Raw genomic sequence first — 144,179 nt, 5'->3', positions numbered from 1 at the left:
TCGTATTACGAGGGGGACCGTGAAGGTCCCGATGTCGTATCCATTCGTATTAGCGTCTATATATAGGGCCGCTAATACGAATTCATATAGGAAGTCTGCACAGATCAGTCAGATCCGTGCAGGCTGCAGTGTGTTAAAAAAAAAGGTTAAAAAAATAAATAAATAAAAAAAACGGCGTGGGGTCCCCCTTCACGGCCGTAACCAGCTCCAGGCTCACAGCCTTTTTGTAAAAAATCAGGGTTCCCCGTATTTTTTAGGGTTCCCCGTATTTTTTACAGCCAGCACCTTGCTCAAGGGCTGGTGCTGGTTCCCAAAATACAGGGGACAAAATTACTAAGGGTCCCCCGTATTTAAGAACCAGCACCAGGCCCAACCAGCCAGCAGGGTAATGCCACAGCCGGGGGGGAGACTTTTTATACAAGTCCCCCCGGCCAAAGGATTACCCCTGACCGGTCAGCCTGGGCAGGGGTCCCGGGGGAGTGGGGACCCCCCCAATCAAGGGGTCCCCTCCCTCCAGAATGTCCCTGCCCAGGCTGAAGCCTGGAGCTGTCCCCGGTACCCCTGGGCATTGGGTACCGGGCTGATGAAAGTAGCAAAGCATAGAAAGAAAAACTACTGTATTGTCTAATACTGGGACTTGCAGAACACGTTTTGTGTGACGTTGGCTCCAGACTCCATCAGTCTGTATCTGTCGCAGAGTTACGAAACACTTGCACAGATTAGGAAAATTGATCAATGGTGAGAGAGTTGCATATGGATTTGCATCTGGCCGGCAATCAATGATATTTTCGCAAGTAATTCTAATTTTAACCTGTCTGTGCGGCAACTATCTCATAGTAGGCCACTGCAAATTCCCACAGCATCAATCAGGTCTAAATAAGGCCCTAAATTAGGAAATATTCAAGGCACTATGGGCCCAATTCAGTACTGATCGCTGTTGTACGAATTTGCACAGTGACCGACTATGTATACAATGTGTATGCATATGGGCTGCAATACGCAAGTGCGACACTTGCTAGCGAAGAACTCCGACTACTTTTTTCCTTCAGTAGCCATTCGCAGGTGATTGACTGGAGGTGGTAACCAGACATTTAATGGGAGCGCCAAGAAAAACGTTGGCGCGACAGAAAAAAACGGTAGGCATGCTTAGAATAACACTTGCGTGCCCAAGCAAGTTGGGGGATTGTTTGCTCCAGCCTCGATTAGACTGATTTAAATCACAGTAACCGTCGAGTAAGTCCCTGGCTATTCTGAGCCTGCGATGAGTGGTGACCAGTGGAAAAATCATTCCTCGGTGAGCGTCTAATGATTACATTTTGACAGGGCCGCTGGGCTGCGAAGTCTTCGCTATCAGTACACATCCCTTCTTATATAATGTCCCAGCTGCCATAAGAAATAACATACAGTAGATGGCAGCATTACAAATACATACATATCATTAGATAACAGCAGCACATTACGTTGCTACAGTATACAAGGAATTTAGGTAGGGGTGAGATTTGTACTATGCCCTCATACGTTAATGTTTCCTAAATGTTCCATAATATTTAACAGTAAATAAAATAACTTCTCATGCAATTTAACTGACAAGCTCATCCTGAGGACAGTTAAATTATACATTGTGCGAGCAGCGCAAAGTACATTATTTTTAGAGTTAATGCAGTAAAATGATTCCATCCACAGTATAATGGGCCTGAGACCTGATCATACGGCTAATAATTTTTGGAGCACAGTGATCAGGTATATGCCATGCCGCCAGAGTAAAATCCTGCCCCATGCAATCCTGCGAATTGCTTTGCATGGCTTGTGAAAATATTGAATGCCTGCAAATAGCAGCAAATTCATTCGCACCCCTCTCACCATCGATTGATCTTTTCAGTACACGTAGCCAGGACTAACCCAGTGGCTGTGATAGAAACAGACTGATAAGAGCTGGAGTTGACATCACACACCTTTCATTCAAACACTTTGGAATGCCGGCGTTTCCCTGTCACTTCCAGAAAACAGCTGGTTACCACCTACAAACGGTGGCTTCCTGTCAATCACCTAGCGGACAGCCAGCGATTAGTAGTAGCAGGCTTTTATCATTGGACAGGCTTGCGCATACAGTATGTACTAACTTAGAAGTTGCTAGGTAACATGGTGGCCTGAGCAAGGGTATGTTTTAGCACATTATACCACACAAACTTACTTTATACTTACTTAACATCCAAAATTAACTCCATTCGTCTGGACATCTCATCCCACCAGACCATCTGTAACCAACCACCTCCTCTCCCTCACAATCCCTCCTCCACCCCCTTACCAACTCTGACATCCTTCTCCCATGTATCTGGTGAAGAAGTCGTGGTTCTCATCCGTTTCTCCCTCCTCGCCACCTCCCCATCTGACCCTATCCCCTCCTGCCTCCTCCCCTTCCTTTCTCCCTCTGCCTGTTCTCATCTCACCCACCTCTTCAATCTATCCCTCTCATCGGGTACTGTCCCCTCTGCTACTTCAAGCATGCTCTTCTCTCCTATCCTTAAAAAACCTACCCTTGATCCTAATTCTCTATAACTACCAACCCATGTATCTCCTCCCTTTTAGCCTCCAAACTCCTTGAATGTATTGTCTATAACCGCCTTACTGCCTTTCTTTCCTCCCACTACCTTTCATCCCCTCCACTCCATTGAAACGGTTCTCACAAAAGTCTACAATGATCTTCATGCTGCCAAATCTAAAGGGCACTACTCTCTACTTATTCTTCTTGACCTTTCTGCTGCTTTTGACACTGTGGACCACCCTCTCCTTCTCCAAATCCTTCACTTACATGGCCTGAGTGATACTGCCCTCTCTTGGCTATCTTCCTACCTCTCTGACTGCTACTTCTCTGTATCCTATCATGGCTCTACCTTCCCTGCACTTCCACTGACAGTTGATGTCCCCCCAACGCTCTGTTCTTGGTCCTCTCCTTTTTTCTCTATACCTCATCTCTAGGTTAGTTCATTTGATCATTCGACTTCCAATATCATCTCTATGCTGATTATACTCAAATCTTCCTCTCCTCTCCTGACTTCTCTGAGCTCATCACTAATATTTCCAGCTGTCTCTTTTCTATTTTTTTTTGGATGTCTAAGTGCTTTCTTAAGCTAAATATGTCTAAGCTGATCATCTTCCCACCTTCCCACATAACCTCACCTTCCACAATTTCAATATCTATTGATGGAACAACTATCTCCTCCAGCCACCAAGTACAGTGCCCTGGCGTCATTCTTGATTCATCTCTCTCCTTTAAACCACACATTCAGCATATCTTAGTCCTGTCATTTCCACCTCAAAAATATTTCCAGGATCAGACCCTATCTCACCCAGGATGCTACAAAGTGTCCTCTACTGAAAATGTGTTTTATTTACCATGTACTAACTTGTATTTGTACTGTCAATCACTGTTTTCTTGTATTTTTGCTCATCTATGTATTGTCAGGTGCTGCGAAACTCTTGTGGCACCATATAAATTAACGATCATAATAAAATAACAAACCATAATGCCCATTACACATTCTGCCACATGCTGTAATGCCCCTTACAAATTATTCCACGCCGTAATGCCCATTACACATAATGCCACACAATAGATAATGCCTATTACGACACTCACCATAATGCTCATTACACATTAAGCCTTACACCGTAAAGCCTATTGCACATGCCATCACACACTGTAACGCTTAATTCACTGTATGCCACACACCGTAATGCCATAAGTACACATTGGCGCCTATTCTGGATCACTCTTAGTGAACCGAATTCGGCCCCTGCCCAGATGGACTGATTTAAGCATGTGCATTTCTGTGCATGTGCAAACCTCAACTGCGAATGGCCTTGGCGATTTACAATGTCGCTGGGCCATTTGCAGTGGGGAGGAATGACAGGGGCGGACAGGGGCAGTGGCTGTGCTGGGACATGGGAATGCACCAGGTAGAGCCCCTTAGACACACTGCGCCAGGTAGAGCCCCTTAAACACACCTTGTCAAGATTATGCATACCGTAATGCCCATTATACATTCTGCCATACACTGTGATCTTGTCCTGATGAAAATTGCGATGTAGAAATTGAAACGTTGAAAGAACTTATGGTCTCACTGTCCTGATTTTTGAAAGCTGGGGAGTGCCACTAACACAGTTGTCTTCTTTTGTGTATATATATATATTTTTAAATAAGTAATGTGTTCATGACTACAGTGAATGGCCTCAGAGATTTACAATCTTGCTGGGCCGTTTGCAGTGGGGAGGAATGACAAGCGCAGTGGCAGGGCTAGGACATGGGAACATGCCAGGTAGAGCCCCTTAGACACACTGTGTCAAGATTATGTACACCGTAATGCCCATTACACATTATGCAATACACTGTGATACCCATTACATATTATACCACACAGCATAATGCCCATAACATATACCACACACCATAATGGTTATTACATGTTATACAACATAAGTGCCGCTTACCTACATGCTCATTTCTAGGGGTTTCTTGCTCAAGGGTTTACATGCTCATTGCCAGGTGCTTCATGCACGCTGCCAGGACATTCATGCTCAATGTTACAGGGTATTACATGCCCCTTGCCACAGGGGAGGGTAATGCTTGTTGCGAAGGGGGATTACATGCTCGTTACCACAGGAGAGTAAAATGCTTGTTGCCACAGGGGACTGGAATGCTCGTTGCCACAGGGGAGTGGAATGCTCATTGCCACAGGGGAGTGGAATGCTCATTGCCACAGGGGAGTGAAATGCTTTTTGCTAAGGGGGATTACATGCTTGTTGTCAAGGGGGTTTTAAATTATTTCAGCCTGGTGACAACTGGCGCAAGATTTAAAATTGTCACAGACCTGCCCACTACTCTCTGCTGGCTATCCCTGCTCTCTGCTTGGCTTTCCCCGACTCCCTGTTACCATGAGCGGCAGCGCACAATAAGGCTCCATAGTCCTAAAGGCACTGACAGAAATGGTGAAGAACTGTCTCCTGATTACTATGGCCCCTTACTCAACTGCGTAGTCCACATAAGGGGTGGGCCAGTCCTGCACTTATATTAGCACCGCTGTTAATATATTACTTGTGTGTTTGTATATACAATATATATACATATATATATATATATATATACTGTATATATGTACAATTTATTCATATGGAATGCGTTCAATATACAAACTACTGTTGGAAGACCATCCCTGGAAACCTGAAATTAGAATACCTTCTGGTATGTCAAAGGTAAGTATACTGGAGAAGTGGGGGGGGGGGGGGGGAGCAAGGATTAGGCAATGGGTGGGGAATTAGGGCTAGGCTGCTTATATTAATATGTTGTTATTGCAGGCAATATCTTCAAAGGTCATGTGTTCTCCCACAAAAGAACCACGTCCATCCTATTCACATACCCGAGAACGACTTGTACGGGTGGTTCCTCCTCATTTAATTTGTTCTCTTACCTGTGGGGGTCGTGACTGTCGGTATGAGGGCCCAGATGGTTGGACTCTGGAGCAACAAGCAATTCGAGGACTGTACTCCTCTTGGTGAGAAAACATTTAGCTGCTGGTAGTATTTCAGTAATAAGGAATTGGTACACTTTGGAATACTGGGCAGTGACTGGGAGGAAAGATGCAGAAATGGTTCATTCAGTGGTAGCATCTCAGGCATGTTAATGCAAGACCATGTATTCATAGACATACAGCTGCAGGCTTAGAAGACAGTCAGATCGGAAAACTGCACCTTCCATAGGGTTGGTGCGATTATGATCTGACCAATGGTAGGTTATAAAGATGTACCAATTCAAAGGCTTCACTGTGTTTGTATCCCCCTTGTCTGAAAAATGAACATGGTCTAAGCTAAAGGTGGTGTGGCCTTGATGGGAAACCTAATTACGCCACTTCCGGGGCAGCCTAGCATCCCTGGAGATTTCCATAAACTTGCAGAAAGGAGACCTCCAATAGACACTGCTGTCCTTGTGTGCTCCCCTGTCCTTATACTAGATATACATACTCATTGTGTTCTTGTGATTTTAGGATTACAGATGAGATACTGGCGATGAGCCGCCCTTCCACTCGTCTCATACAAGAGCACAATATCACAGAGCAGTTCCACAGGTAAGGAATACCTCCTATCATTGGTGAACACGTTTAAAAATATGGAATTTTAATAAAGGTTTGCACTTTTTGAAATGAATTGAAAGCATGTAATTAATAGCCTTAATAAGGCACAATCAAGAACCATCAATGTTGAGAAGTTCCTGATTGTGCCTTGGCATATTAATTGCATGCTTTTAATTTGTAAGTGCAAACCTTTATTAAAATTCCATATTTGTAAACGTTATGCACTTTGTCCTCTCTGTCTTTTCCCCTCTATATGTAAACCACACCTAATACTGGAGGCGGAGAGTGATCTACATTTCATATGTCATTGCACCACTGTTTGGATTAATTCCAAAGGACCACTGCAATTTATTGCAATATATGGATGGTGAAACATTTTTATTGTACCCCATACATGTGGTGTTAACTATTCTCTAAGTTGGGAACCCTGGAAGCGCTGAACATCTTTGTTCTTTTATACACAAAATAGATTATCCTTTTCAGGTGTTGTTGGATATCACCTGATACATTGCTGCATCCAGGTTTATTGTGTGCATACACTAAAATGCAAAATTAAACTATGCTTTGTGTACATGACAGATATGGTATACGCTCTCTGGTCAATGCCCAGCTTCCTTGGGAACATGGTTACTGCGGAGACTCACTTGATCCTCAGAGCGGCTTTTCTTACAGACCCCAGGATGTTATGGACTCTGGCAGTGAGTGTATCTTTTGTATACTGTACCTTGTGGAAGATATAACTGACCGTTGTCTTATTGTAGTGTTTTGTGTGGCTTGATAGTGTTTTTTGTCCAAAATGTCTTCCAGTGCCTTGGCATTGTTCGTGTGTGTTATCAGTATATAATTGTAGGTAGAACTTATTGCGCTTGAGTGTTTATGAATGTTTCTTCATGATGAGCGGCCAAACGTAATAGCCTCCGAGTTTGGCTGCCGTGCGGGGTGCCGGCTGAAATAGGTTTTTCAAAGGAGTAATCACTTGCAAGGCATAACCTTTTAAATGATTGCCACGTTAAAAAGAAAACGACCAGCATCTCGTACAGCCGCCAAACTCGGAAGCTATTACATTTGGCCGGATATGTTTATGCATTTTGCTGTTCTGTTTTTGTCACTGGTATTGTGCATGTATTTCTGAATATCACCCTCTTCTCATTAGGACATTGCCCCTTAAATCTTTGTATTTACTTGAGTTATTGCCAATGTACATTTTCCTCTTGACTTAACTGTACCAATGTCACTTTGTCCCTTACAGTCTCCTTCTATAATTTTGGACTTCCTGATTTTGGGGTAGTGCCAGTGCCTCGGATTCTGGATGCAGTGAAAGTGATTGCATTTGCCCTGCGGGAAGGGAGAATAGCCATACACTGCCATGCAGGTCTCGGACGTACAGGTAACAATGATAGCTCAATTAATATAGGCAGGGTGGATGGTGTAATGGTTAGCAATACTGCCTCACAGCACAGAGGTCATGGGCTTGATTCCCAGCATGGCTCTTACTGTGTGGAGTTATATATTTGGTATGCGGCCCCTAGGTTGACACTGACAGAAGGTCAACATCAGGTTTTTTTTTTAAAGGTGGTTTTTCTTACTTTACTATCCAAGTGGGCATAGAGTAAGAATATAATAGTGTGCCAAGTGCCGAGAGGCACCATGCCTGGAGTATGACGAGTGCAGCGAGCCATGCGAGAGGTCTTGGTACACCCAGGGGTGGATCCAGGAGAAAATGACAGGGGGCACCATGATATGAGAGGGTCTGAGAGAGGGAGGGGGGGATGATAGTGATGCCAGTGTACATGCTAAGAGAGCGGTGAGAGAGAGAGGAGAGCAGAGAGAGGGCAGAAAATAGGCCCTGGTGTTTAAAGTACACAGCCCACCTTGGCATCAAAGGTGAAAGATGTAGTTGTGCGCGCACCTAAGATGTGCTCTGGAAAAGGGGGTGTGGCCACTCAAAAGGGGGGGTGTCCTTGAGTGTAGTGTACCACACCATTTACAACTTCTACACATTACAAAACAAAATACTAGACCCCATTATACTTGCCCCTTACACATGCCACATGGATTGAGCCAAAATTCACATAATGCCATATGGATTGTGCCAAAATTCACATAATGCCACATGGATTACGCTACATAAGTGCTGCTTACCTACATGCTCATTGCCAAGGGTGTCATGCTCTTTGCCATGTGGGATTACATGCTCATTGCCAAGGAGGAATACATGCTCGCGGTAACTGGGGTACAGCCACCGCCAGGCAGAAGTGACAGTCATTGACAGCCAGGCAGAGAGCGGGGGGAGGGCTGCCCAGCTGTATTCAAAGCACTGCAGGTACCGGCTATTTGAAACAGTACCCCTTTCACACCAGGAAATGCAGGGACTTACCCAGGAATATGGTCCCAGGATCATGCAGGGACATTCCCAAGTTGGCCCTTTTTACACCAGCCCAGTCCCTGCATTTTCTGGTGTGAGGGGAGAGAAAAACCACCCCACTTTTCCCCCCTTCCCCTTTAACCGGCTATATTTTTGGAACCAACTGACCCATTTACATGAGACCAGTATCATATTGAAGAACTTTTGAGTGGGCTTCGAATGATTTTGGTCAGGTGAAACTGGGCCGTTTGGTTCCAGAGAAATCTGCCCTCAGAGAACATGAACAGCCATGAAATTACATTTAAGAATTAAAAAAAATTGGTTTACCCGCAATATCTCTGGAACCAATTGACCCATATGGACCAGCCTGGTATCAGATTGAAGGCCAAGTGATATGGGTTCCAGGGACGACTGGCAGCTGTAAGAACTGGGTGGGGGTCGTAATTAGCGGGTCCATGTTATCCTATGGGGAAACCGTTCCAGATTACCCAGCGGTATCTCCGGTTCCCTGGGGGCAAGCGACGCTGGGCTGGGTTAGTTGGAAAGTCCCGGTCCTCATCTACAAAATGAGCCAGAAATTACAGGGAGGCATGTGCACGGATGCCCCCCCGCCCTGAATCTACACCTATATGGTGTCCATGTCGACACAGACACCAAACAAATATGAAAAACTCATGACAATCTATTCATTTCCACCATGTCTATATAAAACTTGTGTTGACCTTCAGTCTGTGTTGACCTTCAGTCTGTGTTGACCATTCTTAGGTGTCGACCTAGTCACCGTCGACCCTTAGTGATCGACCTAGTGATTGTCGACCTAGACATTGTCTATCATCTATACCCTAACTGTATATTCGGTTAATTGGCACCCAACAAATTAACCCTAGAATGCCTGTGTGTGCTTGTACATGTGATAGGGAATGCAGATTGTAAGCTCCACTGGGGCAGGGACTGATGTGAGTGTTCAAATATTCTCTGTAAAGGGATGCGGAATCTGTGTGCGCTATATAAATAACTGGTAAAAAATAATAAATAAATAATATAAAATAACACCTCATTCTGCACTGCTGTTATGTACTGACTAGGGGCCAGTAAGCTTCAAAAGTGATAAAATGGAGAGTGATAAACAACCAGCCAATCCGCTCCTGACATTTTTCAAACAGTCTGTAACATGGCAGGTAGGAGCTGATTAGCTGGCTGTTTATCACTCTCCATTTTATCACCTTTGAAGTTTAGTGCCTCTGGCCTTGTAGCTAAACATTCCGTGTATTTACAGAGTTTACTGATAGCCAGATGAGTGTATGAGCCAAGTAAATAATTAAATGACCATTTCTTACACAACAGTGGTCAACACTGTAAAGTCAGGCTGCTGAAGAATACACATGTGCATTTACAAATAGTGCTCTGGAGGGGATGCGGTCAAAATCCCAACGGTCAAAATACCGACGTCGGAATCCCGACTGCCGCAATGCCGGCACTTTGTCCCTCTATGGGTGTCCACGACACCCATAGAGGGAGAATAAAATAGTGTGCCGCGTGTAGCAGGGCACCGGGCCCGCTGCGTGGTGAGCCCGCAAGGGGGGGCGCGATCCACGGCCCTTGTCGGCATTGCGGTGGTCGGGATTCCGGCGACGGGATTTTGACTGCCAGGATTTCATTCTGATCCCCTCTGGAGTACAGAGTGCATAAATTCACTTAACCACTTAACTGACTTATTTATTTAAAAAGTATTTTTCATAATGTTTTTGATTTTAAATTAAATACCTAAAAATGTTGATATGTAAAACAAAAATGTATTTAAAAATTAAAAAAAAAACTAAAAATATATCTACAGTAGTACAATGCCCATAGTCCCCCATTGCAAAATGACCTCCATCTCCCATCAGAAATATCCTCACCCCGTGGTGTAACAGTACTCTAGACCCCCACCCCTCTAGTGGTAAAAGATCCTGTTGGCAGAGCCCCCTCACTCTCAGTGTCAATAGTGTCACTGTTTAGTGCACCCCCTCCCGATGTGTCACTATATGTATCTTTAATTGTATATGTATCCCCCCTACCCCCATGTTGTAGATCCTACCCCTCTCCCTCACCAACACTTTTAGTTATGATACTTGCAAGGCATTCTGGGGCACAATTTCAGGGGTCGCAGCACCAGGAGGAATTCTGTTCTGCTTTATAGACAGGGGAAAGCGGAACAGCCCGATGTAAGTGATTGGACCTGGCCAGGTAACACACTTCTGGCTGTTGTTGCATCACATACGTTAGGGACAGCCAAGTGGTTAAAAGTGCACAATGTATGGCTTAATATTGTGTATTTAATTATATAGCACAAATATGGGAAATATACAATAGTATAACGTGTTCATTATATTCAGAGATCATAGTAGATTACTGAAATTGTATAAGCGCAGTACTGTATTACTTAAAATACATGTATTTCATTAGCTCAAAAAGTCTAGTTGATTAAATCTTACTGCAAAAATGATATATGTAATGAACTATACATTACAAAATTAATGTAATAATGTATTGCAACATGTCCTCCTGCAAGCCAAATTTCCTACCCTTCCTTTTAGACTTCTTTCCTTTTTTCTTGAAATATACTGTATTTTAATAGATTACAATAAATAAAGCAAGACAAGCATATAATCAGCCTCTCCTTCCTTTTTAAATACCTCTGTGCTGTGTAGGTGAAAGGGTTAGGGCTCACTGGATAGACAGCAACTAGGTCGACAAGCATTATCCCCCCTAGGTCGACATGCATGAAGGTCGACATGATTGAAGGTCGACATGGGTTTTAGGTCAACAGGGTCATTAGGTAAACACAAGCATTAGGTCGATATGTGAAATGTCGACATGGGGTTTTTCACTTTTTGTCCCATATTTTGTCCCAACACAGTCGACATGGACACTAAAAAAGTGCGCTGCATTCCGTTTGCATAGCTCGCTACGCTCGCCAAGCTTCAGACACGGTGCCTTGCTACACTTGGCACACTATTTTATTCTCCCACGAGCCCTAGTGGATTGTAGGGCACATGTCGGCTAGAATAAAAGTGAAAAACCCCATGTCGACCTTTTGATTGTTGGCCTGCCCCATGTCAACCTAATGCTTGTGGTGACCTAACCCATGTTGTCCTTCAGTCATGTTGACCTTCCCGCATGTCAACCTTCGTGCATGTCGACCTAGTGGTGTAGAACTAATGCTTGTCGACATAATGCGTGTTGACCTAGTGATCATATCCCAGCTGAAGCCTAGGGGGTAGCAACACCAACATTGTCTATCGATCCTATCCATCATTCTCTGCTTATACAAAGGTAGAGCACATGTATCACACATGGATAGTGTACTTTATCAGACGAGTGTGATGTGTGTGGTTAGATAATTGTTTGCAGTGAAGTGAAAATATCAAAAACTCATCCCAAGGCGCTCAGCATCTAATGATTTTTCCACTGGGCAGCAGTCATCACCAGGGACACCGACAGGTCAAGCAAGGGGGCATGGCCAAGGGAAAAGGCATGGGCCATGGGCCACAAACTTTTTGGCAGGGGGGGGTCAAAATATATAGTTACGCCACTGATTACCATGTATTGCTTGTATCAAATTTAGAACTTCTGGGCCCACCTGCAGGACATTTGTTATAGTACTTTATTCATTCTGTATATTTTACAGTACATACAGTATAAGGTATACACAAATACCATTTATAACACACAGTATACAGAAAATAAGGTCATTAAAAATTATTACCAGTTATTTATAAAATACACACATATTCTGCTGCACTTTAGAGAAAATATTAGGGCAGATGTATGACAAAGTAGAAGGTGATAACCCACCAGCCAGTCATCTCCTAACTGTCAAGTTACAGGCTGGGAGGGGGGGGGGTGAGATGTAATAGGGTGCAATTTTTTAGATAGCTAAGGAGTTCCCCACTTGATTGGGTGTAGCCATCTCCATGGAGACGTCACTGAGATTTCCCTCAGTATCAGGGAAGAGTCGTATGTGAGTATATACACAAGTAGCTTGTTAATGGTGTTTTGGGCCCGGAAATGCTTTTTTTATTATTTTTTAAATCATAGATTACTACAGGAGAAGCGGACTGACTTGAGGGAGAGTGGAGCAAGGTGAGTATGTATATATGGTGTATGAATGTGTGTATGCATGCTATGGAACTACAAGTCTCAGCGGCCCCATTAATTAATGCCCCTTCTCTAAGTCCCTGTATGTGGGGGAGGCCTGATGTGTTGTAGTTCAACAGCACAACCCATTGTAAAAAAAAAAAGACATTTTACACAAAACAATCAGCACGGCACACAGCACCCATCATCAGGGTGCCAAGGACAGTCCCGGGCATTAGCCCTAGACCAGTGAAGCCTGGTGCTGGTTCTAAAATATGGGGGACCCCTATTCTTTTGGTCTCTCATATTTTGAAATCAAGAGCCCAGTGCTGGTTCTTAACTACAGAGGAACCCACCAATTTTTCCCTTTTATTTGGGAAACCAGGACCAGCTCAAAGAACCTTTTGACCCTGTTGATCTTTCCCATGTCAGAATTTTGACCCTTTCAACCTTTTGACCCTGTACACATATTACATGCTAGCCTTTTGGGGTAGACCTATTGACTGTCTATTTAGACACTATGTAATAATCCACACACATGCTTCAGATGTAGCAGCACATGTCCATGCATCTAGGTGTTACCTTCACAATTTCCCTGAAATGCTTTTACAAAGCTTAAATTTAATTTGGAATTTATTGCATAGGCCTCACATTTATTATCATGCATATTATGTTGAGTTAGAAGAAAGTTAATATCACAGCAAATAGTCGTAAACAAATAAATCCAGTATTGCAGGCAGCACTGTCATTATCAATACTTGCTAAATTTCCCAAAATATATAGTTTACAGCAAGCATTTAGGCAAATCCACACCCATATACGGAACTAGATATGCCCTTTGGGTGGAGTATGACACGCCCTCAACACCGCACTGTGCGGAATTCTACTACCAACTATAATCTCCCTGAAACTAGTTTTCAAAAGTAGGCAAGTATGCTTCATCGCTGTGAGGCAATATTGCTACCCATTGCACTGCCCATCTGATAAAGGTGATAATGTTACTGCTAAAAGCTGTTTGGCTGTGTTCATCTTTCCTAATCCATACAATGTGGTACTCAAATTTATTGGGTGCAGGGCGCCTTGTGTTTCTCTGTTGCCTCTGACATTTGGCGTTCCATAATCTAGTTTAATAATGACATTCTTTCTTTCCTTTTTCAGGGGTCCTTATTGCATGTTACCTGATCTACGCATGCCGTGTTAGTGCTGCAGATGCTATACGCTTTTTGCGTCTTCGGCGCCCTGGATCTATACAGACAGGAGCCCAGGTGTCCCTGGTGTGTGATTTTGCACTGTTCCTAAGCTCACAGTGGCCAGTTTTTCCAAGTGCTCCCCCTGGCTATCCTGCCTTTACATTAGCTCAGTATCTAGTCCGTCAACGGCATCTCCTTCACGGTCAAGAGGCTCGGAGTTTACGCCACCTTCCTAAGCCTGTGGTAGTGATTTGTCGGAGACTGGCACAATTGGCAGGGGGTAGGAGAAGAAGAGGATCATGGTTGGAACAGGAAAGAGAGGCTGCACATAGACTCCTTCGCCAGGTCATTGTTAGAGCAGCAAATGACCGTCAGTATAAGAAGATGCCCTCACCAACCTGCGAGAGTGAAGACAATGAACAAGAATGGAAACAAAAGAGGAGGAGGGGGCTCTTCCAGAGTCAGATCAGCTGTGACACGGGCATTCTGCAGTTCCTGCTTGCTGGGGGAACGTCAGTAAGTGGCTACAGTAACAGGGGTCTAACTATCAGTGATTATATAGACAGAAATGAGGATCATCTTATCATCAGGCCATCCCATTTCTGTAGAGCTGTATGAATCATTGGACCCCATTCAAACCTGATCGCTGTGGAGCGAATTAACAGCGGCCAGTGATCAAATTGATGCCGCCCTACTATTGTGAAATTCCACCTTGCGATTGAATGTGTGTGGTTAGCTAATTGTTTGCAGTGAAGTGAAAATATCAAAAACTCGTCCCAAGGCGCTCAGCTTCTAATGATTTTTCCACTGGGCACCAGTCATCACCAGGGAAGCCGATAGGTCAAGCAAGGGGGCATGGCCAAGAGATAAGGCATGGGCAAGTCTCCTAAAAAAAAGTATTTTGCAGACACCAGCGCAAGGGGTTGGGGGGAACGGACCCGCACACACGAGAGAACTAAGTGCCTCTGCAGCTGCCTCTCTCCCTCACACAGCACGCATCATTGTGCAGCATGTGCTGGGATTGAGAGAGACGGCTGTAGCAGCAGTTAGTTCTCTCTCCCTGCAACGTGGGAGTGGGACTCAGGCCCTCCGACAGATCGGGGCCCCCGGGTAACCCCCCCCTTCTCTGTGTCACCGGTTATAACAAGCTAGTAGTAGCCTGGGCAGCTGTGATGAATACATGCATATTAGTCCTGGAGCTGAAATTACACACCCTACCCTAAAACGCTTGTGCACACCTCTGTTTTCCTAGGCACACCTAGCCTTTTTCTGAGCACTCCACTAAATGGTTGGCTACCACCCCCGGATGCCGGCTTCCTGTCATTCACCTTGGGTATGGCTACCAAAAGAAGAAAGTTGCAGGATTCCTTCACTAGCAGGCGTCGCGCACGCACATTGCCACCCATTTACATGCGCAGTTCATCGATAATTCACTCAACAGTCTCCAGGTCTGAATGGGGCCCATTGTCTGTTCTGCTGCAGTTAGCAGTAGGTTCACTTTCCTTTTATCTGATTGTTTGAAATGTTGATTTGTGTCTTAATTGTAATTTCCTTAGGTAGACATGGTGAGCAATGGACTGTGTCAACTTGATCTTGTTACAACGACATTAACAACAGAGCCAAAAGTTCCTGAAGAAACACAGAGCAAAGTGGACAGCAATGCCTCAAATGTTAGTACCACCTATACTTATATATGTGAATAGCTTATCCTACTGTATGCCTATGAAGACTGAAAAAGAAAAACTGTGCGCACAGTTGCCTTACGTTAGCTTTGTGACTGGATCTTGCGTGTTTCATATTATGCATGCATGCGTGCTAAGCATGTAAACCCAGGGCCGGCGCCACCACTAGGCAGCTCTAGGCATTTGCCTAGGGCGCCGGCACCTGGAGGGCGGCAGTTCGCCCCTCACCCCCTGCACTGTGGTACCTGCGTAAAAAAAACTTCTGTCCCCGGCGTCCCTGCTGAGTGCTGGTGTAGGGGTGTCCGTGCCGCCGGGGGAGCCTGCGGCGCTGTTATCGTGTATACGCTTGTCGCGCCCGGCGGGGTCCCTACAGAGCATAGAAAATAACGCCGCGCGCATAGCGCTAGTTATTTTCTATGCACTGTAGGGACCCCGCCGGGCGCGACAAGCGTATACACGATAATAGCGCCGCAGTTTCCCCCGGCGGCACGGACACCCCTACACCAGCACTCAGCAGGGACGCCGGGGACAGAAGTTTTTTTTACGCAGGTACCAACCAAGACCCCCCCCCCCCCCCCCGCCCGGCACCGGGGCGCCCCCACCCCGACTCGCCTGGGGCGCTCCGGTGCCTTGCACCGGCCCTGTGTAAACCTGCGGTGTGTAAAGCCCCATACCAGGGCCGAAACTAGGGTTTCTGGTGCCCGGGGCAAGACATTAATTTAGTGCCCCCCAATTTTTTATATATATATATATATATATATATATATATGTGCTTACAGACAGCAGAAGGGTGATATTAAACCAACAAACAAACAAAACAATATATCATATATTATAGTAAATAGGGACAGTGCGCGCCGAAGGCACGCGGTAAATTCACATTACAGCACACACCGTAATGCCCAGTACACATTCCAGCACACACAGTAATGCCCAGAGCACATTACACCACAAACCGTAATGCCCAGTACACATTATAGCACACACCGTTATGCCCCCCCAGTACACATTATAAGCAATGGTTAATTGCTGCTGCCACTGGATAGAACACTGTCCCTGAATGATACAAAACGTGCCACACACTGCAATGTCCAATATGTCACAAACATACCTCCCAACACTGGAGGAAGAGGAGAGGAGACATCTGCGCGTGCCAAAGGCACGCAACCAAAATTAGAGGGTTCACCTACTACCGTGGAACTCCTGCGAGGCTACATCCCCCATTTTTTCCGCTATGAGGGCATGGTCAGCTCTCTAAGAGCTGTAGCCACATAGGGTGCGGCCATGGAAAATGGAGGTGTGATACACATATGCCCCCAATAGTGCAGTGCCAGATACACATGACCCCAAAAGTGCAGTCCATGATGCCCATTTTACCTATGCCACATACTGTAATGCCCATTATAAATTCTAGTACATATAGCAGCAACAATTGAGTAAAACAAACACATGTAACAAATTGACATCACAGCACATGTCACAGATGAGCTCAGCTGCAGACAAACAGGTGCAACACATGATGGCTGGCAGCATTGTGTTACACAATGCACCACCTGTTTGTCTGTGCAGCTCATCATTTCAAATGGTGGCTTATTGGGCTGCTGGCACATAAATGTAAATCTGAGACAGTCACTGTGACTGTCTCACATGGTGGCTTAAGTAAGTGGCTTGCTGGCATATTAAATCAGCATATATTTAATATACTTTTTTTTTTTAAAGTATATTAAATATAATATACTGCTTTAATATGCCAGCAGGCCACTTACTTAAGCCACCATGTCAGACAATGCAGCAGAACACATGATCATTTGGAAAGGCTGAAGTTGCTGTGTTACTCACAGCGAGACTCCTCTCTGCAGGATCATTTAATGTTACTCACTGGCATTGCTAGCAGCTTAGCTAGCTTCAAGGCAGCAGCGGCTCCGGACCCAGTCAGATCCCCCCTGCGCGCACCGGCTGGCCACCGCAGTCTGCCCGGCTCTGCCTCATATCATCTTTTTCGCGCCCTCAGTGTCTGCGCATGCGGGGGAGACTATTACTCGTCTCAGCCATCCCCTGAGTGTACTGGTTGTGCGCAGGGTGCGACGCTGGTGAGGCCTGTGACGTCATGACGTCCTGCAATGCCAGCCGGCGCCGCAAAGCACACATGGGAACGGAGGGGAGGGGAGAGCCGGGCACCGCACCGCACAAGGACACAGAAAAAAATTACAGGCTGTCTCCCGGACCTGACAGCGCCCCCCCCCCCTCCAGCGCCCGGTGCGCGTGACCCCCTAGCCCCCCCCCTAGTTACGGCCCTGCCCATACACACTGGTCGACTTTCAGACGAAATACGCTCAGTTTACTCGTTTCCGCTTGAAACCCACCCAGTGTGTACGAGCAGCAATCAGCGGTGAGTGCTGATGCGCACTCCTGTATCATCGCTGCCCCTGCCGCTCATCTGCTGATATTACCTGATATGATTGGTGAGCTATTCTCTGTAATGGTCTCTGGAGTATAGGGGTTATTCTGGTCCATTTGGATCGTACGTTCGCACAGGGACCGGTGTTTGGCATATGAGCATGCGCAGCCACATTTCTGCGCATGTGCATATGCCAGGTGTGTGCGGCCACGCGAACAGCCTGTTAGCTGGGTGCACGCACCCAACATTGCGGGCGACGGGCTGGGGTACTCGCCAATGGGAAGGCCTAGCATTTCATGGGCTTTCCCGTGAAAATGCAGGCCGTTTCCATGGTAATCGCCAGGTGACATGGGCGCCGGGGTCGGGCAGCTGACATCGCCGGATGTTAGCTGGCCGCCCATTTCCTCCTGAATGTGCACGCATAACTGAGTGACCTGAGAGTCACTTTTGTTATGTGTGCACTCACCACATCTTTCCATGGTCGGCGACCATGGAAAGATGTGGGAGTTTCCCCCTGGCATGTGAATGGATGTTTATGGGTTCTGGTGGACTCGCAAGGCTGCGAAAGGCTATCACAAATGAGATCAAAGGACGCAGTCCATACGGTTTCACAACATATCAGTGCAAATGAGAATTTCAAACAATTCGCAATCATATGATAATGAGAACGTTAGCAATAGGTATAGTGGAAAATCTAATGAGTAACGCTCAATATTGGGTCTCTGCAATATTACACGTAAATAACAGAAAGCACAACGAGAAACAGAGTACAAGGCGCTGCTAGTGTTATCTCTGATTATGACAACATGTGTAACATAGTTAAGATACTTAAATACTTTACATCCATGGTCCTGCCCGTATACGTTATTAGCCTTTGTATAGAAAAGCAAGAAAAAATATAATCTGGCGCTAGGCTATGAATCCATAAAGTCAAAAAACATATAGCTCCTGCAGTAGTCCTCAAAAAGGGGGTGTCTGCCCCTTTAAAGTAGCATGCAAGACAATAAATACAAAAACTGCGCTAGACAAGCCCAATAATAACCTTTTCAGACATACCAACCGGGATTCGGGATTTTAAACCCGGTACATCCCATGCAGGTGCGCAGGACCTGGTAGAATCCTGATAGAGCCAATCAGACATACGCTAGTCCCGGGTTTATACACGTGTATGTGAAAAATCCCGCAATTTTTGTATATCTCTGAAAGGGGTATAAATAAAGTTAATACATTTAATAATCAAATAAATAAAGTTCACTGGCCAGTGATAAAAAAACATTAATATTCACATTTAACACATAAATAGTAGTGTGCTATTTGAACTCCCACTGGTTAGTAGAATAAAATAACTCAGTCACAATAAACCCTGTTCTTTTAGTAGTAAGGAGCGTCCATTAGTAGTTAGTAAGAATGACTTACATTAAAAGATGACTGTTCTAATTTTTCTTACTAACTATTAATGTACGCTCCTTATTACTAAAAAGATAATGACCGTGACTGTGACTTATTTTATTCTACTAACCAATGGGAGTTCAGACAGCACACTACTAGTTACTGTATGTGTTTAATGTGAATATTACGTTTTTTTATCACTGGCCAGTGAACTTTATTTATGTGTTCATTTATTTATTGGGCTTGTCTAGTTTTTGTGTTTTTTGTTTTATAGGTTGTGTTGCTGTTTTATGTCATGTGTCAGTGACTGATAATGTTTAATACTATTTACAGAAAGATAATGTTGCAGAGCCGTTCCAGCCGAATACTCCACACAATGTTTTGTGCATTGCAGAAGCCATGGCTGAATTGGAGGCTCCAGACCCAGTTATCCAGCAAAGTGTGCAGAATCTACAGGTCAGAGAACTATTTCATAGACTGATACAAGGACTATAGGCCCTCACTCTGGTTGGCTCGCAAAGCAGTGTTAGTTTGTTGCTTTGCTAGTCTTGTAGCGCCCCCCCCCCCGCCATTTGGCCGAACGCATCCATTCGCAGCCTTGCGTGGGTGCCCAAAAATCATTTGATGGTCCCTGGCCATCAAATGATTTGTGAAGTGCTCGCGAATCTAAGTCACTCTTTGGTGCCTTAGATTAGTGCCGCCCTGCTCCGTGAACAGGGCGGGCAGTCGACATCTGGTGACGTTAGCGGCCAGCCCACGGAAGACCAGTAGCTGCCCTTGTGTACATGGGGACACCCAGTGTTCTCATGGGTATGCCCAGGAAACGCAGGGCGTTCGCATGTGAGCGACCCCTACCAGCCTCCTGTATGCCTCCCCCCTGTGAGCTCCAAGTCTCCGAAGGGCGCCCACAGTGAAGACCTGCACATGCGCATAAGCGATTTTTGGCACGTCATAATCTTTTTTTTCAATGTAGTGGATCTCACATATGGAAAAGAAATACAAAAACACCAGCGGCCCTGTATGTCTGATAAGTGACTAATAAGGACAGGGTTTGATAGTGGTTTGCTGGATAACTACAGGAGTGCGTACTCATACTTACACTTGTATCAATGGAGACATGTGTACAGGGCCGTAACTAGAAAGGAAGGGGGGCTAGGGGATCACGCAACCCGGACTCTGAACTATGGGCGGTAATAAATTACATCTGGGCACCGGCCACGGTACTCTTGGCTGCCTATTGCCCAACTCCAAACTCAACTCTGCTGCCCGAGGTCCCTGTTGGGTGCTGGGGCATACCTGTGGTTCCATTCCCCCTGTCTCGCTGCACGGATGAGGTCATGACACCGTTATCGCACGTGCATGTGACATGGGAGGGGGAGAGATGGTGGGAGGAGAAGACGAAGAGAAGTCGGAGAGGAACAGAAGTTAGGCTACGCTGCTCGCACTGTCTTAAAACAAAGGTGCCTGCCAGTGCCACTGCCATGCAGCAAGCAGTGAGTGCTGGTGGCTGGCCCAGTTCTATAATTAATAATACTTAATAACTATCTACTTCTATCTCTGTACTGTACATTGCAATAGTATATACGGTGCCATTTTTGTTGGTTATAGTAGATAGTACTTGGTATCCCGGGGAGGGTTCTGAAAGGTTGTGCTGGGGAACTAGCTATGATTTTCACGGTCATTTTTAATTTGTCTTTAATGTCTAGCATTGTCCCAGAAGCATTTAAATCTACTCTAGTGATCCCTATACCCAAGAAAACAAAAATAGAAAGTTTGAATGATTATCGCCCAATTGCGTTGACTCCCCTTATCATGAAATGTTTTGAGAGGCTGATATTGACACGCATGAAGAGTTTTTTGCCGGTAGGGTTTGATAATAATCAATTCGCCTATAAATCAAAAAGATCCACAGAGGATGCTTTGTTGTCGGTAATTCATTCTTCGTTATTCCATCTAGACAAATCCAATGCCTATGTCAGGTTGTTGTTCATAGATTATAGCTCGGCGTTCAATACTATTCTCCCAAACATTCTGATTAATAAACTTCGTAGACTGGGGTTTTCAGCGGCACTATGCAACTGGATTTTAGATTTCCTGATTAATAGATCCCAACAAATAAAAATTGGTGAATATATATCTTCCCCTATTCAAATTAGCACAGGTATGCCACAAGGGTGCGTCTTGAGTCCCTTTTTACTTATGACTGTTATCCGCAGGCGGATACTAATTTTATTATAAAGTTTGCGGACGATACTACTGTGGTAGGCCTTATTAATGACGGAGATGAGAGTGCCTATAGAGAGGAAGTTGATGTTTTAGTTAGGTGGTGTACTGAAAATAATTTACTATTAAACCTGACTAAGACAAAATAAATTATTATTGATTTTAGGCGAGGTAGGAAGACGGAATTGATGCCTCTCCAGATCAATAATTTGGTAGTAGAGAGGGTTACAGATTTTAAACTATTGGCAGTAACTATCTCTCAAAACCTTACTTGGTCTGCCAATACTGATTTGATGGTTAAGAAGGTTCACCAACATCTTTTTTTTTTTTTTGAGGAAGCTCAAAGTGGCTGGGTTTTCTCAATTAAATCTTAGGTTCTATAGAGGAGTTATTGAAAGTATTATTTCATACTGCATTGTGGTATGGTTTGGTAACAGCACAAAAAAAGACCTGATTAAACTAGACAGGGTGATTCATTCTGCCACGGCTATTATAGGCTGTGAGCTGCCCTCTACTGAAGAGATCTTTGTTAAGAACTGCCGGCGCAAAAGAGATAGTATTATGCTTGATCCCCACCATCCTTATTATCATATGTTCTCATTTTTACCATCAATGAAAAGGTTAAGGCTTCCTAAGCTACGAACTACACGTTCTACACGTATGAGAAACAGTTTCTTTCCTTTAGCAATTATTGATTTTAACCAAGATCGTTAATTGTTGTCTTTCTATGTTTCGTACTGTAATTTCGTTGTTGTTCAATTTTTTATTGCGATGACAATGACAATACAACTGTTATTATTATTATGTTATTATTATTATTATTATTAATTATAGTGATCCTTGCACTACAAGTCCCAGCATGACCTGTCAGTTTCTAGTAACTGCCTATCAGCAGCTGCCAGAGGACCACAGCCTACCTGCACCTCACCATGTAGGTATACATGCATGATTCCTTTTGTATGCAAATAGAAACTGACTGGTTATGCTGGGACTTGTAGTGCAAGGATAACTGTAATCACTGTCTATATCCAACATGTACAAAAATGGCACCATATATACTATTACAATGCCTTTGTTGTGGTGTGTGTGTGTGTGTGTGTGTGTGTGTGTGTGTGTAAGGGGAGGCACATAAAATGAATGCCTTGCCCCAGAGAACAGAAATCCGCGTTTTGGCCCTGATATGTATAAAGGTATATTTTAGCTTGAATCAACACATGTAGCAATAACATTATATGCAGGCATCAAGTCATTCCATACTCACTCGGTTTCTTAAAACAATGTCAGCAATATATAAAACAGGTGTTTCAACATGGATTAAAAAATAAGATCTCCTGGACAGCGATGAAATGGCCATATACCGCGGTCCAGGTAGAACTGGATGGCAGATACTGATGGATGTAGTGCAGCCTCTCTCCATCAACCCATTTTAACAGCTACTGCTGTCTACTAGGGGGTGTCACGTCCCTATGAAATGTATACAGAAAATGAAAAAGGGTGGAGCGCTAAAAATCAGTATAATGGTTAATTGCATTAATAGTAATATTTAGTAAATGCTGTGCCTTTAAGCACTGGGTATATGATTATAAAAACACATATATTGTTCAAAGGTCACAATTGTGTACATTACAGTATAAAATGTAAATAAAAATTACAAGTAAAAAAAAAAAGAAAGAATGGGTCTAATACTTATTGCTCTGGGGTCCAACTTTGGATTCTTTTTGGTATGGAAATGTTTTTGGTTTCCTGGGGTTAGTCCATCAAATTGCTAGATGGTTAATGGGTCCATTTACCTTGCTGGATTTTGATCACGCTGGAGGAAGAGATGTTGGAGTGTGGGGAATCCTCACAATTTTGCGGATTGTAATCCTGACTTTGCAGGTGGTGGTGTCCCAAAGTAGTTGTTGCAGTTGGAGACCAAATTGGAAACAAGTTGCGATTTGCTTTTCCAAAACCAGGGGATCCAAGTAAGACCAAAGTGACTTCTTGTCAGCAGGTGCTCCCTGACATGTTTCGCCGTCCAAACTGACAGGCTTTTTCAAAGGTGTAGCACCATGTGTTTTTTTACTTGTAATTTTTATTTACATTTTATACTGTAATGTACACAATTGTGACCTTTGAATAATATATGTGTTTTTATAATCATATACCCAGTGCTTAAAGGCACAGCATTTAATAAATATTACTATTAATTCAGTTAACCATTATACTGATTTTTAGCGCTCCACCCTTTTTTGTTTTTTGAAGAAACATGGCTGACTTTAATGGAGGTACTTATAAGATGTTGGTAATCTAATTGGGCGTTTGATTTCCGGTTTGAGAAGTCTCATGGACAAGATATGACTTCTGGTGAAAATCGAGGCTGGTGATCTGTTTACATGCCCACCTGATGCGAATTTAGGTGTCACAACGCCCCTAGGCACAACATTATTGGCCGCCTGGGTTCAGGGGTTTGTCTGTGCCAAGCCGCCCCGAGCAGGTGCCGCCCATAGGCACGTGCCTCACGTGCCTAGTGGGAAATCCGGCCCTGATGCCCACACTTGTTATGGCCATGACTGTACTTCTGGTACGGAAGTCTCAACCGATATAGCTATATTTATATATGAATAGCGGGCATAATGGTGCCGCATTTCATGTGGCCGCAATGCTACTCCTGAACGAAGTCACGTCCGGACCAGAAGTGTGCAACTATTAACCCTTTATGGTCCAACATCTAGTCAGGCTCAACAGCCCTAGCGCTAGTAGCAGATCCAATAGTGAGCCACTTTAAAATAAGAACATTAACATCATTCAACATTCATTGTAGACCATTTTTGAATAATAAAAAAAAATTATGATTAATTTAAACATTTAAACCAGACTATTTGAATTGCAAAACAAAAATTTGGACTGCAAAGGGTTAACACCACTTATGTGGTCACATGCTTCCGGTGTTGTGAACTAAGTATCCACCGGAAATAGTAGCGGCAACATTCTGGCACAACTCCGGGCAGACTTAATGATATTGGAAGATCAGTAAAGGCAATAGTAATATTTAAAGGAAAACACTCCCTGGTTATCATAAAAGCATAGAGAAAATATTCAAAAATTTGGAACCCTTTACTTAGGGATCTAATTTTGGTTGATATTTTACCTAAAACCCATATATTTATTAATAGAAGAGCACCAAACATTAGAGATAAATTAGTGTTGAGTGCATTCCTTGAGAAACCAATTGGTGGAATCATTAGAAATCAAGGTTTCCATAAGTGCGGAGATTGTGCCATGTGCAAATCTTGTTCTTCCTTAACGAGGAAAACCACTGAAGTCATGATGAATAACAACTTGTCAAAATTAAAACGATTCATAACCTGGGGGCCTGGGGCGCTGACAGGGCTTGCACCGGCCCTGCACAGAAGATATCTCTATCCTCGCGCCTTCTAGTGCAGTAAATTAGTAATTTAACAGTGAATCCCTTCACCATAAATGATATAACACCCAAACAAATGCAGTTTCCTAGCCGCCGCCACCTCCTCCTCCTCCGCAGAAGCGAGCACAGAAAAGCAAGGGTTCCTGATTGCCAAGGACATTTTCTTTTGTGATCAAGCTCATATTATAGTGGTTAGAGACCACTGCCAATGGTACACCTGCATTTGTTGGGGTGTTACAGGTATATCATTTATGGTGAAGGGATTCACTGTTAAATTACTAATTTACTGCACTAGAAGGCGCCTATCTCACTTTTTTTCTAGATCTACACCAAGAGGTATCCCTGGACAGAAACCACCAGGAGAGGAGCTGCCACTTTAAAAAAGAGGATTATAGAATTTATTCAAAATACCAACATTGGACAGAACTACTGGTACAACCCAAATAGGGGGAACTTTTTAGCGCTAGTACCACCCTTTCTCTCTCTCTATCTATCGACAAGATGTAGTAATGGTAATGCTGCAGAGCATATAAAAGAGGAATATATGTATATGAATCTATAAGTATAAGATGGTATATACTGTACAGTATATACTGCAAGATATATGACAGAGGAATATGTGCTAAACGGATACTGGCAGTAAGAAGCACTAAAGACAAAGTGTACTTAGAAATAACAAGGACAAAACACTAGTGAAGACATACTCAACAAACATACGAATATAACTGAAATGAATGCACATGATAAAAATGTAGACAATAGCACACAAAGACTAAATGGTGTGCAGCTGCTTTGCTGCACACCCTAAAGTGAACACCTGTTCAATCAGCTGCCTGGCAACGGAGAATGCCTGTCTGACACCTGCGTTCCCATTGCTAGGTGATCAGTGGCTCCCGGCGCTGCAGCATCTGCGCTGCCAGACACTGAATGCATGCCATCAACCGCTACACCCGGAAGAGATGCATCCGGTTCCCAAGCAACTGCCAGGAGCTGCATCTCCAGAGCATCACAGGGCAATTTCAAACCATACCCTCTGTAACGTGATGCCTTAAAGCAGGCATGTCCAAACTGTGGCCCTCCAGCTGTTGTAAAACTACACATCCCAGCATGCCTTGCCATAGTTTTAGCATTCCATAATAGAAAAACTGTAGCAAGGCATGATGGGATTTGTAGTTTCACAACAGCTGGAGGGCCATAGTTTGGACATGCCTGCCTTAAAGGGTGTTATGTTTAATTATTTCCTATTCTTTTCTAACCATACAGAACCTTGTGAATGAAGATGGATCCTGGGCAGCTGTGTCCACAGAGAGCAATCCCAAAATTCTCAGCACTTTGATCTGGGATTGGCTGCAACAGCTGTCGGTTGGTAAAATCTGGAGCACTTTTAATTAATGGGGCTGATGCAGATTGAGTACTATGCCAGTTGAAGTAACGTATCTTGTGTGAACTCATATTGCTCGCACCTAGAGCAGTGCACACACACACACGCCCATGCAGATGTGTATGATTCTGTCATTTTATCCTGCCTGCATTTGGAAGAGTTGAATAGGATCATTCTAGTGTAGGCCAAATACATATCTGCTCATATAAGTAAACCCGTAGTATTCGCAGATGGAGCAGATGTAGAATCTTTATGATGACGCCAGTCATCACTAGCCAACCAGTTGTGATGGATACTTTGCTGACACTGGGTGTGACGTCTGTGTAAGCCAGATAGATCATATACTACTGTTACTTCCTAGAACAAATCTTGAGCTACAAATGCATCTACAGTACTGTATGTGGATGTTTATGAACGCAACTTTTCTCGACCTTTAATTCCACTAATTTTGTGGTCAACTCTACATCAGCCCCAAATGTCTTCCATCTGTTGGTTTTTAGTTTATATTCTTATTTCTTCACTTTGATAATACTGAAAAAATATTGTGTTAATATATGTTCTTTTATGTCTGATGTTTTGTGTTTGTGTAAAAACTTGTTTTTGCAAAATTCTAAAATGTACTACTGTCTAAAACTGTGCCCTTTTGTACCACTGGTACCCAGGAAGCCTGCTAATCTCTTGGCTATGGTCATCCGATACCATAGGGTCATTGGGCCAGATTCTCTAAGCTTCAAAAGTGATGAAATGGAGAGTGATAAACAGCCAGCCAATCAGCTCTGACAGTTTTCAAACACAGTCTGTGACATGGCAGGTAGGAGCTGATTGGCTGGCTGTTTATCACTCTCCATTTTATCACTTTTGAAGTTAGAGAATCTGGCCCATTGTGAGCTAGGTCTTGGCTTCCACCATGAGATAATTTTATAGATCAACAGAATGTACTTTTCATTTCCCTAGTACAAACAAAACTTAAATGCGTATGTGCAGCGTGAGGGAGAATAAGGCTCTAAATTTCCCCTTCAGAAAAAAATCTCATTACCTAGGAGTTCCTACTTACAACTTTCATTTCACCCCCCCTTAGTGTTACACCTGGCAGGAGAGTCAGCAGCAAATCAGGGTCCTTCTTATCTGTGCTGGTAAGGCATGCAGTAATCCATGGTGCTTATAGTGATTAGCAGTGCTATTGATCTGTGGCTGGGGAAGAACTTTTATTAGTATTCTAAAAACATTTATTTAGCTAGCGTATAGTGGTGTCCACAATAATCTGGAGGATACCATAATGGAATGGAAAACACAACATTCATTAAATATAGGTGCCTGCAAGTTGCAGACATGTGAATGTGAAGTTAAACAAGCCCTTTAGGCATAGTATGACCCCCCACCCCCCCCATGGTGTGTACTGCTTCGCACAACACATTCTACCAGGGGCGTAGCTAAGGGTTCATGGACCCTGGTGCGAAAGGTCAGCTTGGGGCCCCCCTACATACAACAAAATTAAAATCTCGGTCTGTTTATATTTTAATACATCAAGTATATTATGTTAATAATAGAACTAACATTTAAACATAGGATAGCAGTTTATTTAAATAAATTATTAAAAGAACAAAGATGATAAAACTGGAGAGGCCCAGGTTACTGGAAGCTCAGATGGTGGCAGACCTAGGAGCAGTAAGAATGTTTGTTGTTAGGAGTTGTTTCATACATATCCTACTGAATCAGAGCTAATGAGAGGGGGAGAAAAACAAAACATAAAAAGCAGTCATTATTTCTGCAATAACAGAGCAGCCAAGCAATAGAAACGAATTGCTTTGTCAGCTTTGGGCACCACTCCAAATCCTGGTTGATCCAACAGCTATCTGGCTGAGACAATACTACAACAGAGGAGACTTACGTGTAGGCGGCGGCGGCCAGTGAGCACCGGGACACACGCGAATACGCAGCGCGGCAGCGGCGACTGTCCTTCCTCTAACACCGCTCTATCTGCAGCATCAGGGGGAACCGGAGCCGCTGCAGCCAATCACAGCTCCGATACGGCCACCGTGTCCCGTCCCCAGCCGCAGGCAGCCAATAGGAAGGGGACCCCTTGCCGCGTGACGTCAGCGCGATGCACGCTGGCCGGGCCCGCAAAGCACCACTGGGAACGGGTGCTGTTCGCTACCCTCTTCCAGGACGGCCGGACAGTGGCGGGGGTTGGGCCCCCTGGCTCAGGGGCCTGGTCGCAGTTGCGACCGCTGCGACCCCTGTAGCTACGCCACTGCATTCTACTATAGCATCCTTGAATCTAATTTTCGAAAGTAGGCAAGTATGGTCAGACTGACTCAATGTACACTGCCCACCACTGAATTACAGGCCACACATAACAAAGAATAAGGCTAGAGTGCAGTCTGTCCAGAAGGAGGTGAGGGGAGTCCCCTCCTCTCTCAACTCCTTCCCTCATTTCTCCTAGACTCTGGGTCCTACCCTCTGCAGTGGTCCTGTTCTTGGGCACTATCCGACTGTCCCACCAGTGGGCCGATTTCCTTATAGCTCCTGGAGCACAAGGTAAGTGGGATAATAATTTGCGTATGACACCAATAAAAAAGGGGTACACCATGGGGTGTGTCCATTTATGAGTGTGTTTGAAAGGTTATACGGGAGATACAGGGGTCCCAAGGCATATTGTGCAGCTCAGACCCACAAAATTATTATACTCTTGGACTTCTTTCTCTATGGCTGAAAGACAAAATAGGCCTTGAAAATATTTTATGCAATCAGGACAATGGCATATATATATATGTGGCGGTGGTTGTGGTACCTGTGTAAAAAACTTGCGGCGCCGGCATCCCTGCAGTGTTGGAGTGGGCAGGGGTGTCCGTGCCGCGGCGCTGTCATTGTGTATAAAGCTGGCAGCGGCCGGCGGGGTCCCTGCAGTGAATAGAAAATAGCTAGCGCTATGCGCGCGGCGGCGCGGGACGCCGGCGCCGCAAGTTTTTTACACAGTTCGCTAACCCTCCATGCTGGGGGTGAGGGGCGAACTGCCGCCCTCCAGGTGCCGGCGCCCTAGGCAAATGCCTAGAGCTGCCTAGTGGTGGCACCGGCCCTGGCTGCAGCTCATTTTCTGAGGACTCCTCTGTGTGGCTGCTTTAATCCCTATACTGTATCTGCATCACTTTCTACCATTCCCTCTATTACCTTCTCAGGAGCCCGTACTGGATCAGAAGGATGTAAACCTCTTTTGTGATGGAGATTGGAGACAAAATCTGAACAAACTAAGCAGGGTAAGAGCAAAATTGATTATTTACATATATATATTTTGTAAATCTTATTACTAGGATAGTAAATAATTAATGGACTTAGAAAATTGTCACACACAGTTTTTGCATCAATCAATATTTGCATATGAACCTGTTGCATACTGGATGGTCCTGGGTAAAGAAAAATTACTATTCTATAGCCAAGTGGCTCTAGAGCAGGGATGGGCAATAAGCAGCCATCCAACTGTTGAAGAACTACTCATCCCAGCATGCCTTGCCTTAGTTTTGCTATTTGGCCATGCTGAAACTGATGCAAGGCATGCGGGAATGTGAAGTTCCTCAACAGCTGGAGGGCTGCTTATTGCCTCAAACTATCTTGCTCTGGGACCCCATCAGACAATAAGAACTAATGCCAGGACCCCAGCAAGTTACTGCAGAAGGTCATCACATCACATGTGTAGGCAGCAGACAGCACATACATGGCAGCATTGTGGAGGCTCAAAATGATGGGAGGAGTCTGAAGTAACAGACAATTCAGCAGATATATCAGACTCCTTGAATCTCTGACTGAGATTAGAAAAGTCATCAGCTTGATGGTCAGCAACATGGAGTCGTGACCCCATGCTGAGAAGGTAGGGACCCACTTTGGGGTCAGGACCCACAGTTTGAGAACCGCTGCTCTAGAGCATCATTTCCCTTTGTTTTAAGATGATATCATATTATGGAGGATTAGGGTTGGTAAGACCCATAGGGCAAGACTCTAGCTGCAAATTTGACTTAGGTAAACTGGCAATTTTAATTATATGACATATACATACACACAAATGTATATATGGTGAGAAGGAAGGAGTGTGAAATAAAGAAGATCCACAGTGCAAGCATTAACATAGAAGCATAGAATTTGACGGCAGATGAGAACCACTAGGACCATTTAGTCTGCCCCTTTTTTATTCTTTAGGTATAATCTCAATCCTTTTTGATCCTTAGTATAGGTGGCCGATCTAGCGGAAAAAATATTAGCCACGGTGAGGCTGGCAATAGTGTATTGTGGTTTCAGATTACGCCCCCTACTGGTGGTGGTGATGAGTATTCCCTTCCATCAGTACCTACTGGGCCCTGAGCATGGGCCTTGGATGTCCCAGTAATTGTTAATAATTAAATCAATTGTACAGCCTGTGTGTTTTGTGCCATGAAGAACATTTATTGTGGTAAGTGCACAAATAACCATATACTACAAAACACAAGTGTATATAGGTTACACAATAGTCACTAAGAGACTATCATTTTTTCTGCAATTATTTCCATACATAGATATTTTACTGTGCAAGCGCTACCCTTTTTGACTTTTATCTGAGCCTATGTATATATAAAAACATAATATATAGAATATATAGAGAACGCTGATGTGTTCCACCACCTGATAGAAAAACAATATTTCAAAACATGATACAATGTGTACAACTTCTGGTAATAAAATTGAATCTTTTATTAAAAATGTCTTTGCTTTAAAATTCCATTATTGCATTTATTCACTTCTTTTTTAAGATGTGACAAACCAACGCATTTCATCTTTTAGAAAGACTTCATCAGGGTTTTTTTAGACACAAAAATACAGTAATGATTCAAACAGTGATGCAATTAAAGAGGCCAAGCAGCCTCGAAATATTGGTTTATGTGACATAAAGATTTTTTCACTGAGTGCCGCCCTTTTCTTCTTCTACCTTGTACTATCACGGCTGGGAAGGCAACATGGTGCGGGGAGCCGACAACCAGAGTGCTGACCTATCTTTGAAATATATATATATATATACACACAAGGAACACAAATGCTGGGTCAGATGAAGTCTTGGTCTTTATTTTTGTAGCAGGTGAACAGCATACCAGGTAAATGAGCAAAGCAAGAATAGTTACAGCATTGCAGCCTACTGGTTTCACAGCAAATAAATGGCAGTAAGACCAAAAACCAATGCATTCAACTCTTTGTATGCATCCATTGTAAGGGTGCATGGTCTGTGACCAAATAAAAATCTTGTCCCAACAAATAATACTTTAGAGACTCAACTGCCCACTTAATTGCTAAGCCCTTCTCTACAGTTGAGTACTTGCAGTCTCTGGGCAGTAAGTTACGGCTAAGGTGGAGGATGGGCTTCTCCTCTATCTCTTGGGAAGGATTGCTTCTAATACTGTCTGAGAGGCATCCGTCTGTAACACAAATTGCTTTTTAAAGTCAGGAGTTTTCAAGACAGGGTCTGCACACAAAGCTTGTCTTAAATCCTGCCAAGCAGTTTTGGTTAGTGGAGCCGCTCTAGTGGCGAAATCTCAAGTAAACCTGCGATAATATTCCACCAAACCGAGAAATGTGCTGTTGTGACTTACATGTGGGTTTAGACCTAGGTAGGACTGCTTCTACCTTACTAGGCTGAGATTTCACCTGTCCTATGCCCACAATGTACCCCAAATACTTGGCTTCCATCATACCAGTGGCACATTTCCCAGGGTTGGCGGTAAACCCATGTGCCCCTAGAGACTTTATTACGGCCTCTACCTTTGGTAGATGTGATTCCCAGTTAGAGCTAAAAATAACAATGTTGTCTAAATATGCAGCTGCATATTCCCTGTGGGGCCGCAGCAACTTATTCATAGCTCTCTGGAAGGTTGCTGGGGCACCATGTAAACCAATTGTCAGCACTTTGTACTAAAATAAGCCCTCTGGGGTAGAAAAGGCTGTTTTGGCTTTAGCAGCTTCTGTCAAAGGAATCTGCTTTCACTCTATGTTTATCCTTTAAGATTGTTGAAATGGTTGAATGTGCCAGCTCCAAGTCCCTGTTATCTGTTTAACGTTCTTACAACTCCATAGTCCTTTATGAACTTTGGGGCAGATGTATTAAGCCTTAACAAGAGATAAATGCAAGGGTGATAAAGAGAGATAAACATCCAGCCAATCACCTGCTAACTGCCATGTTATAGACTGTGTTTGAAAAAAGTCAGTAAGGAGCTGATTGGCTGGACGTTTATGTCTCTTTATCTCCCTTGTATTTATCTCTTGTTGAGGGTTAATACATCTGCCCCTTTATTTTCAATTCAAGATCAATAGCCATCTTTTTTTTTTTGCGCTCCTTTTCTCTGACACCTTACTTAATGCTGAGACGCATGAGATGCCCTGCTGCTGGTTACTAAAGAGTCTGGGTGGGTCATAAGTCCAAATCAAGCGTGGGCCATAAGTCCAAGCGATCAGTAAATTTGCAGTGAGGAATGTCTGTATACCAGATGAAAAAAACTGTTGTGTTTCATTGTGTTTTGCAGAGTAAGGGAGAGACACTGTGTTGTCTCCTGCAGTGCGTTAGTAAACTTCCTTCCCTACCACCTGCATTGGAAGAACTGGTTCTAATAAGACTTATCAGAGCACTGACAAAGGTAGGTTCAGAAACAGGGATGTTTGATACTTTTCACATGTGCGTCCCTGTTCTAAGTGTGCACAAATGGTTCCTGCAATGTAGGAAGCAGATGAACATCATACTGTGAGTGATTAACAATATGATTGCTTTTGGGGGGTGGGGAAGGGTTGGTGATGGCCTCCATTTTCATGTATAAGGATGGAAGAGGCCAGGGATCATCATCTGTTGGATGGAGTTTCCTGGTTTCTGCAATTGATGGCTTGAATGGAGCCACAAGCTGCCCAATGGTAGGTCAGTGATCCTGTGCTTCCATCCTTGGGCGAGCGCAGCGAGCCACCGAGCCCGAAGCGTGGCGAGTACAGCGAGCCCCGCGAGGGGACACTGAATACATATGAAGTAGTCCGCGCCCGCTCGCCACGCTTCGGACTCGGTGGCTCGCTGCGCTTGCCACACTATATAAAATCAACTCCACGCCGACGTGGATAGTCGGGGGTATGAAAAGGTCGGAGGACGCATACCGCCGCCCTCTCGTGGGCTCGCTGCGCTCGCCACGCTTCAGGTTGGCGTTGATAGTGCTGGTGGCGTTAACAATGGTTATTTGGGGCTCACGATTTTTATCTTATAGCATCTTATGGATCTCATGGATCTCATGCATCTTATGGATGCATAAGATCCATGAGATGCATAAGATGAGATCCATACAATTAAAAAATTGTTTCAATTGTATTGATTATGTATGCCTTAAGTAAGGCATACACAATCAATGAGAAGGGCGCAGTGCTAGGAAATAAGTACCGCCACTCCAACCAAATCTGAATTAGGCTATATATATATATATATATATATATATATATATATATATATATATATATATATATATATATATAAAAAACATTTTTGTACTGTACTTTTTATGATGCTATACTATATTTGTCTTCCATTTGCAGCAGCCACAAGATGTTCCCCAGTTGTCTTCTATCATGTTGTTCCAGTTACGTTCCATCATACATGAGATCAGAGCTCATGGCATCACTGCCCGGGTACAACGTAAAGCCCCAAATTCAGCAAAGCATGAACAGCTAAGCACATAATGTTCCGAGGGAGAGATCAGTTCATACAGTAGATGCCCAGAAGACGAGTTCTCCACAGAAGACCATTGCACAAATTAAAATGTTATATAAAGTGGAGCAGCCTGATCCTGAAAAACTTCTGTACAATAAATACAGTATGTGATATACTTACCAACATGTGGTACATTGTACAGGAACACTTTCCTTATCTTTAAGCACATTGTGTAAGTGGTCTAGTGCATACTATAGCACAGTGGTGGAACTTGCAAGTGGTTGACAGTGGTATGGGTCATAGGGTTGACAGTCAGTAGGTCAACTACTATTGGTCGACAAGCAAAAGGTGAACATGGTCAACAGATCGAAATGGACACTGTATAAGTGCACCACCTCCCCTCGCATGGCTGGCTTTGCTTGCCATGCTTCGGACACAGTGCCTTGCTACGCTCTACACAATATTATATTCTCCCTCTATGTCCACGTGGATAGTTAAGTATGAAAAACCGCCTTTCTTAAAAAACAAAACCTCCATGTTGACTTTTTTCATGTCGACCGATTGCTTACGTCCACCTTTTGACCCCGTTGACCCAATGCATGTCGACCTTTCATGCATCAACCTTTTTTCCATTAAACAAATAATACTGTTGGCCCAATGGTTATAATAGTTCGGCCTCTGCTCTAGCCTTTAACATGACCTGATAACTGAACATAATTGTAACATCATTTTATATCATTTTAAATACTGACGTAGAATAAATGTAGCATGTAAAGCATATATTACAAATACTGAGACGTGCTTCAAAAATACAAAAGGAAGAAAAGTTGCACAATGCATTTTAATATTGATATTTTCAGTGATCTAAATGCCCAGTGGCAAAGCTATGGGGAATTATTATTAACAGAAATTATGTACATTAAGATGACAATTTGGTTTTGCTAATCCAGGGATAGCATGTAATTGTTGAGAATAGATGATATCAGATTATCAGTCCTCTTGTAGTCAGAATAAATAATATGCATTTAATCATAAATTAAATGTACATGATATAATACATTACATTAAACAATCATTAAGCAATCCCGTTATCTACGAAAACAGTGTCTTCTTAATGCTATCAGTACTGCATAAAGCTATTGAAGGACACAGTAGACATATATCATTAAGTTTGGAAAAGCAATTCCATTTAAGTTTCCTATGTCCCTTATAAAATGTATTTCTTTTAGATCTATTATATTTTTTGGAATTTTTAAAAAATGTTTTTGACTGTTTTTTTGACTGTTTCCATAGTCATATTAATTATTTAATTATGTGTAACTTTTTATTTCAAATGGTAGTTTTTGTACAGTAAAAATTGTAATACATAAGTCGCTCGAGTCAATTTTGACCTATGTTGAATTTTCGGTACTTATATGTTAGTTGGGCGCCCACTAAAGTAAGTACGCTCATACCCCCACTATCCATGTCGGCATGGAGTTGATTTTATATAGTGAGGTGAGCGCAGCGAGCCACCGAGCCCGAAGCGTGGCGAGCGTAGCGAGTCCCGCGAGGGGATACGTAAAACTAAGCAAATAGCTTAGTGGGCGCCCAACTAACGAATTTTCAGTGCATAGGATTTTTGAGTACTGCAATTTTCAATATATTATTCAATTATTATTGCTGTGACAACACATTCGTGCTCTTTCCTTTGCATATGTTATTTTTTTCCTTTTGAATATAATGCAACAACTTATAGACTAACACATTTACACATTTTCTATGACTTCAATGATTGTTCTCCTCTTAAATTGTATTGATGGATGTAACCTAAATATTTCACAAATATTTTGTCTGTATTGTGTAATTTTAGTTGAGAAAATAAACCAATAATATACACAATGGCGAATTTTCTTGTTCTAACAAAAAAATGTGAAAAATACGTCATATATTGTATTGTTCAAAAGTTTACAGTGATTTTCAGGGTTGAATGATTGCATTTATGGAATAATTAATGGTAATTCAGAGTGGTTCATTAAATTCATAATTCCTTATTGTTATGAAAACTTACCTGTAAGGCGATGTTAAATGATACACAAATACAAAACAGGAATAAACAATAACTAAATAAATAATTAAAATACTAATATTATATAAAATGTTACTATAATTCTATAACATTCCATATGCAGGGGGTGTGGACCCGCTCATTAAATATTCACTGCACAGAGCGGGTCCCACTCATTCCATATGCAGGGGGCGGGGACCCGCTCATTAAATATTCACTGCACTGGGTCTCACTCATTAGATATGCACAGAGCGGGACCAGCTCAGTGCTCACCATTGGCTGGGTCCTAAATACCGTTTCAGACCCGTTCAGAGTGCCAAAAAAACTTGCCTGAAACGGGTAGGACCCTGCTTTTTTACCGTTTCCAAATACCGTGTTTTTGGAAATGGTAAATTCACTGTGGACCTTTCATACCTCATATATTACAGTTCGATGGATGCCATAAACTCTCCCGGCTCCATACTGCGCAGATTGGACTGTAGAGACTCCATCCTGAAGTAAGCCACCCATAAGTGTTTGTTCAGGGACTTCAGGTTCAGGACAGGCCTGAAAGAGCCATCTGGTTTTAGAACCAAAAAGAGATTCAAATAGAATCCCTTCTTTCACTCTTTGGAGGCACTGGGATCACCCACTTATTCTGTGTGAGGGGTGCCACCACCCCCAAAAGGGCTTGTTTCATCTGTGAGTCCCATGGCAGGATAGTTGGAAGAAAACGCCTCAGGGTTCCCCCCCCCTGAGTTTATCCTGTAACCCTATGAAATCACATTCTGTACCCAAGGATCTTGCATTGACTGTAACCAGCTGGTCCAAAATTGGAGGTGTCAAACCCATACTGTGATACCAGACCGGGGATCCCAGCATGCCAAGAATTTTCTTAGTAAAGACACCAAACCGGGGTTTGGCATATTCCTCTACCAGAGGGAAACTTAACTCTGCCTGATTGTCCCCTACCAGACGCTCCCCTCCAAAAGGAAGGCCGAAAGGAAGAATGAAAAGGCCCTATACTTTGAAGGACCTTGCTTTGCCACCGGCACAGGAAGGAAGGTATTCTTTCCTCCCATAGCCTATTTAATTAGAGACTCCAACAAAAAGGAATTCCCCTTTAAAAGTCATTCAGTCACTTCTTAGATTCATTATCTGCCTCCTAAGCCTTGAGCCATAATGCTGTTCTAGCCATGACAGTGGTAGCTGACACCTTGGACGCCATTACTGCTCCCTATTTGCCATGCCTCACATACATATTCTGCTGCACATTTTAATTACTCAGCCAAACCAAACAATTCGGTATCTGGCTGAAGTTTTGCACATTAGGCATCTGCCCATACAATCATGGCCTTTGAGACTCAAGTAGAAGCAATTACAGGTTGTAAGACAAACCCCAGCCTTTAAAGGTGGCTTTGAGGCAGCCCTCTATCTTCTTATATACAGGGTCTTTAAATGCTGCCCCCTTCTGCATAGGGAGGGCCATAGCCTTTGACAGAGGGGCCACTGGTACATGCACTATAGGAACTTTTTCCCACAATTTTATGTTATCCTCAGGCATGGGTTACAAATTATCAAATTTCCTCAGCATAACAACCCGTTTTCAGGCAGCTTCCACGCCTCACTTAATAAGCCAGACAAACTCCGGTCTGCGGAGAACGTCACCCCAGACTTACACTACCGTTTGAAAAACCCTTCCGGCTGAACCGGGTCCACATCAGCAATATCTAAAGTATGGCGAACTGCTATAATCAAATCCTCCACTCCAGGTATGGAGGTATCAATAGGAAAAAAGAAACAGTGGGCACCTTCTGTACGCTGAAACAATTTATTACACAAATAACACAAAAACACAATATATACACACAAAATTATACTAAAAGACAATGGTTTGCATGCATGCAATACTTCAATAAAAAGATTATAAAAAAGCCATTTCTCTGCATTTGCATGAGAAGTAACCAGGGCTATTTTTCAGCCGGAACGGTCCGGAACGCCGTTCCTGAAGTTCAAATTAAAAATGACGTCATCAGGAACGGCGTTCCGGAACCTGCTCCAGGCCGCCCGGCATCGCCTGCCTGCTCGCTGCTCCCCGTTACCCTGCCCGCTGTTTACACTACAGATGGAGAGAGACGTGCTGCCATGTAACATTCACGTCTCACGCTGGCTGGACCGCTAGCCAATGGGCGCTTGCAGTCCAGCAGCCAATCAACTGGGTGCTGCTGGACCGCGAGCGCCTATTGGCTGGCGGTCCAGCAGCGGGAGAGATATGAATTTTACATAGCACGTCACCTTGCATGGCGCCATGAAAGGGCTCACTCCCCACCGCAGATCGGATCTTTGTTACCGATCTTACAGTGCGGTACATACATGTGTCTACTCTGTGTACAGCAGCACCCGCCTCCTCACTCTCTTTATCAGAGTCAGATAGCGGTGTGAGTGGAGGAGGGGACGCTGCTGCTGCTGCTGCACATGAAACACATGGCCGCCGGCAGGAGCTGATAACAAGCAGCCCGCCTCCTGCTCACCGTGATCTGTGCAGTACTTGCAGAAAAGGCACTGCTGGCAGACATGGGGCACCTGGCTGTGTGGGTGCTTGGTGTCCTCCTGGGTGGGGGGCTGCACGCCTCCTACTCTTCCAAACTCAACATCCCCAAAGTCCTGCTGCCTTTCACTCGGGGGACCCGGATCAACTTTACGTTGGAGGTGACAGAGGGGTGCTACAAGTGGAGAGTGAGTGACCCTCTTCCTATACCCCCCTCACCCCATTGGTGCAAATTAACCCACCTCCAGGACCAACACCCACCTGTGTGGTGCTCTTATTGCTGCTGCTGCTTCATTCATTCTTTTATTTTGTCCACCTAATTTGACACCATGGTTCCTTAGATGTGTCAGCATGCACCGTGACTTAGTATTGTGCCAAACAGATAGGTATAGTGCCACAGACTGATAGGTGAAGGAGGGATGAAGGCTGCCACTATAGGGAGCCGGGTACAGGAGAACAGATCTGCTGAAACGGGCATCTCTGTGTGTGGCATATGTTTAATGAGCATCTTTTTATGTGGCATATGTATAATAGGCATCACGGTGTGTGGCATATGTATAATGGGCATCTCTGTGTGTGGCATATGTATAATAGGCATCACGGTGTGTGGCAAAGGTATAATGGGCATCTCTGTGTGTGGCATATGTTTAATGGGCATCACGGTGTGTGGAAAAGGTATAATGGGCATCTGTGTGTGGCACATGTATAATGGGCATCACGGTGTGTGGCATATGTATAATGGGCATCACGGTGTGTGGCATATGTATAATGGGCATCACGATGTGTGGCATATGTATAATGGGCCAATTCTCTGCGTGCAGGTTGCAAAACTGCGGTATAAAGTAGTCTTTTCCGGCAATGCTGTGCCCCTTGCAGTGAGGCTACACCCTTGTGCACCTAAGGCGCGCGCATATTCTCCACTTTGCTGCTGGGGATTGTTATGTTACTGCCACTGTTGGGAGGAATTATATGTTTTTCTTTTTTTTAATGTAATGCCCGCCCATTTTGTAGCTCCTCCCATATCACCGCCCACTTTTTGCCCCGCCCACAGTTCCTGAACCTGTTTTCCTACAAAAATAGCACTGGAAGTAACCAATAGCTACCAGTTCCTGATTGGATGGATAAATTGCCAGGTGTGGACAGATGTTTCAGTCTCGCACAAATTTGCTGTGGGCAAGATATTATAAGTCTTTCCAAGTGGTATCAGGGCTTCCAGGACGGATACACACCGTATATATAGCAAAACTCCTTATTGGTGCTTGGTGCTGTCTCCTCCAATCATGAGAGCATCTGTGAATTGGCCTGATGGATGTACCGAGCCAAGTGCCTGGTGTTAACTGAACCCTTTCTCTGGGTGCTGCGCCAGCCGTCGGCCCGACTTTGGGCTAGGATGGACGGTGCTCCACTGGGTTAGGAACAGCCCAGCACTTCCATGTGCTGGCGTGTGCAGCGCAGACCTCTGGTGCAGACAGCGGCTGCTGGACTCGCTTCCCAGCCGGCTGTCTGTATGCGCAGTGGGGACCTGGTTGCCGCAGATAAATGTCAGTCAGGCGGCGGGCTAGTATTGTTAGTGAAGTGCCCTGCAGGTCCTCAACTGCTGATCCTCCTCTATGGACTCCTCAAGACGCGTTTCGCAGCGCTCAGGCTGCTTTGTCAATTTTCCTAAAATCTGCACAGTTAGTGGCCATGGTGGGAATCAAACCCATTATCATCTTGATAAAGGTTACTTAGACCGAAACGCGTAGATCCTGTCAGAGGAGAGTGAACTGCCACACACTTTCTGGATGTATGTATTGGTTTTATTCCTTTTTTAAAAATTATTTTTTGGTTTGTGAATTATTGTGTTGGATCTTGTGGTTTGGCCCACAAGGTCTATTGTATGGGACATGTAGAAAGGGTACTGCTTTCCTAGCACGGCGCCCACGATCTAGATTGTATGTGTGGGGCTGATATCTCAAGCATCTCATGCATCTTATGTGTTTGTGCGGCATATGATGCATGAGATGATGCAATCGACGCGATGAGCATCTCATGCATCTTATGTGTTTGTGCGGCATAAGATGCATGAGATGATGCAATCGACGCGATCGACGAGATTTTTTACATTGGAATCAATGTAAAAAGCCCCCAAAACCCCAATTTTAATTGCTAACCCCCTCTCATGGGTGAAATGGCCCCCCCATTGTTAACGCCACCCCACTATTGATGCCAACCCGAAGCGCGGCGAGGGCAGCGAGCCCGCGAGGGGCAGCGGTACGCGTCCTCCGACCTTTTCATACCCCCACTATTCACGTCGGCGTGGAGTTGATTTTATATAGTGTGGCGAGCCCGAAGCGTGGCGAGCGCAGCGAGCCCCACGAGGGGACGCGTGATACATGTAAAGTAGTCCGCGTCCCCTCCCGGGGCTCGCTGCGCTCGCCACACTTAGGGCTCGGTGGCTCGCTGCGCTCGCCACACTATATAAATTCAACTCCACGCCGACGTGGATAGTGGGTGTATGAAAAATTCGGAGGACGCGTACCGACGCCCCTCGCGGGCTCGCGGCGCTCGCCACGCTTCGGGTTGGCGTTGATAGTGCTGGTGGCGTTAACAATGGTTATTGGGGGCTCACGATTTTTTTATCTCATGCATCTCATGGATCTCATGCATCTTATGGATGCATAAGATCCATGAGATTAAAAAATCGGGTCCATCGCGTTGATTGTATGCCTTAAGTACCTTAAACTTAAGGCATACAATCAATGAGATGGGCGCCGTGCTAGGAAAGCAGTACCGTAGAAAGAACTTTTTTTGGATTAAACTTTGTGGAGATACCTTTTTATCAAATCGGTTTCCTGGCTCTATTTGGCATAATCGCATACCAGCAGCTGACCTATTGCTAAAGAAACTGCTACGGGCTTGTTTCCCCCATTAAAAGGTGTGAGTAAGGTATGCCATTTTATATGGACCCCAAATCATTTATGATATTGTAAAGATTTGTTGTATTGAGTTTGAAAGCTTTAGGAATGCGACCTTCCTTTCAAGAGCATGCAGATATCTCAGAGCCTTAGAAATGACTGCAGACGGTCTCTTTCAAACAGGTTTATTCACCGTACCGTCCCTTCCTTAGCTCGTTGGTCATATACTTATACCATGAAACACAAATAATTCCTCCCCCTTATGGGAGGGGATATTACCAAATACATACATGTTCACATGCTACACTCCCCTAGTGTGGAGTTACAAAGTCTATAACTGGTTTGACGTAACTTTACTATGCCATCTCCGATGACATAGAAGAGTGTATTTCCCCATATGGGTATCATTAGTAACCTTGAGTTATCTACAGAATCTGAAACTCAGAAGGAATATATCTTTTAACCCATTCAGCTTCCTGTACACAAGATAAGTATATATAATGCTAGTACATATGGGTCTTTATAATACTCTATACTGACAAGAATTATGCTATGGTATAAGTAATATAATGTTGAGTAAGATAAACTCTATCATTTACTCCCTCCTTTTTATAATAATTAAACATTACAATTGAGATTACATTGTTTACATACAGTAGTAAACAAAGACAAAAATACAAAAAATTATTATAAATATAAGAAAAACTCATAGTGGTCGGACATCTTACAATTCAAACTGCCTAACTATGCAAAGGATTAGTCTCATCAGATGGTTCTAGTGGGTTATATCCCTGAGAAAGGGTAGCTTCTCCCTGAGGTCAGAGGGCAACCAGCCGTTGGCTCACATCCATCGGAATAGACTGATTCTCTGCTTTCTGTGTCCTTCCAGATATGAGTTTCTTGAACTTGGTTGTAGTTGCTGCGGACTGACACTGTTTCAGACAAATAGAGAAAACACACATCAATACCTTGAAAGCAAATATAAGCAAGTATGCATAATCCTATAATTTTTAGATCTTCATGATTTATCACTTGTGCTGCAGGTACTATGCATGTTTCCTCAGGTGGCTGTCCACAATACTCACAAATACACCTTGAGATGAGTGGTAAATTCCTACATTCATGGTTAGGGCTTACTACTTCCCTTTTTTGTTTTCATATAATGTGGTTTGGGATAGACTATAGAGGTAACTTGTACTGTACTATTGTTATTAACTTAATCTGGTGCCTCTAATACTGTACATAACCATATTATTGCCACTATTGTGGTTGCCAAACACATAATACATCCCCATAGACATTTATCAGGTTTTGGGCCCCAATAACATCTCAGCAAACTGCATCTTCAAACTTAACTTTGTAATCGTTTACAATGGGAGGCATGAATCCATGTGTCCCTTCCCTGTAGCTTCACTGATGTTGGTGCAGTCAGTAGGACCTGAAATGGACCATCATAGCTGGGCTCAAGCGATTTCCGAACATGTCTCTTAAGATACACCCAATCTCCTGGCTGGAGATGATGCGGATTGTTTTCTGCTGTAGAATTTGTAAAGTGTGTCCCCCATCTGACTCAATGACATCTGGGACACCATATCTACAGACAGTTTCTGAGAGGATTTTCTTAGCTGTGTTCCTTGCTGTGGCCTTTGCTGCAGCGAAAGCCTCCACCCATTTTGATAGAATGTCCATTATTACAAGTGCATATTCATACACTCCACACTTAGGCTTCTGAATGTAGTCAATCTGCAGTCTCTGAAAAGGAGCTGTTGCTTTTGGTATTGCCCCTTGTGGAGTTTTTACTCTTATCCCTGGATTGCTTGTTCCACAGATCCAGCATGCTTGTGTATGAAGTGTTGCTGCTGATTGGAATCCTGGAGCAATCCATCTCTCTTTAGTAATGGCAGTCATTTGATCTTTCCCAAGGTGGGTCTGTCCATGAGTGACTTGGCACATGGCTGGGTGTAGTACTCTGGGTAGACATAACAGTTCATATTTTTTTCCAGAGCTCTGTTTCTTCATCTTTTGCTGCACCTTTCCTTTGCCATTCTGCTTTTTTCCACTGGACCTGCTTGGTCTTGGAACTTCTTTAATTGCTGCATATCTGCCATGTGTTGTGGTTCTTCCGTTTCCGTCACGACCATGTAGTGTCTTCCTTCTACTGGCTGGGCTTTTTGCTGTTCTCTTAGCTTCTGCATCTGCAAGATTGTTTCCTCTTGTTTCTTTTGTTTGATTCTTTGTGTGTGCTTGAATCTTGATGATGGCAACTTTGTGTGGCTTCATTAATGCTTGAAAAAGTTTTTTAATGAGGTCAGCGTGCTGTATCTGTTTACCTGTAATTGTTTTAAAGTCTCTGTTTTTCCAGATCAACCCATAGTCCATTGTCACTCCCCAGCTGTATCTGGAATCTGTATAAATGTTCGCTGTTGTATGCTCTGCGTGCTCCAATGCTTTAGTAAGGGCCACAAGTTCAGCTGCTTGTGCTGATAAGTGTGCTGGTAGGGCTCCAGAAGTTACTACTTCAGTGTCGGTAGTGATGGCATATCCAGTCTAGGGCTTGCCATCTTCATAGAATCTGGACCCATCAACATATAGTTCGTAATGAGCATTGGGTATGGGCATATCTTGGACGTGTGGCAATGTCTGGGTTTCTTGTTCCATCAAAGCAAGACAGTCATGGGAAAAATTTTAAGTATTAGTATTTTCCTTTTTTGTCCTCACTTTCAGCTTCTGTATCGACTTCCATTCTCTGGGCTGTGTTAGATGATACTGTACTGACAGAAGGCGATTGTCCCCTTATTCTCCCTCCTTTTGAACATTGATGTTCATACTCCTTTTGTTCCGGCAACAGAGCTGGTAAGAGTGTGGCAGGATTGAGGGTAGTGCACCTCTTGATTGTCACGTTGGTTGCACACAATAGGGACACTTCGTACTTGGTGAGTCTAGCCGCTGAAAGATGTTTGGTTCTTGCTTGTTGTAGGATTTCTGTAACAGCATGTGGTACTTGTATAGTTAGTTCATGATTACGAACAATGTCTGTGCACTTGTCCTTCAATACAGCAGCCGCTGCAACAGCTTTAATACATGTAGGTGATCCTTGGATGATATTGTCAAGCCTGCTGGAATAGTAAGCAAGAGGTCTTTGTCTTGTTCCGTGGATCTGTGTTAACACTCCCAAAGCATGTCCTCTTTCCTCATGACAATATAAGGTGAAAAGTTTAGAATATTTTGGTAGGCCTAAAGCAGGTGAAGAAGCAATGGCCAACTTTAGTTGCTGAATTGCTTGAGCCATGTCTTCATCTGTTGAATGTAGACCCTCTGTTTTGATGGCCTTGTATAATGTTTGCATGTAAACTGATGCAAGAGGTATCCAGCCTCTGCAATAGCCCACCAGGCCCAGGAATGACCTGACTTGTTACACAGTCTTTGGTACTTTGACTTGCAGTATTAGCTGCTTTCTGTCTTCTGTCAGGTGTTTGATGCCTTGAGAGATACAATGTCCAAGATAGATGACTTTTTGCTTACAGAGCTGTAGTTTTTCTTTTGAAGCTCTGCAGTCTTGTTCTTCCAGGAACTTGAGTAGAGACACTGTTTGATGTTGGCATTTGTCTTGAGTTGTAGTAGTTAACAAGAGGTCATCGACATACTGGATAAGCTGAGTTTCTTCTGAGAAAAAAAGGGTCTCCAAGCCTGGAGAACCAGTGACATGGCTTCAGAGTAGTCACTGGGACTATTAGCAGCCCCTGGGGTAATTGTGTCCAGCAGTATTGTTTGCCATCATGTGTAAAAGCTAACAGTTCTTGAGAGTCTTTAGTGATGGGCACAGCATTTGCCAGATCAATCACCGTAAACCAGGCCCCTGATGGTGGGATCTGATTCAGCAAGGTGTGTGGATTAGGCACAATGGGACAATTAATTAACAGTCTCTTGTTGACCTCTCTAAGGTCATGAATCATTCATGAAACAAAGGCGTCGACCATGGAGATCTACTTTGAACAAGGATGCCGGACTGTATATAAGCTTGTAGTTGCTTGGTGATGGCGACTCTTTGATCAGGATTCAGTGGATATTGCCTTACGGATACTGGCACTGCTCCTGGCTTTAGTTGCAGTTGGACAGGTTGTACGTTCAGCTTGCCAGTGTCCATCTTCCCCTTAAGGCCCCCACATACAGCACGATATTCAGGCATTTTCTGAGCGATTCTAACAAATCGCTCAGAAAATGCCTGAAGATGCATGTAAATCGCTGTGTATATAGCCCACACAGCGATTTACATGCGCGCACCCGCCGTTCTGAATCTGTCCAAGATTCATTCAGAACGGACGGGCTGTACAATACAGAGCAGTCGCTCAGAAAGCTCCTGCTCATCTCCCGCATGTGTGGCTGCGGGCAGATGAGCAGGGCCGAGCGACTGCGGACGCCGCAGACCCGCCGCACCCCGCACCGCAGAACCCGCCGCCACCCCTGACCCCCCTCCCCCACCAGCTGTAGCACCCATCGCCACCCCCACCTCACCTCTCCTCTCGGCATCAGCGGGGCGGCAGCGCGGCGGACATGTTTAAAAAAAAAAAATGTAAATTTCAAAATGGCCGCGGCCAGCCAATCACGGCTCGCCGCGTCATTGCCCCGCCCCCTAGAGCTGGCTATATTAGCCAGCTCGAGTCGGGGTAGGGGCAGTCAGTCCGACGGCGGAGAAGGAGAGAAGAGCTCCTGAAGTCCTGGGAGGCACGGCCAATGCAAAAGAGCTTAAAAGGCCGCCGCCCCCAGGTGAAGAACACAGATGAAGAGGCAGAAGCCCTGGGAGGCGGCAGCCATGCAAAAGAGCTTAGGCGGCTACCGCCCCCAGGTGAAGATGCCGCAGAAGCCCTGGGGGGCTGAGCTCCCCTGGGTGAAAAAAGAAGAATCAGATTAATAAAATATTTTAAAACCAGTGTTTGTGTGTTTTATTTTAATATTTCCTTTACAGGGGGGCTATAGGTACCGACGGGCCTTTAATGCCCCACATGCTGGTACCTGTGGTTCTCCCAAGTACCAGCATGTGGGGCAGGCTTGCTGGGACCTGTAGTCCTACTGTAAAAGACAATATTACTGTTAAACAAGCTATCAACCCTGCACCCACCGCCCAGGGGTGCAGGGGATAGCCCCGGGCTGCAGCCCAGGCCTGGGGTGCCCTGGAGAGGGGGGACCCCCTTATTTGGGGGGTCCCCACCTCCCCAAAAACTCCCGGCCTGGGCTAACTAGTTAGGGTGGGTAATGCTTTGGCCACGGGACACCATCAAGCGTGTCCCCTGGCTATGGCATTACACCCCCTGCTAGTGGAGCCTGGTGCTGGTCTCCAAAATATGGGGGACCCCTATTCATTTTGTCCCCCCGTATTTTGGAAACCAGGGCCAGCTCAAGAGCCTGGTGCTGGTCCCCAAAATCCGGGGGACCCCACGCACTTTGTCCTCTGGATTTTGGGAACCAGGACCACTCAAAAAGCCCGGGGCTGGTCATGCCTGGGGGGGGGACCCCATGCCATTTTTTTATTTTACAAAATGATTGTCTGTATGACAGGACGAGATGCTGGACCCCGGACTTGGTAAGTATTTTTTTTTATGTCCGTTCCCACTGTACCACCAATGTTTAAAAGTTTGCATATGGGGGGGGTCGGTCGGTGCAGGGGGAACCACTAGCCACCAATGATTAACTTTTTTTTTGGGGGGGGCAATATTAGGGGGAGGTGAAAGAATACTTATTAAAGAGTAATAAGTAATGTTCAGTAATAATAACATTTTTGTGATGAAGTGCAGTGTTGTACTTCACTTTCTGTGACAGATTTGAAATCTCCCGTGCTGAATCTCCCAATTTGAATCTCTGACACAAATCTCTCTGTATGTGGCTCATTGTCTGAAATGAGCCACAAGAGTGAAATCTCTTGTGCTGAATCTCCCGTTATGTATCTCTGGCACACATCTCTGCGTATGTAGGGCCCTTTAGACCACAGCTTGTCCGGTACTTGGGATGTGATCCAATCTGGGAGGATAACTTCTGCAGAATCTGTAATAGATGACGGGGAGAGAAACTGCCTATACCCACAAATGACACAAAACAGACTATAAAGTCCACTAATGAGCACACAAGCTACACCTGTGCAGCCTAACAGAACACTCAAGCTATAGATCCATAGGAGTAGCTGTGCCCACAAATACAAGAACAAGTGAATAAGGCAAAACCCCAAAAGCTAATGCAAAACCTGGAAAGCTAATCCAGAGAGACCATACAAACTAAACACAGAACAGAACATTTCTAACGAAATACCCAAAACAGGAATGAGCCACTCTGTGGCTTGTAACAATGTTTCAGTAAAGTATCATTGTTCATATTAAGCTATGAAAGATAACATAGTCACATATGAACAACAATAGGAACTGTGTTTATTTTAGCACTGCATTTTTAACGTAAAACTAAATTTCCAAATAATGTCATAGTAAAGAAGTATAACGTTCCCTTCAAATACTAAGTTCTTATTAAATGCACACATATGTGTTTGAGTATGTGTGTATATATCCACATATTTTCTTACTTTAAGGAAAAATTCAAGTAGTAATACCCAATGAAAATCAAGAAATATCTGATATGCAAAAAATACACTTAATTGTACTGAAAAGTTTGCTATGATTCTATAAAAAAAGAGAACAGAAAATAGCAGTCAGCTCGTATCTTTAACTTTCTACTAAGGAGACAAAAAAACAAATGTTACTGTCACATAATTGTTTTTTTTTTAAAAAACAAATGAAACATACAACTTAAATACTGATCAGATTTAAAAAAAAAAAAATAAAAAGACAATTTTAAAATCAGCGCTATGATCTTAAAGAATGGTTCTTGTAGCTAGCTTACTGCAATAGCAGCTGTTATTGACGTCACATGCATTGAACATAAAAAAAAAGACATTCACTGTTTCACACTGCAGCTACGTGATCTTTCGTGACCTTTGGCTGTCATGCAGTCAGTTAAATCCTTAACATGCTTAAATGTTAAATACTGAATGTTTAAATACACTTTAGTATTAAAATTCACCAAATGCAAAGATCATAATTGCATACATATGAATTAGACATGCACATTAAACATTACAAATGATTTCACACATGTAATGACACAAATTTGATGATTTTAGTTCATTACTTTGAACACAAAACTGTACATTTGATTCTGCTCATTGGTAATATAGGGAAAATTAAGATATTCATTAACAGTATTTTCCTGGCCAGGATACATTTTCCAAAATCACCAACTTGCAGACTTTCAAACATAAAGCTTTTTTATTTTCTCAGATCAGTTGTTTGATCTGGGCACATATTTATTTATTCCTAGGATTTTTAAATAAAAACAAAACTTTAATTTCTTTTTTATAGTTACTTTGGATGCCATTATTTTTATCTGGATTTTTATACTGTCTGTCTTTGTTTAAGATACTTATTTTTTATTCTTAATTGCTTGCGTGTCCTAGCCTCAGATAACCCATCTTTGGGTGGACTTTCAAATGACAACTCCTGTTTCTGTTTCTTTTCATCTTCTATTTCTTGTGAAACTGTAAGCCATATATTAACTGTATCTATATAACCTTTTTTCTGCAGCCAATGACAGTTCGTCACTTGGAATTGCTTCCATGCGACAGGATCTAAACTTCTATCCTTATGAAAATTAGCCCTTCTTAAAATCGAAATGATCGATTTGATCGATTTTCTTACCTTCCCTTTCTGCCACAACCTCTAGGGGGGAGCGCTCCATTAACCTTCCACTGTTCACTCCCATTGGATTAATTACTTCCTGTGGGTGTGGCCTTTATCCACTTGCGTAAAGCAGTGTGTAACGTTGTGCAGAAAGGTAAAACAACTGTGCTTCTATTGGCTAAAGTTTAATATAGATGCGGCTTTCAGTTCCCTGTTTTCAATCTAAGTCAAAATATCATAACCACCTATCAGGACAATAATATGATACCACTTTTATAACCTGGGCAGACACCCTGTTCTGAGCACTTTAAAAAATGTATTACTGCAAGCAATTCTGTTATATGCACCTTACGCTTGTTGCTGTTTAAATGACAGTTAGACAGACAATCCGTCACTCACACCCCAACATATACGTAAACACTTTTAGTTTTATAAGGGCTGTATCCTAATTTGTTCAAGATGGCTTCCAGGGGCAAACTTTGTCATAAGGCAGGTCTAGCCTATCACAGCATATTCCAATGAAAGTCTTAGAAGCCTCTTGAACTTTATTCACACCGTATAACTTATTTGTGTTTACAAGACAAACAACAAAAACGCTTTTAGAGCACTTTGTCCGGCGTTAACCAGAAGTAATACCGGACTCAGATCGCTCCACTTACAAGCCTCGTTAAGATGGCCAATTCATACAACATGAAACATGTGCATACAAAATTCTGACAAACAAACAAAAAACTCAAAAAAAAAATAAAAAAAAAATAAAAAATAAAATAAATGAATAAAAAATAATAATAAATAAATAAATAAAAATAAATAAAAAACAACACAACTTATGCAGTCATATCCAAAGCTGTGCGATATCCAAATGCTCCATATATGGGTTTTTTATATGAGGTTTGCAAGAAAAACGCAAGTGTATATTTATGCTCTGCCTTTTAAAACAGGGATTCTGAGAGAGTAAAATATATACATATATATTTATATATATATATATTTTTTAAAAAAAAAGAGATTCCACTCACCTCAGATCCCTCTGTAAATAGCAGACACAAATGTACGCATTCTTTCCTGCTTCTGTCATCCGAGGACGAGCCACCACTGAAAGCTTTTGGAATGCGACCTTCCTTTCAAGAGCACGCAGATATCTCAGAGCCTTAGAAATGACTGCAGACGGTCTCTTTCAAACAGGTTTATTCACCGTACCGTCCCTTCCTTAGCTCGTTGGTCATATACTTATACCATGAAACACAAATAATTCCTCCCCCTTATGGGAGGGGATATTACCAAATACATACATGTTCACATGCTACACTCCCCTAGTGTGGAGTTACAAAGTCTATAACTGGTTTGACGTAACTTTACTATGCCATCTCCGATATTTCCCCATATGGGTATCATTAGTAACCTTGAGTTATCTACAGAATCTGAAACTCAGAAGGAATATATCTTTTAACCCATTCAGCTTCCTGTACACAAGATAAGTATATATAATGCTAGTACATATGGGTCTTTATAATACTCTATACTGACAAGAATTATGCTATGGTATAAGTAATATAATGTTGAGTAAGATAAACTCTATCAAGTTATATCTGGAAACTCTCCGGATCTGCACAGTTGTATAACCTATTGCACCAGGGAGAAACACATGTAAAGAAACCTTTACAGGTTTGAAATCTTCTGATCACATCGTGAGTAGGGGTACGCCCTCTTTTTCTAAGGTAAAGAAACCTTTACATGTGTTCTTCAGTTTTAAAAAACATAAGTGAGGTATGCTGTCAAAATTCATCATTTTTGTTCAGCCCCCCACTCACCCATATCATTTAAAAAGAAAAAAAATCTGATCACACTTGAGTCTTAGACACAACTTATTTTCTTCCTTTGAGCATGTGTGAAAACAATTGATCACTTTACAACGGAGAAAATCCCTATTGAGAAGTGAAGTTCCCCAAGATCGTACCAAAGAAACCTTTATGAGAGGGATACCATCTTAAAACAACGTGAGTCTTGGTACGCCTGTGGGTCTAAAACCTACCTCCTTATTCAAATTATCACTTAATTAATGGTCTATACAAAGTGACACACACACAATTTTAAATTTTAATTGTTTATTGTTTATGTTTTTCCACTGAACACTATGATCCAGTAATCTATACCTGCGTGAGAACAACCTCATCTCGTCTAAGGAGGAGCCTGTAATATAAGGAAAAAAACTTCAAGTATTTCGTTGCGCCATTTTTCTATATCCCAATTCTTTCCAATTGTATGTTTTTGAAGTAAGGGTGTATCTTCAGGGATTGTGAATTAAGGCAGCACTGCGCCACGTATCACCTGTCACTTGCTTTTTGTATTAGGTCGACATGTGTCTAGGTCGACATGAGTCTAAGTTGACAGGGTCATTAGGTCGACAGGGCCGATAGGTCTACAGTCAAAAGGTCGACATGAGGTTTTTTACTGTTTTTTGAGCCAACATGTTCTGACAGGTGGTATTTCATGCCCTACCATCCAGTAGGGCGTGGCGGGAGAATAAAATAGTGTGCCGAGTGCAGTGAGCCTTGCGAGGTGACATGGTGCACTTTAACCTGTGTCCATGTACACTGTGTCAACATTTGGGTAAAAATACAGTGAAACCCCCGCGTGGACCTTTTGACTGTCGACCTAATCCATGTTTACCTAATGACCCTGTAGACCTAGACTCATGTCGACCTTCCTGCATGTCGACCTAGACACATAAATGCATGGTGTCGACCTAATGACTGTCTAACAACTTGCTGGTGACCAACTGATCCACACCCCTTGAGGGTAGGATGTGACTGGCCACATGTTTGTGGGAGGGCACCAGACACCCTAGCATCGGCCCTGGTCAGAAATATGTACACAACAAAGGAACTATAAAGAACAGAACAATGGCTGCTATGGACATCTTCAACAGAACACCCATCTTAGTAAATTTACTTCAACAGTGCTGTTCTTCATGGTTCCTTTGTTTAGTACACACAAAAAAACAAGAAAAAAGAAACTTGGGTGGGGTGAACTATTGTGCCTTATTGCAGTTTAAAATATTTTATTGAATTAATTAACTATGTGAATTCCCACACAACAAAAATAGTTTTTGGGAAGAAACTGTTATGTTTCTGCATGCCTTTGATTTGCAAATATTAATTTTCAGTCGGTTATGTTATAGATAACGCTAATTTATGCAGTCATAGAGATATAAAAAATGATGATATGGTATCATACCAATCTCATAAAAATTGAAAAAGTGACCAGGTGATATCAAGGATTTAATCATCGCTCACATCCGATAAAAGAATATCTCTTTACATACAGTAGGGATTTTTATGGTACACCAGACTTCTGCTGCTCACTTGTCTTGCTATACAGTATCGGACAAGGAGTGAGAGAGTCCCGTGCCCATGTATGGTCCCTGAGGGATAGTAAAGAAAGGTGATCCTATTAGGCAGACAGCTAGGGCACCCCCTTGTTACCAACTGGCATTGCAAGGTTGGTGATCCTCGACTGTCCGTCTGGACCCTCCTTTGATAGGAGAATGGTGTGTTTTCTGTTAGGGATAGCACAAAAATGTTTGGTTTGAGAGCTGAATTTCTCCAGTTAGGATTTTTATGGTACGCAGGGCTTCTGCTGCTCCTCACGTCTTGCTGTATCGTATAGGAGAAGGAGTGAGAGAGTCCCGCGGCCATATATTGTCCTAGAAGGAAGATCGAGAAGGTGGCCCTTTAAACAGGAAACCACGGCACCCCCTGTTACCACAGCATTGCAGGGTGGATGGTCTTGGTACATCCATAAAGATTCCACCTTTGAGGGACAGAGAATTTTAGGGCAAAAATTGTAGGTTGCTGACAAATATCTGTATGTTGTGCCCACTCAGTAGTGTGTGACTCTATTTGAAATTGTCAGGTTTAATCAAGGTCTGCTCTGCATGCCAATATAGATCACCAATCCGCAGTCGGAAATGCATAAAGGCAGCAAATTTGCTAAATGTGCATCTATCTATTTGATAGTAAAGAAAATTACAGCAGCAGCCTCTAAGCCACGGGTGTCAAACACAAGGCCCGCGGGCCAAATCCGGCCAGCCAGACCTCGTCATGTGGCCCGCGCAGCCGCCGCCAGACTTGACCTTTTATTCTCGCTTCTTTTTTTGAGATCCTGGCCTGCAGTCTGCTGAGGAGATAGTACGCAGGGGCAGTGTGTCCCATGAGATGCATGAGAGCTACCAGAAGCTCTGTGACTCCTACATCATGCCGCACGTCTGACGGCTTGCACTACTACTGCATGGAGCAGCAGCCAATCAGGGCGTGCATCCAGATGGAGTTGTGGAACTTGTGTGACGTCACTCTCCCTTCAATCAGCTCACGTAGCCGGAGCTGCGGGGTTGGTGCTGGGAAATGCTGGGACGTCACGCAGCTGGCGATCCGTGCTGGTAGTAGCGGATGGGAGCAATGGAAGTATGTGATTGGTTGCTACTACTGCTGGATTCCATGTGGTAACCGTGTGTGCGAGGCGGCTCACTGGAATAGGTTAGTAGTGTCAAGCTCGGGCTGGCCGCTGTACATGGGGATCTGTCACTGAGGGTGACGTTTACACACCAGGCCTTGCTCTCCTCCTAACTTGACTTCAAGGCCAAACAGTGTTCAGGTCGACTGAGCCACTTAAGACGTGTTAGGATAGCTATGTGACCATTTCCATCTTTCTCAAAATCCAAGCAGCTCATATTAGCCCAATAAGTCATTTTCAGGTCCCCAATCTCCCCTATCAGGAAGGAATATCTTTCCTGAGAACTTTCTCAAGTATTATCCAGGTAACTCCTCCCAAAATCATTTTTCTAAAAATTGTACATTTGAATATCTACTTGTCATTATTCTGACTATGTTTCTGCTTTCAGAGCTAGTTATTACTTACATTATTACAAAAAACAGTAATAATTGAATGCAGTGACAATAATTTATGATAATAAAGAGTGGACACATAGTCCTACAGATACAACCGGCCCTTTGAGGGTGACCAAACTGCTGATGCGGCCCCCGATGAATTTGAGTTTGACACGCCTGCTCGCCTCTAAGCCAAGCATTCTTAATTGACTTCAATACAATTTGCCACAAAACAGATACTAGGAAATGAGTATTTTCACTACTGGCAAAGAGCACACACTGTTATACTATGTGGCCAAGTAGGTTGTTGTACATCGTCCCTACACAGTTGCTACAACCAAATTCCATTGATGTTTTTTTTCCTACATTCAATATATTACTATGCACAGAGTGTGATTGTATGAATGTGATTCAGAGCACTTGATGGCCGGCTCCATTTACTCTGCACGAAACATCAGCGAGTAATTACAAACACCTGCCCAGTTTCACATGGCTCCCTACCTCTGTTCATGTACACCATACACAGCACTTTGTGCTCAAAGGTCCCTACATATACACCCTATGATTGCACCTATTGGTTGTAAAATGATATACCATCGGGTAGGACACTAAGTCCACCCGTGGTTACTTTACCGTCCCTTGAGATCCGACTGATGCTGGCTGCTGCCCGGCGTCTTGTTTGAGCGGCGATATCCCTGCTCAGTAGCGAACGGCGGCAGCAGGTTTGCCGGTCACGTATGTGCACCACGTGATCGGCTTCTCCTTAGACGTGACGTACGTTTTGCATTGAAGCTTGTTCACACTGCAGCATTCCTTTGTTTAGTACCCAGAATACCCCACCTGGGTATTCATTTGTCTGCCGCCCCGCCGGGGCCCCGATATCGGTATCAATATCCGCAGCTGCTGATCGTACCATGGACCTCATTCTGGTTGACTCGCTGCCAGATGCCACCCACAGTGCCGGCCACCCATCTCGCACTCCATGATCCCTGTGAATCTGGTTTGCGAATGGATGATTTGCATAATCCTCCATTTGCAGCCAGGGAGAAATCATTCGATGGTCGGTGACCATCGAATGATTTCTCCAGCTCTGGAAGATCAGAGACACCTCTATGGTATAATAGATCTGCGAGCGCTCTGTGCAGGAAGCCCCCCATGTCACCATGCGATAACCATGGGAATGCCCAGCATTTCATGGGAACGCCCATGAAAAGCTAGGCGTTCCCATGGGCTGTGTCCCCCGCCGCCACCCCATGTCCTCCGGCCGCACTGTTAGGTGCGAGTGTGACAGCGATCATGTAGTTTGCAATGCCTGCTCACACCCTGCATCTGCATATGCGCAGAAATGCACAGATGCAGAACCTCAGTCCCCCGTGTGAACACGCGGAGGAACGAATCAGAATAAGGTCCATGTGTACACACTTTTGCAGCCTTTTGTTGTTGTTGAAACTAATCACCAACATAACTTTACATATTTCTTTCTTGAATGTCTTAACACTTTGAGTGCCTACATCTCTGTGATAGATGTGCAAAATAACCACAGAAAATCCCAGCATCGCTCACATTTGTTATATAAATTCAAATTTAAAATATAGTGTAAAAAAGATTATATTTCCCATATAAGATAAACATTACAGGACATTATAATGAATAAAAATGTTTGCTTGGTAATTTTCACACCTATTTTGAAAACTTCACCTGGCACTCAAAGGATTAAGCATATTTTTATTGTTTAAGCAGAACATCACCCAAATAGTGAATGAAACTGGATACAACGTATCCCAACTGCAAACAGACCTTTGTTTGCAGTTGGGATAAGTTGTATCCAGTTTAATTGTGGCCAACTGTCCTCTTACAGTCCAGGACTAAAGCTGGCCATACATCAGAAAGATCGATCTTAAGATCGATTGCGCTCATGATTGTGTACAATTTCCCTTGAAATCCCCGGCAGTCCTTGGTGGTTTTTGGACACACAATCTACACACAATCGATCATACAATCAATCATACAATCCATCTACTGCATGATTGTGTACACAAGATGTGCACACAATCTGCATACAATCCATCTTACAATCAGTTGAGATTGTATGATTGGGTACAATATCTTTCTGATGTATGGCCACCTTAAAGGTGCCCATACACTAGTAAGATTTATCTGCAGATCTGGCTGGTTGGAACAAAAAACATGGTTATGGATGAGTGACAGTTTGTCAGTTTTCCAGAATTTCCAAGCAAATGGTCAACTGTCATTTGCTCTTATCCATAACCATGTTTTTGTTCCAACTTGACAGATCTGCAGATAAATCTGCATGTGTATGGCCACCTTTAGATTTCACAAAAATCCTCTGATACTTCTATTTTTTGGTCCAGGATTGTGTCCTCACAGAAATCCTTTAGTACTCCTATTTTGAGTATAAAACTGATTGATTTTATATCCACCCTGATAAGTCCATCTAGGATGTTATGCTAGAGATCAGTATTGTTGTTGAATACTCCTGATGAAGTCGTGTTGACGAAACGCATTGGATGTCTGTCAATAAAACCTAATTTTACAATGGACATCTCCCGTTTTATTGAATCCAGAGATTGGACAAGAGAATTGGAATTACTAATGGTTGAAACTATTTCTATATTATTGTGCTGGGAGGTACTGAACTACAGCACACTCCAATACCTTGTCTTGTTTGTTTCTAATTTGTTTGTCCCTCACTAACAGGAGGGACCTATTGGAGTTGCTGCTTTACATTAGCGCAAATCAATGACCACCTCTATCTGTTATTACCCAAATAGTGTTTAGCTTTCTAAATCAAAATCACACTAAAGTATGCATAATAAAATGGGGATACAAAAATGTGTGTCAATATATATTTATGGCAAATTGCAAAGTACTGATAATGCACAGTTGCAAGCAAATGTATAATTACTTTTAAAATATTCTACATTGTCTTAATATGTTAAGTATTACTTTTAAAAATGACATATTCACTTTCACTTTTCATCCTTTACATAGGATAAAATATGAAGTATATGTTCTCAGATGATTTCCCCAACTTTACAGATTAGGGCACCAAACTCTTCTTTACTTCCTAGGGAATGGATGACATCCCTGATAAGAGATGGAGGTGTAAAAACAGGACAATCTGCAATACAAAGAGCATTCTGAATTGTCTGTCTGTGGTTGTCCTGAAGAAGAGGGTTGTCATAATGAATCCTGATCCACGGTGTTCCTGTGGGAGGGGGGGGGGGGGATTAGAAATTGCAAGTAAGTACTGTAATTGCTTTACTTCTGCATCAGAAGAGCAAACGACATGAATGACATCATAATTACACATATACATTTAGTGGTCACTCTAAGTAACATGTTGCACCATGAATTGAAGGGGCTACAGCAGAAGACTATACTGAGTGCCACTACTGCCAGCTAAGAAAAGGAAAGGCTACAGTGTGCAAATGCTCACCAATATTGGAAAAGGTTGCTAGTCAGACAAATGTCAATTACTGTTGCAAAATGCAGATAGTGGGGGAAGAATTTACTTTTAATCCATAACTTCTTCCTTTTTCCAATGGTTCATACTGGCAGTGCTGCTTCATAGGTATGAAGAATATTGTCTCTGCACACGTTAGCCCCTTAACCCCTTGGGTGGTATGCCCGCAGAGGGCTGTTCCGGATAATTTCCGGGCATACCACTAATATAGAATAGGTGCAGTCCCACCCATCACCTTTGCTCCGGTCATACGCCGGAGCTCCCCTGACCCAACCGTCACTCATTTTACAGCAGCAGTGATGTCGGCGTCAGGCTCGGGTATCGTCGGCGTGGCTCGGGGGGACTCGGGAGCACTCAGGTGTCCGAGTCCTCCCGAGCTGCCGCGAACATCCCCGAGCCTGCCGCCTATGTCATTGCTGACTGTGGCTGGCCCTGGTAGGTTTGTCCTGCCCCAGCAAAACTCAAGGGGTTAATGCTAGTTCAGTAATGCTGACATTCCACATTCTACCAGAGCTCATGATGATGATGTGGATCTTTTTATAGCCAGTGTACCTATCTTCTAATCCAGCGGTTCCCAACATTTTTACTCTCCCATACCCCACGATGAGGCTTTTCATTTATAAGTACCTCCTCCTCTCAATTTGGACTATCCACAGTACTTGCTAGTGAAGTGGAGTATTGTGTGGTCAGGAATAGGGTCCCTATGTGTCTAGCCGCTGGTTGTCTGGGGTTCCTGATAATGCCTGTAAGATTAGTGCCGCTGCTTTCTCCACCCATGTCGGCATGGAGCAGATGAACGCTGATGTATGAGGTCAGCATTGATAGGTCCCAGTGGATTGCTGGTCGGGCAATAGCATGAGGAGATGCGGATGATGCTGCAGATAGTGCTGGAAATTACACAACGTGGTTCACCTCCACAGCAACGGGAGACTTCTTCCGCCATCGGGAGACTTCTTCCTCATCTCCCATCATTACCAATATTATTTTCAAGTACCCCCAAACGGTCTGCTGCGTACCCCCCCAGGGGAACACATACCTCAGGTTGGGAACCGCTGTTCTAATGGATGCATCCAGAAGGATGATGCACCTTGTCAGAAAGCATGAGTTACCGCAGGCTTGTTTCATGGAAATGATAAGGGGTGGTGTGTAGGCCAATAGTATCCACAGTCACCAGATCTCAGGAAGGTCTGAGATAAAGTACCAACCAATCAGCTCCTGTCATTTTTGTAACACAACTTCTGATATGGCAGAAGCTGATACTTTATCTCTATCCGCTTTATCTCTTTCCCCCAAATCTCTAAGCAAAGTACTGAGCACCTTGTTGAATCCATGCTCCGCGTAACTCAGTTCTACTGTCACAAGGAGGCTCCTATGCGATGCCTGATAAAGTAGTACACTGAAGGGGTTATTCTGGTTGATTAGCAAGGCTGCAAATTTGCAGCCTTCCAAATCCACCAAACCCCACCATTCGCAAGGGCAATTCCCTCGCAGGGCCTGAGAATGGATGTTACACTGTAACATCCATTTGCAGCATAGTGGGACCCACCCACATCATTCAATGATTGGCGACCATCGAATGATGGCGAAGGTGCACACATATAAAAGTGACTCTAAAGTCACTTACATATATGAGGACCAACATCTGTTGATGTCAGCTGCCCCCCCCCCCCCCTCACCTGCGTCATTGAGACGTTTGCATGAGAACGCCCATGAAACACTGGGTGTTCCCATATGCATATGGCCTGGCCCGCCGCCCCACGCCCGCACACTTGGGTGAGTGTGCCTACCGAACACCCTGTTCACCATGGCTGCACGCACCCGGCATATGCACATGCACAGAAATTACCCTGCACATACGTCCACCATCTGAGCAACTGGGAATATTCTGGCCCGTTCAAATGGACCAGAATAAGGCCCGGAGTGTATAAAGCATGTACAACAAGTATTACTCATTTGTAAGATATTCCTTTTAGAAGTCATGGACTACTAAGATCACAAATGTACAGTACATGCATTTAAATCCTACTATAACTGACCCTCTAATAAACTTAGGGTAGTTTAGGAAAATGTGTCCTACCTCTCTCTACATGCTGCCCCACTCTCACAAGAACTTCGGCCCCAATGCTGTGGTTAATGACATCTGTTGCTTTTCTTCTCCCAGCTCCAAGTGTATTCAGGATTTCGGCAATTGGTCTGGCCTTAATCAACTCCACGGTACCTATAAAGAAACAGATGGTGTGGTGTGAGTTTTTGTCCTGTCCCAGCAAAACCCACCACTAATCATAGGAAGCCCCCCCCACACCCCCTCACCTCTGCTCCAGCGTTGGTACGTCGAAGCTCCCCTGCCGCCACTGCCCCAGCCGCCAGTCAGTCATCATTGACCACACAGGCGGCAGGCTCGGAGATGTTCGCAACGGCTCGGAAGGACTTGGGCGCCTGAACTCCGAGTCCACCCGAGCCGCCCTGCAGTATGGCGATAGTGGCGGGGGAACTCCGCATATGATCGCCGGAGCAGAGGGGGGGTGGGGCGACAGGAGGGGGGGGGGTGACGGAGGGGGGACCCCTAAAGGTGCTCTGCTGGAGGCACCACTGGCGCGCATCTACTAAATAGTGGTACGCCCACTGCGGCAGCGCAGCTAAGCCTGGAAAATTTCCGGGCATACACCTCAAGTGGTTAATGTTATACTTTATTATGGTGTGTGTGTGTTTTATTTAGGTATTGGTTCTGTTGTGGACCTACAAGAACCAGCAGGCCCAACTCCAGATTCCCCCTGTATTTCTTTAACTAGGACCGGCTCAAACAGCTCGGGGCCGGTTATAGCCAAGCATGGGGACTGCACACTGTTTCTTTCTTTATTTTATTTACCTTTCTTTTACACTGAGAAGCACCGCATAGATCTGACTGATCTGCACAATGCTGGTGGTTCGTACGTACTTGGCTGCCGGTAAATTCGAGCCGAATACAAATGACTTCACCATTGGAAAATACGAATCTGGAGAATACATCAGCTTTGTAAATTAGCTGTATTCTCCATTCCTATTTTTGGGCTGATCACGGACGATCCTGTACCCATTCGTATACGGATCGGCCGTAATCAGCCTTCTTAGTACATTTCCCTCAATGTCTCATCTAGATACTGTGAATAGATCTCGGCTATAAGAAATGTTTATTAACTAGGAGTCAACATTTTTATTTATCTATAGCTGGTAAATAATCTATTTTAAACATTTTAAAATAAATCTATAAAATAATTAGAAGGCAGTATTTTTATATGTTGTCAGTTTTGTTAGATGATGTATACTGTAAAATGATTGACATGTTACACAAGATTGCACAAACTGACAAAGAACATTGATTGTTTGCTGGAGCTATTCTTATACTGTCACAATCATACAGTATAATGCAATACATTTATGTACATGCTGGCACCCCTGTACTATATACAAATACTGTAGGATAGACATTCCCAACATCAGCCCTCAATGGCTAATGCCTACTGTAGGCAGACACAGACAAACTTGCTAACCTGTTCTCTGAACCATCAGTTCTTCTAAGTGTGATGCTTTCCTGAACTCGGTACAGCTGGAGCTCAGAGACCTGGCTATTTCAGGCTGTACCCCCTGAGCTGCCATCATCTTTCGGAAACATTGTAGAGCAGTCCCATCATCCAACACTTTTGCGATTTTCTCAGCCCCTTGTTTTTCAGAGACAGCATGACCACAAAGCCAGAGTAGAAAGCCACCTGGAGACAGGGAAAACAAATACCATATAGCTAGATAGCAATGTACTGATGCATGCACCATACACTACATGTCCGTAACAGGTATGGATCATTAGGTCACCAGCATTACGGTCGACAAGCATTAGGTCGACACCATTAGGTCGGCATTAATTAAGGTAGACATGCAGGAAGGTCAACATGACTTTAGGTCGACAGGGTCATTAGGTCAACATGGATACGGTCAACAGGGTAATTGAGTCAACATGGGTAAGGTTGACATTGAAAAAGTCGACGTTTTTTCTTTTTTTCTTTTTACCGATATGTCAAAACCATGCCCTAGTGGATGGTAGGCCATGAAATACCACCTGTCGGCACATGCCGTGTTGGCATGGACACCAAAACGTAGCACCGCATCCACTCGCCATAATTTGGCCATGATGCGTAGCTACGCTTGGCACACTATTTTATTCTCCCACCAGGCCCTAGTGCAGGGCTGGGCAATTGCGGCCCTCCAGATGTTGATGAACTACACATCCCAGGATGCTTTGCATTAGTTTTGCTATGTGGCCATGCTGAAACTGATGCAAGGCATGCTGGGATGTGTAGTTCATCAACATCTGGAGGGCCGCAATTGCCCAGCCCTGCCCTAGTGGATGGTAGGGCATGAAATGCTGCCTGTCGGCACATTTTGGCTCAAAAATCAGTAAAAAAAAAACATGTCGACCTAATGAACATGTTGACCTAATGACCCTGTTGACCTAACCCATGTCGACCTTAAGTCATGTCGACCTTCCTGCATGTCGACCTTAAGTCATGTCAACCTAAATGCATGTCGACCTAATGCTTGTCGACCATCATGCTGGTGACCCAATGACCGTATCCCCTCCGTAACTAGATGTGTGCCAGTGGTGCCTTGCCTACAGTGCATCTCCACTGGCACACACCTAGGCCTTTGACTCTCCCGGTCACAGCGCGTCCCTTCCGCACTGCACTGTGCTCCCCAGAGGGGAAGTGCTGTGCTAATACTGATTGGTGCTCCCCCTTTGTGTCCGAGACTCAGTGCTCTTAGCAGCAGGTAGCGCCGTGATTGACTGAGGAGGACACCGGCTGTCACTGCCTATGGAGAAGGGAGAACATAGATCAGCAGGAGCAGCACTGGGAAATGACTGCCCAAATAAATAGTATGTGAAAATAGTGAAAGGGGGGTATGGCTGACACTGTGGAGAAGGGGGACACTGTGACCCACTGCAGATCACTGCTTAAGAGTAGAGATTACCATTGATTAGTCAATATCAATGATGGTTTATGACCGATGTAAAATAGGATTTTAATTACCTACCGGTAAATCCTTTTCTCGTAGTCCATATGGGATACTGGGGTCTCAAAACGATGGGGAATAGAGGGTTCTCTGCAGGACAGGCACATATAACTTTCTTCAGAATGGGTGTACTGGCTCCTCCCCTCTATGTCCTCACCCACAAGCCGGTTGAGGTAAAACTGTGCCCGAAGGAGGATGAACATATGTGAGAAAAGGTAACAACATCACTAAACAGTTCAGTGACGATTAGATGCAGAAGAACTCTGCACTGAGGAGAGCACCCAGTATCCCATATGGACTATGAGAAAAGGATTTATCGGTAGGTAATTAAAATCCTATTTTCTCTATCATCCATATGGGATACTGGGGTCTCAATATGATGGGGATGTCCCAAAGCTTCCAGAACGGGTGGGAATGTACGGAGACTGCTGCAGCACCGCCTGCCCAAACTGGGTATCCTCTTTGGCCAGGGTGTCAAACTTGTAAAATTTTACAAAGGTATGTTGACCTGACCATGCAGCTCTGCAGAGCTGCAAAGCTGAAACACCCTGAGCAGCCACTCTAGATGAGCCCACCGCTCTTGTAGTATGAGCCTTCAACGAGGCCGTTATGGGCAATTTTACTGCCCCATAAGCTTGTTGTATAGTTGAAGCTGGGCAACCCTTCTTCTATGCATCGTATAGCACAAAAAGACAATCTGCCTTAAGAGTTTGAATAACATCCAAGGATTCAGGAATCCCAAGATGAGCAGTATTCAAAGGAACCACAATGGGTTGGTTCAGATGAAATACTGCAACCACCTTTGGCAGAAACTGCTGATGCGTTCTAAGCTCCAGGCTCTTGCACAACCCATGCTCCCAATTCGGGCACCCTTCTAGCCAAAGCCAGAGCCAATAATACCACAGTTTTCCCCTTGAGGTACTTCACCTCAGTCGTTTCCAGAGGCTCAAACCAGGATGACTGTAGAATGTCAATATCACGTCCAAGTCCCAGGGTGCCGTAGATGGCACAAAGGGGGGTTGAATACGCAGAACCCATTGGAGAAATGTCTGGACTTCAGGCAAAACCGCCGACTTCTTCTGGAAGAATATGGACAGGGCCGAGATCTGAACCTTTAAGGATCCCAGACATAGGCCCACTTCCAAACCTGCCTGCATAAACTGTAGGAAGCAGTCCAGTTTACAATCCCCCAGTGGAAACTTCTCCTTTTCACACCAGGCAACGTATTTTCTCCAAATATGATTATTGTGGGACACAGTCACCAGTTTCCTAGCCTGTGTCATGGTAGAGATTACTGAGGTATGTAGACCTTTCTGGGCTAAAATCTGCCGCTAAACCTCCAGGCCCTTAAATGAAGCCACCCTACATCCTGGTAGACTAATGGGCCTTGTAAGAGTAGGTCTTTTCTGAGAGGTAGACTCCAAGGATCTTGGACTATCATGGTCTGAAGAACTACGTACCATGCCCTTCGAGGCCAGTCTGGTGCCACCAGAATTGCCTATAATCTTTGACTTTGAATTTTCTTTAAGACCTTTGCGAGCAAGCGGATTGGAGGGAAAAGGTACACCAGATCGTTCGACCAAGTTGTTGTTACGGCATCCACCGCCTCTGCCTGAGGATCCCTGATCCTTGAACAATATCTGTCTACCTTATTGCTGTAATCTGGATGCCATGAGATCCATCTGTGGGGTTCCCCACAGATCCGCAATGTGAGCAAACGCTTGGGGATTCAAGCCCCATTCTCCGGGGTGGAGTTTGTGTCGACTGAGAAACTCCGCTTCCCAGTTGTCCACTCCCGGGATAAAAATGTCTGAGATCGCCCTTGCATGATGTTCCGCCCAATAGAGAATCTTGGTTATTTCTCTCATGCATGCTTTGCTTTTTGTTCCTCCTTGACTGTTGATATAGGCAACCATTTTCGTGATGTCCGACTGGATCTGTATCGCTTGGCCCTTAAGCAGAGAATAAGCTTGCAGAAGAGCATAGTACTTAGCTCTCAATTCCAAATTGTTTATGTGTAATTTGGGTCCACAGAGGGTCCACTCTATATATATATATAAACAGTAGAAAGGACTGTTATATATATATATATAAACAGTAGAAAGGACTCACGCTCAAGACTTATTGGTTATGCAAGTAAAATCAGCTGTGCATTTTTACATTTCAAATGCAGCAGAAATAAAGTTAATACTCAACGTTAGCGTTTCAGTCCTAACAGGACCTTCTTCAGGAGTTAGACAACAAGTACATCCATGATAGGGTGAAGCACAGTGTGGACCACACGTAGGAACCTGTTGTGTGGTCCAAGCTGTGCTTCACCCTATCATGGATGTACTTATTGTCTAACTCCTGAAGAAGGTCCTGTTAGGACTGAAACGCTAACGTTGAGTATTAACTTTATTTCTGCTGCATTTGAAATTTAAAAATACACAGCTGATTTTACTTGCATAACCAATAAGTCTGGAGAGTGAGTCCTTTCTAATGTTTATATTCATGAACTTCCCACAAAGTTCTGGACATCACCCTGGCAGTTGTTTTTACACTGAATGGAGTGCGATCTTGTACCACAAATATATATATATATGTTTATTTATATATCAGATATATATATATATATATATATATATATATATATATAAAGAACCAAGGATGCTGGACGGCACTCGCATTCACAACAAAAGCAGTCAGTCAAATTAGAGTCTACACACGGAGGTGCAGTCGACGTTTCGGGTCTCTGACCCTTTATCCTGTCTTGATAAAGGGTCAGAGACCCGAAACGTCGACTGCACCTCCGTGTGTAGACTGTTATTTGACTGACTGCTTTTGTTGTGAATGCGAGTGCCGTCCAGCATCCTTGGTTCTTTATGTTTCCTGTTTGGGAGGACAGGACACCGCAGAAGCTGTAATTTGATTGCGCAGAGTGCTGGGCAGCATTTGGACTATATATATATATATATATATATATATCTTTATAATTCTTTATTTATCTATATGTATATATATATATATATATATATACATATATATATCTATATATATAGAGAAACCTTGGGGAAGTAAGCACTCATTACAATTTTCTGATATAGCCGGTGCAGATTTAGCCTGAAGAATTTGTAGAGAAACAGAATATCCAAAGGATATGAGAGGCAGCACTCCTGATGAAACTTTAAAAGTTTTTATTTCATATGTCACCTGACATTAGTTAGTATATAGTACTGGGGTACAACTGCAACTGATGGAATACGCAGGTACAACAAGACATGGGTTTCAGATTAATGGAGCATAGTCACCAATATGGCAGTCAACGGAGCCCGTTTCGGCTTATCCAGCCTTCATCCTGGACTGACCCCTATATAGATATAGATAGAAGCGTGGTGAAGTGGCACTCGGGCGGATTTGTCAAAAGAAGTCAGACTACACAGGTGTAGTCTGACTTCTTTTGACAAATCCGCCCGAGTGCCACTTCACCACGCTTCTATCTTGAAACCCTCAGTGCTGCACCACGGTCATTGTTCATCTGCTTCTGGAGTGCCTATCAACGTACTTGCTATAGATATAGATATATATCTATATATATATATAAAAGTATGTGTAAACAGGGCTAGAACACTCAAGGAGCATTACTTAGCGCTTTTCATTTGCTGTCTCTGCTGCTAAGGGTTCCCTTCATCCACCACACTGCTTAGGAGTGCCTTGTGCTAAGTCAAGGTGATTTCAGCATGCAGGGAGAAGCAGGAAACCGGAAAAATGCACCCACAGAGCTCTGGTCCCACTCTGAGAAAGCCCCGACCCCTGTAATTACTAATAATACTATTACTAATATTTATACTGGTGTCTTTTACTGTAACAGTGTTTTCACAGTTCACATGCCCTGGTAGCCCAGTGGCAGCACGGTAACACCCAGTTTGAGTGGGGGGCTGCGCGGTCCCTGTGCAGGGACACCACCATCACCGCCACCCTCATTTTGCCACACAATAAACATGGGACCTCCTCTAACGGGTCCCCAGGTAACACTCACCACAGATATCTTCGGACTAGGGCCAGGGGTGTGCGGCATGCTGGGGTGTGCTCACTTTAGCGCAATGCCTGCGGTGACAAGCACCCACACAGGACAGTGGTCCTGCAGCAGGCAACAGCTCTACACCTGAAGAGGACGATGACTGACCCTACCCCGGCTTCCCACGAAACAGGAATGCTGTTTACTCCAAACAGACCCAAAATAATAAAATAAAGTAAACTGAAAAAAAAACTCTCTGGAGCTCCAGGAGTGTGCATCCTCTCCTGAGGGCACATTTTTCTAAACTGGCTTGTGGGTATGGACATAAAGGGAAGGAGCCAGTGCACCCATTCTGAAGAAAGTTATATGTGCTTGTCTCCTGCGGAGAACCCTCTATTCCCCATCGTATTGAGACCCCAGTAACCCATATAGATGATAGAGATCCTAGATTTGCCATCAATATGGGAGAACCAGATGGTTTCCCTCCATCTATGGCTCAGCATAACCAAAACTTTATTTTTTATTTTTCCCCAAAGAGCTAGGACATGGAGTCAACCCCCAACACCTGTGAAGCCATGCCCCCAGGTTCTGATTGGCCCAGAGGCCAATCAGTAAAAGAAAAGCAATGGCCAATGATAAGTAACATTATAAATCACATAGTATGCAACTATCAGTGACCATTTGCACTATCACCATCGAAGGCAATCACCGATGACAATAGCACCGATGGCCAACCCTAATAAAGTGATGGTGTGCGCATACGCGTGCCATCTCTTCAGTGCAGGGAGGGAAGGAATGCTAGTAGGGAGCTGGGGGCTACCCAGCTGCTAGGGGAGTGCTGGACATGCCCCCAAAGTGATGTAAACCAGGGAGTAGCACCGCTAGGCCACGCCCCCTCTGGTCGAGGGCATGCCCAACCTTTTGTGCGGCAGGTCCCGGGTATGCGTTACCCATCTTAATATCCACACACAGCACATATGCACAAACACACACACATGCACAGCCACATATGCACACACACACGCACACACATACACAGCCACATATGTACACATACACACAGCCACATATACATATATACACACACACACAGCCACATATGCACATAAACGTAGTTCCAAACATACACACACAGTCAGCTGCACCTAGTGACAACCCAGTGACAACCCCATGACCAGGTCAGCCATCAGAGGGGTGACTGTGACAGAGTCCCCCCTCAGAGACTTCCTGACAGAGAAGGGGGCCCGGACCTGGACCTGCAACTGATAACATGAAAAATGGCCTTACTGGGCTCTTGATGTACTATCTTTGCCCCCTGCTATCTGAAGAGACATAAAGTTGCTGTCTGTCTGATGTCAGCATTAGCGGGTGACAGGCTGCAGGGCTGTCAGGAGGCGGGTGCTTTGCCTTAGGCTGGTTTCACACACTCCGGTTTTGTCCGGAAGGCAAAAAGCCGGACACATTTTGTCCGGCTTTTTGCCTGACAGTTGTCTCTTTCACATGCACCGGCTCTGTGAGCCAGTGCTGTGCAAATTTGAGGGTAAAAACTGCAGTGACGTCAGTTTGGGGGCGGTGGAGAGCTAAAACCGGACACCAAATGACCAGTGTGTGTGAAAGGCCCCCATCGCCCTCAGCACACACTGACCTGTGAGGACGGGACGGCCATGGCACGGCAGCCGGACACTGCAGTGGAAAGATCCGGCTGCTACCCAGTAGCCGTGCCGTGGCCGTCCTGTGTGAATGGACACATAGCTGTCCATTACACACTGCAGGGACGGCACGGCTTTTAAGCCATGCGGGATTTCACCGTCCGGCAGGAGCCGGACAGTGTGAAACCAGCCTTACACTGGCAGCAAGCTCTGCGTCCTCCTTTCACTGAGATTCTGCAGTAGCGCTGCTAAGCATTGCACGCTCCTCTCATATACTGGCTGTTATGCAGAGGCTTGAGCTCATTAGAGGCAATGGAGGTCAGGCCAGGTGCTCAGTTCAGAGCTGGAGCCCGGCGACGACTGACTTAATTACCTATTACATATTACCTATTACATATGCCATATACCAGGCCCAGTCAACCTGTGGCTCTCCAGCTGTTGTAATATTACATTTCCCAGCTACAACTGTGGCATGGCATGCTGGGACATGTAGTTTCATAACAACTGGTTGGCCAGGACTGCCATATACAGTACAACATGTCAAGAAAATATAGGGGCCTCTCTGAAGCCTTTAACTAATATTATTATCTACAAAGTCAATATGATAAAAACGTTAAAAGAAAATCTAAAAAAACTATTCACAAATATATACAATACTACATGAAACTAGAGATTGTATGTGCAGGTTAAAAACATTCAAACATGACCATAAAAGAAAAATCTGTGAACATTCCTCAGAGATGCTGGTCCATGGTAACATGAAAATAAGAGTATGTATAAATTATTTTGTATCCCTGTATACTGACCTGTACGTGTTACTAGTTCTCTGAGGTCATCGTGTCCTGCTCCCTCCAAGCATTCCAGTGCTTCTATTACCTCCAGGCTGTTTCCCACACACCGGCCAATGGGACTATCCATATTGGTGATAATAGCGATGGTTGGAATTCCAAGGGAAACCCCAACACTAACCTATAGAAAGAGTTGCAAGTAACTGGAATAATACTATATTTATAGGTACAGGTAGGCCTGTAGCTATTTGGGCATGCTCCACTCCTTGTGCGTTTCATCCCGGGTTCTTGCGCCCAGGCCTCCCCTCCAACACTGAAAAAACAAACTGGGTAAATCAGACAGACATAGAGGTTGGAGGTCCCTGCTGCAAGCTTGTTTGTTCAATGATTCACAGGGAGGAGCTGTTGAGGCACCTCCCTCCCCCCTGTTTAGCCAGAGGAGTGTGCCGGCTCCCTCCTTGAGGTGCCACTGTTTATAGCTGAAAGTGCCCATAGTCATGTAATACAATCAGATAAATAATTAATACGTTTATGATGTGGTAGATTATGAAAATAAACTTACAAGACTTTGTGCCAGGAGCTTTGCTTCTATTATGGTTGGACTTTGAGCGGCATCACCAAATTTTACATCAAGGATCAGCCCAGAAAGGCTCTCAGCCACCTTCTTACTCATCACTGAAGCTGCAAGCAAACAATGTAACAACAAGGACAGCGATCTGACTACAATATTTAAACAACCAAAAATGCATCAGAAAGTTTATGTTCCAGCACTTGAGTGCATCCTCCAGACCTGGCAGTAGCCCCTCCAAAAGCTAAGTATGTGTAACTAGTAAGCCCGCTCGAAGAAAAAGCAGTGGGGCCTGGAGTCCTGGGCCCTGACAGAGAAGGAGTCCCAGACCTGGACCTGCATCTAATAACAGGAAATATCGCCTTACCGGGCTCTTGAGGTACAATCTGTGCCCTTGCTATCTGTGCCCATGGTGTGTGCAGGCACCAAACCACACCAGATTAAAAGATGCCTGCAGCAGTTCTCACTGCTGCATGGAGATGGTGGGCTGCCTGCGAGGAGGAGGGGAGGTTGTATTGTTACACATTATGCCACACTGTAATGCCCATTACAAATTTTGCCTCACACTGTGATGCTCGTTACACATTATGCTACACACCATGATGCCCATTACACATAATGCCTGACACTGTGATGCCCATTACACATTATGCCACACACTGTGATGCACATTAAACATTATGCCACATACGTGATGCCCATTACACATTATGCCTCACACTGTGATGCCCATTACAGATTATGCCACACACCATGATGCCCATTACACATTATGCCTCACAACGTGATGCCCAAGACACATTATGCCACATTATGGGGGAAATTTACTAAAGGAAATTTGTAAAAAATAGGTGTATTTGTATCCAGAAATACACTTATTTTTGACTTTTACTATCCCGAAAATATGGCAATTCGTATTTGTATTGATAGCACATCAATACGACTACGAATTGCCGTATTTTCGGTATAGTAAAAGTCAAAAATAAGTGTATTTCTGGATACAAATACACCTCTTTTTTTACAAATTTCCTTTAGTAAATTTCCCCCAATGCCACATGATGCTACACACTGTGATGTCCATTACACATTATGCCTCACACCGTGATACCCATTACACATTATGCCACTCTCCTTGATGCCCAATACACATCATGCCACAATCCATGATGCCCATTACACATTATGCCTCACACTGTGAAGCCTATACTTATGACTGCCATAATACACCCACTGAATGGACCAATTTTGCTTGCGTTACTAGCCACCTCTCAGTCACAGACCCTGATTATTAACATGATGAATATGCTCCATAATGGTAAAAAAAACTATTATAAACTTTAGGGGGCTGGAGTGCAGGCCTTTATTCAGATCTGATCGCAGTACACATTTGTTCTCAAAATGGGCAAAACCATGTGCAGTGCAGGTGTGTAGAGTGTTGAAACTGAAATCTAAATTGCAGTGTAAAAATAATGTGGCCAGTATTTACCCTGCACAGAAACAAAATAACTCACACAAATCTAACTCTTTCTATAGATGTTACTGTGGCACCCTGCAGCGGTTGCCACTAAGGAAACCCGCAAGGGTTAACTTGCCAGCAGGGAAGGGGTTAATCCCCCTCACGGCGCTGACGCTGAGGGACAGGAGCTGGACTTACCCAGCAGGCCAAGGGAGAGGAAGCCGGTCGGGGATTGGCCAGAGAGGTCTGGCGCGAAGACGGAGGAAGAAGGAAGCAGGGGGAGGTGAAGGAAGCGGAGACGGGCTGAGACCAGAGCGGAGGCGTGTGGAGCCCCGCGGTCTAACCCAGTAGCAGCGGCGGGATGCAGAGCCGCTCACAATAACCAGCGGGCGGGGGTGAAGTCAGCGGCAGCCCGGAGGGTGTGGGAGCCAAGTGCCTGTCGCTCCGCACACAGCCAAGGGGGCGCTGATTAACTGGCCATCCGCTGCAGAGATCCACTACAGGGAGCGGCAGAGAGGGAGGAAGGAGGCACTCGGACGCCATCTCCCTGGGGAGCAGCACCAGAGCAGGGCACACCAAGGGGACAGGCATCCAGCATCTGCCTGCAGGAATGAGAGGAGGGAGACAACCAGGGGAATCGCCCCACAGGTAGAGCACCCCCATATTGACCTTTGTGACCCTAGAAGGGTGTCACCACAGCTATTCCCTGCAGAACTGTTGTACCTGGGACTCAATTCCCTGCCAGAGGGACAGACCATTGTTGCTGGTTGCCCCTTCCATGTAGCCCCTATGGCAGAGAGGGATGGAGATTCAACCGGGACCGTTAACCACTGCGGGCACCCATTTGAGGCTTGCTAACTTCACCAGGTCCCATACATCAGAACACCCAGCCTAATAGACCCATTGATTTGTGAGGGAACAGTGCCACCTTGTGGCCAGACTGAATAATACCCTGCATTTTACAGATTTACCCCATATCTGGGCCTAGGTACTCCCTAGGCTATTTATCCGTAGGAAGGCCTGCAGCAAGTGAGACCCAGGCTATTGATCCGTAGGAAGGCCGGGGCAAGTACCCCCCAGGCTACTGATCCGTAGGAAGGCCGGGGTCCTCCTTTAGGGACCGCTTCCCCGGAAAGTTGTACTTTAATCCCTGTGAACAGGCCGAGTCATAGATTCGGGTCCAGGACAGTAATTAGATACCGGTACTAGTCCTTACATGGTGTAGTAGAGTAAGTTAGTATTTACCTGGAGACGTCCAGAGTAACCCTGATGTCATTTACCTGCGTAAGTTTTATCTATTGTATTCCAATATATGTTTAAACGCTGATTCACGCCAAAGTGTGCTAGGTAGTGTATAGTTGCTATGTAAATGCTAGTAAGTGTTACTATTGATTCCCATGATTTACACCACTGGCCCCGTGGGAGCAGCATATCGTAGGCCAAGCGTGTTATATTTACGTTTGCTGATTAGAAGTAATAAAATACACTTGTTTTTTAAATCTCAACCCGACTGTTGCCTCTTCAATACCCCGGATAAAGATCAGATCCTGACCGTACCACATTACATCTGCCCAACCTGAAGTGCACATGGTTTTACCCATTTTGAGAACGAATTTGTACTGTGATCAGATCTGAAGGGCCTTAAGGCCCCCATACATTAGGCCGACTTGTCCTAGGGACAAGTCGGACCCAATTTACCTGCGAGCCGCCCGGCAGCTCCCCGGGAGGCTCACATACATTTTGGCACTTGATGTGCCATTTTTTACATGGGATAAATCGCATGCGATTTATCCCATGTAAAAAAAAACCCGGGGAGCTGCAGGGCGGTGAGGAGTAGTGGGGGCGAGCAGCGGCAGTAGTGGGGGCTGGCAGCAGCGGCGGCGGTGGTGGGGGCCGGCGGCGGGTGCGGTGAGCGCTGCTGACCTGGCCAGGCAGTGTACTTACACATAGCAGCAGCGGGGATGGGACGCGTAGTGGCAGCTATTAGATTTTTAAAATACTTGTCAAATGACCGGCCGCTCTCTGATTGGCCGGAGAGCTCTCAGCCAATCAGAGAGCGGCCGGTCATTTGACAAGTATTTTAAAAATATAATAGCCGCCACTGCGCTGCCTGTCCCCGCTGCTGCTATGTGTAAGTACACTGCCCGGCCAGGTCAGTCAGCAGCACTCGCCGGCGCTCAGGGACCCGCTGCCCGCCCCACTGCTCCCCCGGTGTCTGCATGCATATGCCTGTCAGGTGGCAGGCATATGCATACAGGGAGGTCGGACGTGATCGTATGTACAGACCGTCCGACCTCCCTGATCCGGTCCGATGCGCATGGGACCGCGCATCGGATCGGATCAGATATCACACACCTACGATTTTGGGCCGATTTCACCCGATTATCGGCACAAAGTGACGAAATCGGATGAAATCGTCCCAAAATCGCATAGTGTATGGGGGCCTTAAGTCTATACCTGGCCTTCACCACAATATCATCTGTCCAATATTGGTAGTTTGAGGAGAGTAATGATAAAAATAACATATAACACACACACCAATCCCCTATAGAGAGAGTCAGCATGAAAGGTAACTGCTAGATTCAGAGCATATGATGCTACCTGTAATCAGAGGCAGACTGTCCACAGTTCCTGTCACATCACGCATCTCATAAAATATCTTATCAGCTGGTACTAGGTCTGCAGACTGTCCAACAATACAGCAACCAACAGAGTGAAGGATTTGCAGCATCTGCAAAAACAATACAAAAATCTGTGTAAAGTAGTAGATGTTAATATTCTTGTAGAAAATGGATGCAGGGTGCCACTTGTGTCGTAATAAAAAACACAAATCTATACTTATGTGTGTGTGGAAAGAAATGCCAATATGTAGCCTGAAATCTATAAATAATAAATTAATCAATAAACATGTGGTCGTATTGACAATCCCTTATTTGTGTAGGGTGTCAGCTATCCACTAAATATTACAGCCGTGGTAATGTGCTGTATGGGTAAAAAGTATGTGCAGTAAGGAATAGGGGTTCAGCGACTGAAATGTCATACGCCAGGAGACTGTATTGAATATGGAATAAACAGAAAGTTTATTTTTACAACATGCAAATATAAGAGGAAAAAGATATAGAAGGGTTTATATTAAAACACCTGTAAGGCTGTGATGGGTTATTACCATCTATAACAGTAGGTAGAATAACATTTAAAAAAATAAAATAAAAAAAGTACAAAAAGTATTAAAAAATAGCCAGAGATATAAAGTGCTTATCTTTTTTTTTTATTATTTCAACTTTATTTAAGAATTTTCCAGAAAAAGTGCTTATCTTTTAGTGAGATCAATATTCATTATGAATGTTGACACTATTACCATCAATATAATCTTACTGAACAGGCTGCCTATATTATTATTATTATTATTATTATTATTATTATTATTATTATTATTATTATTATTATTATATTATCTATATTTATTCACTGATTATTACCATTATTATGCAAGTGTTCATGTGACATCCTTAGTGACTAGTAATTTAATAAATTAACTTTATATTAATGTCTGTACATGTGATGGATTTTAACGTTGTTTTGTACTGAACAATGATCTAATTCAAAATGTGAACACAAGCCAACTAAGAGAATAAAACGTAATCGCACTGAGGAAGAAATGTACAAGATACCAGCAGACCAATTAGAAAATAAATTTACTAGAAGTGGGTACAAAGAGAAGGGGATTAAACACGCAAGAGAAGTGGTCGACAATATTGACCGCTAAACACTATTAGAAACAAGGGAGAGTATCCCACGGAGTAATGGAACAAACAACAAAGCAGAAAGCAGAATGGGCGCTCATTACAAACTTTTCTGCCCAACGCGGGGTCTATGGGCCCCATTTTAGGAAGCATTATCCCCCCAAAAAACTATTTATATACAAAAGAGCACCCAATTTTAAAAATAAATTAGTCAGGAGTGCACAGATGTAGAGGAGTTTAGAGTGATGGCTCCAAGAAAATAGAAAAAAAAATTGTAATAACAGACTTCCTAACATGCAACACCAAAAAGTAATATATATGGTATGCAAAAAGGGGGCGTGGCCTCAAGAAAATGGGGCGTGGCCTCACGGGGTGGCGCGAACTCCGGCCACGCCCCGTTTTCGCCGCTCGTCGGCGCTGAATAGATGCTGTGCGCATGCGCACAGCGTCTATTCTCGGCAAGCTGGGGGGGCTCCCAACTGTCCCCCCCACCGCGGGACAATGGCGGCCCCGGGCAGGACGCGGGAACTTCCCCGAATATCGGGACGTTCCCGCGGAAAGCGTGACAGTTGGGAGGTATGCTTGTGTAGTAATAAAAAACACAAATCTATACTTATGTGTGTATGGAAAGAAATGCCAATATGTAGCCTGAAATCTCTAAATAATAAATTAATCAATAAACATGTGGTCGTATTGACAATCCCTTATTTGTGTAGGGTGTCAGCTATCCACTAAATATTACAGCCGTGGTAATGTGCTGTATGGGTAAAAAGTATGTGCAGTAAGGAATAGGGGGGTTCAGCGACTAAAATGTCATACGCCAGGAGACTGTATTGAATATGGAATAAACAGAAAGTTTATTTCTACAACATGCAAATTTAAGAGGAAAAAGATATAGAGGGGTTTATATTAAAACACCTGTAAGGCTGTGATGGGTTATTACCATCTATAACAGTAGGTAGAATAACATTTAAAAAAATAAAATAAAAAAAGTACAAAAAGTATTAAAAAATAGCTAGAGATATAAAGTGCTTATCTTTTTTTTTTTTTAAACTTTATTTAAGAATTTTCCAGAAAAAGTGCTTATCTTTTAGTAAGATCAATATTCATTATGAATGTCAACACTATTACCATCAATATAATCTTACTGAACAGGCTGCCTATATTATTATTATTATATTATCTATATTTATTCACTGATTATTACCATTATTATGCAAGTGTTCATGTGACATCCTTAGTGTCTAGTAATTTAATAAATTAACTTTATATTAATGTCTGTACATGTGATGGATTTTAATGTTGTTTTGTACTGAACAATGATCTAATTCAAAATGTGAACACAAGCAAGTGATCACAAGCCAACTAAGAGAATAAAACGTAATCGCACTGAGGAAGAAATGTACAAGATACCAGCAGACCAATTAGAAAATAAATTTACTAGAAGTGGGTACAAAGAGAAGGGGATTAAACACGCAAGAGAAGTGGTCGACAATATTGACCGCTAAACACTATTAGAAACAAGGGAGAGTATCCCACGGAGTAATGGAACAAACAACAAAGCAGAATGGGCGCTCATTACAAACTTTTCTGCCCAACGCGGGGTCTATGGGCCCCATTTTAGAAAGCATTAACCCCCCCAAAAAACTATTTATATACAAAAGAGCACCCAATTTTAAAAATAAATTAGTCAGGAGTGCACAGATGTAGAGGAGTTTAGAGTGATGGCTCCAAGAAAATAGAAGAAAAAAGAAAAAAAAAAATTGTAATAACAGACTTCCTAACATGCAACACCAAAAAGTAATATATATGGTATGCAAAAAAATTCTCCAACTCCATTCAATAAAAAAATGTTTTTTCCTTTTTATTATAAAACAATAACATAAAAACCGGTGCCAGATGGACTACAAAAACCAGAAAACACAAAAGTGGCCAGATGAAAGCACGGGAAGCACACTCACGGTTCTGCTGGTATGGGGGGGCAACTCGGTAACAAACAAAACTTCAGTAGTAGTGGCACCCCACCAACGCGTTTCGACTTATGGGAAGTCTTTTTCAAGGTGGTCCCACCTTAAGGTTGGCGTTTCCAGACCATACAATGTCCAGGAATAGGCATCTAGCTATACCTTGTATAGTCGGTGAATGCCACCCCTCCGGACTCCAGACGCCGGTCTTAATTACCGGAAGGGCCTGAGTAATCCCGGAGAGGTGGTAACCCTAACTCTCTCGCACATCAGCAAGGCAGCGGGGAGTGGCTTCCCTGCCCATCTCCGCTTCAGGCAGACGGTGCAGGGATTGGGGGCAGCTGGTGAGGGCTGTGGGGAGTTGCAGGGGACCAGCAGCGGATGGTTCTGCCGGAACAGGGTGTGCGTGCATCTCATGCGCATGCCCCCTCCGACGGCTGGTGCGAGCCAGCAAATGGCGATTATATCGCCAGGAGCAGCTCCATTGGGAGCTGCTCCATCTGTAGATAGAATCTGATTGGTTGCTATGGGCAACATCCCATCTTCAATAGAACTCCCCTTTACTCCTACTGCTAAGAATTTGTTCTGTTTAGAGAATGCTCAATCGGTCACATGATCCCCTCATACCTGCTCAGGGCTCTGCTGTGAGCTGAATCCTGGAACTGACTCCAGCTTGTCCAGCGTTCCCCCAGTATGCCCCAGACCTCGTCCACTGATCATTGGGACCTTACACAAAGAGAACATAGTTGTGAATAGAAAAATAATTTGACAAATATGTAACAGGTCTATGTTTTGTTTTTTTGTTGGACAATACGCAGACAACATTCATTTAACCAGTGAGAGCTCCATCACAATGATATGTCTGATTGCTTTTTCAGCTGCTAGAAAACTTCTATCAAACCTAATTAGAATCATGTTTGGGATGAGGTTTGAGATCCAGTATTTATCCAGATTTAATATCCAGTATTTATTATTTATTTATACGTATTATTTATACGTCTTAAGAATCTGAACTTTAAACATGTCTATTATATAAGTCACAGTGACAAGAAAAGAAAGTAAATTGCTATTTGCATGTCGAAGGAAGACATCCATCTTGTTATATCCTAAAGTTGCGTACACACTAGATGCTGTGCAAACTCCGCAATCCCGATTTCCATTGACCTGCAGAACTAATGATATAGTGCATATATACACACAGGAGGTTATTCTGGTTGGCATGCAGCGCTGCGAAGTTTGCAGCACTGTGTGTCTTCTTGAGCCCGTCTGCTGCTCGCTTTGCTGCCTCCCCCCCTTTGCAGGGCGAATTCGCCTGCACGGCTGTGAATGGATGTTTTGCATAAACATCCATTCGCAGCCTAGGGGGTGGGACCCACATAATTTGATGGTTGACGATCATTGAATGATGTGGTGAGTACATGTAAAACTAAGACACTCTCAGGTGTCTTAAATTTGCGTGTGTACTGTACGAGGACAGGGTGGACAGCTGACATCTGGTGATGTCAGCTGCCCACCCCCCGCCTCATTATCATGAGAATGCTCAGCGCTTTTTAATGGGAACGCCCATGAAACACTGAGCGTTCCCATGGACGCATCCCTGGCCTGCCGCTCCACGCCTGCTGCCCGCACTGTTGTGTCCGTGCCCCCGGCGATCACTCGGTTCATGCACATTCACAGAAATGCACATGCGCAAAAGAAAAACATTGCGCTCCTGCGAATTCACATGGGAGCACATGAACCAGAATCAGGCCCACACTGTGCAATCTTTCAAATGACCTAAGTCAGTCCTTAACAGGTATTTATATGTAGCTAGTGCGTGCACACTAGAGGATTTTAACGAAACCATTAATGATATCTTCAGATCTGCCTGCACTGCAAGATGATAAGAAAATGAAACAATCTGGAGGATTTTTTGTACCAAAATCGGCTGGTTTATTGTTTAGTAGGTACTCGGTTTAAGCCAGTGATGCCCAAACTTTTTGAATCTTGGCGTTCTAGAGTATCAGCATTGTTTTCAATGCACCACTATGTCAAAAGTTTCCTATTCAGAAAAAAATATTTAGTGAAGTGAATTAGGCTTGTCCATTATCCTTTGGTTCAGGTATGTGCTGGCGGACAGGGTTGTGCTTCTGCTTGTCCACAAATTTTATGATTGACAGCCACCAGCCCTGGTTTTGCCAATCACATTATTTGCCATGGCAGTTTGGGAACCACTGGCCCAATCAATACTTGGGAATCATATAAATACAGTAAAAGTGCATGTTTACTGATTATGCCATGAAATTTAACATGGAATTGTTTTAAAAGCAAAGCCTCTGCTTTCTGCTGTTTACAGTTTCTGCATGTTTTCCTCTTTTCCAGTTTAGACTTTAATTATTATTGGCTTTTAACTATGGGTAAGTTACTGTTAGGGTGAGAGCAGAACACAGCAGAGAATGGTGACTAGTTACACAGTGAGTAAACCCATGTGCCAATAATCTAATACCTTGCAACCACAGGCAGCAAGTGCTGGTGCCAGGGGCAGACTGACTTTGTCTCCGACTCCTCCTGTAGAATGTTTGTCCACCAACCAACCACTCCATTCCTCTGGCCATGTGAGCACGCAACCTGAGGCCACCATTTCTTTGGTCAATGTCATGGTCTCTTCAGAATTCATTCCACAAAGACGGATGGCCATAAGTAGGGCACCTAGAAACACAAGCAGTGTTTACCATGTGTACTACTTTAGAGATGAGTGCTGTACATTCCATAGATCAACGTGATATCACCAAATTATAATTTTTTTAAGATATGTAACTTGTGATAAATAAAGAAAACATAATTACAAAATGGTGCTCTAAATAAATATATTCTTAATTTTTTGTAAAATAATTCTTAAAACTAATGCTTATAAATGTGATATCCAGATAATCATGTATTTCATTGTGAATATGAAAACAATAAGTGTCTCAAAAAATATAAAACTCTTCAGAATATGGATAAACATTAAATAACCAACATGCACTAAGGGCCTTATTTTGGTTCATTCTTTCTGACAAAATCCTTCTTAGATGGGCAAAACCATGTGCACTGCAGGTGGGGCAGGTGTTACTTGTGCAGAGAGAATTAGATTTGGGTGGGGTTTTACTTCAAAGTGAGATCTATATTGCAGTGTAAAAATAAAGCAGTCAGTATTTTCCCTGCACAGAAACAAAATCACTCACCCAAATCTAATTCTCTCTGCACGTTACATCTGCCCCCCTTGCAGTGCACATGGTTTTATCCATCTAAGAAGGATTTTGTCAGAAAGAATGAACCAAAATAAGGCCCTAAGTAACTTAAATAAAAGAGAAAAAAATGAATAAGAATGGTCAGTAGCTTTCAAGAGATGTGGTATGCCGGCTTGTCACTCGGCATTCCAATAGTCAGTATACTGACATCAGAATTCCAACTGCCGGTACTCCAACTGGGGAGGTGGGCCCTTGTGGGCTCGCTGCACTCACCATGCTGTGGCCTCATTGGCTCGCTACAGGTTCTATTCTCCCTCTATGGAGGTTCTGAATCCTCATAAGGGAGACTAGTCCCTGTTAGTCGTGATCCCGACTGTTGGGCATTTTTAAACAGTCAGCATTCTGATGTCAGTATACTGACCGCCGGAACGTTATGCGGCACCCATTTTAACTACAGTACTATTTGAATTTTAGAAAAATAAAACAAATCTCCAATTAAAATATCTTTTATTTGAAGTTTGTAGGTACAATGTTTAAAAAACAAAAACTTCCTTTGAGTTTTGCCAGAAAAGCTTATTTTTACAAATCTCACGTTGTCCGATTGAAAAAAAATCAAACAGCGTGAGATTTGGAAAATTTGTGCATTTTGTTTGCGGCAAAAACCTTGCATTCATTTTAATATGCCCCATAATATTCCATGCCACCATGACGTTCTAAAGCACCTTTATTCAACAAAAGTGATTTTTATTTTATGAGTTGTGTTGTTGCTGATGGATTAATAACAAATATAGGGCCTAATTCAGTTCTGATCACACAGCACATTTGGTTTTCTATTGGACAAAATCATGTGCACTGCAAGTGGGGCAGATCATGATGCAGGGCCGGCTCTACCATTAGGCAGCTTTAGGCAGCTTTAGGCAGCTGCCTAGGGCGCCAGGTTCTGGGGGAGCGCCACCAAGTCTGTCTATCAAAAATCAAATATATCTATGGGGATCCTTGTACTTAATGCAGGCAGCTATGGAAAATCTAAGACCTCACCTCCATACTTTCATTTGAGGCGTACTTCCCTACTTTGCTGCCCCCTCCTCCTTGTACTGATTTTTGGGAGCTTCCCTGCCATTCTGTAATGTTAGGCAAGTATGCCTTGCAGGGTTGGAATATGGTTATTGGTGGCAGTATGGAAGGGGGGGGGGGGGTGCAGTAGGTTGAAGTTTTTCCTAGGGTGCTAATAAGCCTTACACGGCCCCGGGCAGATGTAACATGTGCAGAAGGGGTTATTTTGTTTCTGTGCAGGGTAACTACTGCCTGCTTTATTTTTACACTGAAATTTTCATTTCAGTTTGAACACACCTCGCCCTAATCCAACTCTCTCTGTATATGTTACATCTGCCCCACCTGCAGTGCACATGGATTTGTCCATAAGCAAACAAAGGGCCTGATTCTGCTTGAATTGGACGGGTTTGAAGTTGGCTCAGTTCCGATGGTGGGGGGCTCTGCGCATGAGCGTATTTGCGCATGTGTAGACCCCAGGAGTGAACGACAGGAGTGGCGAGTTTCACACCCCAGAGCAGGCGGGCGGGGGAGAGCCCAGCGTTTTATGGCACTAGCTGCTTAGTGAGTGGTACGGAATCAGGCCCAAAATGGGCTGTGCGATCTGGTCTGAATTAGGCCCATAGTGGGCCTGATTATATAGTTGCATACAGGTGTGTATGTGACTATTGGGGCTTAAGCTTGGTACACACCTACAGATTTTTCTCTCCAATCTGTCTGGTGGGAACAAAAATCTGGTAAAGTATGGGAGAAAATTATAGTTAATCACTTGCTCCCAAATGCTGGAAAATAGATAAGAATGACTGTTTGGATAAATTTATTAAATAAAACATGATTGAATGACCATTGTCCATTTTCCAGCATTTAAGAGCAAATGGTTGATTGTCCTTTGCTTCCATACATTACCAGATTTTTGTGTCCACCAGACAGATTGGACAGATAAATTTTTAGGTGAGCACCACCCAGCTTAAGGATCTCAAAGCAAAATCTTTCTTAAATGAACAAAACCATGTTGCACTGCAGGTGGGACACATGTAACATGTGCAGAGAGAGAGAGTAGATTTGGGTGGGGTGTGTACAAACTGAAATCTTAATTGCAGTGTAAAAATAAAGCAGTCAGTATCTACCATGCACAGAAATAAAATAAGTCACCCAAATAATCTAAAGGTCCATACACACGGGGCGATTTGTGCCTATTTTCTAAGCAATCAGTCTAGAAATTTAGCACAAGTCACTTTATGGGGGGTATTCAATGCAGGGTCACGCCTTTGGTGCTGGTCCGAAAGCCGTGATCCTGTCCTGTTCTCAGCCGGCTCGACTGTGATTTTGCAGATGGGATGTAATGTCCCTACGGCCGAGAGCCGAGAAGGGGGCACGGCCGCGAGAGGGGGGCACGGCCACGAGAAGTGGCCGTAAATCGGCGAGCTGCGGCCGGGAGCTTGACAATTCCCGACCGTTCTTGGCAGAACGTGCCGACTGCTTGTGAAGTCGGGCACGTCCTGCTGAGATCCCTGTTCAATGCTGTCGGGGAAGGCAGCATTGAATAGGGCCCCGCCGCTATTTCACCCGTATGTACACCCCATAGCGATGGCGACGTGCGGATCTGAACTGGGGGGAATGACAGATGTCTCGCTGCTGTAAGTGGCTTATGGAGAGAGAATGCTTTCTACTTTTTCTCCCCACTCAGCATTTTTCTTTTGAGAGACTCTAAAGGTACATACACATGGAAAGATTTAGCAAAGGATCCAATCTCGTTAACAATTTTTTTAGAATTCCTGGACAAATGATTTGGTGTCAAATAGTGAACGACTGTACAAACGAGTACACATGAACAATTAATTTTTAATGAGGGTGGAGGGGAATGGGAGCCAGTCAATCAGCTTTACCATCATGCATGCACATGAACCGATTGGTATACATCACTAAAGGCCCCCATACACTATGCGATTTGGTCCCGATTTCACCCGATTCAGATGGATCGGGCAGGGAAATTGGGCCAAATCGCATGTCCAGACACCCGGTCCGACCCGATGTGCGGTCCCGTGTGCATCGGATCGGAGTCGGGAGGTCGGACCGGCTGCACATAACATTTGCTAAATGTTATGTGCAAATGGGCAGGAGACACCGGAGCTAGCAGGGAGCTGTGCTCCGGGAGGTGGAGGGAGCAGGGTGGCTGGGACGCTGCGGGGCGGATGTCGGGGGACGTAGGGCAGAGGCAGCGGACGCTGCGGGGGACAGAGGTGGCAGTAACGGAGAGCCGGGCAGGGGAAGCCGGGAGCTGTCAGTGCTGTAAAAAAAAAAAAGCCCATACAATGAATGGGCAGCCTGTGATTGGCTGAGCGCTCTCTTAGCCAGTCAGGCTCAGCAATTGGCTGAGAGAGCGCTCAGCCAATCACAGGCTGCCCATTCATTGTATGGGCTTTTTTTCTCAGCACTGACAGCTTCAGTCCCGCCTTCCCCTGCCCGGGTCTCTGTCACTGTCCCCCGCAGTGTCCCCTGCACGCTGTCCTTCTAGCAGCGCAGCCCAGCAGTTTCGGCGCAGCTCAATGTTTTAAATAGGATTCTCTCCCGCCGCTCGCCGCTACACCGGACCCTGCGGCGAGCGGGAGAATAGAGAAAATCCTATTCAAAAGACTGGGCGGCCGCTGATTGGCTGAGAGCTCAGCCAATCAGCGGCCGCCCAGATTTTGAATAGGATTTTTTTCTTCTATGCTCCCGCCACTGTTGACTCCCCGCGGCGCCCCTCTGCCACGGACCCTCTCCTGCTGCCCTCCCGGACCCTGCTCTCCCGCAGCTCCCCGGGTTTACATGTGATAAATCGAGCCGATTTATCACATGTAAAAAATGGCACATCAAGTGCCAAATCTTATTAAGCTCCCCCGGGGAAATCGGGGCTGACTTGTCCTTAGGACAAGTCGCCCTAGTGTATGGAGGCCTTAAAGATTGGTCTATGAACTTTCTGCAGGCAGGAAAAACCATAGACCTCTACCAACCATCGGCGGGTATGCGCATCGGCATCAATATCGTTCATACACACGGAATGATTTGAGCGATTGGTCATTTCAGTCGGTCGGGAATGCCCAGGTCTTTTGCCAAATCTATCTGTGTGTATGCACCTTAATAATATAATTTATGAGTTTTGATAACCACTCATGCATTTCATTTTTAACTTTTAATTTCCATTATATGTCCTGGTTTCTGCTTGCTTGCATTGTATGCTTCTAATTATATAAATAAAATGTTTCACTTACATAATATTTGCTTATCAGTCATTCAGGCCATTTTTTCTCATGAGAACACTACGATGTTCTCATTAAAAAAATAAAATAAAGCAATCTCCAATAAAAATATGTTGTATTTGAAGTTTTGCTTATCAGTCATTCAGGTCATATTTTCACATGAGAACATTACAATGTAAAACGAGGCAAAGGTTGTACCCTCCCTGTATATTAATTCCTAGGAGTCCAGGGGACTTTGATTTATAATTGTACTGCCCACACTAGTAATCTTATATTGGTAAATGTAAGAGGTGATGTCTAGATTCAGAATGCTAATGCGACATTGTACAGTATGCTTCTCTGCATGCACTCATCATATGGTCCCAATGTTTTCCATCAGCTGTCATCACTAGTATTTGCACTTATTCTTGTAGTGATTTAAGATAGAGTTATATGTGTCTATGTATTAATAACTGGAAAGAGAAAACGTGGAGAGAGACCAACCAATCAGGTCATAATGTAAAACCCTGGTAGGGATTATTCACGGTGTATGTGCAAGTTTCATTAACCTCTGTAGACTCTTTAGCTGAATAACTCCTACTTCAGGTTCACTGTTGATGGCGGAGAGATGAAAGTATTGGACCAGGCTCTGGGATATTGTGAAAGGCCTCAATGAGGTTGTTGTATTAACCTGGATAAGTTTGGAATGAATTAAGGAACACAGTACTTACTCCTGCAATATTCTGACTATGCAAATCATCTTTATATATATATATATATATATATATATATATATATATATATATATAATCTAGAGATGAGCGAGTCCGTAACCCCGAGATCCGACAGATCCGAATCTCGGATCCGGGTCAGGGTCCGAGGCGGCTCAGGAGTTCCTGCCTCAATTCCGGACCGAAAACGAGGCAAAACGTCATCATCGCGCTGTCGGATTCTCGCGGGAGCGGGATCTTATAAAAGACGCACGCGCGCCCCGCCATCTTCACTCCAATCTTGGAGAGGGAAGAGGGTGGTTGGGAAGCTCCGTGTGCCCTGTGCTGTGCTCCGTGCCATGTGCTCCGTGCTGTGCTCCGTGACCTGCCCTGTGCCCTCACTGCCCTGTGCTCCGTGCACTGTGTTGTAGACTTGTATGGAGTCAGTGACTGTTTATATGCCTGAGCCCTGTAGTGTGATTTAACTAACTAGGTGCTGCAGTGCTCACACGCAGGGGCTGCAGTGTCCACTGTCCAGGGGCTGTCCTGTGGCCCGTGCCCTGTTGTGATTTATTTAACCCCAAGCCCTGTGTTGTGATTTATTTAGCCCTGAGCCCTGTGTTGTGTGATTTAACTAACTCAGTGCTGCAGTGCTCACACGCAGGGGCTGCAGTGCTGCTGAGTAGTATACTGTGTACAGGGGCTGCAGTAATACAAGGGGCTGTGTCCAGTGTGACGGCCTATATCCATTGTCCAGTGTCACGAGTCACGACATATATCCTGTGTCCAGTGTGATGACATATATCCTGTGTCCAGTGTGACGACATATATCCTGTGTCCAGTGTGACCACATATATACTGTGTCCAGTGTGAGGACATATATCCAGTGTCCAGTGTGACAGATATATCCATTGTCCAGTGTGACGCCATATATCCTGTGTCCAGTGTGACGACATATATCCAGTGTCCAGTGTGACATCTAACCATTGTGTGACGGCATATATCCAGTGTCCAGCGTGACATATATCCATTGTCCAGTGTGACGACATATATCCTGTGTCCAGTGTGACATGTAACCATTGTGTGACGGCATATATCCTGTGTCCAACGTGACATATATCCATTGTCCAGTGTGACGACATATATCCAGTGTCCAGTGTGACATATATCCATTGTCCAGTGTGACTACATATATCCAGTGTCCAGTGTGACAGGGGCTGTGTCCAGTGTACAGGGGCTGTGTACAGGGGTTGTGTCCAGTGTACAGGGGTTGTGTCCAGTATACAGGAGCTGTGTCCAGTGGCCAGGGGCAGTGTCCAGTGTCACGGCTGTGTCCAGTGTACAGGAGCTGTGTCCCGGGGCGGTGTCCAGAGGCTGTGTCCATTGTCCAGGGGCTGTGTCCAGGGTAACAGGCTGTGTCCATTGTCCAGGGGCAGTGTCCAGTGTGAAGGCTGTGTCCAGTGTAAAGGAGCGGTGTCCAGGGGTGGTGTCCAGAGGCTGTGTCCAGTGTGACGGCTGTGTCCATTGTCCAGGGGCTGTGTCCAGTGTGATGGCTGTGTCCAGTGTACAGGAGCTGTGTCCAGAGGCTGTGTCCATTGTCCAGGGGCTGTGTCCAGGGTGACGGGCTGTGTCCAGTGTCCAGGGGCAATGTCCAGGGGCAGTGTCCAGTGTCCAAGGGGCTGTGTCCAGTGTGACAGGCTGTGTCCAGTGTAAAGTAAGAAAAATAAATAAAAGTAGTAAATAAAATAAAAACACATTTTTGGAGGATGATGGAAATAGTGGGAGTGCTAAAGCTGCTACCACCAGTCATGACAAGGCTGATACCTCTTTGTATTTGCTCTTTGGAGCATTTCTCTTTTATTGGGATAGTTTATTAAACTGCCACCCTGTCTGCCCCTGCAGTGCCGCTCTGCCAGGTTGGAAGTGTAAGGTCCACATGTATGTGATGCCGACTGCTGTCGCTTAGCTTAGTCATCCAGCTACCTCGGTATACCCTTTTGGCCCAACTACAGTAAATGAAAACAATTTTGTAAGCTGTGAAGTGATCAAAATTGACTAGAAATGAGTGGAAACTAATGTTATTGAGGTTAATAATACTTTAGGGGCAAAAACAGGCCCATATTCTGTTATTTTAGCCAATTTTAGCATTTTTTCATAAAAATCCAGATCCAAAACCAAAACCCATGAGGGTGGTTTTGCCAAAACCAATCCAGATCCAAAACACGAAGGGAGATCCAGATCCAAAACCAAAACCCGAAAAAGTGGCCGCCGCACATCTCTAATAAAATCACAAATCACCTCCCACTAATAGCATCAGGTGCATGTAAATGTTTTCCACTACTCGTGACATAAATCACTTTCTATTAATTGATGTTTAAGCATGAGACACTTAAATAATCCTGAATACCTGCTATGCAAATCTCTATTAAATACTCTATGCATGGCTCCTCAAACTATTTTGCTCTGGGACCCCATCAGACAATAAAAAATATTACAGGACCCCAGCAAGTTACTGCAGAAGGTCATCATATCACATGTGTAGGCAGCATGGCAGCACTGCGGAGGCACAAAATGATGGGAGGAATCTGAAATAACAGACAATTTAACAGATTTTTCAGGCTCCTTGAATGACTGACTGAGATTAGAAAAGTCATCAGCCTAATGGTCCGCAACATGGAGTCATGACCCCATGCCCACTTTGGGGTCAGGACCCACAGTTTGAGAACCGCTGCTCTATGCAATGAAAAGAGACATATTTCTAATATTACCAAAAATCACTATGCATGCAATTCAGTACTATGCAATATTATTTCAACACAGTTAAATGGTAACAATGTTCCTGGTGAAAAGTTACCTGAGCTCAGAGTTTAATATCCCAATGTAAGAAGGGATGTATATGCATATACATAAAACCCTTGGACCTCCACTTGGTCCCTTAAATGCACAAGGAAGTGAATGTATTTCTGAACTGCAGATGATGTTGCTCTCTCTTTAACACTATCATTAATACTAGACACTGCTTTAAATATCTCCTTTACCTTGGAACTGTGCTGACTGTACTCCTGGTAAAGTGAGTACCCCTGTGTCTCTGACTACAGTCAGCAGGGAAGTTCTTGGCCTTTTCCAAGCTAGAAGGGGTTATTAAATAATGGACAGAACACAGGATAAGAAACTTCAGTCAGTAATACTGCAGCATGAAAGTCACCGTGGCATTTGATGAGCCCTGGTGCTGGTCCCTGTTAGGGTAACATGACCTTGCTGGCTGTTGCTTGTCAGAGATCTGTAAATAGACTTCGGGCTGGCTGAGATACAGGTAAAAAGAAGGATACTACACGGTTCAGACCCGCTATTTGTGCAGTGTGAACAGGTCTGAACCGGTATATTGTATCTACACTGCTTCCCCAAACACCCCCCCCCCCTTCCCCCCCCGGTACTTGGCAGACGTACCTCTGCTCCCTCCCTCGCCTGGTACTTGCCAGCTCGTAGCGGTCCGGGCAGTGTGCGGCCACTAATACGCTCCTCCTGGTACTTGCCAGATGTATCTCTGCCCCCGTCCCCCGTCCCCTGGTACTTGCCAGCAGCTGTCAGGGCAGCGGGGATTATGCAGTAGGCAGTGTGCGGCGGGGTCCGTTCGGCGAATGTGAAGTCAGTGGTGGGGTCCCCGCGGTGGATGGGAACTAGCACTACTAGTTACCATTACACCATCCGTACTGCCCCAAACATACCACTATACATCTAAACAGGAGCATCACTTCTGACTATGTGATGCCCAGTGCGGGTATGCAGATTAGGCGGGTAATCAGATTTTGTGGTGCGCACCTAAGAAAAGGGAAAGAGCATGGCTTTCTATCCTGTTTTCATCATTCCAGGGCTCCTAGAGATGCAGGCTGCCCCCATTGAGTGGGTTGTCTGCAGTGCTAGTTCCTACACTTTGGCAGAATCAGATTCTTCACTTAGGCAGGTATTCAATTACTTTTCTCGCTATGTGCAGTGAATTCTGTTTAGGTTTTGCTGCACATTTAAAGGGTTCCAGAGGGCTGCAGCATTCGCTGCCTATTCAAACCCTCACCTTATTCAACCCCTCAGGGGCTCGCTGTCCCTGACTGTGATTTTTAACCAGGAGCCGGGGGACCACGGCAGGCAGGGAGATGGAAGCCTCCCTGCCTGCCCCAGAATGTGTGGGGGAGAAGGAGGGCTCCCGGGGACACAGGCAGCAGAAGCTGCCCCCCAGGAGAGCTGGCAGGGAACGCGGGTAGGGAGCCGCTGCACTGGTCCCACTCATGCATATGTAATGAGCAGGACCAGTGTGCAGTGAATATTTAATGAGTGACTCCCCGCCCCCTGCTGGCGAATGCATGCCCCTTCACAGAATAAAATTACAGATTTATTTTAAAAGATCACATTCCAGTTCAACTTAAAAAGATGTCGAATGCAAAATGGTGAATCATGGCAAAAATCATGCTGAAAGCAGATCTCCATCCTAGCATTGAATACACTTGGCGAATCCCAGTGAAAACCCCATTGAAATACACCAGCAATTTGCAGCGAGCATGAAACGGAGAACTGGCCGGCATTCACTGTTCGCTTTCGGAATAGGGTGAATCAGATTTTCAGTGAAAAAGATTCACCGCAAGGAGTGAAAACAGCCTGATTCGCCGAAAATAAATGGTGAATCGGGAGCATTGAATACTGCCCTTAATGTTACAGTGCAGCACTCGGCACCTGTTAATGAGCAGGAACTGACATTTTGGTGTCACCCCTCATCTGGTGACACCCAGGAGTGGCATGTACCCATGTAGTAAAGCCTCTGCATCTATAGTGATCAAATTGATGAGTCTGTGGCACCTATTTAAAAGTAATTAATTCCTCAACTAATACAATTTAAGAAAAAAAAAACAAGGTTGGTACCCTTCATATGTTTCTTTTCTATCCTATAGGAATATTTTGCAGCTATTGTAGAAGAGAAAGGACAGATTGGTGATTCAGTTTATATCTCATTCTGACGACATAATATTACATTTACGATTAATATCTTGAAGATACTCCAGAGTAAGATCTGTTGACCATCCATGACAAAGAGCTATTTGTTCACACTGATTGATCTCCATGTACAGATATAGCCATGTTTATTGTGGCTGTGATTTTTACAGTGTGCATGCATATTTTGGCACCTGTGGCCCACAGGCATTGCATTGAGTAGTCACGGGTGCGAACAGTTAAGTCAGGTGCAGCTCATCACTTGTGTGTGTGCACACGTAAGCATTGCAGGTACACTGAGCCAGGAAACATCTGTAAGATGTGTCCCCTGCTGTTGTTGCATCAATGAATACAATCCACAGCATTGTGAGACATATGCTATGTGCATGCTCCTGTTAGACATTGAAGTAAATGGGAGCTGGTGGGCACATCGTTTATTATGATAACTGGTGGATTTGGAGGACCAAAATCATAAATCGGGTGGTTGGCTGGAGCCAGAACAGAGGCACAGAGTCTAACACATTGGGGGTTCACAAGGTAACCCAGCAAAAGTATATGGACTATTCAGCCCCGGTGTGCAGGTCACAGCCCTCTGTCCTGGATCACCAGACACTAATTACATTAGATGCACACGTAAATTGCTGGTAATAGAAGGAATCAGACTGACCGGTAGATGAGCCTGTGGCAGAATGGAGCAAGAATGGCATTAGGATAATGGTTCTGTGGTGTGCAAATACTGGGAGAACACTGGCCAGCAATAGTGCAGAGATTGCTGCAGGTGCTGGGAGAATGCAGACCAGCCCTTTAGATGTTGCTGTAGCTGCACTTGCTGGAGTTGAGAGAATGCACGCTAGCTCTTAGGAAAATTCTGAGTTTGATATGGCAGCAGCTGGGAGAATGCAGGTCAGAAACAGACCTGCCCTTCAGGATATTTTCAGAGGGAGTGCAGATATTCTGAATTTCTTAGAAATGGGCAAGATAATCCTAGAGTATTCATATATAGCGAACTGAAACCGACAGGCTTGCAGAGTAAACAAACTATCATAGGAAGGAAGTAATGGGCTAAGAGCAGATGGGCCGCCAGGTAAGATCCACCACTGAAGTGAAGCCAGATGCAGTCAGTGAGACTGGACTGGCTTCACTGTGACTGGCAGGGACTTCCTATTGGAAGTGCGACCTGCCAGTCACCAAGGCAGTCCCATTGGGAGGTGTTCCCTCCCTCCAGGACGCCTTTCTGCGGGCTGCCATGCTCAATCCCCGATTGAGCATGCGCCAGATATCCGTAGGCCCCATAGCAAAAGTTTGTAAGGGCCCCCTATTTAGCAACTGATTGTGACAAATGTATGTAAATGTATGTAAATCATATTACTTAGACGGTAAAGATGGGCCCCCTTCAGCTCTGGGCCCCATAGCAGCTGCACCCCTTGCACCTATGGTAGTTACGCCCTTGGCATGCGCAGTACCTATATTGGTACTACACACGCGCTGGTCCCGGTGCCTGTTATCTGTATTATACAGACGCCGGGACCATGATTCCTATGGGCTGCTTTCCAATATTTTTTTAAGCGGCAATCAATTACATGGCAAAATCAACCTGTTTTTTCAGTGTAAATGATTACCACATTAAAAAAATAGGAAAACACTCCCAAAATCTCTCACTTTCTGATTCTCACACCCTATTACATTTGGCCCTGTACCTCCAAATGTGATGCTCTGCAGATGAAAATTACTTAAGTGGATATTTCAAGATAAATCCAGAAACAGAAATATAAATCAAAACATATTAAAGAGTTGTTCTGAATATTTATGAATTATTTCACAAAAGAATGTACAACATTCTTTGTTGTACTTTCTAAATCAGGGGCGTAACTACTGTAAGGCAGCCCCAGCTGCCGCTTGGGGGAGCAAGTGGAAGCAGGGTTTGTGTGGGCACCGGCACCCGCTCGAAAGCACTGACATGCTGCTGCCTGCCGCTGCCCACTGGCTGAGCACCGGAGGAGAGTCAGTCGCAGCGCAGGTGCGGCCATGGCAGAGACGACAAATCCCCCCACTGATTCAATTGACTATACACAGAGCTGGCTATTGGCTACTGTGTACAGGATGGGCGCAGATAGGCATTCTAGGGTGGCCTGGGATGCGTTGGAGCCAAGGGAAGCAGCAGTGTCTGCTGGTTTCTCTTCCTCTCTTCTGCTTCATCTTCTCCGTTAGGCCGGGGGGGCCACAAACATTTTGGCAGGGGGGAGCAAAATTTATAGTTATGACACTGTTCTAAATACAAAGAAATTGACTAACTTATGTTTACATTTTATATTTATTTTGACATCAGAGTGCAGTGTTTTCACTATTTTGTGACTTTTCACTTATTGGTAAAAAAGCAAATAAACACATACCTTTAATGTTTGTCATAAAGGGAAAATGCATATTAGCCATAATTAATCTTAATTGGTCTAGTTACCGAGCTGACTGTCTTGGATTTGGCCTTTCATTGTTGCTTTCACCACGTGCCTAATCTCTGTTGATGACAGTGCCAATCCATCACGCTTCTTAGCGATGATATCGGCAATACGAAACTGGACAGCATCTTGGGAAACATCAGAAAAGTAAAGAAAACAAAATGAATCATAATCACATTGTTGTTAGTTAAATAAGTACTGTTATTGTTTTTTTTGTAAAAAATGTAGTTAATATGCAGACTGTCAAAAGGCAAACTAATACGATATGAGAACTACAGACTATTAACAACGTTTACTGAATGCCTGAATTGCTTGACCAACAAAAATTGACTCCTGATAGCAAGCAGTTATTTTCTCAAATTGTGTGTGTGTTTTTATGGAGTGTAGGGAATTCCCCTAAGGCAGAGGTTCCCAACCTTTTTTTCTCTCCCATACCCAGTGGCGGGTTGGGCCGGGGGGCAGGGTGCCATGTGCCCATCGGGCTGCTTTTTTCAGTTACTTCTGCAGGCCACCTGGTGATCAAGCACATTGTCCACTTCCTCCAGCCCTCCTCCTGCCAGCAGTGCTGGTCACGGCTTTCAGAACATGGCCGTGGCTACAGGAACATGGTCGCTGGCCCCCTGCACTGAGGACATGTCCTTAGTGCAGGTGACATCATGACGCCGACGCTGCCCACCAATGCATCTGACTTGTGGGGATTATCATTAGGGAAGAGCCTGCAGGCGGAGGATGAAGGGAAGGGCAGAGAGGTGGGAGCCATCTCTTAATTGGGATCAGCAGGCGGTCAGACTTTACACACTAGATGACTTTCACCTGAAAATCGCCTAGTGTGTATGCCCCACCGACAGCCGACTGGCGATGACGCGCCTTAAAGGCACGTTTAGTGATGATGGATGGTTTTTCAGCCATCATTGCTAGGTGTATAGGCAGCACGGGCTGAAAGGTGATACACTTTCAGCCCTGCTGACCGCTCCGCTCCCTCCCCCTCCCCACGCTCACCGCCGCGCTCTGTCAGGCTGGCTGGCTCCACAGTCCACACGGAGGCTGCTCCCCCCGCCCCACAGTATATTCTCTGTGCAGCGCAGCACGCTGATCCCCCCCCCCCCCCCCCGTCCTGCTCAGCACGGAGCCCTGGTCACCAATATTATAAGACAATAATATATATATATATATATATATATATATATAACAAAACAAAAGAAATACCCTTTCAATGCGCTAGACGATATCTGTCAGGGCAGCACCTCTATTTGTCCCCCCTGTTAGTGGAGGAATGGAAGGAATAAAGAAAAGCAAAAAACAGAGTGCGCCCCTAATATAAATTCCACCACCAGAATAAAACCAATAATCAATGATCAAATGGTAATAACAGCATAAAATCCACAATTTTTGATTTAGTACAGCATTTATTTAAAAACAAGTAGTTTTCATCTGTGCAGTATGATTCATACAGAAACAAGGAAACACCCTTATATATATATAAAACATATGTCTATATTACTGGCACCATTGGGCACCAATGAGGGTTTATTACCCAGTAATATATACCTTGCTGGCACAAGTCAGCAATGTATATATTTCTGGAACCACTGGGCACCAATGATGTTTTGCAGTGTTAGCCAGTAATATATACATTGCTGGCACAGGCGTAGCTGTGCACATGGGCAGGATTTTGTTCCATCAGGGTGGCATGGGGTGGCATTTACTTGATTGCTGGGCACCGAATATACGGAGCCCAGCAATCCGTTCTGAATTAGGTACCAGGAACAGAAATGCACTGAATAAAATGGCCGCTGTTCCCACCCTTGGAATTTAAAGCCAGCCCATATGTAAATAGCCTAAGTCTTTCGCCTCCTGAAAATCTCTCGCTCTTTGGAGAAAATAGCTCAGTGTGTACACACTACTTTGGTGACAGATATATCCAGGGCCATTTTTGTGCCGGAACGCCCCGGAACGCCCCGGAACGCCGTTCCTGAAGCTCTTTTGCAAAATGACGTCATCAGGAACGGCGTTCCGGGACCTCCGTGGCCTGCCCCACTGATGTGCCGCTGCATGTCCAGCCACCCGCCCGTCAGCTGCCCCTGCCCCTGGTATCCCCTGCACACAGTGAGACAGACGCTAGAAGTCATAGTTCACCTCTAGCGTCTGACAGGAAGCACAGCTCTGCGACTTCCTGGTAACGCTGCTGGGCTGTGCTTCCTGTCAGACGCTGGAAGTAAAAAATGACTTCTAGCGTCTGTCTCTCTGTGTGCAGGGTAAGGCAGGGGCAGCAGCAGCAACTGATGGGCGGGTGGCCGGGCACATATTAACCCCTTGGCAACGAGCTAAAACCCCTGGCAACGGAAATTAACCCCCCTTGGCAACGAGCATTAACCCCTGGCAAAAATGATTAACCCCTTGGCAACATCCAATAAGCCCTGGCAACGCATATTAACCCCTTGGCAATGAGCAAGAACCCCTGGCAATGGACATTAAACCCCCCCCCCCCCTTGGCAATGAGCAAGAACCCCTGGCAATGGACATTAAACCCCCTCTTGGCAATGAGCAAGAACCCCTGGCAACAAATATAAACCCCTTGGCAACAACCAATAACCCCTGGCAATGCATATTAATCCCTTGGCAATGAGCAAGAACCCCTGGCAATGGACATTAACTCCCCCCCCCCCCCCCCTTGGCAACGAGCAAGAACCCCTGGCAACGGACATTAACCCCCCCTTGGCAACGAGCAAGAACCCCTGGCAATGCATATTAACCCCTTGGCAATGAGCAAGAACCCCTGGCAATGGACATTAACTCCCACCCCCCCTTGGCAACGAGAAAGAACCCCTGGCAATGGACATTACCCCCCCCCCCTTGGCAACGACATCCCATTGTGACATCCCATTTTTTGGGACGGTCCTGTGGGAATTAGACACATGCATGTGCATGCGTCTAATCAGGCAGGCAGGGGGGCTCAAGGCATGGCCAGCAGTTCACACAGCACTGGCCATGCCCTCACAGCGACAAAACTGCGCCCCAAAAAATTTGCTGCGTGCCTATGGCACGCACATATACAGTTTTCCTTTGTCCACTGCAATAGTTGGGAGGTATGTATTAGGTGTGAGGGGCATTGCAATGTGTGGCATAATGTATCAGGGGCATTACAGTGTGCAGCATAGTATCATAGGCATTGTGGTGTGCTGCATCATGTTTCAGAGAAATGGCGTGTGTGGCATAATGTGTCGGGCATTACAGTGTGCAGCATATTGTGCAGGGGCATTATGGTGTGCGGCATAGTATCAGGGGCATTAGTCAAATTTTAGTAGCTCTGAGTGTTTGTACATAAGGAATTCTTTGCTGCTGGCAATAGTGGGAGAAGAGGCTGGATGTGCTGCTAAATCTAACCGAACACCCCCCTGCAGCCTACCTAACCTCCCTTCCCTCTGACAGCCGAACGAACCCTCTCCTCTCACAGCCACAACGAACCCTCTCCACATCACCGCCCACATCTGCCCCGCCCACAGTTCCTGAACCTATTTTCCTACAAAAATAGCACTGTATATATCTATCAGAGATTTTGGCAAAGTCTTTTGAAATGAAAATCTACTAGTGTGTATGGGCCTTTACTGCACTTATTAGAGATTGCAGCAGGTTATACATATTTCTATTTGTAAATCAAAATCAGGACCATTGTTCACACACTATTGCTGGGTAAATAAAACCATTTTGCCACTACATTGTTAGTGATGCGCGCTCCTGTGGCTCGTTAGTGACATTTCCCGTTGTCTGTTCATAGAGCTCAATCAGAGGATGTTGGTAGCTATGCCAAGCTGCTGAATGCTCGTTGCTGCCAACATGTGTATTCACTTGCTAATGCAGGCTCCAACTCCTTGTCTTGTCGTCTCCCCCCAATGTCTAGTGTGTAACCAACAGAAGGCACCAAATTACCTAACAAATAAAGGTCTATTATAAATGGGAATGTAAACAATAAAGCAATGTCCTATCATGCGGGTATCACAAATGGCCTATAAACTAGTATTAGGTAGTAATACAGTACGTGATTAATTGATTGCGTGCAAAAAAATATTTGTACACTCGACCCCTAATTCTAGAAGAATTGTGGATTCCAAACTACAAACAGTTTATCACTAATTTATCTTCTAGGACAAGAAACTTTTCCTTTTTAATGCTCTGTTGGGAGTCACCACTCCACCGATACCCCTGGACAGTCATTATGCTACCAGCACCAGAGTCTCTCCAAGTTAAAAGTAGTCTTCCTCTGGATGTGACTATATGGCACATCGGCAAGAAGCACAAGCTCCACCAGCCCCTTACATTGTCATTTCTTACAAACTTAATGTAGCACATTACATCCATCCTCTTCCTTATACTCCACTCTCCAGTTACTACTTTGAGGCTCTTTAATGGTTTATTTATTTACAAGTAATATGGAGATACCAGTAGCTGCAGACATCTGCATTTTATGGCGCTATACATGGTGACTTTAAAGTCGCAGTACAACGGGGGGCAGTGAGGGTGCTGGACTATGGGAAGCCCAGCGTTTTAATGGGCGTCCCCATTAAGACCTTGGGCATTCCCATGGGTACACATGCGGACCAATGGCTGCAGTCTTCGTCCTGACGCTCGCAAATAGAAGTTAGTTGAGACTGACTTTTATTTGTGTAGGCACGACAAATCATTCAATGCTTGGCGACCATCGAATGACTTCTTCTGCTAGCGGCTCGTGTGAGGGAATGTGTTGTAGTACACATCCCCTCTCATGTTTTCAGAGAGATTTGGCGGGGGGGGGGGGTGCATTTATTTAGCTGGGCGGCATCTCAGGCGCTTCATAAGCTGCGATGTTCGCAGCTTACTTGGCCAACCTCAATGAGGGCCTTTATCTCTGTGTAATCGTCCAGAACTGCTAGCCACATCATAAAGCCCATACATAGGCACATGCCCCCATTCTTGGTTTAATTCACAGTTTACATGCAATTCTGTCTGCATGTAAATTAGAAGAGTAAAGACCCATACACACTTGCCGATGGTCCCTGCCACCGATATTGGCAGCTTTGGGGACCTGGCGAGGTGAGCAACGGTGGGGTGGGGGGGAGCGATGGCCACAGCACTTACAGAGAATATTTGGACATTCACACTAGTCCCTGCCCCAGCGGAGCTTATAATCAATATTCCATACCACATGTACACACACAGACACATTCATGACATGTTAGGGTTCATTTTGTCAAGAGCCAATTAACCTACTAGTATATTTTTGAAACCAGAGTATCTAACTCCGCACAGTTAGGGGCATGGTGGGAATCAAACCCAAAACCTCAGTGCTGTGAGGCAGAATTGCTATCTATTACAATATGCAAACTCTAATCTCTGCACTTCTGATTCAGGCCCCCAGTCACACACAGTACGTAAAATGCCAGTGCCAGCGATGTGAACTAACATGTCTATTTTGTGAAAAAGTTTCTGACTGGTTGCTTGGCGCGACTAACCTAAAATGTCTGTGGCATGCCACAGATCTCAGCAAAGGTGAGATCGTTTTTGTCATAGCAGTTTTGCAAATTGTACATGACCTCCATTATTGAAAAGGCGCACACAGGTGGTTCCTGAGTTTCAGCAGTAGTGAGAGCGGAGAACCAGCTAGCAGTAAATATTAAGGAGCGGGTCCCCACTCCAGCGCTGCTGCGGATAGCTGCACTAACAGCCGCATAAGTAATTAGTGGGGACCCGCTCATTAACATTCACTGTGAGCTGGGTCCCCGCTAATTATTTATGCGGCTGTCAGCGCTGCTATCCTCAGCAGCGCGGAGCTCCTACCAAATCCTAGCCTATCAGCAACTCACACTTTAGCTCTGAACAGCAGGTAAGAGACTGCCTGATCAGCTTAGCCCTACTGCTGGCTGCATCATACCATTTAAAAGTTTTTTTCCTATATTTAAGGCTGGCCACATCTACAACTACTTTTATCTGTGTGGCTAGCTCGAAATATAGATCAGCTTCTCAGTTGCCTACGTAACATACTTTAAAAAGCTTTTGATTTTTTCCCCAAAATTAAACTTTTGGAACCCACCTTTAAAAAAATACTTGCATTTGCCTCTGTGTCGTACAGATGTGTCCTCATACATCTTTGCTGCAGTCATACCAAACAACCCCTCTCACCTGACCAACCCCTTTTGCAAATATGCAACTAGAATGCAGCAGGAGTCTGTGCTGGTTTTGTGACAAGGGTAAAATTACTAAAGCTTTGAAAAATTAACAGAAGTGATGTTGCCCATAGCAACCAATCAGATTCTGTATTTCATTTTCTAGGATGCAATAGAGAAATGATAGACAGAATCTGATTGGTTGCTATGGACAACATCCCCTCTATCACATTTTTAGAAGCTTTACTAAATTTACCCCTAAGTGTCTCTAAACTTTCATATGAAAACCTGCGAATCAGAAGCCATGGGTTTTTTCTATGCCAAGTTCCATTTTTCTTCAGATACAGGGGTATATTCACTGTCAGGCGGAGATGGAATATATTCCGCCAGTTTGCTGATTTACATCGGCTCTTCTGGCGGAATATATTCCGTCAGTTTGATATTCCAAGTATTCAGAATGCTTTCCTGGCGGAATATCAAACAGGCATTCCGCCTGACATCACTCCACTCCCAGGGCTGCCGACAGGGGGGGTCTGGGGGTACTTGAGTCCCGGACCCCACCGCTCTGACCGAAGGTAGGGCCCGGGCAACTCTCCCCAGTAGCACGGTCACAGCAGTCACTCACCCCCGCCTGCCTGCCGCCCGGCTCCGAGTTCATTACGAGAAGGAAGGAAGGCCCAACTGCGGCGTGACGTAATGACGCCACGCCGTGCGTGACAACCGAAGAGCAGTGGCACAGTCACGAGACTTGCTGCATGCTGCATGATATGGAGAGAGGAGCTGCCAGCCACCCATACCCGGTCCCCAGCCTTAAGGTACCAAGAATTAATTAAAAGTGCCCAGTGGGGGGCCGGGGGGGGGGGGGGATTACGTGCCCACTGCCCACCAATGTGTTTGTTTATTTTTATACACCAACCATTGCCCACCAATGTGTTTATTTTTATACACCCACCATTGCCCACCAATGTGTATATTTTTATACACCCACTGCCCACCAATGTGTATATATTATTTATACACCCACTGCCCACCAATGTGTATATATTATTTATACATCCACTGGCCACCAATGTGTATATTTTTATACATCCACTGGCCACCAATGTGTATATTTTTATATGCCCACTGATGTATATATTTTTATATGCCTTCTGCTACCAATGTATATTTAAACACCACTGCCCACCAATGTTTTTTTAATAATAGGTGGTAACGTATAAATTACTGGCGCAGGCCAGCAAAGTACTGTATATGTTACCGCCTATTATTAATAAACATTGGTAGGCAGTGGTGTTTAAATAAATATACATTGGTGGCAGTGGGCATATAAATATATAAATATTGGTGAGCAGTGGGCATATAAAAATATATACATCAGTGGGCATATAAAAATATATACATTGCTGGGCAGTGGGCATATAAAAATATATACATTAGTGGGCATATAAAAATATATATTGGTGGGCAGTAGGCATATGAATATATATATATATATATATATATATATATTGGTGGGCATATAAAATATATACATTGGTGGGTAGTGGTGCAACAATGTATATATTGTGGGCAGTCAGTGTGCACAGTGTATGCTGCGTGGTGGGTCGACGGGGCAGTCACCGGGCTTAAAGTGTATAACCTCTCAGCCCGGTGGCGCCAAGCGTATACACACACACACACAGCGATGATGACTGAGAAACCAGCCATCATCGCTAGACATGCTGGTAAAGCCAGCCGATGTGGGACCTCATTAGTTATTATGCAGGAGCGTGCATCATTGCTAATCTGCCATCAACTGGCCCATACACACTAGGCAATTTTCAGCTGAAAATTGCTCAAAAAGACCAAAATGAGCGATTTTCAGCTGAAAATAACCTAATGTGTATGGGCCTTTAGGACAAGTCGGCCTAATGTATGGGGGCCTTTAGCGGTGGCGGGATAGCTGTTCAGCGGCGGCAGCGTGAAGGAACAGCAGCAACTCATCGGCCATCGTTAAAGGCAATTGTCTGTAAGATTTATTTCAATAAATGGCTGCTTTCCCTCTCTCTGTTCCTGATTTTTTGCTCAATCCCTGTGGCATAATGTGAATTTTGGCTCATACCGTGTGTCATAATGTGAGTTTTGGCTCATACAGCGTGTCATAATGTGAGTTTTGGCTCATACTGTGTGGCATATCGTGAATTTTGGTTTATACCGTTTGTCATAATGTGATTTTTGGCTTATACCGTGTGGCATAATGTGATTTTTGGCTCATACCATGTGCCATTATGTGATTTTCGGCTCATACCGTGTGGCATAATGTGATTTTTGGCTTATACCGTGTGGCACATTTGGAATACTTAGGAAAGACAATTTACAAAAAAGAGAGGATGCATCTAATTTAGCTTATTGCTTACTTGTGTCATCTTATAGCTTACTTTTGTCATCTGTAAATCAAGAAAATCATACTGATTACAAGAACTGTTGTGAAAATTCCATTTATTTTATGTTTTATGTTTTGTATTTTAATAAACGTTTGGTACTTGTTTCCTAGCACGGCCACAATCGCGGGCATCGGGTGTCGGAGGGGCGGCGGTACGCGTCCTCCGACCTTTTCATACCCCCACGATCCACGTCGGCTTGGAGTTGAGAATAGAATAGTGTGGCGAGCGCAGCGAGCCACCGAGCCCGAAGCGTGGCGAGCGCAGCGAGCCCCGCGAGGGGATGCGGATACCTTCACAGGTAAACGCGTCCCTTCGCGGGCTTCACAGGTATCCGCGTCCCCTCGCCACGCTTCGGGCTCGGTGGCTCGCTGCGCTCGCCACACTATTCTATTCTCAACTCCACGCCGACGTGGATAGTGGGGGTATCAAAAAGTCGGAGGACGCGTACCGCCGCCCCTCGCGGGCTCGCTGCGCTTGCCGCGCTTTGGGTTCGCGTTGATCGTGGGGTGGCGTACTTTTGGGGGGACATTTCACTGTTCAGCTGTGTTTTTTGGGTTTTTTGGCCCATTTACCATTGTTCCCTATGATGATTTGGGTAAATTGAGCCATTTAACATTGATTCCTATGGGAAATCGGGGGCATCGCGGGTAAATTGAGGCATTTAACATTGTTCCCTATGGGGAAATCGCGGGCATTTCCTCACGATTTTTCCTCACGATGCCCACGATCATGATCGTTGTGGCCGTGCTAGGAAACAAGTCCCAAACGTTTTATACATAAGTAATCTATACAAGTGTATATGAATTGTGGGAAGACAATATATATCAAAAAGTCAACTAATATTGGGCGCTATATAACACTATTGTGGGGTATATTGAGATTGTAAGGTCCCACTAGTAGGGGACTGAGTGTTATCATCGACCTCTATTTGCAATTAGCCCAATTTGGGGGATTTTGTTGTATATACATATATATACATATATATATATATATATATATATATATACAGCAACAGTAGTGTCTTCAGCGCCCTATATATGTAATGTCTTATTAAAACCAATTAAATATATATAAAAAAATACGCTTGTGGCTTCTTTTCTGAAGTATATTTTTATTTTTATTTTCAGATAGCATCAATCAATACCGACGCGTTTCGTCTCCCTCAGAGACTTCATCAGGGGTTTTGTTTATAATCTCAAATATTAATATTTGTGCTAGTCCGGAATTAGATTTTTTTGCACTCACAATTGGTGCAGCCGGCAGAAGAACCTTTAGGCCGGTAGGCTCTAGCTTCATATACTTTAATATGGTGTGTACTTAGCCTGGGCGGATGATTTATGATAGGCTATAATGGTGAGAAAGGATTCGCCCCCTCTAATTTTGGGGGAGTCTCTAGCTCCACTGTGATATTAATGTTTTTCTGGCTCAGATACTGTTATTGAACAGTTACCACAAGTAACAATTCAGTGTGTGTGTGTGTGTGCTCCTTGGAGTCCTGCCAAATAAACCGAAACGTAGAAATTTGCACCTAAGAAGTGTCATTTCTTCATTGAAAAAATGCTGCTCATCCATCTACTGTATACTTTTCTGCACAGAGAAGGTCCCGGGTAAAGTTACACACATCAAGGCAGGAGTGCCAGGCCTTCCAGGACGATATATATATATATATATATATATATATATTGGGTTAATGGTTCATTATGTATGTGGCGCTACAGGGGGCTTTATGTATGTGGCATTATGGGGGGCATTATGTATGTGGCGTTACGGGGGGGAATATGTATGTGGCGCTACAGGGGGCATTATATATGTGGTGCTACAGGTATTATGTATGTGGTGCTATGGGGGGCATTATGTATGTGGCGCTACTGGGGCATTATGCATGTGGTGTTACAGGGGCATTGTGTATGTGGCACTATGGGGGTCAATTATGTATGTAGTGCTACAGAGGCATTATGTATGCAGAGCCGGCCTTAGGCATAGGCAAACTAGGCAATTGCCTAGGGCATTTGGAATGCCTATGGGCATCAGCAGCTTCTGCTGATTAAAATAATATGCATCATGCCTATGTTCTGTGTGTGAGTGAGGCCCTATCTGCATATGAAATAGTATTCATGGAAATCACTGTAACATAGCATTCCGTATGCAGGTACAACCACATTCGCACACAGAATATATTTATGCCACATCTCATTTTAATCATCGGAAGCTCCTTGTGTGTGCTAGTCATAACAATGCAAATAAGACGAATTTTCAGCAAAAAAGGCACCCAACGTTAGCAGAACTGGCCAGGAGCTGCATGGCCTATTGAGGCAAGATGTATGAGGAAACATCTGTATCCAAGCAGAGGCAGAGGTCACAGGGCGGGATGCTATATAGCAGAAATGCGGTAAAAACCCCGTTTTCGGGGTTTCTACCGCATTTCTATATGCTATATGGCGCCTCCGCAGTGTCAGCGCTGCGGAGGGAATCGCCAGCTAAAGCTGGCGAATCCCTGCAGAAGCCTATGGGCTTCTTACCGCAGCGCTGTTTGAGGGATCCGTCACGGATCCCTCCCAGCGTGCCCTGCGGCCGGCGCCGGGGTCTGCGCATGCGCAGATGGACTCCCGGGTCACAGACCCGGAAGTCCAGTGCCGGCACCGCATCGCAAGGGACAGCTCTTACCGCAAGAGCTGTCCCTTGCATGAATAACGGCATATGTTATAGCATATGCCGTTATTAAAAATGCGATGTCCGGCGAAGGGGGGCCGCGGATGTTATAACATCCCGCCCACAGTGTTAGCGGCTGTGCTAGTGCTGTTTGCGGGTGGGTTGGTTGTGCAATAGTGTTCGGCATATGTGTAAGGGGCATTATGTGTGTCATGTATAAATGCATCAATAATGTGCGACATATGTGTAACAGGCATTATGTGTGTCATGTGTATAAGGGCATTAATAATGTGCAACATATGTGTAATGGGCATTATGTGTGTCATGTGTATAAGGGCATTAAAAAAGTGTGCAACATATGTGTAAGGGGCATTATGTGTGTCTTTATGTGTATGAAGGGCATTAATAAAGGTTGGCATAATGTGTAAGGGGCATTATGGTTATAAGGACATTAATAATGTGTGTTATGTGTAAGGGGCATTACTGTGTAGTATTATCAGGGGTGCCTAGAGAAAGGGGTAGGGGGTACAAATTACCCAGGCCAAAGTCTGATGGAAGGGCCCAGTGGGGGCCCCGGGCCCCCTCCCCTTAAGTGACAGCAGCAGCTGCAGCTCTTCTCCTCTGCCCAGCACACACTGCTTTGTGTTGGGTTGCAGTGTGGCCATGGAGGTGCTTAAAATACAATATTTTCTCAGGATTTTTTTCTAGGGGTATAATGTGAATAATGTGAGGAGTAATGTACATAAGGTAAAGTGGTACTACTGTGTGATGTAACGTGAATAAGGGACACCATCACATGATATAATGTGAATAAAGTGGCACTACTGTGTGGCATAATTTGAATTGGGGGTACTATTGTGTGGCCATGCCCTTTCCCAGCAAGAACACACCCCTGTTTAGGCTGCGCACCGAATGTGTGCACTGTTTCTATTTCAAATATTGCTGGTAGGAGCACCGAAATGATGACTGCTGCTATGATGAGGGCTGATGGTGCTGGGAAAGGGGAGAAGGGTCAGAGGTGGAACTAGTGGCGATGCTAGGGGGCACCAGCCAAAATCTTGCCTAGGGCGTCATTTAGGCTAGGGCCGGCTCTGTGTGGCGTTATGGGGGCATGTATGTGCGCTAAAGGGGGCATTATGTATGTGGCACTATGGGGACGCATTTTGTGCCTAAATGACACTACTGAGGGCATTCTGTGTGTAAATGGTATTAAAATGGCATGGATGGGGCAGGTGTGATGGTGACAGAGAGGGGCAGGTGTGATGGGACAGAGTGGGGCAGCTGTGACGGGTAAAGAGAGGGGCAGGTGTGATGGGACAGAGAGAGGCAGGTGCTATGGGGACAGAGTAAAAAAAAAAGAATGAAAAAAATCAAAATATATTCATATGGGCAATAATAAACAAAAAAAAACATATTTGCAAAACAAATGATAATAAATGACATTGATTCATTTAAAAAAATAAATACATAAAATAATATTTTATGTTATGTAGACTGGTCCCGACAGAAGAAATGGTCTAGTTCACATTGGCTAAAGCCTGATTGACAGCTGTGGAATCCATTTAGACAATTTGACACTGAATAGGCTAAATCAGAAAAAAAAGACTTAATTATTAATTTAGACAGGCAAGGCAAACAAACGGAGTTGACGTGCGGAATGCTTTAGACTGCCTAGAAAAAAATGACCTTGAATACTCTAATTCAACTAGACTTTGTTTTCAGGCAGAAAATATGCTGTTTTAAACAGAACGGACCTAACAACCAACACTGAATACATACCACAGACTCAGTTACACACAGATATCCAAGCGTCGCACCCATCTTAAGCATAGCTGATACCTGAGAGTACATCTTTTGACATGTTCTTAACAAAAGTAATAATAAAATCCCACCGAAAATGTGTTATATCATTAGTCCATTATGGTTTTGACACTGACAGAAAACATAAATATAAACTCCACTTTTTTTATAAATGAGCTACATTACCATGTAAATGATGCATCTAAATGTCCCAAACCCCAAAGCGTACCTTCACATCCAGCACCCGTCATGGACTCCATCTGAAACACATGAGAAACAGAGTCAAAGTTTCTCTACTGCAGGGGTGTCCAAACTTTTTGCGACGAGGGCCAGATTTGGTGAAGTGTAAATGTGTGGGGGCCGACCATTCAGCCTGATATTCTTTGAATCATTAATCACATCAGAATTGTCCCCCAGCCTGCCCCTCCTTCACTGTATGTCCCCCATTCACTGTATCTTCCTCACTCTGCAGCAATTCACTCTGTCATTGTATGTCCCCAAGCCCTCCTTTACTGTATGACTGTATTACTATATGACTGCCAATCACTGTATGACCCCCATTCACTATGTACCACACCCTGTCTCCATTCACTGTATGTCCCCCAGCCTGCCCCTGCTCCCCCTTCTCTGAATGGCCATTACTGCCTCCATTCACTGTTTGTCCCCCACTCTGCCCCCATTGACTGTATGTCCTCCTGCCTGCCCCCTCCCTTCTCTGTATGTTTCTCAGACCCTTGTGTGAGCCAGAGAACGGAGAGGTAAAGCAGGCACTGCTAGGACAGGGGATGCTTGGGCTCGCGCTGCTGCCCTCCTCCGCTCTGCATGTTACGGGAGCAAGCTTCCTCCTCACTGCAGCAGACAGCAGGGTAAAAGCGCGCTCGTCGGGGCCCCACCTTTAGTTTCCTGTGCTGTGCTTCCCACATCTGATGCTCTGCCCGCTTCCAACTGGAGGCTGTGGGCGCTTGAAATGACAGGACGGGCCGCAATTGGCCCCCGGGCCTGACTTTGGGCATGCCTGCTCTACTGGATATAATTGTCCTGTTCTGCTTCAGTTCCTATAATCTCACTGAGCAAGTCATTAGTATGTACACAGTACAATAGATGAAAGTGCCATGCATTTATTAACAAGGCCTATGTTACACTTTCTGAGTTACTGTGTATGTTTCAAACTAAAAACTTATATATAAATATAAATAAGATAAAGGTAACCTAAGAAAGTGCAAAATGATTATTGGTGCTCTATGCAGGTATGTATTTGTGCCAGAACAAACCCAACAAATATAGAAAGACTAAATACAGCAAAATGAACAAGTAAATTTGAAGTAATAAAATGAAAAAGATATGGAATTATAAATAGCAGGTACTTAAGGCACATACTGCTGACAAAGTTTTCAGCGCAGGATTTATACTATATCAGTAATTCTTACGATAGGAGCAGAAGATACTGCACAGCGCCAATGTTCTAGCAAACAGAACACTGTTACCTCCCATATGGTCCTGATTCTGAGTTAGATAAATCAGTGATGTTGGATGCAACAGGGCCATGTTTGATGCATTGGGCAATGTTGAATGCAGTGGGGGTGATGCTGAATGCAGTGGGGCAAGAGTTTTTGTCTTTTCATACATCTGCATTCAACTGCACAGGCATCCAGCTATTATACAAAACCTCAGCACAAATTTAGAAGAAATGTAAGGTGTTCTTGGATGGTGACTGGGATGTAAAAGTCTGTGAATAAAAGTATGCACATAGAGGTTGATTGTTTTGGGAGTGCTGCAGGTGTGTTCCTGACAACTATTGTATACAGAGACAAACAGCTGCTCACATAAAAGGCCATACTTAGCATCTATAAACACTGCAAATGGGCATCTCAGTCCTTGCACATTTGGACGCACGCATGCAGGGCTGCCATTAGAAAGTTTGGGTACTGGGACATATGACATAGGTAAGGCTCCTTACCACTATCCCCGAACTACCCCCTCCACTCAACCCCCCCCCTCCCCTCCACTCAAAACCCCCCAAAACAACAACCTTAAGCCCCATACACATTAGAGGACCTGCAGTATACAATATCAGCCACGGGTGGATGAATTGCATACACACTGAACGATATTGGTAAATCATATAATTCAGTGACATCATTCAGACTCGCTGAACATTAAGGTCACTGGCTATATAGCTAAAATCAACCTTCATGTTCAGCCAATGTATGGGGGTGGTGTCGTCGTTAATGATGAGCAGGAACTCGCATCACTAACGGTATTGAGGGCACAGGGAAGGGCTAGGGGGCACAGAGCAGGGAAGGCAGGGCTAGGGGGCACAGGATAGGGAAGGTTGGACCAGGGGGGGGGGCACAGGGCATGGAAGGCGGGGCACAGGGCAGGGAAGGTGGGGCTAGGGGGGGCACATGACAGGGAAGGCAGGGCTGGGGGGGGGGCACATGGCAGGGAAGGCTGTAAGAGGGCATTGCACAGAAGTGCTTGTTTTTTTACCAGGTACTTCAGCCCATAGTTAAGGAAAAAGAAAAGGTGGAGCAGCGCTGTTTTGATTCTATCAAAAAATATGTGTATGCCAGATTGGTTGATCTATCACAATAATTGGTACTTATATGTTAGTTGGGCGCCCACTAAGCAATTTGCTTAGTTTTACGCGTCCCCACACAGGGCTCGCTACGCTCGTCATGCTTCGGGCTCGGTGGCTCGCAGCGCCTGCCACACTATATAACATCAACTCCATGCCGACTTGGATAGTGGGGGTATGAGTGTACTAACTATAGTGGGCGCCCAACTAACATATAAGTACCCAATAATTTATTAATACATACTAAAAAATGGTATACCAGCAATACTAAAAACTGTGGTCATGCAAATTCATATATTGAATATAAGCTGAACATTTTTATGCTAAACAATCAGAGTAATGGTAGTCAGAGTCCTCACCAACCATGCAGTTTAAGTGTCCTGGAGTGTCCCAACTTAGATATCCACTTGGAATAGCATCAATCTCCAGAATAGTTATCCAGGGGGAGGAATGATGGAAAGCAGTTTTTGTAAGGAGTGGCCCAAGGTGGCACAAATAACCAACTCCTACCGCAGATTCATTGAAGCGGAACCATATCCTCAACCTCCTGGTGTGCTGTTGGAATTGAAAATTGTATCCAATTTGGAAATTGTGTAAAAGTCCAAAGATGTTTGGTTGGAACTGCAATCCAAGGGCACTTGGTTGGGAGGTCCACAGAGTTCTCCTTATGCGTTTCGCTACGCTTGGTAGCTTTATCAAAGGATTTCAACCCATAGTTGCCTCCCCTCCTGCATTTTGCAGGAGACTCCCTGAAATAACAGCAATCTCCCTCTCTCCCTCATTAGTCTAGCAATCTCCCTACTTCACCTAGCCCACATTGCACTGTTACATTTTGGGGGGAAAAAGGAATGAGAGATAGATACATTTAAATTGAATCATCAGCACCATTCCCTAGCACATTAGCAAATACAGTAGCTCTTACTAACTGCTTTGGGGCTCATCTACATTTGGATCTAAGTCATTTTACAAGATTCCTCTCAGATGTAGCAGTACACACCCACGCTTCTAGGTGCCACATTCACAATCTCTTTTCACAATCTCTCCATACATGGAACTAGACACGCCCTTTGGGTGGAGCATGACACACCCTCTCAATGAGGCTTTTTGCAAAATTCTATTACCAACTATAATCTCCCTGAAACTAGTTTTCAAAAATAGGCAAGTATGCTTCAGCCTACTTAGCTAATCCCCCCCCTTCCTAAAAAGTTACCTACCAGTGGCTCCTCCCGCAGCACAGATGACCTGCAGCCTACAGGCAAACACACACAGCTCTTCCCAGTGGTGCTTTGCAGGACACACACAGCAAGCATTGCCGTTATGGAGAGAGGAGGGGGAGAGACAACTGAGATTGGCTGGGAGTGCTCTCCCTCCTCCCTCTGCAATCTGCTGCTGTCATCCCGTTTCTGACGTTGTCACTCTGCTGGGGCAGGGAATAATGTGCTCCAGCCTTCAGTGTCCAGCCCACACAGCAGCAGCAGGGAGCTGAATCTCACCCTCACTGTGCCTTCCCCACCCTTGGAACACAACTGTAGGTAACCCCGCCCCCTCCTATCAAAACAGCTGAGAGTGTTGTTGGTGCTGCTCTGATTTTGGGTTGGGAATAACTCTGCTGTTGTGACAGGAGGAAACCAGTGCTGCTCCCTCCATGAGCCTCCCTCAGGAAGGAGCTGCTGCCTGCTACACCAGCGCACCCGGCCAATCGCTGGCAAGCAGTTCCCCTAGCATATGGAGAGAAATTGGGGCGGGGAGCCATCCAACAGTCTCCTGCGACCATCTAAACTGAGTGTGAGACAATGAGCCCCGGTTTTTGCAGGTATAAACATCTGCAATCTGTGGGGCCCTCTCTGAGCCCGGGTCCCGGGACTACAGTACCCGCGGCACCCTCTGATGGCGGCCCTGCACACATGTATACAATGGAAGAGCTTTGTAACTACATTAAAGTCACAACTGCATCCAATTCAGAATCAGACCCCATATTCCATCACTGCACTTGCAGTATGCACATCCTGTTCTACCATTACCCTCTTATACACTCTAACACCAAAAAAAAAAAAAAATTGTAATCAAAGATGTGAGCCTCTAATTATCCTCCCACTCGCACCATATCTTCAATTGCCTGAAGTGTAAGACACCATTGTCCTTTCAGGATATATACAAATGACATACCAGCAGTCAGAATACCAATGCCAGCATCCAGAAGGAGGGAATTCCGACAGAGGTCAGGTAAGTTTTCTTTCCCAAATCCCATCTCCCTAATTTCCCCTTCGCAGCCTGACCCTAACCTTCCCTATAAGTGCCTAAACTTAACTCCTGTACCCCACCACCTAAACCTTACCTCCCCCGCCTTGCAGACTAACTCAACCCCCCAGGATCATACTGCAGCATGCGTCATTGATCTGTCCCCTTGTGCTGACTGTATTAGTCAGCGGATGACAGGGGGCAGGGATTTTGATTGCAGAGGAGGAGCTGAGAAGAGCTTTTGAAGCCCCCGAAAACCTGGGAGGAGGCCATGCAAAAGAGCTTAAATACCACCATCCCCAGGTGTAGAACACAGATGAAGATGCCTGCAGGAAGCGCAGGGGACACGGCAGCCATGCAACCACGCTCAAAGGCTGCCGCCCCCAAGTGAAGGAGCAAATAAATAAAATATTTTGAAAACTGGTGTTTTTTTATTTGAATATGTCTTTTACAGGGGGGCTATAGGTACCAGTTGGCCTTTAATGCCCCACATGCTGGTATCTGTGGTTCTCCCAAGTATCAGCATATGGGGCAGGCTTGCTGGGACCTGTAGTCCCACTATAAAGGACAATATTAAATTTTAATCCGGCTATCAACTCCACACCCACTGCCCAGGTTTGTGTTGGTAGCCCCTTTATTCGGGTGGTTTCCAACTCCCCAAGATTTCCTAGCCTGGGCTGACTAGTTATTGTGGGTAATGCTCTGGCCATGGGACCCCATAAAGTGTGTCTCCTGGCTATGGCATTACACCCCCTGCTAGTGGAGCCTGGTGCAGGTCCCTAAAATATGGGGGACCCCCACTCACTTGGTCCCCCATATTTTGGGAACCAGTGCCTGCTCAAGAGCCCGGGGCTAGTCCTTAAAATATGGGAGACCCCACTCACTTTGCCCCCCCCCCCCCCTGTATTTTGAGAACCAGGGCCAGCTCCAAGAGCCCTGTGCTAAGAACGTTTATCCTGCCAAACAGTTCCTGTATGACTGCATCCTGCTAAAACGCAATGTGTGGCCCAAGCCTTACTCACCACCTAAACCTAAGTCCCCCCCATTAGTGCCTAAACCTATCTGCCCTGCTCCATGCTAGCTCTCCCTGCATACTTACCGGTCGTCATCTCGGCAGTTGGGATTCCCCTGCTGCATCCTAATCGATGTCGGGATGCCAGCATTGATGTATTAAACACGGGCATCCTGATCGCTGGGATGCTAACCGCATCCCATGGTTTCCAAGGCAGTCTTATAGCCATCATAATGTATCATACACCTTCCCTGGTCTATAGATCCTCACACCTTATGGTGCCCATTAACATATTCCTTCGGAGTGTCATGATGTCACATGTCATCTGTGATGTGTGCCACATTAGGGGCGGGATGCTATATAGCAGAAATGCGGTAAAAACCCCGTTTTCGGGGTTTCTACCGCATTTCTATATGCTATATGGCGCCTCCGCAGTGTCAGCGCTGCGGAGGGAATCGCCAGCTAAAGCTGGCGAATCCCTGCAGAAGCCTATGGGCTTCTTACCGCAGCGCTGTTTGAGGGATCCGTCACGGATCCCTCCCAGCGTGCCCTGCGGCCGGCGCCGGGGTCTGCGCATGCGCAGATGGACTCCCGGGTCACAGACCCGGAAGTCCAGCGCCGGCACCGCATCGCAAGGGACAGCTCTTACCGCAAGAGCTGTCCCTTGCATGAATAACGGCATATGTTATAGCATATGCCGTTATTAAAAATGCGATGTCCGGCGAAGGGGGGCCGCGGATGTTATAACATCCCGCCCCTGGTGCTGGAAGAGGGCTGGCCGCAGGCATCGGTGTAGCGCAGCGCTTTGCAGGAGGGTTGGCGTATGGCAGCAGAATTTTTAAAAAACTATTTAAAACAGTGATAAATATAATGTGCAGCCAGGGGTTTCAGAACATTTTTAGATGGGGGGGGGGGAGATATAATCTTAGAGACCCTAAATTACCTTATGCCCCACTGGATCGTGAGCTCCTATTGGCTCGCGGTCCAGGGGGAGTCGTGAAAATAGCTGCAGGGCTTTTTAGTATACAGCCGGGCAGTGCAGTGCTCTCTCTGCCCAGCGGTCACAGCTTTAAATGTCTTGATTGTTGGGAAGGCGGCGGTCTAATAGGTGGTCTGGTGCACCCCCGGACCCCCCTTAAATTCAACTAAGCCTCTCACATTTGGGGGGGGGGGGGGGCAAGCTGCCCCCCCCCCCCCTCCCCCCATTCAGACGCCCCTGTGTGCAGCACATAATATTTATCGACATGACATTCGACCGGCAGGCCTGTTCATTGCATCGGATGACCCATTCGACATGCATACAGTCGATGTATCGCACAGATGCGGTCTAAATCAAAGGATTGTATGTAATATCACCCTAGTGTATGGGCGCCGTTACTCTGATCCACATACCTTACTCTGCCACTATCCTGTTTATACCTTACTTAACCACAGTCACCATAGTCCTATAATCATAACACCATGCTCTACTGGCATATTCATATACTCACCTTCTGCCATACTCTACACTCACAGCTTACCTTATTATTTTTATCTATTTTTACTTCATTCATTTATTAAGATCAGAATGTTCTCATCGTAGAGACTGTATTCTAATAAAAACTCACATATCTGATATTAAACAAGAAGAAAGTTTATGTAAATTGGTTGCTTATTTCTGTATAGTATGTATGTATTCTATTCCTTCTTAAATGCTGGCTTTGTGCATGTGTGGACGCAGCACTGTAACAACCTGCACTGTAGCCAGGTTTACAGTACATAGAGTTTCTTGTACCAAGGACAGAATTTCACAATTGCCAATAAAAACACACAGGAGCGAGAAGCCTTCATGACTATTTCAGGGGTTTTATAACTACTGTAGTTTGTACTGCAGTTTACACCCTACACACAGTATTTACTGGATTCATAAATGGACACAAAAGTCAAAGTGCCTGATCATAAATGTAAATAATTGTAAGATTGTTATATCCAGGTATTATATTGCTGTGCTCTATTCTGGATACTCTCCTGTGTCTGTACCACCTTGCTCCCTTACTGCGCCATATATCATCTACTGCTCCCTGAAACATATGAAATCTAATTCCATGATGTTTATAATATCTACTCATGGGCGGGATGTTCTAACATCCTCCACCCTGAGACCCGGCATGCGCAGAGTGACAGCCCGAACGTGTGCGCATGCTGGGAGGCATCTGTGACAGATCCCTCACTCAGCGCTGCAGAGAGAAGCCCATAGAATTGTATAGGATATCGCCAGCAAAAGCTCCACAGACCTTCCCCCAATGGAGTGGCATTAGAGCATATGAAAATGTGGTAAAAACACGATAACGGAATTTTTACCGCATTTTTGTTTTAGAGCATCCTGCCCAATGCCTTTTATGCCATTGTGTTTACCTGTCTCTTGTATTTTTACTTGTAATCCCCGGCAACAACCTAGCCTCACTCAAATGGCTGCGGTGGATGGTTTCTCTATGGGCATGTTGTTCTCGAAAGTCCAAAACTGGAAGATCGAATGGCTACAAACAGGGGTGTAACTAATGCCCCTTTCAGACCGCACTAAAAAAACGGTCTGAAAGGTGCAAAGTGATTTTACCGTTTCCAAATAAACGGGTTTTTGGAAGCTGTAAAAAAGCAGGGTCCTACCCGTTTCAGACCCGTTTTTTTTGGTGTCAAAACGGATCTGAAACAGGATTCCTACCCCCCCCCCCACCACCTCCCCCCTGGGCAGCGCAGGGAGGGGAATAATCGCGCTGGGGGCAGGGGGTCCCTACAGTGTATGTTATATCAGTGGTGGGGTCCCTGCAGCTACTAGTTCCCATACGCTGCAGGGATCCCGCCACTGATATAACATACACTGTAGGGACCCCCTGCGCTGCCCAGGTAGGATCCATGCTGTGGGGCTGGAGGACCCCCGGGCAGCCTCTCTCCCCCTCGCCCCCCCCTCCTCCCCTCTTTCCCCCCCCCCCCCCTCCTCCCCCATACCGTGCGCACGAGGACCCCTGGGCAGCCTCTCTCGCCTGTATCGCCGGACAGAGACCGGAGTGCTGCAGATAGCCGGCTCCTGCGGTGAGTGTTTCGGGGGGCTCTCATTCAGTCCTGCTTCCCGTGCACTGTGGCCGGTTTGGGCTCTGGGGGGGGGGGGAGAGGCTGCCCGCGGGTCCTCCCGCAAAACTGATTAATTTATTGGGGGGGGGGGGGGGGGCTGCCCAGGTGTCATCTGTATAAATTGATTCTCCCAATCAGCCAGAATTTACCGTTATCACTACTATCGCTTTCACACCGCAAACCTTCTTTAGACCAGGTATTTAGATGCGGTGTGAAGGGGGTAAACTGCCTCTGACCCGTTTAAAAAAACAAAACGTTTTAAATACCTGGTCTAAAGCAGGTTTTGCGGTGTGAAAGCAGCATAAAACTTTGTGGGCACCATAGCAAAAATTTGAAAGGCCCCCCCTACTCACAGCATTATCAATACAATGAGAGAGAGGGGGGAGCTTTGGGAAAGAAGTGGAGAGCAGAGAGATAGAGGAGAGAGAGACTTGGGGCAGTGAGAGAGATCAATGGGGTCATTCTAATCTGCTCAGCCCCCGGACCCGGTAAAATCCCTCAGACTCAGGGAGGAGCTGCAAGTGTAATGTAAACACACTTGTGGCTCCTCATGTTGGTATGGTATCAGGCTACTCCTACTTGAAACGAAGAGGATGTGATCTATGTTGGAGGAGCTGGTGAGCATAATTTATTTTCACAGGTACCCCAATGGATTTCTACAGGAGACGTAGATGGAACCTACGTGGCAAGATAGGTAAGTATGTGTGAATGTTGTGTGTACTTTTATTTAAATCAGTTTGTCTGTGTTTTATTGGGACATTGGTTTTGTTGTAGAACCAGTGGGCCCATTAATGCCCAGCATGCTTGGACTTGTGGTTCACCAAGTCCCTCCATGCAAGGGAGGCTGGGAAATGTAGTTCCACAACAAAACCCAATGTTTATTTTTCAAATTTTTAGTCTCCCCTGTGACATGACACCACTGGCTTTATAAGCTGGTTTACGAAATAGGGGGGAACCCCTACTCATTTTGTATTTTGGAAACCAGGACCAGGCCATGAGGCTGGTTCTGGTTATAGAAATACAGGGAGATCCCAGCTCCCCCCCCCCCCCCCCCCCTAATTGTGCTAATTGAGTGAACCGTTTGCAAGCATGGATATCATTGAGACCTAGGCTGTTGGTGTGCCCTGGGGGCTGAGTTTGGGAATGACTGATACAGAGTATATCATATTGCACACATGTCAGTTTTCCCTTTTATGACCTGGTCATTGTATGACTTATCTCCCACAGTGTTACCTCTAATACCACTTTTACACCAGAATGCCGGGTAGGACCCGGGAAATTAAACACGGGAAATTGCCAGGGCATGCCCTGCCTCAGACCCCATTTACACTGTACTTCAATCCCGGTTATTCCCGGGTAATGCCCTTTTACACTGAAAACGGATCAGCCCTGCCTTTCCTTGCTACTGTCATTAAAAAATGGCTTTTTGGCCTGTTGATGATGAGGTCACTAGAAATGGAACATGAAACTCTTGATTTTGCTTTATTAAGCTGAAAATATGCATAAAATCGTCATACATTGGAATCTTTATAGATGTAATGCATTCTCATAAAGAAAGATAAAGATGCGTATGAATAACTTGGAAATAGACCAAAAGTAACACTTTGTGCCCAAAAACACACTGGGGAGAGTGCTTCCAGCACAGACTGTTGTGTAGGGTACATGCTGCAAACAGCGTGGTAATGCTGCTGCTTCTGCTGCTGCTGCGATGCTCTATGTGGGGGGGGTTAAGCTTATTCATGAATGCATTTATTTTTATAAAAACATGTCGCCCAGTGTGTATGGACTTTAAGTTTTAAACCTGCTACACATTTGGTGGCCAAAATTCCTCATCTGTGACATTCTGTCCTGAACATTTTCATTTGATCCTATATTACTGGCACATTCTGTAGATACAAACTGTCCATCAAATATCTCACATACAAACTGAAGCATCACATACTGGCAACTGTTGCTGGCCCCCAAAGCGGAAGTGGGCGGGGCATGGCGCCCTCCAGCCCCCTGCCATGCCCAGGCTTGCCCTGGCAACTGTTGCTGGGCCCCAAAGCGGAAGTGGGCGGGGCCTGGCACCTTCCAGCCCCCTGCCATGCCCAGACTTGCCCTGGCAACTGTTGCTGGGCCCCAAAGCGGAAGTGGGCGAGGCCTGGCGCCCTCCAGCCCCCTGCCATGCCCAGACTTGCCCTGGCAACTATTGCTGGGCCCCAAAGCGGAAGTGGGCGGGGCCTGGCGCCCTCCAGCCCCCTGCCATGCCCAGGCTTGCCCTGGCAACTGTGGTCAGGTGTGTAAACAGCTAGGCCAGGTCCCGGTAAATTAAGGAGCGGGTGTGGCTACCAGGCAGGGGCATAGCCTCCAAAGGGGGCATGGCCACGTTCCCATGAAAAAAAATCAAAAAATAGGGAGAGCGATGACACGCTGCTGCTGCTGCAGTTGTCTCTCTGCCCAGCTCAGCACACAGCACTGAGCAGTGTGTGCTGTGCTGGGGAGAGAGGCTGTGCTGCAGCCTGTCATCTCTCTCCCCACTGTCCGACTCCCTGCAAAGAGGGAGGAAGGAGCGGCCCCAGGTCCTTCCAGCAAAACCGGGCCCGGGTAAAAAGTACTCGCTCCCCCCCCCCCCTCTCAACGGCCCCAACTATATAGTCAACAGTGACTAGATCTACCAATAATGGTCGACACCTAAGAATGGTCATGAAAGAGGGACCACAAAAGCAAAAGGTCAAAATTAACACGACCGACACAGGAAAAGGTTGACTGAGGTTTCTCATGATTTTTTTTAACCGACTTGTTCTTACGTCACAATCCAAGTGGGCATAGTTAGTTAGATTCAGATGGGAGTTCTATCTTCTACAAGGTGCTAAATGAATAATACATAGAATCTGATTGATTGCTAAGGGCATGTCAACCTTTTGCTTGTGTCGACCTTCCATTAATGCTGACCTAGTGTATGATGACCATTCTTAGATGTCGACCATTAGTGGTCAACCTAGTCACTGTCTACCATCTATAACATAACCACATACTACACCATCACTCCACAAGCAGATCTGTATCGATGGATCATCGATGTCTAGATCAACAATCCCGTGGTCAACCACTAACGCATACCTCCCAACTGTCACGATTCCGTCGGGACAGTCCCGATTTTCGGGTCCTGTCCCGACGTCCCACCCGCGGCAGGCATTGTCCCGCTGCGGGGGGTGGCAGTTGGGAGACCCCCCAATCTAGTAGAATAGACGCTGTGCGCATGCTCACAGCGTCTATTCTCGTATGAAAATGAGGTCGCGGCTAATTAGCATAAGCCGCGCCCTCATTTGCATACGCCGCGCGAGTGTCCCTATTTCATCCGGACACAAGTTGGGAGGTATGCTAACGGTCGAATGCGTCTAGTTAGACACCTAAACATAGATGACAGCATCTATATCCACAGGGATAGGCATATGAATATCCTTACAAAGAAATAAGGATTAAAAAGGGTTGAGATTACCTGAAGGGTAAAAAAAAGGGGCAGACTAGATGGGCCAAATGGTTCTTATCTGCCGTCAAATTCTATGTTTCTATGTTTCTATCAACGCAAGCAAAAGGTTGACAGGAATGTGGTTGACAGTGACAAGGTCGACACAAGTTTTTCATGATTTTTTGCTTTAACTGACTTGTTCATACTTTACTTTCCCAGAGGACATAGATGGAAAACAAAATAGTGTGCCGAGCACAGCAAGGCACCGAGCCCGAAGCATAGCAAGTGCAGCAAGCCATGCGAGGGGATGCGGTCCACTTATACAGTGTCCATATCAAACTATGTCAACACAAAAAAACCATGAAAATCTTGTGTCGACCTTGCCACTGTCGACCAAGCTCCCGTCAACCTTTTGCTTGATTTGATCTTTTGTTACTGTTGATCTGGACGCTGTTGACTATGTTTAAATGTCTAATGGAGCCCACACACGCACCGATCCCGGCGTGCGTTGTGGGCTTAACTAGCACACATAGCATCGCATCGTATGCCTTGTGCATGCGATGTGCATGCGATGCGATGCTGTGCTAGAAAAAGCTAGTACAAAAAGTATGTGCAGCACATACTTTTTGTACTGTACGATGAGGTGCCGCGGGAGCGTGCACCCCATCGTACAGCATCGCACCGCCAGCATCGGTGCGTGTGTGGCCTCCTTTACTAGACATGTTCGGCCATGATTGTCCATCTAGACATGGTCGATCCACCGTATCATAACCAAGCAGATCAGTGCTTGACTGTATATTATACATATCCAGGACATTCCACTTTTTTTGTTAGGAAAAAGAAAAACAAAGAAGAACAAAATAGTTTATACATGTAATGCTGCCCATGCATATGTGCGATCGGATTCAATGCAACATCGCAGTGCGATGTCCATCGAACCTGATTGCATCTTGTGGTGCTAAAGTGTCCCCTTTGCAGCACCCAATGTTGCATGCCATCTTGAGAAGGAGGGCGGGCAGAGGGAGGCGTTATGTAGCGCAAGAAGCGCTAGCGCTGCGGCGCGGGTCAGTCAGTGGTAGCGGCAGAATTGTTTAAACACTGGGCAGCCCTCTGATAGATAGCTCAGCCAATCAGAGGGCTGCCCAGGGTTTAAACACTTCTGCCGCCACCGCTGACAGACCCCCGCCACCCGCTAGCAATTCTTGCGCTACATAACGCCGCCCTCTGCCGGCCGTCTCCCACGTCACCAGCGGTCCCTCCCGCCACCTCTCCCCATTCCCACGCCGATGAAAAAGCGTTCCCTCCGCCCCCCACCTGCGGATCCCATTTGAGCATCGCATGTGGTTAAAAACCACATGCGATCGCTCCTGCGATTCGATAGATATTATGTGCAGCACATAAGATCTTGAGACCCGACATTCGACCGGCGTGCCCGCGCATCGCGTCGAATGTCCCCTTAAAAATGCATACAATCATTAAATTCCCTCCACAAGATGCGGTCGAAATCGAAGGATTGTATGCGATATCTCACATATGTATGGGCCGCATAAGTTAAAGAAAACTTTGTACTGTACTTGAATGATTTCTAGGGAACCTCCTGTCCTACAATATAGTAACCCCAGCAGTGCAAGAGTAAAGAACAACATGCCTGGGTACTTTATTCACATGAAGGCATTAGCACAGGTGTAACATAAGGTATGGAGGAAGAACTCATTTACTATAAGCAATACATTCTGTGTATAAGTTTCTCTTTGCAGAGATAAATAATCTTACCTGTGAAGCAGAAGCGGGCTTATTATCTGCAAGTGCAGGTTACAGAGGTGACCTCTCTCTCTCTCTCTGCCTGTCTCCTGCTGTTTGGGAGCCTCCGCTGGGCACTTCGAACACTCTTTGCTTCCTCCCTGCTGTCTCTGTCACTGTTCCTGGGTTCCACTTTGCTCTGTACGTTTTTCAATCACCAATCTCGATGTTGCAAACCTATAGCTTTCCCAAGTGGCTTCCAAATAACTTTTTCCTCTGCACATCACCCTCCAGCATCAGTGTCCAATCAGGAACTGGGGATAAGGGGCGGCTGTCAGTTCATGCAGTACAGACTGAAAAACAGTGATTCATAGTGTGTACAGGATTACTGGATACTGGTGACTGAGGGTGATGCTTCCTCCATTATACAAGATCTATCATTTCACAATGTATAATATGATAATGGAGGATATATTTGACTCTCCCAGTCCCACCCTGTGCAGGACAGATCTGTGAGTGTGTACAACACAGGAAGGCAGAGGATCAATGCTGGGATGGGCTAAAGTTTGAGCCTAGTTCTCTAATAGAAGTAGGCTACAGTATTCCCCCATCACTGTAATATATATATATATATATATATTTTTTTTTTTTCAAATAATGTTTTTATTAAAACACCATTCAATACATCAAATTGTATAAACATATTTCAAATTGCAGATATCAAATGTTCATACAGTACAAAAATATTATTCGTAAGAATAGACAGTATGAAAATTCAATAAAAAAAGTATTACAGTATATAACGGATACCACTTGTTTTTTTTTTTTTTTATATTCAAACAGTGTCCAGATTCCCATTTATCTCAGAGAACACATAAAGGTTTGACGGTTCTCTCGGCCATACCTCTCTTGTCCCAAAGATCGTCCCAGGGTACAGAAGCCAACAAAGGGGTCCCCCTCTCCCTGCATCGCTGTTACGAGACAATATCAATGGGTGGATCCTCAGCAATTAATCTCATGATATACCATTGAGTGCCCTTAAAGGAGTTGTGCAGCTTTACTCTTATCTCGAGAGATAATGTTGTAATATAGCCCTCCCATGTATTGAAGAATTTTTCTACTCGCTGATTTTTCTCCAAAAGGTACTCAATCCAGTCCATATTGGTACAGTTTTTCCAGAAAAAGCTTCAGGGTAGGGGGTGTGGTGTCGATCCATGTCTGCAGTACCGCTTTCCGTGCTACAGCACTAATACTTAATAGGAGTCTCCTGCATCCCCTAGCCACCCTTTGGCCCTCTGGCAATATTCCAAAAATGGCCCATTGGTCCGTGAAAGGAATATAATTTACCAAGTGGTCAAGAGAAAACTTCCTGACCTTGAGCCAGAAAGTTTTTAGTAGAGGGCTGCTCCAAAAATAGTGATAGAGACCCACTTCCTTGTCATGGCAACGTGGGCAGGACGCTGACCCCGACATCCCTGCTAAGAATTGACGGTGTGGGGAAAAATAGGCTTTATGAAAGATGTTCAGAAACATCTCTTGGTATTGCATAGCTGGTATCAATTTTCTAGATGTTTGTAAGGTCTTAACCAGCTGACTACATGTTAATGTGGGCATCACTAAGGTCCATGCTTTCATACCAGAGCGTATGTGATCATAATCTAAAATTTGGCGTAAATAGTTCTAATGGATAGATATGGCTTTGCGCTCTGCAATACCCGCAGAGAGCATGGTATCGAGTGTGTTACTCCAGTCGGCTTCTGAGAAAACTTGAATGACCGTAGCCACATAGTGTTTGGCCTGCATATAGGCAAAAGGAAATTTTTTAAAGGTTGGGAACATGTCTGTTGCCTGCGTATATGATATTAGTTTCTTTGAGTCTATGTTAATCAGGGCATGGATCGTTGTTAGGCCTTCTTTTTTGAGGTCGAGGAAAGGTTGAGAGGCAATGCCACCCTGAAATTCTGGGTTGTTTAAAAAGGGAAGAAACAGTGATTTGTGTGCGTTAAGGTTATTTTTATGCCTGAGTATGTGCCAGACTCTCCTCGTCGACTATAGTAAGGGGTTATTCCTGATCCTTTCTGGCACTTCTCCATCATGCATATGCAGGAAACCCACCAGTCCGCAATTTAAAAAAAAATGAATTCTCGATTTTTGTATTGGCGTAGGCCTCATTGTTATGAATCCAATCTCTAAGAAATTGTAAAATAGCTGCATGATTGTAATTCAGGATATGAGGAAAGTTTATGCCCCCATTGAACGTCGGTTGTTGGAGTTTGACCAGTCCAATGCGTGGACGTTTTGAGCGCCATATAAATTTTCTAAACAACATATTTAATAATCTTAAATCTTTTGGGGCTAATAAAAGAGGTAGTGCCTGTAGTATGTATAATAGTCTGGGGAAGGTTACCATCTTAATGAGGTTGGCTCTGCCAACATAAGATAGTCTCAGCTGTTTCCAGCCATCTAGTTCCTTAGTGGTCATATTCACTGCTTCTGTTATATTGTGGAGGAACGCTTTGGAAGGCGAATTCCTAAATAGTCAATCATCCTCGGTTCCCACTTTACCGGGATGTGTCTTCCCCAATGTGGAGTAGTCACATGAGGGTGCAAATATGATCCTGAGGATTTGGATAAATTAATTGTGTATCCCGATACCTCTCCAAAATCATTGAGTTTGCCCAGTTTTTGGTCCAGCGCCTGCTCTGGATTTCCTATATACAAAAGTAAATCGTCAGCAAACGCAGACAATTTTAATTCCGACCCACCAACCATTATGCCTTTGAAGGACTGCCATAACTGTAAGATCCGAAATAAGGGATCATTACATAAATTAAATAACAAGTGGGAAAGAGGGCATCCCTGATGGGGGCCTCTAAACATCTGAATTTGTTCCCCTTTCTGCCCGTTTATTAGCAACTTTGTTAGAGGTGTGGTGTAAAAAATATTTAATTAGTTCAATAAAGGAGTCATTGAAATTTCTCTTTTCTAGCACTGCAAATAGGTAGGGCCAGGCCACTGAATCGAAAGCTTTATTCGTGTCCAGGCTCAATAACACACCTCTAGGGTGTGGTTTTTGGGTTTCTGCTATCACCGCAGCTATAGCCATCCGTATGGCTTTTACTAAGAGACGACCACTAACAAATCCTGTTTGATGGGGTGTGAGCAGGACTGGAGACAGTAATTGCAATCTATTGGCTATTATTTTGGTGAGAATTTTAAAATCTACATTTAGCAGGGATATTGGCCTATATGACTCCGCCAGCTGGGGGTCCTTTCCCGGCTTAGGGATTAAGGATGTATATGCCTCCGTGAATGACGGGAATAGGGGCCTCGCCTTCAATATAGTGTTATACATGTCCAACAATGTCAGTGTGATCTCTGTCTCTAGCATCTTATAATATACTCCCGAGAACCCGTCTGGGCCCGGAGCTTTATGGGAACATAAGTCTTTTATTACCGAGTGGAGCTCTTCAGCCGTTATTTCCTTCATAAGGCTATCCCTTTGTTCCTGACTAAGAGGGGGTAGGTGGGTGGATGTTAGGAGAGATTCTTGTTTAGCTCTTTGTACCGGCATTGCCTTATACAGGGATCTATAATATCCCTCAAAATGTGCTAGTATATCTTTAGTAGTAAAGTAAGTTTTATTGTTTTTGGGGTCTTTAACAGAGGTAATGAATGAATGCTTTCTGTAAGGTTTAGACATTAGTGATAATAGTTTATCCGACTTGTTACCCCATTTATAGTACATTAGTGAAATCTAATTTGAGGCGGGCCTGCGCCATTAGGAGTGATTCTAAAATCGTTTTATTATTCAGGTAAGCTTCTAAATTAATTTGTGTTGGTGTGGGTTGATATAGTCTAAAGGACTGTGACACCATGGAATGTAATTCTCTATAGTGTTTGGCCTGTTCCCTTTTTGTCTAGAGATATACTGGATTATGTGTCCTCGCATTACCGCCTTGGACGCTCCCCAGAACAACCCAATATCCTCCCAGTGTTCCAGATTATCGTCATGATAATTGTTCCATGAGTTAGTCAAAAATTGTTTCAAATCATCCGATTTGCCTAGATAGTTTGAGAAGCACCAAAGGCGGTCCGCTCCATTGATGGAGTCAAGCCATAAGCTCAAGGAAATGGGGGCGTGGTTCGATATCAATATGTCAAAGATGTCGGCCTGTTTCACCCTTGACATTAAGCTATTTGAGACTAGAAAGAAGTCAATCCTGGATAAAGTTTGATCCTATACACACCCTGGATAGGTGTGTATAGGATCTTTCCTGGTCGAGAAGAAGGCGCCAAGGATCACTCAGTTGCAAGTTTGTTTTTAAGGCTTGGATATGATACAAGGAAGGGGGTATAATTCTAAGTAGCGGTGGTGATTTGTCTATCTTAGGGTCATCAACAGAGTTAAAGTCCCCTCCCATAATCAGTCTATGGACAGTGCGGGTCACAAGAAACTGAGATAGTCTGGACACAAATCTATCTGGGGAGATATTTGGGGAGTACACGTTCAAGAGAGTATATAAAATTCCCTCTACATCCAAAAGAAGGAATCCCCCTCCACGTCGTCCACCATGTCCTTCTATCTAAGATTACTGTGAACAGGGGCGGATTGGCCATTATAATTACCGGGAACTTTCCCGGGAGGCCGATGATCCTGAGGCCGAATTTAAAGTTGCAGGCAGCAGGGGCAGCACTGAGCAGTTCCCTGAGGCTGGCCCCGCCCACCACACTGTGTGCTGCGTGTATCCAGCCCTGCTCTTCCTGGTCCAGCAGCAGCTCCTCTACGTGCTCTATGCTGCCTCCCCTAACAGAAGCAGTCACAGACACTACAGGATAGATCATTGGGTGAGTGTAATATTGGGTGTAGTATTGATGCAGGGGCTGTGTGTAATGTACTGGGTGTCATTTGGTTGGGGGGGGGGGGGGGCTGTTTATAATGTCCTGTGTGTAATGTACTGGGTGTCATTTGGTTGGGGGGGGGGGCTGTGTATAATGTTCTGTGTGTAACTTGGGGGAGAGGGGCCTGTGTAAAATATCCTGTGTGTAACTTGGGGGAGAGGGGCCTGTGTAAAATGTCCTGTGTGTGTAACTTATGGGGCCTGTGTATAATGTCCTGTGTGTAATTTGGTTGAGGGGGGCCTCTGTATAATGTCCTGTGTGTAATTTGGTTGAGGGGGGCCTCTGTATAATGTCCTGTGTGTAATTTGGTTGAGGGGGCCTGTTTATAATGTCCTGTGTGTAATTTGGTCGAGGGAGGGGGGGGGGGGGCTGTGTATAATATCCTGTGTGTAACTTAGGGGAGGGGGGCCTGTGTATAATGTCCTTTGTGTAATTTAGGGGAGGGGGGCTGTGTATAATGTCCTGTGTGTAACTTAGGGGAGGGGGGCTGTGTATAATGTCCTTTGTGTAACTTAGGGGAGGGGGGCTGTGTATAATGTCCTGTGTGTAACTTAGGGGAGGGGGGCTGTGTATAATGTCCTGTGTGTAACTTAGGGGAGGGGGGCCTGTGTATAATGTCCTGTGTGTAATTTGGTCGAGGGAGGGGGGGGGGGACTGTGTATAATGTCCTGTGTGTAATTTGGTTGAGGGGGGCCTGTGTATAATGTCCTGTGTGTAATTTGGTTGAGGGGGGCCTGTGTATAATGTCCTGTGTGTAATTTGTTCGAGGGGGCCTGTGTATAATGTCCTGTGTATAACTTGGGGAAGGGGGGGCTGTGTATAATGTCCTGTGTGTAACTTAGGGAAGGGGGGGCTGTGTATAATGTCTTTCTGTGTTGGGGGAGGGGGGCTGTGTATAATGTCCTGTGTGTAACTTGGGGGAGGGGGGCTGTGTATAATGTCCTGTGTGTAACTTAGGGGAGGGGGGCCTGTGTATAATGTCCTGTGTGTAATTTGGTTGAGGGGGGGCTGTGTATAATGTCCTGTGTGTAACTTGGGGGAGGGGGCTGTGTATAATGTACTAGGTGTAACTTAGGGGAGGGGGGCTGTGTACAGGGGCGGATTGGCCATTATAGCCACCGGGAACTTTCCCGGGAGGCCGCCACTAGTGAGGATGGGTTGTACGCCGCTTAGAGTGAAGATGTATGTATGAGAGCGGCAGGGACAGGATGTATGTATGAGAGTGGCAGGGTGTATGTATGTATGTATGTATGTATGTATGAGAGTGGCAGGGTGTATGTATGTATGTATGTATGAGAGCAGCAGGGTATATGTATGAGAGCGGCAGGGTGTATGTATGTATGTATGTATGAGAGCGGCAGGGTGTATGTATGTATATATGTATGAGAGTGGCAGGGTGTATGTATGTATGAGAGCGGCAGGGTGTGTGTATGTATGAGAGCGGCAGGGTGTATGTATGTATGTATGAGAGCGGCAGGGTGTATGTATGTATGAGAGCGGCAGGGTGTATGTATGTATGTATGTATGAGAGCGGCAGGGTGTATGTATGAGAGCGGCAGGGTGTATGTATGTATGTATGTATGTATGAGAGCGGCAGGGTGTATGTATGTATGAGAGCGGCAGGGTGTATGTATGTATGAGAGCGGCAGGATGTATGTATGTATGAGAGTGGCAGGGTGTATGTATGTATGAGAGCAGCAGGGTATATGTATGAGAGCGGCAGGGTGTATGTATGTATGTATGTATGAGAGCGGCAGGGTGTATGTATGTATGTATGTATGTATGAGAGTGGCAGGGTGTATGTATGTATGAGAGCGGCAGGGTGTATGTATGTATGTATGAGAGCGGCAGGGTGTATGTATGTATGAGAGCGGCAGGGTGTATGTATGTATGTATGTATGAGAGCGGCAGGGTGTATGTATGAGAGCGGCAGGGTGTATGTATGTATGTATGTATGTATGAGAGCGGCAGGGTGTATGTATGTATGAGAGCGGCAGGGTGTATGTATGTATGAGAGCGGCAGGATGTATGTATGTATGAGAGTGGCAGGGTGTATGTATGTATAAGAGCGGCAGGGTGTATGTACAGATGTAGCGGGATTTCTCTTTGTAGGTGATGGCGATGGCGTCGTCATTCCCTGCCCCGGCCCGCCATCTGTATGCCGGAAGGGGACGCGCGCACACGTCCCGTTCCGACGGTGCTGCCCTCGGTCGCCCGGTGCCCACACCGGGCGACCGCACCCCCCCACAGTGGCCAGAGGTCCCCCCCAGCCCCCTCGAGCGGGAGGCGGACAGTATTGCGTCCGCCTCGCCACCCGGATACTGAGACGCGCGTGCGTGGGGGACGCACGTGCGTCTCAGTCAGATAGAGGCACCGCGTTGCTGGCGATCGGATTGCCAGCAACAATAAGGCCCGATAAATCTGTATGTATGTATGAGAGCGGCAGGGTGTATGTATGTATGTATGTATGTATGAGAGCGGCATGGTGTATGTATGTATGTATGAGAGCGGCAGGGTGTATGTATGTATGAGAGCGGCAGGGTGTATGTATGTATGAGAGCGGCAGGGTGTATGTATGTATGAGTATGTATGAGAGCGGCAGAGTGTATGTATGTATGAGAGCGGCAGAGTGTATGTATGTATGAGAGCGGCAGGGTGTATGTATGTATGAGAGCGGCAGGGTGTATGTATGTATGTATGAGAGCGGCAGGGTGTATGTATGTTTGAGAGCGTCAAGGTATATGTATGTTTAAGAGCGTCAAGGTGTATATGTATGTATGAGAGTGACAGGGTGTATGTATCTGTGTATGAGAGCGGCAGGGTGTATCTGTGTATGAGAGCGGCAGGGTTTATGTATGTATGTATGTATGTATGTATGTATGAGAGTGGCAGGGTGTATGTATGTATGTATGTATGTATGTATGTATGTATGAGAGCGGCAGGGTGTATCTATGTATGAGAGCGGCTGGGTGTATGTATGTATGTATGAGAGCAGCAGGGTGTATGTATGTATGAGAGCGGCAGGGTGTATCTATGTATGAGAGCGACAGGGTGTATGTATGTATGTATGAGAGTGGCAGGGTGTATGTATGTATGTATGAGAGCGGCAGGGTGTATCTATGTATGAGAGCGGCAGGGTGTATGTATGTATGAGAGTGGCAGGGTGTGTGTATGTATGTATGAGAGCGGCAGGGTGTTTGTATGTATGAGAGCGGCAGGGTTTATGTATGTATGAGAGCGGCAGGGTTTATGTATGTATGAGAGCGGCAGGGTTTATGTATGTATGAGAGCGGCAGGATGTTTGTATGTATGAGAGCGGCAGGGTGTATGTATGTATGAGAGCGGCAGGATGTATGTATGTATGTATGAGAGCAGCAGGGTTTATGTATGTATGTATGAGAGCGGCAGGGTGTATGTATGTATGTATGAGAGCAGCAGGGTGTATGTATGTATGCATGTATGAGAGCAGCAGGATGTATGTATGTATGTATGTATGAGAGCGGCAGGATGTATGTATGTATGAGAGCAGCAGGGTTTATGTATGTATGTATGTATGAGAGCGGCAGGGTGTATCTATGTATGAGAGCGGCAGGGTGTATGTATGTATGAGAGTGGCAGGGTGTATGTATGTATGAGAGCGGCAGGGTGTATGAATGTATGAGAGCGGCAGGGTGTATGTATGTATGAGAGTGGTAGGGTGTATGTATGTATGAGAGCGGCAGGATGTATGTATGTTTGAGAGCGGCAGGATGTATGTACAGTATGTATGAGAGCGGCAGGGTGTATGTATGTTTGAGAGCGTCAGGGTGTATGTATGTATGTATGTATGAGAGTGGCAGGGTATATGTATGTATGAGAGCGGCAGGGTGTATGTATGTATGTATGAGAGCGGCAGGGTGTATGTATGTATGTATGAGAGCGGCAGGGTGTATGTATGTATGAGAGTGGCAGGGTGTATGTATGTATGAGAGCGGCAGGGTGTATGTATGTATGAGAGCGGCAGGGTGTATGTATGTATGAGAGCGGTAGGGTGTATGTATGTATGAGAGGGGCAGGATGTATGTATGTTTGAGAGCGGCAGGATGTATGTACAGTATGTATGAGAGCGGCAGGATGTATGTATGTTTGAGAGCGTCAGGGTGTATGTATGTATGTATGTATGAGAGTGGCAGGGTGTATGTATGTATGAGAGCGGCAGGGTGTATGTATGTATGTATGAGAGCGGCAGGGTGTATGTATGTATGTATGAGAGCGGCAGGGTGTATGTATGTATGAGAGCGGCAGGGTGTATGTATGTATGTATGAGAGCGGCAGGGTGTATGTATGTATGAGAGCGGCAGGGTGTATGTATGTATGTATGAGAGCGGCAGGGTGTATGTATGAGAGCGGCAGGGTGTATGTATGTATGAGAGCGGCAGGGTGTATGTATGTATGAGAGCGGCAGGGTGCATGTATGTATGAGAGCGGCAGGATGTATGTATGTATGAGAGTGGCAGGGTGTATGTACAGATGTAGCGGGATTTCTCTTTGTAGGTGATGGCGATGGCGTCGCCATCCCCTGCCCCGGCCCGCCATCTGTATGCCGGAAGGGGACGCGCGCACACATCCCGTTCCGACGGTGCTGCCCTCGGTCGCCCGGTGCCCACACCGGGCGACCGCACCCCCCCACAGTGGCCAGAGGTCCCCCCCAGCCCCCTCGAGCGGGAGGCGGACAGTATTGCGTCCGCCTCGCCACCCGGATACTGAGACGCGCGTGCGTGGGGGACGCACGTGCGTCTCAGTCAGATAGAGGCACCGTGTTGCTGGCGATCCGCCAGCAGCATGCTGCTGGCGGATTGCCAGCAACAATAAGGCCCGATAAATCTGTATGTATGTATGAGAGCGGCAGGGTGTATGTATGTATGTATGTATGAGAGCGGCATGGTGTATGTATGTATGTATGAGAGCGGCAGGGTGTATGTATGTATGAGAGCGGCAGGGTGTATGTATGTATGAGAGCAGCAGGGTGTATGTATGTATGAGTATGTATGAGAGCGGCAGGGTGTATGTATGTATGAGAGCGGCAGAGTGTATGTATGTATGAGAGCGGCAGGGTGTATGTATGTATGAAATCGGCAGGGTGTATGTATGTATGAGAGCGGCAGGGTGTATGTATGTTTGAGAGCGTCAAGGTGTATGTATGTATGAGAGCGGCAGGGTGTATGTATGTTTGAGAGCGTCAAGGTGTATATGTATGTATGTATGAGAGCGGCAGGGTGTATGTATGTGTGTATGAGAGCGGCAGGGTGTATCTGTGTATGAGAGTGGCAGGGTTTATGTATGTATGTATGTATGTATGTATGAGAGTGGCAGGGTGTATGTATGTATGTATGTATGTATGAGAGCGGCAGGGTGTATCTATGTATGAGAGCGGCAGGGTGTATGTATGTATGTATGAGAGCAGCAGGGTGTATGTATGTATGAGAGCGGCAGGGTGTATCTATGTATGAGAGCGGCAGGGTGTATGTATGTATGTATGTATGTATGAGAGTGGCAGGGTGTATGTATGTATGTATGAAAGCGGCAGGGTGTATCTATGTATGAGAGCGGCAGGGTGTATGTATGTATGAGAGTGGCAGGGTGTATGTATGTATGAGAGCGGCAGGGTGTATGTATGTATGAGAGCGGCAGGGTTTATGTATGTATGAGAGCGGCAGGGTGTTTGTATGTATGAGAGCGGCAGGGTTTATGTATGTATGAGAGCGGCAGGGTGTTTGTATGTATGAGAGCGGCAGGGTTTATGTATGTATGAGAGCGGCAGGGTGTTTGTATGTATGAGAGCGGCAGGGTGTATGTATGTATGAGAGCGGCAGGATGTATGTATGTATGTATGTATGTATGAGAGCAGCAGGGTTTATGTATGTATGTATGAGAGCGGCAGGGTGTATGTATGTATGTATGAGAGCGGCAGGGTGTATGTATGTATGTATGAGAGCAGCAGGATGTATGTATGTATGTATGAGAGCAGCAGGGTTTATGTATGTATGTATGAGAGCGGCAGGATGTATGTATGTATGTATGAGAGCAGCAGGGTTTATGTATGTATGTATGTATGAGAGCGGCAGGGTGTATGTATGAGAGCGTGAAGGTGTATGTATGTATGAGAGCGTCAGGGTGTATGTATGTATGTATGAGAGCGGCAGGGTGTATCTATGTATGAGAGCGGCAGGGACCTAGGGTTACCACCCGTCCGGGATTACTCATAGTCCGGTAATTCAGGCCGGTTACTTCCCATGCACTGGAGGGACCCCGCCGGTGACTTCCCATACCCTGTAGGGACCCACTGTCTGCCTGGGCTGCCAGACCCTGGGGTGATGTGAACGAGCCAGCCCAGACTCTCCTCCCATCACCCGGACAGCCCTGCCCCCTGACTTACTTTTCACCCACTATGACCCATTGACCACTATCTGTTTTTCACCCTCTCCATCACCCTCTATGCTCCCTATGGCAGAAATGCGGTAAAATACCCATTTTCAGGGATTTTACCCTATTTTTAAATTTACTAAAGCCCTACCACTAGTAGCCTAATGCAGCGGTAATACCAGCTATACATGGCATTACCCTGTAGAGGCCCACCGGCTTCTAACCGCAACACTGGGAGCATTGGTAGAGGGACTCCCGGATCACAGACCCAGAAGTCCAGGCACCAGAGTGCATCACAAAGGGCATCTCTTTTTGGGAGAGCTGTCCTTTGCATTACAAATCCCATATGTTAGTGTCTATGCGAAAAGTATTGGCACAATGGATGGTGGGATGTACCGCAAGTGGTTGGTACATCCTGCTCCCTGTCTCCCTCTGCCTTCTGTCACACTTTTACCTGTCCTTAGGTCTCCTCTATTGTATCACCTCACCAGTTTCTTTCTCCAGTGACTCCTGCTGCCTGTATGCTGACAAGTGTGTGTCCAGACTGACGCTTGATGTTATGGGTGTTGAGAAGAAGCAGTGAGGTACCTGTAACATTACCACCAGCTGTACAACACTCGGGGACACTGGTCATCACAGGAGCAGGTGAGCAGAACATAGTGACTGGGGAATATGTCCCCCTCTCTCTCCCATATGTCTCCCTCACTCACTGACCCTGGTAAGAAAATGTATGAATGTTTCTGGATGCACCCACCTCATGGCAGTTACCCACTGCCTCCTTTGTCACCCTCTGATTCCTCTTTCCACCAATATATCCCGGTCACCTCTGTCTGCCCTGACACCCACTAGTGACCTGGGAACATGCCCCCCTTTCTCTCCCCATGTCTGCCTCGCTCTCTGCCCCTGGTCTCGACTCTCTCTCTATTTCTCTCTGTGCCCCTGGTCTCTCTCTCTTTCTCTGCCTCTCTGCACCTGGTCTCTCTCTTTCTCTGCCTCTCTGCCCCTGGTCTCTCTCTCTCTTTCTCTGCCTCTCTGCCCCTGGTCTCTCTCTCTCTTTCTCTGCCTCTCTGCACCTGGTCTCTCTCTTTCTCTGCCTCTCTGCCCCTGGTCTCTCTCTCTCTTTCTCTGCCTCTCTGCCCCTGGTCTCTCTTTCTCTGCCCCTGGTCTCTCTCTCTTTGTCTGCCTCTCTGCCCCTGGTCTCTCTCTCTCTGCCCCTGGTCTCTCTCTCTTTCTCTGACTCTCTGCCCCTGGTCTCTCTCTCTTTCTCTGCCTCTCTGCCCCTGGTCTCTCTCTCTCTCTCTGCCCCTGGTCTCTCTCTCTTTCTCTGCCTCTCTGCCCCTGGTCTCTCTCTCTCTTTCTCTGCCTCTCTGCCCCTGGTCTCTCTTTCTCTGCCCCTGGTCTCTCTCTCTTTCTTTGCCTCTCTGCCCCTGGTCTCTCTCTCTCTGCCCCTGGTCTCTCTCTCTTTCTCTGACTCTCTGCCCCTGGTCTCTCTCTCTTTCTCTGACTCTCTGCCCCTGGTCTCTCTCTCTTTCTCTGCCTCTCTGCCCCTGGTCTCTCTCTCTCTCTTTCTCTGCCTCTGGTCTCTTTCTCTGCCTCTCTGCCCCTGGTCTCTTTCGCTGCCCCTGGTCTCTCTCTCTTTCTCTGCCCCTGGTCTTTCTCTGCCTCTCTGTCCCTGGTCTCTCTCTCTTTCTCTGCCTCTCTGCCCCTGGTCTCTCTCTCTTTCTCTGACTCTCTGCCCCTGGTCTCTCTCTCTTTCTCTGACTCTCTGCCCCTGGTCTCTCTCTCTTTCTCTGCCTCTCTGCCCCTGGTCTCTCTCTCTCTCTTTCTCTGCCTCTGGTCTCTTTCTCTGCCTCTCTGCCCCTGGTCTCTTTCGCTGCCCCTGGTCTCTCTCTCTTTCTCTGCCCCTGGTCTCTCTCTCTTTCTCTGCCCCTGGTCTTTCTCTGCCTCTCTGTCCCTGGTCTCTCTCTCTTTCTCTGCCTCTCTGCCCCTGGTCTCTCTCTCTTTCTCTGCCTCTCTGCCCCTGGTATATATATAGTATAAAGCACGTTCCCAGCAGCAGGCCCAGAAGTGTCCCAAATTTATAGTTTGCAGGGAGGCGCAAAAACACCCTAGCACCGGCCCTGCTCGGGGTGATGATGATGTGCAGGGGGGGGGGGGGGGGGGGTGTGATATACATATATATATACAAATATACCTGCTATCTCCCTGTCACCCCAGCTTCCCCTGTTCCCCGCTATCTCCCTGTCACCATAGCCTCTTCAGTCACCCCAGCTTCCCCAGGCAGTCATCTGCTATCTGCGTCTCCCCAGCTTCCCCAGTCACCCGCTATCTGCGTCACCCCAGCTTCCCTAGTGACCCAATATCTGCGTCACCCCAGCTTCCCCAGTCACCTGCTATTACATTGAATTTTTTTGGCGCGGCACCTTCGGTGCGCACCTGTCCTTGTTGACCCTCCTTTAGAAAAAAATTGAGTTCTGGCATCATAACGAGTAATGGTCACTGTAGTGTATGGTGTAACATGTAATGGGCATCACGGTGTGTGGCTTAAAGTGTAATGGGCATTACAGTGTGTGATGTAACATATAACTGGCATTACAGTGTGCAAAATCAAGAATGGAATTGAAGCAAAGGTTAAAAAAAATGATATGATGGGGCTGGGGCGGGCCTAGGGGCGTGCTACTGTCCGGGAATTTCTCAACACTACAGGGACCAGGTGTATGTATGCATGAGAGCGGCCATTAATGATTTGTTGCCGCCCACATGAGGCCACTTCCAGAAATTTTCCAGGGCCATTTTTAGTCCCCAATCCGCCCCTGACTGTGAAGAAGTATAGCTACCCCTCTAGATTTTGTTCGGTATGAAGCGGAGATGCATTCTCCAATCCTTCGAGCTCTAAGCCCTGAATCATCGCCTCTTCGCCAGTGGGTTTCCTGCAGCATGACAATATCCGTCCTAAACTTTTTAAGATGTGTAAGTACCTTTTTACATTTGATAGGGTTGTTCAAGTGCGCCACGTTCCACGAGACCAAGTTTAGCTGAGGGGGAGTTGGGGATATTTCACCTGTATTCAGCTGTGCAGACATGGACCGACACCAGAAGTGGACAGTTGTTTCGACACATGCGAAATAAAAAGTATAAGATTAAACATGAAAACCTTTTTCCGACAATGAGAGTTAAAAGTGTACATGAAATACCATGGAAGCCCACCATTCCTGCGAGGGCTGGTGTACATTTTCCATATTGAACATATCTGTCTTTCAACATTCCTGACTAGATGAATAAATGGTGCTTTAAACTTTTTTTGTTTATTAAACCTAAAGAGTGGCAACCACTCTATATCTTCATCTGAGGACCCCATCATATTTCGAATGGGGTGCTCCGGTGAAAATGCTTGGATCAATGTAACAACTTGAAATGAGAAATGAGAAACGGGGGCATAGGGCCTCCCACCCTCTCCTACGCAACTTATCACTGGGTATGAAAGTGACTATATAACTTTTTAATTTAAACAGACAATGGAGAAGTAACGACTTGCATCTCCAAATTGGTAACTCTAATAAAATTCAACAGGTTCTTATTGTACCCTTGGCCGTCCACACTGAGCTTTCAGCGAAAGGCATTGGGTCTATTAAGACAAAACTTTTCAATATGATATGTGGAACCTTTTGTAAGTTATGTGGGTACCCAGACAATATCTGGACCTTTGTAGACATGACCTCAGATCATGATACCCCCAGCTCCATCCATCATGTCTCACCCTTGGCCTCTAATTTTGAATATATCTGAGGCCAACGTTTTGATCCCAGGTACTTATATGTGAGTCATTCATCTTGTCTATCTGGAGAATGCTGGGGAGCCCTCTCTATGAACTCCCTTGCCTGTTTCGGGTCTGTGAAGTACAGTGTGTGGCCATTATCCACAATTCTCAACTTCACTGGGTACATTAAAGCGAAGCGTTTGTTTTTCTCCACTAACATTTTACAAATTCCGGAAAATTCTTTCCGCTTTTGGGAGACCAAGGCGGAAAAATCCTGAAATATTAGGATTTTCTGATCCTCCACCATTAGGGGCTGGGCTGTTCTGTATGTTGCTAAGAATTTTTCTTTGGTCCTATAGTGTAGGAATTTGGCAATGGTGGGCCTCGGCCTGGATGCCTGGTCCCGTCTCTCAGGCCCCAGTCTGTGTACCCTTTCAATTTGGGGGATTGCTGACTCCTCATATATTCCCAGGGTCCTAGCTACTCGCAGAGCCGGTGCAAGGCACCGGAGTGCCCCAGGCGAGTCGGGGTGGGGGCGCCCCGGTGCCGGGGGGGGGGGGGGTGATGTGTGTGTGTGTACCTGTCCTGCGGCTGTGTATATAAAGCTTGCGGCGGCGGCAGCGGGGGTCCCTGCAGTCAAGAAATAACGAGCGCTATCCGCCTGGCTACGCGGAAGCGCTTCTGTTGTGAAAACTCTCACTGGTCGCACGGCGCACGCTGATTGGCTGAATCTCAGCCAATCAGCGTGCGGCCAGTGTTTCCACAACAGAAGCGCTTCCGCGTAGTCAGGCGGATAGCGCTCGTTATTTCTTGACTGCAGGGACCCCTGCTGTCGCCGCCGCCGCAAGCTTTATATACACAGCCGCAGGACAGGTACCCCCGCGGCACGGGGGGGGGGCGAAATGCCACCCTCCAGTGGCCGGCGCCCTAGGCAAATGCCTAGATTTGCCTAGTGGTGGCGCCGGCCCTGGCTACTCGGACACTGATATACTCCCCCAGTTGTGGGCCCCTAACTGTCTCAGGGATACCTATGAAGTAAGTTACATTGTCTATCTCTATTCTCCATCTCGTCTAATTTAGAAGTAAATGTGTTTATTGTTTGTTCCCTGTTTTCTAACTGCCTCTGCAAATCATGCATGACGTCCTCATTATCACTGATCCGCTGTTCCACCGTAACTATGCTGGCAGTATAGGCATCAGTTTTTGTGAGTGAGGCTTCTAATCTGGTGTGTAAATCTTCAAATTTATTATCAAGCAGGGGCATTAACATTTGAATGGTCACCTTGGCATTTTCCTCCGGTGTAGGGATCACCGGTGTTTGAGAGGAGATAGACGGGGTCTTGCTAGAGGTATTTTCCGTAGGAAATAGAACTGGGGATGGGGGGGGGGGGGGTCATTTGGGTGGATTTTTGATGGTTTTTGCCCATGGTGTGATCTGTAGGTGGTTGGGATGAATTTGCAAGTGATGCCTTTTCAAGGAATCTGTCCATACCCTGTCAGGGCAGGACGTTTCTGAATTGTAGAATTAACCTTGAGGCAGCGTATTTTTAGAGTATTTTATAGTGGATAATTGGCCTGATAGGTATATAGTCGTGACTTGTTATAAGAGGCCCATTTCCCCCTTTAAATGGGCGGAACTACATGGCTTAGTTTCTAGATAATTCTAAATTACAAAGTAAAATTGTGGCAATCTATGCTCACTAAAGTTGTTAGGGCGGATGCCACGCAACAGGGGCTGGTCCGCGCCAGTTGTGGCTGTCTGTCCGTGGCCAATTAAAATGGCTTTGGTTTGTGATCTTATAACTCTATTGCCCTAATATCCCTTTGCAAGAATGCAATCTGTAGTTATAACAAAAGCAAAACAATTATAACTGGGTGATGGCACACTCAAGAAAGGCCAGGAGTATACCTGAGTAAAAGGAGGGATTTAACCCCCAGACAATTCTGGAAGCTAACCGGTCCATACCAGTGTGAATCACCCCTATAGCTATATGGTGCAGCATGCACGCCTTTACATAGTATTATGCAATATACAGTCAAACAGTGTATTCATGAAACTTTTGCTTACTAACAAAATTCACCACAGGGTGTCAGCAGAGTATCACTCTATTAGTTACTGAAGAGGAACTGTGGTGTTTCAACTACTGCAATAAGACTGTAATAAGATAAAGTCTCCAAAGGCTCTTGTTATGCAGGGGTAAGGTAGTCAACCTGTTAACTGCTGCGGCTGAAAAGCAGGAGTTCTTTGGATGATAACTCGAAAATGAAAGAAAGCTTTATGTGTCAGCACTAAATAAACAACACCAGGAAGGTATTCCAAAATATTATAAATAAGGTTCCTTGGCCAAGTGTCTATTGAAGCTATAATTCAGTACTTCACTGCAGTTATAAGAAATGTCAATAGATGGCGCTCTTTTTCCGTTTTTATTGGCTTCTCAAACCAATTCAGTCCCAATATAAATGCCTTGCCCCAGTGAAGGGGATATCTATGACTGTAGTAATCTATCCAGATGTTACGGACACTCAGTCCAAAAAGGGTCTCTACGGCCAAGTGACTGATAATCTGGGGACAGTCAGGTCTAGGAGGGAGCAGCAGACTTTGTAGAAGGGCTCCATATGCATTAACAGAGCAGGCAATGTGCAGTGCTTGTGTTTTGTGTGACAATGAAGTTCAAATGTCCCGCAGACTATACACCAAGCACTAATATTGGTATGTGACAATGGGGCTCCAAGGCAGTTTAGAATATGCCTGAGGGTTTGGGGGGAGAAGCCTCCAGGGGGAATATCTGAGAGCGGTTGCACAACGCTGCACCCACAGGAGGCAACAATGGGGTCCAGAATAGGCAACGGGCGGAGTCTCTTTACACTGTCCCAAATATAACATTAAAGAGTAGCAGGGGTTCAATGGAGGCACCTCCACCCCACCAATACATTCACCAGCCGCGGAAAGTAGAAGGCTGAAGCGTTCCTCCAAGTCCTGGCCGGACCCGCCGGTGCCGAGGCTCCATACCGACCAGCAGCGCCAGGGATGGAAGGAGCAGCACAAGCTGCCACCGCGAGCTCCAGCAGCCGCCGGCGTGTAGAGTCCCTCCCAGACAGCGGGGTCCAGGGGAAGGGGCAGTGCAGGCGAGTGGATGGAGGCTGGGACAGGTAAACCCTCCTCGGCGAGGGGGTGGGGTGGTTGCGACCCTGCCGGGGCGGCCCCTTGTTCGGGCTCCAGGGGCCGCGTCCTTCAGGGGGATCGGAGGTCCTGGCGCGGATGTCAGACACCAGCAAGGGGGGAGAGCGCACGCAGATCCAGCAGGGATCTATCCCGGTCAGCCTCCTGCAGGCAGGCTACAAGCCAGGTCCTGTGCGACACGGCGCCGGGTTTTCACGCCTAATCTCAGGCGGTCATTCAGGTCTTCTTCGCTGAAGGCCAGACTCCGATGTAAGTGCAAGGTTACGGCTCCAGAAGAGTAGTGCCGTGATCCCCATACGATGATGGAGCTAAAGGAGCAGGATAGGGACAGGGATAACGCTGTGGGGAGGCGATGCAGATAGATTCTCTCCGATAGAACAAGCCTCTGTAAAATGCGGCCGCTCTTGGCGCCCCGCCCACCGGAAGTCTCCACTGTAATATATTTATCACTATTTAAAAAAAATTACATTTATTTTACACAATTTGAGCAATGTTCTCTTGCTAGGAGATGGGCTCCATTAGACTCCTTACTTTTGAAGAGCATAAAGCTATCACCTTGCTTCCTGGTTCATATCCATGGCAACCATTGGTCACATGCACATCCTTTGGCCTGTGCATATATCATTGGAGGGCAACAGAAAGGGAGCTTCTCCAGAAAAATGTGTGTGTTGGTTACCCATAGGCTACTATAGGAAAATTCTGGGTGACATTTAATAGAATGCCATTTTGGATTTTTGACGATAATTAGGCATCAAAATGGCGTTATAACATTTTTTGCTGAAATTGCCAATTTAATAGGGTGCGCTAAATCCTGTAAATTGCACCTTTTGTGCGATAATTCGCACTTTCTCACTTGCCGGAAAAAAATCTAATTTTTATAGCAGATGTTTTCGCATAGAAAAGTATACTAATCGCTTATTTAATGGCATGTACAAACGTAATTCGCATGTTTGAGGTGTCTAAAAATCGCACTTTTTTCAAACCAGGTTCTGATGGGCGAATTAGTCAGAGACATGCACAGATCATTGTGATGTGTAAAAAAAAGAGTTAAAACATTTTTTTTTTAAACGGCGCAGGGTCCCCCCTCCTGAGCATAACCAGCCCCGGGCTCAAAGAGCCCGTCCTGGTTTCATAAAATCACGGGACAAAACAAATAGGGGTCCCCAGGATTTTATAAAATAGCACAAAATAAGGGGGACAAAATGAGTAGGGGTCCCCCTGTATTTCAAGAACCAGAACCGGGCCCAACCAGCCAGCAGGGTAATGTCACAGCCGGGGGGAGGCATTCAGCCCTCTGACCGGTCAGCATGGGCAGAGGTCCTGGGGAAATGGGGACCCCCCCCCCAAAGAAGGGGTCCCCCCTCCAGAACTCCAGAACTTACCTGCCCATGCTGAAGCCCGGGGCTGTCCTCGATGTCCCTGGGCGGTGGGCATCGAGCTGATTATTGTGTAAAAAAAAATAGAACAACTATTGTGTATTGCTATGGAACTAGGAGTCCCAGCAAGCCTGCACCGCATGCAGGGACTTAGAGAACCACAAGTCCCATCATGCGGGGCAATAATGGGCCTGCTGAGACTTGTAGTCCCACAGTAGAACAAATAGTTAAATAATTACACTTACACACTGACAGTAAAACTTTATTACATACGGAGCCCATTCATCCAATACTCACCTATGTTGCCATTGGTCCCCTTGTCCAGTAGTATCCACTCGAGTACCTGTGGAGAGAAAATATACTCACCGGACGCCTTCAGGGCTTCTCTGGGTCACTGTATTACATTTGTCCACAGGTTTCCAAAAGGGATGCAATGCTGCCCGATGTATCAACATTATGCAGCATCTCAGTGGATACCTGGGCTACAGCTATTCTGAGATGGCGGCAACCCATTCTAGCCTATAGGCTACAGACAGAACTGCCGACAGTGGGGGGTCTCAGCGCTAATCACGCATGCTGCGCTCTACTCCTATAGGTTTATAGCTGGAACTAGTAGATCAAATAGTATTGTGATAAAGTAGGATATTCTGACTAATTTTGTATGTAGATGACCATAACAAATTGGTCTGTCGTCAGAAATAACTGATGGTGAGGAAGGGTTAAACATTTTATTTCATATACAACAGTAAATAAATAGAATATTGACTTGCTGTAAAATAAAAGTCAAATATGGCAGCCACTAGGTCTTATGGATCCCACTGCCCGTAGCAGGGAGGTCAAACTCAGACTGCAGCGCCCCAACGAGGCTGAAGTTGGCTTCTTATTCGGCCAGCTTCTTATTCGAGCTCCAGCTTCTTATTCGAGCTCCAGCTTCTTATTCGAGCTCCAGCTTCTTATTCAGAACAATCACTTTTACAAGGGTTAATGAATCATGGACCACAAATTTGACTGCAGAAATCAACACAGGGGGGTTGCCTACATATGACCCACTTGCAATTTCTTTTGACCAACAATGATTTGGGCAGAAAATGGGCACAAAAATGGGCATGGGTCCCAGATATCATTTTGAATAAGTAGCTGGTGTCCTGCAAGGGTTAAACAGCGTTGGTCAACAAAAATTACACTGGAAACCCGCACAGGGGGGTCACTTACATATGACCCACTTGCCATTTCTTTTGACCAACAAGGATTTTGGCAGAAATAGGGCACTAAAGTGGGCATGGGTACCAGAATCATCATTTTGAATAAGTAGCTGGTGTTCTGCAAGGGTTAAACAGCGTTGGTCAACAAAAATTACACTGGAAACCCGCACAGGGGGGTCACTTACATATGACCCACTTGCCATTTCTTTTGACCAAAAAGGATTTGGGCAGAAATAGGGCACTAAAGTGGGCATGGGTCCCAAAATCATCATTTTGAATAAGTAGCTGGTGTTCTGCAAGGGTTAAACAGCGTTGGTCAACAAAAATTACACTGGAAACCCACACAGGGGGGTCACTTACATATGACCCACTTGCCATTTATTTTGACCAACAAGGATTTGGGCAGTAATAGGGCAGTAAAGTGGGCATGGGTCACAGATGTCATTATTTTGAATAAGTAGCTGGTGTCCTGCAAGGGTTAAACAGCGTTGGTCAACAAAAATTACACTGGAAACCCGCACAGGGGGGTCACTTACATATGACCCACTTGCCATTTCTTTTGACCAACAAGGATTTGGGCAGAAATAGGGCACTAAAGTGGGCATGGGTCCCAGAATCATCATTTTGAATAAGTAGCTGGTGTTCTGCAAGGGTTAAACAGCGTTGGTCAACAAATATTACACTGGAAACCCGCACAGGGGGGTCACTTACATATGACCCACTTGCAATTTCTTTTGACCAACAAGGATTTGGGCAGAAATAGAGCACTAAAGTGGGCATGGGTCCCAGAATCATCATTTTGAATAAGTATCTGGTGTTCTGCAAGGGTTAAACAGCCTTGGTCAACAAATATTACACTGGAAACCCGCACTAGGGGGTCACTTACATATCACCCACTTGCCATTTCTTTTGACCAACAAGGATTTGGGCAGAAATAGGGCAGTAAAGTGGGCATGGGTCCCAGAATCATAATTTTGAATAAGTAGCTGGTGTCCTGCAAGGGTTAAACAGTGTTGGTCAAAACATATTACACTTGAAACCCACACAGGGGGGTTGCCTACATAAGACGCACTTGCAGTTTCTTTTGACCAACAATGATTTGGGCAGAAAATGAGCACAAAAATGGGCATGGGTCCCAGAATCATCATTTTGAATAAGTAGCTGGTGTTCTGCAAGGGTTAAACAGCGTTGGTCAAAAAATGTTACACTGGAAACCCGCACAGGGGGGTAACTTACATATGACCCACTTGCCATTTCTTTTGACCAACAAGGATTTGGGCAGAAATAGGGCAGTAAAGTGGGCATGGGTCCCAGAATCATGATTTTGAATAAGTAGCTGGTGTCCTGCAAGGGTTAAACAGCGTTGGTCAAAAAATATTGCACTGGAAACCCACACAGGCGGGTCACTTACATATGACCCACTTGCCATTTCTTTTGACCAACAAGGATTTGGGCAGTAATAGGGCAGTAAAGTGGGCATGGGTCACAGATGTCATCATTTTGAATAAGTAGCTGGTGTCCTGCAAGGGTTAAACAGCGTTGGTCAAAACATATTACACTTGAAACCCACACAGGGAGGTTGCCTACATATGACCCACTTGCAATTTCTTTTGACCAACAATGATTTGGGCAGAAAATGGGCACAAAAATGGGCATGGGTCCCAGAATCATCATTTTGAATAAGTAGCTGGTGTTCTGCAAGGGTTAAACAGCGTTGGTCAACAAATATTACACTGAAAACCCGCACTAGGGGGTCACTTACATATCACCCACTTGCCATTTCTTTTGACCAACAAGGATTTGGGCAGAAATAGGGCAGTAAAGTGGGCATAGGTCCCAGATGTCATCATTTTGAATAAGTAGCTGGTGTCCTGCAAGGGTTAAACAGCGTTGGTCAAAAAATGTTACACTTGGAATCCACACAGGGGGGTCAGATACATATGACCCACTTGCCATTTCTTTTGAACAACAAGGATTTGGGCAGAAATAGGGCAGTAAAGTGGCCATAGGTCCCAGATGTCATCATTTTGAATAAGTAGCTGGTGTCATGCAAGGGTTAAACAGCGTTGGTCAAAAAATGTTACACTGGAAACCCGCACAGGGGGGTCACTTACATATGACCCACTTGCCATTTCTTTTGACCAACAAGGATTTGGGCAGAAATAGGGCAGTAAAATGGGCATGGGTCGAAGAATCATCATTTTGAATAAGTAGCTGGTGTCCTGCAAGGGTTAAACAGCATTGGTCAAAAAATATTACACTGGAAACCCGCACAGGGGGGTCACTTACATATGACCCACTTGCCATTTCTTTTGACCAACAAGGATTTGGGCAGAAATAGGGCAGTAAAGTGGGCATGGGTCCCAGAATCATGATTTTGAATAAGTAGCTGGTGTCCTGCAAGGGTTAAACAGCGTTGGTCAAAACATATTACACTTGAAACCCACACAGGGAGGTTGCCTACATATGACCCACTTGCAATTTCTTTTGACCAACAATGATTTGGGCAGAAAATGGGCACAAAAATGGGCATGGGTCCCAGAATCATCATTTTGAATAAGTAGCTGGTATCCTGCAAGGGTTAAACAGTGTTGGTCAAAACATATTACACATGAAACCCACACAGGGGGGTTGCCTACATATGACCCACTTGCAATTTCTTTTGACCAACAATGATTTGGGCAGAAAATGGGCACAAAAATGGGCATGGGTCCCAGAATCATCATTTTGAATAAGTAGCTGGTGTTCTGCAAGGGTTAAACAGCGTTGGTCAACAAATATTACACTGAAAACCCGCACTAGGGGGTCACTTACATATCACCCACTTGCCATTTCTTTTGACCAACAAGGATTTGGGCAGAAATAGGGCAGTAAAGTGGGCATGGGTCCCAGAATCATAATTTTGAATAAGTAGCTGGTGTCCTGCAAGGGTTAAACAGTGTTGGTCAAAACATATTACACTTGAAACCCACACAGGGGGGTTGCCTACATAAGACCCACTTGCAATTTCTTTTGACCAACAATGATTTGGGCAGAAAATGGGCACAAAAATGGGCATGGGTCCCAGAATCATCATTTTGAATAAGTAGCTGGTGTTCTGCAAGGGTTAAACAGCGTTGGTCAAAAAATGTTACACTGGAAACCCGCACAGGGGGGTAACTTACATATGACCCACTTGCCATTTCTTTTGACCAACAAGGATTTGGGCAGAAATAGGGCAGTAAAGTGGGCATAGGTCCCAGATGTCATCATTTTGAATAAGTAGCTGGTGTCCTGCATAGGTTAAACAGTGTTGGTCAAAAAATGTTACACTTGAAATCCACACAGGGGGGTCAGATACATATGACCCACTTGCCATTTCTTTTGACCAACAAGGATTTGGGCAGAAATAGGGCAGTAAAGTGGGCATAGGTCCCAGATGTCATCATTTTGAATAAGTAGCTGGTGTCATGCAAGGGTTAAACAGCGTTGGTCAAAAAATGTTACACTGGAAACCCGCACAGGGGGGTCACTTACATATGACCCACTTGCCATTTCTTTTGACCAACAAGGATTTGGGCAGAAATAGGGCAGTAAAGTGGGCATGGGTCGAAGAATCATCATTTTGAATAAGTAGCTGGTGTCCTGCAAGGGTTAAACAGCGTTGGTCAAAAAATATTACACTGGAAACCCGCACAGGGGGGTCACTTACATATGACCCACTTGCCATTTCTTTTGACCAACAAGGATTTGGGCAGAAATAGGGCAGTAAAGTGGGCATGGGTCCCAGAATCATGATTTTGAATAAGTAGCTGGTGTCCTGCAAGGGTTAAACAGCGTTGGTCCAAAAATATTGCACTGGAAACCCACACAGGGGGTCACTTACATATGACCCACTTGC

General features: G+C 45.2%; 2 protein-coding genes across 3 annotated transcripts in view; one reads left to right on the top strand and one right to left on the bottom strand.

Annotated features, from left to right (window-relative positions):
- LOC146074755 (protein tyrosine phosphatase domain-containing protein 1-like) overlaps positions 1–35,850 on the top strand; it is a 40,278-nt gene extending 4,428 nt beyond the window's left edge. The window contains exons 3-13 of the mRNA XM_083183215.1: positions 5,353–5,549; positions 6,039–6,119; positions 6,705–6,823; positions 7,375–7,512; positions 13,768–14,315; positions 15,356–15,469; positions 19,602–19,724; positions 26,161–26,259; positions 29,455–29,532; positions 32,812–32,922; positions 33,851–35,850. Coding sequence (XP_083039341.1) covers positions 5,371–5,549; positions 6,039–6,119; positions 6,705–6,823; positions 7,375–7,512; positions 13,768–14,315; positions 15,356–15,469; positions 19,602–19,724; positions 26,161–26,259; positions 29,455–29,532; positions 32,812–32,922; positions 33,851–33,994 — 1,734 coding nt within the window. The 5' untranslated portion in view covers positions 5,353–5,370 and the 3' untranslated portion in view covers positions 33,995–35,850. The remainder of the gene's footprint in view (positions 1–5,352; positions 5,550–6,038; positions 6,120–6,704; positions 6,824–7,374; positions 7,513–13,767; positions 14,316–15,355; positions 15,470–19,601; positions 19,725–26,160; positions 26,260–29,454; positions 29,533–32,811; positions 32,923–33,850) is intronic.
- A 21,040-nt stretch (positions 35,851–56,890) lies between these two features.
- TYMP (thymidine phosphorylase) lies at positions 56,891–119,873 on the bottom strand. 2 transcript variants are annotated; one of them, XM_083183211.1, is made up of 11 exons: positions 119,513–119,873; positions 105,585–105,615; positions 92,349–92,474; positions 79,215–79,417; positions 77,357–77,455; positions 73,624–73,753; positions 69,561–69,679; positions 69,017–69,179; positions 61,052–61,267; positions 59,602–59,742; positions 56,891–57,266 (listed from the first exon to the last, which is right to left on the bottom strand). In XM_083183211.1, exons 2-11 carry the CDS (start codon positions 105,613–105,615, stop codon positions 57,073–57,075), a joined length of 1,422 nt encoding a protein of 473 aa, XP_083039337.1. In that variant the 5' UTR covers positions 119,513–119,873; the 3' UTR covers positions 56,891–57,072. The 2 variants fall into 2 exon arrangements, with proteins under 2 accessions (XP_083039337.1, XP_083039338.1); XM_083183212.1 differs by lacking the exon at positions 105,585–105,615 and having other exon boundaries at positions 119,513–119,870.
- Between the last annotated feature and the right edge of the window lie 24,306 nt (positions 119,874–144,179).

The sequence above is a fragment of the Crinia signifera genome, chromosome 4 (assembly GCF_055691185.1).
Source record: "Crinia signifera chromosome 4, ASM5569118v1, whole genome shotgun sequence".
Classification (NCBI taxonomy): Eukaryota; Metazoa; Chordata; class Amphibia; order Anura; family Myobatrachidae; genus Crinia; species Crinia signifera.
The sequence above is the reverse complement of the archived record's forward strand: the minus strand, read 5'-3'. Positions and strand labels throughout refer to the sequence as shown.

Bases quoted from the DNA above. Each gene is read 5' to 3' on its own strand.
- TYMP (XM_083183211.1), bottom strand. From the start codon at position 105,615: ATGGAGTCCATGACGGGTGCTGGATGTGAAG. The intron at 69,180-69,560 runs GTAAGTTTATTT...CTCTTTCTATAG, and splicing joins AGCTCCTGGCACAAAGTCTT to GTTAGTGTTGGGGTTTCCCT. The intron at 59,743-61,051 runs GTTAGCAAGTTT...GTTTCTTTATAG, and splicing joins ACTGATGGTTCAGAGAACAG to GTACCGTGGAGTTGATTAAG.